Source organism: Lotus japonicus, chromosome 3 (assembly GCF_012489685.1).
Source record: "Lotus japonicus ecotype B-129 chromosome 3, LjGifu_v1.2".
NCBI lineage: Eukaryota > Viridiplantae > Streptophyta > Magnoliopsida > Fabales > Fabaceae > Lotus > Lotus japonicus.
This window is the reverse complement of record NC_080043.1, coordinates 440,427-574,440: the sequence shown is the minus strand read 5'-3', so window position 1 is coordinate 574,440 and position 134,014 is coordinate 440,427. Positions and strand designations below refer to the sequence as shown.

The window sequence follows — 134,014 nt, the reverse complement described above, 5'->3', positions numbered from 1 at the left end:
GCTTTGGATCGCAGGTGAAATAGAGGGGAAATTATATGTTTTGATCTTATGGGCCAGTGTAATTCCGCAGGAGATTGTGACAAAGTGTGTAAAAGTGTGCGTAGTCATGGACAGGGTGTCTGTAACAAAAACCAATGCTTTTGTATTTACGAATGTGATGACCCAAGAGAAACATGTGATGAAGATTTTTTAGGTGTATGTGATGCTGCCGGAAGTCCCAGTTGTGACAAGAAGTGTAAAGCCAAGCATAAAGATGGAGAAGGGTCATGTTTCTATACCTTGTGTTTTTGTGATTATAATTGTGAGTCTCCAAGCTTAGGAAAACCTAATAAGTTTCATGGTATATGATTTATCTAATTTCTTTCAACGGATTATGTATCCACCTATGGAATAATTATGTTATGAATTGAAATAAAATATTATATTTCTTTCAAATTATCTATGCAATTGTAAAGTAATCCCTTGTGAACACCTACTTTGGCCCTACCATTTTGTTTTCTTTATTTTTAATTAAATAGGTTAAAAAAAGGGTATTAATTAAATTATGAAAAAAAGTTATTAAAAAAGGAGATGTGGGATGGTTTATGTAGAATTATTCCTCATTTTATCCAAAATCTTATAAACAAATTTAGATTTTACCCAAAATAAATAGAGAAGAATCCCAAAAATAATGTAATCATACCATCAATTCATCTTAAATCCCTCTCAAAGTAGAAAGGAACCCAAGAATCGAGCAAATTATAGTCAAGAATCAGGTCAATCCACAAATTAAGTTACGTAGTTAATATTGAAGATTGGAATAATGTCTATGCTTGTTTGGATGCAAATAAAAAAGCCCTTACTGGAGTTTATGTAGTCTACATATAAGCTCCAATAATAAACTCTACTATTAAACTGATATCCATCCGAGCTCATGCATGTTATAATCTTGCTCTGTGTGCTTCTTGTGATTATGCAAATAAAACCAACTCAATTTTTTTCGAATAAACAAAAGATCATATATTTGCACTGCCTAGTCCACCCTCAAACCATCAATAATCCAGACCCAAGAAATTCCAATCTAGGTGCCACCCAAAAACCACTCTGTGAACTTCACTAAATCCATGCAATCGTGAGAAAGCCATCACCCATGAGTCTCGGTTGGTGATAATTGAAAGACTATTGAACATGAACCCATATACATATGTACATAATGGATATTAAGTTCTATATTTAATATATTAATATATACATTATAAACATTATAAATAAATAGTATAATATATACCTATATAATAAAATAATATTAGATATGTAAACTATGTTAAATTGACTTGAATGAATATTAAATGTTATATCAAATATATTAATTTATGAATTATAAATATTATAAATTAATAGTAGAATATATATATATAATATGATATAATATTACATATGTAAAATTGAATTGAATGTAAAATGAAAAAAAAATTGACTTGAATAAATACTAAATGCTTTATTTAATATATTAAAATATAAATTTTAAATATTATAAATTAATATTATAATATATAGATGATGTATGAGAAAAATATTTTTATATGTGAATATAAGAATAAATCACGATCGTTAGATCTGCTTATGAATGATTGATATTAAAACATGAAGTCATATGAGTTTTTTTAAAAAGTCACATGACATTTTTAAGTTGTCATGTGACAATTAACTTATTTTAATTTTGACCGTTCATAATAACATCTAATGATTGTGAATTTTTAAGTTTGTTCTCATAGTCATAATTTATTCTTATTTTTTCATATAAAAATATTTTTCTTAATTTATTCTTATGTTTTCATATTTTCACACACACGCACACGCATAAGCGCGCGCGCGCGCACACACATATATGGGCAAAAATGTTCTCTCACTAGAACTTTCGAAAGATTAAGATAGCATTCAACACATTTTCATTTCAACAAAAACATGTTCTCCTCTTTTTTTAAAAAAATAGTTGAATAATGTTTTTTTTTTAAGTTGCAGCAAAATTGTGTGGCTCAGCATGTTGCAAAATTAGCATATTCTTTTCCTAGCAATGACTGATATTTCTCATTAATGCAATTTGAATCTTACCTCAAAAAAAAAACTACCTTCATTGTTGAGCTTGAGCCCCATGTTCCTCATCAGCAAACACTTATTCTGCTTTAATTCCCAGGTTCAGGGGAAAATTGGCGATTCCACAATGAGTGTGTTTGCTTGAAAGGCTAGTGTATTCTCTCACTATTTTGGAGCTTGAAACACAACATTAGCTCTGGAATATTTTGGTGGAAAGATGGGAAATAAGACAGAAACATGTGACAGGTGATCTTCACTCGAGTTAGCTTGCCAAATTGTGCAGGGCTACTTAAAGGAGAGTTATGAATGAATTGGTCTTTGTTTTCCTACCTAGTAAAGTCTATGTTAACAAATAGTCAAATACTAATGAATTTGTCTTTGTTTAACTACGCTAGTGTATCCTCTCAATGCTTTCAAACAATGCTACAACTTATTTAAACTCTAGAATCTGTAGCCTTGATAACTTACCCCTTACATGATGCAGTGCTCTTATTGTTGCAATACCTTGTTTTTGTAAAAGTCCTTCTTCCTTGTTATAGTAATTATCAAGGTTATTAAAACCGGACCGATGATTAAATCGATGAGGGTACCGGTTCAAAGTTCATTAGTTCAATCGTAGTTGAACTGTGGGCTAACCAATTTTACTGCTATAAATTAAATAATATTATTTTAACATAAATATATAATATATAAGATAATACTATTAAACAAAAAACAATATCCATAACTTCAAATTTCAAAAAAAAAATCTCAACATTGTCAAAAGTAGAATTAGCACACCAAAATAGAAGTTTAAAGTAACATAGTCCACTAGGGTGGACAATTTACAAATTGGTCCACTACAATAGTAATTTATAAAAAAATATATATAAAAAAGTTAATTCTAAAAAAATATATAAATTACATTCCACTACCTTGAGGTTTCTCTATATTACACTAAACTCCAAACTTACTTAAATATTACACTTCACCACACTTTTTGTTAGGAAATATTATTAAAAAATTTGTCATCATGGATGCCCAACACCTCCCCTTGAGGTGTGTCCCACGATCTACTTGAGAAAAATAGGGTGGAGTGTAATATTTGAATAAGATTGAAGTTTAATGTCATATAAGAAAACCTCAAGACCGGTAGTTAAATGTTTTACTCAACTATAAAAGCACATGTTGTGACCTTTTGAACCGCCACTACTTGTTTGGCCAGCAGTCGCGAAAAACCGCCACATGTAGCTTGTGGCTTGTGGCGCCTATAAGATGGCGGTTTTGGGACTGCAAAGCAATCATTTAGCAGCGACGGTAGATCGACAACGGTTTAAAAGTAGTTGCCACTTAAAATCAATTTTTTGTAGTTACTTAATTTAATTTATATAAAACTCAAAATATGTTTTCATTGCCTCATTGGATTAATTTTTTTAGCCATGGAGACCATGCATGCCATTGGCCTTGGATTGCGATCAAAAAAAAAAGAAGTGAATGAATTTCAAGACCAATAAAAATATCATATGCCAAGGAAAGAGGGAAAATATTAAAATTTTCACTCACAAATAAAGGCCTTTTTACCAAAGGCTTGTTTTACGCGAGCCTTTTTCAACTATGGGTAATTAATAGTGTTCACGAATAATTTGAGAGCCATTCTGTTAGTTGTCAAGCCCATTAGCCCACCACAAACCCATGAGATATTTCCTCAACGTCTGGATTGGGTTTTGCACTAATATTTTCTGGCACTCCTAAGTAGCAAGTAAAGTTTCCACAGTGTTATTGGCGATGCGTTTTGTGGGGGTTTAGATCAACCAGCTGTTATTCTGGCATTCAAACAAAGCGGCAGCTATAAGTTGACACTAAAAATAAGTTCTTTTGTAGTGATATCTAATCGACTAAATTGGTTATGAGTTTTCATTTTCTTTCTAATTTGGAAAAACGGAGTAGAACAAGTTATAATAGATAAAATTTTATCATTTTTAATATTAAAAGTAAAACATAAAATGAAAAAAAAAAATATATATATATATATATATATATATGTTTCTTCAAAATTGATATGTGAACACAGAGACAAAATATTGGTCATACTTCACAGCATAAGAATACGTACATTTAATTTGATAATTGCATTGGTTGGTTCCACCACATAAACCTCAATAATACTCTCATGTTTTGTGTGTGTATATTTTACACCATAGACTTTTACATTGTCTTTATCCTTCCATTATCAAAATATAATGTTCATACACACAGTTCACACAAGGAAAAAATATTGCCAACTTGTCTTAAGCACATCACTTTTACCTAGCTAGACTTTGCAACGCCTCATTTTCTGAAGTGAACATATATTGTTCATAATCATATAAATAGGTAATGTTCAAGGAATAAAAAAAGTGTCTTGACAAAAAAAAAAGGAATAAAAAAGTGTCATGTCATTTTACATATTTTAATATATTTTTAAAAAATAACTAAAGCTTGAAAAACTTAAATGCCTTCTCTTGGTCTAATTTTTCGGGAAACACCGTCAAAATCTGGTTTATTTCTCATATTAATGGAATGGAGTTCACTCCTCCTTTTTATTATGATTGTTGTTTGGGGCTTGTGGAGATAGAAAAACAACATAGTGCTAGATGATAGAAAGTGGACATCAGATGTTGCTTTTAAATGGATTTTGCAAGAACACAAGGATCTCTTAAGATATAATAGCAAGCAAGCCTTGAATAATTTCGATGCTAGACGTCAATTAAGATGATTTTCTCCCCTAATGAACAACTTCTCCCTTGCTGTGGATGAATCATATAGTGCTCGTATGGATTGTCGTGGAAAGAGAGGTTTGATTAGAGATGATCGATGCTAGAGATTGGGTAAAAGGTTTTCATGCAGGTATGATTGGAGGAGAACCTCGTTTGGCTGAGCTTTATGCTTTGAAGATGAGTTTGAACTTTGAACCTTCTTTGAAATCTAAATATTAAGCAAGTTTTTCGTGAGGCAGAACGTTTATAGTTAGTTGAAATCCTTAAGAAGAACTGTTTACATATCCATGTTTTTTTAGTGTTTTGTAATTTTTGTTTTTGTCTTCATTCCCAATCACTAAAATTAATGTTGTCAAATTTAAATTTAAAGGTAAACCAAATGGATGATAAAAAAAAAAAAGATTTAATTAAAAACTTTTTCTGTCCAAATTTGATTTATCTCTTTAACCTTGTTGGCACCTAAAAATTGTAGCGGCTACTATGGGGCAGCTAGAGAGACATGTTAGTCGTATTAGATGGATATGCGAGAGTAGGAAATTATCCGTTGACATAACATAGTGAAACTGGTAAATAGAAGTCAGTATGTGTCTTTGATGAATTTAAAAGCTTAGGCAAAAGGAAGGAGATATTTTGGGGCTTCTAGAATTTTTCACGTGCAGAATAGCCATGAGTTCAGTTCCTTATTAATAACGAAGGAGGTTTCCCACTAATGAACTAGTCCAAGTAAGGAAGAACGACTTATCAAAACCTTCCAAGCTGACTAGGATAGATAAAGCACTAGCACTCATGGTTTATAATTACTTGCAAGAAACAGAACATGCGTTAGTAGTTAGGTGTTCATCAATTGTTGTAGTTAGCCGATTTACTCCCTAGAAATAGGGACAGAGACATTTGTAAACAACACAACTCAAACAATCAATATAATCTATAAATTTTCCACATTTTACCTTTGTCATATACATTCCTACCTTCACTTTCCAACACTTTACTTTATTTATAGGTTTCTTTATTGCAAAAAACCTTTAATTTCAGCTTTATTTAATTTGTAGTCATTTTAAGCATTTATTTATCCATTTTAATTGTTACCTTAATTAGTTAATTAGGAGTAAATTACCAAGAGCTTTTCGAAGTAGCTTAGGAACCTAACATTGAGAAACAAAGTTCATTCCTCGAGTAATCGTTTGAAGAGGAAATCATTACATACATTGATTTTTCACCAACGCAATTGACTCATACAGCTACCTTAGATATATTTTTATTTAATTTGAAGCAACAAACCAAAATAAAAAACGGATTTATCTCAATTTGCATTAACCATAGCTTGCACCAAAGGCTCTTCAAATGCATGCAACATAAAGTACCCACTAATAAATGTGTTGGTTTGGAGTTTGGCCAGAAATCTAAACAGCACAGTGCTCCATCTGCCGCGTTTTGAATTATAGAAACATTGACAACTTGCTTTAAGCACATCACTTTCACTGTATCACATCACCTCACCTCACCGTTTGAGTTAACCTGAGATTATTGACGTGTATTTATTTAATTTAATTGGTAATAATGAATGATTAACTATTAGATGAAGGGCTCAAAGGGATCCAAGATGCGTCATATCAAAGTACCAAAGCCAAGGGGCAACTTGACAAGTGACAAGTTGAGTGCCTTTAATTAGAATGCCACGTTCTGCATGTAAGTGTATACTACTTATATCTAATTAATGGGAGCCTGATAATGACAAAATTGAGTATGATCCGACTCACCTCATCATATCTTCCCAACTGAAGAGGCCCCATTCGATCATCACATTAATTTATAACAGGGGACTACAGACTACTCCTGGTTCACGGGCAAACCTTCACAGTCACAAGCACTTTAACAAAGAGAGGAAATGGGCAAAAAAATAATTACATTGTTACTCAAAAAGTCAAAAACAGTATTCATATTCATATTCATATATGTAAATAGACTCTTGATTATTTCAAATGATATATACATGTTTGATTCTACTTAAAAAATGTAACAAAGTTAAAGTTCTGCCGATAGGAAGAAACTTGTGTTATGAAAGTTATCACAATCAGGATGGGGAGGTTTTCAGCTCAACACTCACTCCACTCTTTCTTTAACAATCTTATTTTATTAGTTGAATTTTTTTTTATGAATTTTACCTGAGTCTCAATCAATCAGTGAAAGTGAGAGAAAAAAATCATTGTCCTTCCCGCCTTATGCGAGTGAGCTGTTTGGGAGCTGGATAAAAAGGACAACAGGACCAGTTTAACTTTCACGATTAAACATGGACGGACAGAGCTGCAAAAAGAGCTCATCCATGTTTTGCCACATATTGCAGGTCTTTTCTTTTGTCCCATTGCGCTCATCCTTTCTTCATCTGCTATCCAAGTATAAATATCTAACCAAAATGGATTATGAAACACCAAAATAAGATTATCCAAATGAAATCAGATTTAGCAAAACAAGTGGCGCCAAGAGAAAGTTTGCTAAAGTAAAACCCTTGATATTTTAAGTACCCGATTCTTTTCCCTCCCATTAGTTAATGTGTGTTTTTAACCATGAAAAAATGTTGGTAAAATAAGGCTGCTACTTTTCATTATTTATGACCTAGTAATTGTCATCCAAAGTACATGCAAAAAAAGGGTTTGTAAACTCTCACGCTTCTCAGGTGAAAAACTTATACTAGGGGTCTTTTTATTTACAGTTTTTAACTAAAAACTGAAAACCACTTTCAATTTAAAACAAAAAAATCAAAGTAAGTAAAAGATGTTTTTATTTTATATTTTTAGTTTTTAGATATTAATTTTCTAAAAGTTAAAAAATGTCATTGAAACTGTTTTTCTTTTTGAAAACTTCTTTTATCACAAAGTTACAACAATGCAATCACCTCCCATTTAGCAGTTGAGCAAGAGAATTTTATTTGATTGCAGTTTTAGAATCTATTTAGTTGCAGTTTTGTTTTCAATTTTTAAAATAATTTTTAAAAACAATTTTTAAAAGAAGAAAACAGGTCGAATAACATGCTTTCAAACATTTTGAAAACTGATATTTGAAAACTAAAAACAGAAATTGAAAATAATTTTTATCTATTTTGATTTTTTAGTTTTAAAAACTGAAAATTAGAGCTATTTTCAAAAAGTTTTTTACAACATGTCATTCCAAAGAGGTTTTTAATTCTTAAAACTGAAAACTGTTTTAAAAACAGGAAACAAATAGGCCCTTAGTTCTTAGCTTAAGATTCATCTCTAAGAACCCACATAGTATAATGTTTTTCGTACAAGTGCCACAGTAGCAGAAGTGATGGCTTTACACTGGGCTTTGGATGCAGCACTTCAACTTGAGATTAATAGCTTGGTGCTAAAGATGGATGCATTAGAGGTTGTTGAAGCTCTCAAAGGGACGCGCATGCTAGCGGAAGTTGAACCATTGTAGGAGGATGGCCTCACAATTTCAATGCTTTGATATTGTTCATGTAAAACGAGGGGGCAATAATGTTGCTCATGTTTTAGCTTCTTTAGCTTATGATTTTCCTGATACCTGTTCGTGGAGTGAGTTCCCTGCACAGGTGAACTCTGCTCTTTTAGCAGATGTATTTGCGGTTTCATTTAATTGATAGATGTATTTTCCTTAAAAAAAAAAATTCATCTCTAAAAACTAACATTGAAGATCTTTAAGATAACCCAATAGGTTCTACACCTTTTACCTCAATTTGGGAAGAGATTGGATTAATTGAGTGAATTTTTTCACTTTCCAATCTTATCCATCACCAACTTTCATCAATAAGATTAACTTTCATCAATAATACAAGATTGTCTTTAGCTCCCTCCACAATCCTAACCATTGATTTTAATTTTAAAAGTGAAGATCCTTGCATGATTGACAGATTGCTTTATGTGTTCATTGTGTTGTAGATGTAGGAGGGATGTTCATCTTTGTAATTTGTGTTAAGAGGTTAATCATGAGACTCCCAACCTCTAAACTAAACAAGATAATCCTTAATATCTTGAGACATCCAAACATTCCATAGCAAAAATCTGGCAATATAAATCTGAATGATTAATGATTAATAATACATACAACAAACAAAACAAGGATACACTTTTTTCCTCTCCTTTTTTGTGTTTAATGATTAATTAAATACAATTAATCAATCAATCGCCATTGCAGGAAGGAAGAGCATGATACTAAGCCTACTACGAACTACCCTGTCCCTGCCATGACCAAACGATGTCGTTTAACGAAGGCCTTACTTGATCCTCACACAGCTTTATATACTCCAGCGTGTCTCCGGCATTCTTCGAAAACTCCACCACCGCCACCTCCGGCGCCACCTCAAATACCTCCACCGTCATCCCCACCTTCCCCTTCCTCCCCTCCGTCACCCCCTGCATCCGCACCATAAACTCCTTCTTCCCCGTGATCCTCAAATTCAGCTTCTTCGCCACCGCCTCAAGCTTCGCCACCACCGCCGACGCCGACAGTTTCGAGATAAACGTCGACGGCGACCTCTTCCTCGTCTCAAACAAATTCCTCAGATCAAACCCGTGCGACAGCGACGAGATTATCTCAAACGCGTTGTACGACGGACGCGCCGCCTCCACAAACTCACCACCACCAACATCACTCTTCGGATCAAGATCTTCAACCACATCGTCGTTGAAATCAATCACAGTATCATCCACCGCGCTCGCTTTCATCGAAAAAGCAAGCGGTCTCATGAACCCGATCTCAAACCAAGGATCCCTCATTATCTCATCAATGGAATACCTCTTCTCCGGATCAACCACCAGCAGTTTCGAGATCAAATTCTTCGCCTCCGGCGAGATCCATTCCGGAATCGCATAATCAGCTTTGAACGATTTGCTGTAAATCCTCATCACATTCTCACCCTGAAATGGAAGATACCCGCAAAGCAGAGCGTAGAGGATCACCCCACAAGACCATATATCAGCTTTGGATCCGTCGTAGCCTTTCTTCTTGAGGACCTCCGGCGCGACGTACGCCGGAGTTCCGCATGGGGTGAGGAGCATCCCGTCGGATCGTCGCTGCTCGGGCAGCGACGATAACCCGAAGTCGGAGACCTTCAGATCCTCGTTGTCGTCGAGGAGAAGATTCTCCGGCTTCAAGTCGCGGTGCGTGACGCCGCGACTATGGCAGAAATCGACTGCGCTTATTAGCTGCTGGAAGTATTTTCTAGCGGCGACCTCCGTCATCTTCCCTTTGGTGAGCTTCGCGAAGAGCTCACCTCCCTTGACGTATTCAACCACCATGAAGATCTTGGTCTTGGTGGCCATGACTTCCTTCAGCTCCACGATGTGGGGGTGGCGAACGAGGCGCATCACGGAAACTTCACGCTTGATTTGCTTGACTAGTCTCTCCTTCTTCAGCCTTTCCTTCTTGATAACCTTGATGGCAACGCTCTCGTTTGTCTCCATGTTTCTTCCATGGTAGACCTTGGCGAAGTTTCCTTGGCCTAGGATCTTGCCAATCTCGTACTTGTTGAACAATATGTTCCTCTTGGCCGCTCTCATCGTCCTTGATTGTTGTCGTTGATCCATGTTGATTGTTTTGTTTCTGGTGGTGGGTTGAGGGAGGGAGGGTAATGATTATGATGAATGTGTGAAAGAATGTCTAATTATGTGCAAGTGGTGTTGTTCTAAATTTTTTCTAGCAGCTTCTGAAATGGAATTGGAATTGGGTGAGAGTGAGACCCAGATCCAAAGGGGTGGTTGTTTTAATGAAGATGGTGTCGAAGGGACACACAACATTCTGGAGGAAACACATAGAGGGGTTGAAGATCTTCATGGTGCATGCAGAGGGGGAGGAGAAGGGGATGGGAAAAAGTGGAGAATGGAGGAAGAGGTTTTATAGTGATTGTTTTGATTAGGGATTGGTGTGTGTGTGTGCCAATTTGGGAGGTGTTGAATAAATAAATAAATATAAATAGATAGATAAAACTAGTGGTTTGTTTGTTTGTTGTTTGACTTGTGTTGGCAAAAAATAGAATAAGAAGGAAGGAAATTCAGAAAAGGTTTAAAATTTAATTATTGATAATTGAAAGGGTTAGATTAGAAGGAAGACGTCATGCTGAATAGGATTGAGACTGGAAAAGGAAAGAAGCATGGAGAAACACATGGATTTTGAAGATGACTGTGGGCTGTGGTGTCTCTGACTCTGACCAAGCATGGATAGCATGAGAAGAAAGGAAAGAAACAGAAAAAGATAAACAAACAGCGGGAAATATCTGGAAAAGCCTAAATTAAGTGAAATGTGGTCAATTAGAACGCGGAACACTTGGATTAACGTGGCGTGGAGTGGTTTTCTTTCTTTCTTTCTTGTGAATTGCATGTTTGTTTTATTTGGTGAAGCTATCTACTACTAGTATTCTTTTCTACTTTTTTTTTTTGATAATTTTGATTTCATTAACTCCTTTACTATAATTAAGATATATAAATTTATAATAATATGTTTATTTTTTTAATTTGTGCATTTAAGATGTACTAATACAGGACTTTTTACCTTGGTAGAGAGAGAGACTGATTGTACTGCTAACATTGAATGCAAATGGCAGATAGAGCAAAAAGAGAGATAAGGTTAATGATTGGAGATGAATGGAGGTGGAGGTGGAGGTGGAGGTGACGTGGTTGTGAGTCGAATACAGCTAATGAGGTAAGTGCGTGGCGTGTGTGATCTTTTAAAAATTGAACATCTCTCATGCGAACGGCGGTTCAGTTGAGACAAGGCAGAGGACATAATAAACCCTCCGGTCCTATTTATAAGCATGAAAGAGAAGAAAAATCTTGGTCCTTTTTATAAGAACCAAATGAAAGTTTGAGCTATATTAATTAATTTTTTCCAATGATACCCTTATTAATTCTAACTTGTAAAATGTGTCTCATTAATTATTCTCTCTCTTTTCCACTTTCCAACACTAATAACAAAGGGTAATTTTGGAAGTTCATTTTAATTTAAAACAAATTTAATGCATTTTATCTAGTTTAACTACATTTCTTAAACTGTGTGAATTTTTTTTTGTTGCTTATAAATAGGACCGGAGGGAGTATCAATCAACTTACACCCATTTAAAATTTTATAAGTATTTTTTGTTTTACAAAACCAATATATTTTTTAGGTAAATTATATGGTACCCTAATTTTTTTTTGGTATGGTACATGTATTAAGTAATTTAATAGATTATTATCATGTTATTTAAGGTACATACTATATTTTTATATTTTAATTTACTTATCAATTAACTTTATCTTATGAAATTCATATTTTAATGAAAAATGAATGAGTGGTGGAAACGAATGATGGTGATTAAGATGCGCGTAAAATGACCATGGTTGATGGATGAATAAAGCTCATAAAACATAGCTCACAAATCTCACGTCCCTAAGAATGCAACGCTGCATTACTACGATAAAATAAAATCAAACTTTGAATAGTTTTATTAAGTCTTTATTATCGAAATAACTCATTTTTGGTACCACACCTTAATCTGGCTTAAGGTACCACAGCAAACACCTATTTTTTATTGTTTTCCATATATGCTTGTATTAATTGAATTTTATCACACTTTCACATTTTGTATTAATCAACAACAACTTTTATCTATCTAATACATTCTTCTCTATGGTAGAAGGCTAATTCTAATGAGTTTATAGATCTGGGCCTTTATGGATATCTATGACGGCTGCTGAAAAACCTGTGAAGTTCCTAACTGAGTAGGCGCCTGCTTAATGAACTAGGTCATCATTGTTCCTTTGAACGTCGAAGGTAGTAACCTACACTTAACTGCGTTTGTGTCCCCGCCTATCACCATCTTAGTGTTAAAGTAGCGTAGGTGGACCACCGGGTCGGAATCGCCCAAATAGATATCCAATGTAAGTGTCTGACAATGCTCGGGTATATTTATTGCTGGGGCAAAAGGTTGGAATTCAACCACGTCCTTCGCCTCAATGCGTTGTCTGTGACGGAAATCACACATCTTTCGTAGATACTCCACCTGAGCTTGCAAGTGCTCATCTGCCTCTGCACCTCCTATACGCTGTCTAGGACCTGGCATAGGTCTGCATATGTCACCCCTACAACAAATCTGGCCCACTAGGAAGCGCGCCTCCACCTCCATCGTCAGATCTAGGTTCACAGCAGCTGGATCGCCACTGCCCCCACCCAAATATGAATCTTGAACATCGTGACTGCTATGGCCCAAGTGTAGCCTCTTGCTCCACCACTAGTTCACAACGTTGAACTTGGCCAACTACACGTTCCCTATGCCGCTTTCTGGCACCATGTGCTCATTCGCCGTGTCGTGCACCAACTCGTCCCCCAAAACCTTGAGCATGATAGGGATGACAACATCGTCTGTACAGTGTCTACATCGCATCTATGGCTCAACTACCACTCATTGTCCTACATCCTCTCAACGTCAATGGAAAGAACAGGTAGGTCAAAGCTACAGATCGTGCCAATGTTTTGGACCAAGACCTGACTATAAAACCTTTTAGAAATCCTAGTAGAGCATAAAAATAGGAAAAAAATGAAGGAATAAAGCTGCTATGTCATAAATAAGGTAAAAGATCTTTAGCACAATAAATGACCTCCCTTGGATGGTCTGAAACTCTTGCCTATTTTGGGTTATTGGGTTTCTTAAATCCTCGGCCCAACAATCCTTACATAAGATTTATCCTAAGTCTGATGCCTATTGGGCGAGCCCTGTCCCATGCAAGGGTGAGATCGCCCCACATAGGTTACTCGTATAGTCTCAAATCGTCAAACGTAGTCCACACCTCACCCAGTCCCCCCTTCATTGAAACAGCTTAATTAAGCCCTTGGTCTTGACGAGTCCTAAACACTTAGGCCCACACAACTCCATCATGTATAATTTCTCAAATAAGTAATGACATTGAGCATTTCGTGTATGCATTGCGAACTGTTCATCACGATTTGTGTCGAGATAATGATGGAAATATTAAACGTCTCTCATCTTGAATATATTAAAATTATTGTATAGTACGTACAATTATTATTATTTTTCCATCGGAAAACAATATAGCACAATTATACGCTAATTAATAAAAGACTTAAATATGTTGGAGGTCCCTCTAAAATAGGGGTGTTTTGGTTAAGGCCCCTACAAAAAATTTTCTTGGGAATACACCCTTAAACGCAAAATAATAGTGTGATTTAAGTCCCAGCCATTAGTCTTGATTTGAACCCCAGACCTGAGGTATTAACCAGAGCTTCCTCACCACTAAGCTGCATAATATTTTGATATTAGTAGTACGGTTTTATATCTATTTAAACCTACCTCTTTACCTTTTCAACAATATTCATCTTCCAGAACATAGTCACCATAGCCGCCCAAAACATAGTCCCTAACCCTAATTGCGGCGCAGCCCAAAACGCGCGCGCCACCACCTTTCCTCCTCAATACTTACCTCAAATCACGCCACCCCGGTTCCATCTTCCCCTTTCTAGATCTGAAAATCGCACCACCGAAGCCTTCTCGCTCGCACCAGCACACCCCTAAGTCGCACCACCGAATATGTCATATACACCACCCCATTCTCCGATCTGAAGCTTTGCGCGCCACCGACGGCTTGAAGATCACAATCGTCGTCCATACGCATGGAGGGGGTGACAGAGGAAGACTAGAGGAGGGAGGTGATGGAGGTTTCTGTGGTGGCATTCGAATCAGCCACCGTTAAGGATGGAGATGATGGAGGTTTCTAGGAAGTGGGAAAGGGAAGCTGGAAGAAGATAGTTTTTTTTCCAGCAAGATAGTTTTTTTTTTCCAAATAATCTTTTAATTTTCAGATGTGGAAATTAAATTTAATAAAAATTACATAAAAAATGCCACATAGGCTTTTTTTAAGTGACTTAATGTTTTTGTAACGGATCATTAACGGCAGGGACCTAAACCACACTATTATTTTGCTTGTAAGGGTGTATTCCCACAAAAATATATTATAGGGGCCTTAACTAAAGCACCCTATTTTAGAGGGACCTCCGACGTATTTAAGCCTTAATAAAAAAAATTCATACCATAGCATTTACATGAGTTTCACGCAAATTGTTTCCCTTTCATGAATTAGAGTCCAAGAAACAAGTTGATGAACAACACCCAATCACGTAACACCTGAAAAATCACAAGTTTCATGAATCACAGTCCAATAATCAAGTTGACGAAACCGCCAATAGAAAAACACCCTCATCATTCATCATGGTTTAAATTAAGCATTATTCACTTTCAAAGTGACCTGAAGATTAGGAAATTAAAGAAATGGTAAGCTCCACAAACAATAATAAATGAAGTATGATTTTTCCGTTTCATTGCCACCAACCCTTTCCATCTATGTATAAAATCAGGATAATTATTCGTACACACCTCATCTTTGAGGTGGAAAGAGGTGGAGGATGAGAGAGATAGGAAGAAAAGAAAAAGTAAGAGAGAGAAAGTATAAAATATGATAAATGATAAGAGGAGAGAGATAGAAATAAAAATAGGTGAAAATGAAGTGTATAACATATGAGGTGTATACATATCATTACTCAATATAAAATCACTTTCAATCAGGTCTCAATTATCATATTTTTTTCCTCTCTTCCCATTTCTTCTCTCAACTCAATTTTCCCTTTAAAGCGAGTGTGAACAAAACCTTTTATGTAATAATGTGAGAAGTTATATACTGTTACAATATGAAAAACACATCTTATATAATATCATTATCATATCTTAAATTATCTTATTTTAGGTCATTTAGATTATTTTTTAAATTAATTTTTTTTTTATCTCAACTGGAATTAGGACTGTATCCATTAACATAAATATGGATTATTATTTTACATTTTAATTAACCAATCATTCATCACAAATGTAACCATAGTGCAGCTCTTTACTATTACAACTAATAATAATAATAATAATTAACATAATCTTTTGTTCAGACTTCAATTTAATTAGTGGAATAGAGGAGGTGGAGGGATGAGAGAAATATGAAGAAAAGAGAGAAAAAATATAAGATGTGATATAGTAGAAAATGAAAAGACTAGAGGTAGAAACAGAATTAAGTGAAAATTGAGTGAATTGTTTTTGAAGTGTGATGAGTGAATCAAAGTCGTAAAAATTAATAGAATGAGTGACAGACAATATATTTTTTAAAACAATAATACCCCTCAATTTCACCAACATCATGGAAAGGAAAAGAAGAGAACAGAGATATAATATGTGAAAAACATAAAGAGATAGAAAGAAAAAAATGAGCGAAAATAAGATTAAAGAGAATATGAATATAAATGAATCAACATTTTTGAAAAAAATATTTTCAGAAGTTATTGATTTTTTTAACAACGAGTGACAGACAATAATACGTGAATGTTGCTTTTACTCTTGTAAAGGGCACACAGACACCTCTCATATATGGAGTGTCCCGGTGTCAGACACCGACACTCGTACGACATCTACACGACACGTGTCAGACACTTCTTCACAATGTCTAATTAAAAAAATATTTTTTTGCGACTCGGACACTTGAGCAAACACTTCTCCTTGGCTGGACATCTCTAGGACACTTTATTTTTGAAAAATATAAGTTTTAAAAATCAGGGACTAGTTTCACATTTAATCATAAAATGAATCCACTCCAATTTATATCAAATGAAAAAATATAGGGGTTGTCTAAATGACCCATGCTCAATTTTGGATTATATCACCCATAGCCTTGTTGTACCAGTTATATTGTGACATGTGTCACATTATTATCCACATCACTTGTAATATTTTATTTTCGTTGTATATATTTTATTATTTAATTTAATTGCATAATAACCCCTACCAATTTATTTAATAGCTTAGTACTATTTTTTTTGAAAAAATCCCTAATCCCCTTTCACGTTCTTCCCTTCCATTTCAAAACAAGAAATTGTTTTTCCCTTTCGTTTCAGGCCTTTCTGTTTGAGGACTTTCATCCAGAATAGGTTGTATCAAGGAAATTGTAGTAGCATAACATATCTTACAAGATATTAGCTAGCAACACAGTCTACGTACTCCAACACTCACTAATGGTTTTTCTAATGTTCTTAGGTCTGCAGGGCTGTTGAACAACTATGGCCCATGTAGAAGCTTTCGGCAACAAACACCTATCCATCATCACTTCTAAAATTTTGGAAGCAGCTACCAAACCGTACCACGTCGATCTAGGTCGCTGTTGCCGCCGGTGGAAAGAAGAACGATTTCTTTTTTTCTGAAAGGGAAGGGAAAAACGTGAAAGGGGAATGGGGATATATTTCTTTAGAAAAAAAGTACTGAGCTATTAAATAAATTGGTAGGGGTTATTATGCAATTAAATTAAATAATAAAATATTACAAGTGATGTGGATAATAACGTGACACGTGTCACAATATAACTGGTACAACAAAGTCATGAGTGATATAACCCAAAATTGAGCATGGGTCATTTAGACATCCCAATATATATATATATATCAAATGAAAAGACCAATCAAAATTAACCGAATCTATCTATCTATCTATCTATCTATCTATCTATCTATATATAAAGGAAGAGTTTTTGCTACCTTGAGGGCAACTTTGAAATTTAATAATTCATTGTACACAACTCTCAAATTAAGCATGGACATTTGTGTAATTATACTACTTATTTTCGTTAGATTGGATCAAGGTCGTTGATTGCATTTCCAATGTTATTGGTTTTTGCCCTTCTTTCAAACGTTAATTTCTCTTCCTCTTCCACATTCAGCGGTTACAACTTCTCATCAACCTTTTGGACTTCAAAAATCTTCCACCATCCAAAAAATTTAATTCACATAGTATCTTCATCTTCCATCTTCTCAAGTTGCACCTTATCACCCACCTCTTCAGCTTCAACTATCTCCCTATAAAATCTCTTAACCAAGTTTTCCTCACATCAAAGCACACACACAATAGAGAAATATCATTCTACCAGCCCTCTGCATCACCTGCGTCGATTTCGACATCAAGGTATGACCCGGTCACCTATGCTTTAGTCATTTGATTATTTCCAATTTTCTATCTCAATAATCTTCCTCACAACAAAACCATATTTGCCATCAATTGCATTTTTTTTGTCTTGGTTTATGTATTTCCTTTTTTAACTTCTTTGCTTGCTGAATTACTATTTTTTTTCCTTGGCATTTAACCATGCTTGCAAGCTCTACTCTCAACGAAGGAAGTTGTGGTTTACTTGTTGATGTTCAACTTTAGGTATCACCTTAATGTTTGATAATTTTCTTTGTTCATTTCGTATATATAAGTATTAATGTCTTTCTTTTGTTTCCTTTATCTTTTGTCATAATCAAGTTTTAGTTTTACTTGTTCCCCTTTTATAGCTTTTAATTTTCAATGGGGTGTATATACATGATGATGATGATGTGAAAAGTTGATGACATATAAAAAAGCAACTTGGAGGATGACTGATTCATGGGGTTATTTTTATACTTTCACTAAATTATCTGCTTCAACCTAAAATTAGTAAATTTGTCTTTCAACTTTATTGTGCTAAGCTCTCTCTTACACATGGTAATTGTCTGGCTTTTTGGTTTATTGTCTGGATGACAAATGTTGTGAGGAAATTCTCTGTGAAAGTTGTATGTGTGTGTATTTCTAATCTCAAAATTCATATTTAATTTTGATTTTGGTGTTTGACTTATCCTTGCCCATTTTCAATTTAAAGGTTGATTTTGTGTTTGTTTGTAATTTCTTTTCTCATTATTTTGGGTTTTACTAAATTCCTTTAGCATTAGAGTTGAAGATATAAATTTGTCCAAGTTGGGGCAGGGAGGGAGGAACCATACAGTGGTTGTTACTGAGGGTGTAAACTCCCTGATGGAACAAAACATTGACAGCTTGGTTTCGATTTTGCAACTATTATCCAATAAAGCACCAAAAAGTAAAATCTTTAGCATGGGGAACAAAAATACATGTGAATATGAAGAAAACACATTAATATACTTTATGGGTTATAGAAGTTAAAAAAATATAAACTTTAAATATTGGATTTAAATCTCAATTCAAAGGCCTAATAATAACACTAACATAAAGAATTTAAGTCACAAACTTTTGCACTTCTATAATTCCATTCACATACACATATAAATCTTATAAAATTTAATTTTCTTTACAAGGTACTCCATTTTGCTTATAAATTAAAAAATATAATTCAAGAATAAGTTAGTTTAAAAAATAACAATTTAATTGTTAGATAAAAATAAAATAAAAATTGATTAAAATATTGTTAAAATTAGTCTTCAAACTTCACACACATATGCGTGCACACACATATATTTTAATAAAAAAATTAGCATAAATATAATGTTTACATTGTATGAATTTATATCGTTTTTTACTTAGGAGTTATGTAGAAGTCGAAAATTTTAAAACATGAAAGATTGAGGTTATATCCCAATTCAAAGCTCTTAATGATGACTCAAAACTAAAGAATACAACCCATGGGTCCAAAACCGTTAGGCTTCTACAATTCTACTTGCATGTGCTTACTATTATATAGAACTTATAAAATCAAATTTCTATTCTTAAAATAAACTTATTTTGTTTGTAAAATAAATATCAATTCGAAAATCAATTAATTTAGAGACTAACGATGTTATTTTTAAAATAAAAAAAATTTGATAAAAACATTACTATTATCATATCAACTTTTAAGGGCATAATTTGTTTGGAAACAAACTTGAGAGTATTTAAGTGATGGTAAACATATACGAAGACTTCTTATGCAACACAGTGGTGAGACATTTTTAATCAAAACTCATAAAAAAGTAAGGACAAAAGCCATTTAAAAATTTATTGCGCTTATGCAAAATAAAAAAAATACATTCATCATTTGAAATAGAATGTAAATTTATGTTCCCTTATATCTAAAATTAATTTTGTTTTTTTTTAATTCATAAAAAAATTTCTTTCTATAAAAATAAAAATAAAACACAAATTTAGAAAGAAAGAAAAATACACACAACAAAAATGAATAACCCTGTGCATCGCACAGGTAAAAGTACTAGTGTGAATATAAATAGATGGTTTGATTTTAGTGTTTGTGATAACTTCATTCCTCAGTACTGAATTTAAGATATCTTAATAAATTAATAAGGAAGATTGTTGAATAAAATCAATGTTGATAATCTTTTATGTTACACTTTGGAATGTTAGGCGATAAATAACGAATCTACACCAACAAGTTTAAAACGGACAAGAAATAATAACAAAAGGAATGAGCTAGGTTTCTTCCAGATACACATTTGAGATTCCTCGAATATCAGCTATTGTATTTCGCTCTTGGACAACATGTAAGAAATTGACATGCATTCCGATTTCAATAAATTTACAACATCCTTGCAATCTGACGCACACATAACATCTCTATGTCTCATCTCTTAAACATGGAGAAAACTTTTCTCCACCTCTAAAAGCTCCCATAGAACGTACCACCCTCAATAAGACTGGCTACCACCCTCAATAAGACTGGCTGACAATCTTGTCAACCAACACCCAGTAGAGTCACAAACATATTTAAAATAATTTTATAATGACTTTAACATAAAAGTTTGTTTCTATAATAAACCAAATTACTTAAAATAATATTGAATACTTATAATTTTTAAATATTCCACTATTTCTTTAATTTGAAGATCCACAAGTACTTTTATTGTTTTTGTCAGCCCAAATAATTTTTGTTTTTGGTTAACAACCCAGAGAGTTAACATTTAAATGAATTATGTTTTGGTCAAAACATAGATCAATATTTTTTTTGAGCAACATAGATCAAATTCAAAATACATGATTTTGTTCGACAAAAAAACGTAACATTGGGCCAAGTGGGTTTAACATATACATAACATACAATTCCAGCTTGTTTCGTTGACCCAAAAAAATCTAGCTTTGTTTTTGCCTGACGGACCAACCCAAACATGGTAAATAGTGACATTAAAACATGATTGCTTGTATCATGACATGAATGATTAACATAAGAAATTATTAGAAATTAGGAGGCCTATACTCAACCACAAAAGCTAGCTCAAGAGTTGAGGTTTGCACTACCTTTATAAAGCTTATCTTGGCTCTATCTCTAGCCAATGTGAGACTTCTAACACACCCCCTCACGTCCAGGATTGAACAGACTGGAACGTGGGATCAACAACGGGTGGCCCAAATATGGGTGGTCTCCACAACAAAGGATCTAGGATAGGCTCTGATACCATATTAGAAATTAGGAGGCCTATACTCAACCACAAAAGCTAGCTCAAGAGTTGAGATTTGCACTACCTTTATAAAGCTTATCTTGGCTCTATCTCTAGCCAATGTGGGACTTCTAACAGAAATGATACAAAACTCTCACGCCCATAATACACGCAACAACAACTCAAGAGAAAATGCTACGGACAAAGAAAGCCTAGACTAGTCTTATATAAACACATGTTGTAAAGGGAGATTAACACACAAGCCTAGATGGTATTTTTATGAACAGTATCCAATATGTGAAACTCATTTACTTTATATCTTATTATTTCTGTTCACATTCAAATGTGGTGTTAGAAAACATGAAAGGAAATCTTGAAACATCAGCAAAGTGTTGATTGGACCGACAAAAGAAAGTGACACAAATAATTAGCTCTAGTGAGTCGTTACGAAGTCAATCCCTCATGCCCAGTGTGTTTGTCATGCTTCTGAATGATCTCTTGTTTCCTTTTCGTCTTGTTGTTTTAGTTGTGGTTGTTAAAATTAAACTGAACTAGATCCAGTGGATGGACTAGAACTAGAACTACAAACCAATTTGACAATTTGGCTACTTGCATAGTATTGTACCAAGCCATAATTAAGGAAGAATAAGTAATTAACTAACTGTTCTTGATTGATCACAAACACGTGTTCAAAACAAGACTTAAGAGAATTTTAATTATATTCCAAGGATTTTCTTGGATTGATTGGTCCATGATCAATTGAATGTAAATGCCGTAGACCATTTTTCACAGGTTCAGTGCTCTGCACTAGTCAATATTAAGTTACACTAATCTCTTTTCAGATTCAGAACATCCTCTTTGTCCGTAATTTCATTTGCAGTTTTTCTTTCAAAAGTAAGCATCTCTGTTAATTTTATTGTCAATGATAATAGAAAGAAAATAACTCCATTTTATAAAATAAGGGCAAATTGAAAATAAGTGGTTAAAGTTTTGGATCCATTTGCAGTATTATTTAATAACTTATCCCAGGCGACATGAGAGAAAACAATAGATCCTATTCGGATACTAATTTCGTGTCACCTCTCCAAAATTTGACTGGGAAGTGTATAGTTGTAAATGTAGACATGTACATACACTATTATAAGCCTTAAAAAAACATTTTGGGGGCGTTTGTTTCAAGGTTTGAGATCACATTCCCGGGAATAAGGGAATGTTATTCCCAGGAATATGATTACTGGGTATGTTATTTCTGGGTAAATTTTATAAATGTGTTTGGTAAGTATTTTGTATTCCTGGGAACATTTTAAAATTTTCTTAATTTAAAAATTAAAAAAAACTTAAAAATAGAGGTAATAATGATAAATTGTGGGAGAAATGGGAAATTATATTCATCTTTTCCATAGGAATGTAAGATTTCCAACCTTTTTCATTGGAATCAATATGAAGGAAATCATGGGAATTGTGGAAGTTATTTTATTCCCGAGAATGATTGATACCCAGGAATCATAGTTTCCAATCTTATAACAAACACATAAATGTTCATTCCCAACCTTCATATTCCTGAGAATCTCTTTCCAAATCTTAAAATAAGCGCCTAAAAATGTACTGTATACACGTGTAGAACTTTTTAATTATAAGCTCAGAACTTATAAATTAAATATTTAGACTTGGCTGAAGAATAGGACGTTGAATTTGACAAACCGGGGCTCGTGGTGTGAAATCTATCCACCCCGAGATTCTTATTAGATAATGTTGCCTTTGTTTTTACTCGATAAATATTCTTACATAATGCGTTTTTTCCAAGTTCAAACGCAAAGAATTGTAAGGCGACAAAACATGAGGAGAAGTCAAGTAACACAACTCAAAAGTGTTTGTAATTTTGTCCTTAACAATAATGGGTAATGCCATGGTGTTCTTGTTGAGCGCACGTAAACAGACGTGAGTGTATGTCAATATTTGGAATTGTAGTACTTTCCTGAGGATAAAGTTTTGTTCGCATTTTTTTTTAAGTGTGAATCAAGGGGAGAGAAGAGAGGTAAGAGAAAAAGAGAGAAGAAGTAAAATAATGTGATAAATGAAATGATTAAAAAGAAGAAAGAAATATATTTTTTTTGAACTAAGAACAAAGAAATAGATAAAAAGTAATGTGTAATTAGAGTTGGGTTAACTAAACTTTTGTTTCTTATATCATATGCACAGTTTGAAGGTTGAAGATTTCAGGGTTCGAACCATGTTGAACGACTAATTTACTAACATTACTAACAACTAACATTTTTCTATAAAAAAAATATGCAAAGTTTGAAAATGATTCTTCACCAAAATAAAGTTTGGACTTAGTCCCTAATTTTTAGAAAACTACTCAACTTTGGTCCCTACCGGAGGTGGTGGTCCGATGACCTTGCCATGAAGCCTCGCTAGAGTGATGTAGTGTTTAGATATGAGTTTGAACAACTTAGTCACTTAAAGATCAATATAGGAAAAATAGTCATTCAGAGCAAAAAAAACACTATACTTGAACCTTGTTCCTACATGACCCGATCAATTCGATCAGGCACTCGCCATCTATTTTCATTGTTCAACTCTTTGACAACATGAAAAAACCAAAAGTTTTGCCCCCTATCTATCCAAGGGATGGAAGGGCAGAGGCCTTTGGTGTCCCCTCCAGTCAAGAATTAGGGCTTCTAATTACTTCGATTATACCTATTTACACAAATACCTCGACGATTTCCGCTCGTTAATATGTAAAGTCCAATAAGCATATCTTGAGTTGGTACGGCAATGGGATCCCCAATAGCCGGAGACAAAAGGTTCGTATGAGAAAACATAAGTAAACGAGCGAGCTTCTGCTTGAGGCTCCAAAGATAAAGGGACATGAATAGCCATTTGATCCCCATCAAAGTCTGCATTGAACCCCTTACACTCTAATGGATGTATATATATATCTTATGAGAATGATGTTTTTATGTGAGAAAATGAGAATAAATCACGACCATTAGATCTAATTATGAATGATCCAGATTAAAAGATTTAAATAGTCATGTGATAGTCATGTGACCACCTAAAAATGACATGTGACTTTTTAAAAAAGACACATAACTTAATGTTTTAATTTGGACCGTTCATGATTAGATCTAACAGTCGGTGATCTATTCTCATGTTCTCACATAACATCACATTTCTCATAAGATATATATATATATATATATATATATATATATATATATATATATAACAACGGAAAAAAATGTCAACAGCTTTCCCGTCCCCCGTGAATAACAAGATTTCATTTTAGAAAAATAAAAAATATTACTGGTGGCTAGTCCGCCGTCATATGTTTGCGCATTTTGGCGAGAACACTTAGCTGTATGGAAAATCAAATTTCCTCCATATTACTGATATATTTAAAGATTTGTAACCTTGTTAATGGTCACATTAATGACACTGTCTGCATTATTGACCACAACATCATCAAATTCGATTTTTGCGCTTGTACCGACGGTCATAGTAAATAAGCTGAAGCTTTTCTCATACTACCCCATATTTGTGTTGAATTGTGGTAATTTCTCTATTACTTCGCTTTAACTGTTCCCAAATATAGCAGAAGTGGTTTGAGTTAGGGGACATATAGAAGTCTATAAAGATTAAAACTAAAGGATTGAAAAAATTGAAGGCTTACAATTTTTTTGAAAGATTATAAAATGATCCAACAAAAAAATCGTGATTAATGATTAATATGCTTAGAATGTGGGTAGGCTAGCTGTAGGCAGAGGCATCACCAAAGATGGCGTTGGCGATGCTTATCTCATGCATGGCATCACTTTGCAATAACCTGCTTTTTCAACCAAACTTCTTTTTGGGTACATTAATTTGAACTTGTCAAAAGTACTTGGAAAAGTGCTCGTGCGTAAATTAAGTCATGTTGATGTATATACTATATAGTCATGTTAATCACTGACATAGTTTTAATGAACTTAAAACGAGTAGTCTGTATATAAAAGTTTGTGGCTTATTATGGAAGGGAAAAAACTTGTGTTTATTATACGAATAAATGGAGAAGTGAAAATTTTTACTCCTAGTAGTATCAGAAAAATGGCTTCTAATTAAGGTCCAATAAAAGTGGTTATTCACTCTTAAGTGGACAAAATCTTAACAAACTAGCAAGTTGCGTCAAACAATCCATTTTGTTATTCTTCTCACGCTGATTATGTAAGAATTGCACCCGCAAGAACTTGGGCGGTGGTGCGTCGTCGTCGATCTAACTTATATTTCTAACAAGGAGCCATTCCTAACAAAAAAATTAATAACTTTACTATTTAAGGATTTAATTGTAAATTTTTTAAATTACAGGGGTTTTGCTAAAAAGTTTTCAACTATAAGAATTTAATAAAACTTGATGTTATTATAGGGACCTACAGATTAATTTAACAACTCCTTAACTTTTTTTTTTTAATCTAAAGCACAAATATCGTCTATTAAAAGCAAATCAATTAAAGCCGAGTAACATCATTTTACTAAGTACTCAGTATATATACCTTTCATACAGTAAAAGTGAAATCCTTGGGCGACACTTGTTCTTGGACGAGCTTTGAAATGAGACCAGAGGATTTGAATTCCTAGATTAATTGTCCATAATGATGTGCCGTAATTAAATTGGACAAGGACATGGTAGGAAAAATAAACAAACCCGTTCATGAATGTGAAGTGTGAACATGCCGCCGCCCCATATGAAAGTTCGATCGGGTTTCATTTTTCTTCGTTTAATTCAATGCATGAATTGACCAATTTGCTCGATGAATGGAGTGAGGGATCGAGTGAGTGCTTGATTATTTGGTCATGGTCAATGGCTTGTGTACTTTAATTTCTTTACTCCTATTAGGTATCTGAAATTAATTTGTCCTTTAGTACGTAATACCATCTTTAAAAAAATACATTACTAACTTATACTGATATATATATTGATCATCTTCAGGGGCGGACCCACGTTGACTTTAGGGGGTTCAGTTGAACCCCCTGAAAAAAAAAAATTTCCTACTTACCCCCTAGAGTGATTTTTTCTGAACCCCCTGAAATTTGAAAATTGCACCCAGGTCCCAGTCAAGGAGTCAATACTCAGTTACTCATTCCTCACTCCTCTCTCTCTCTCTCTCTTCCTCACGCACTCACTCCTCTCTCTCTCTTCCTCACGCACTCACTCTCTCATCTCACGGTCTCAACTCTCCTTCACTCACGAATCACGGCAGCCACAGCCCACCAACGCCACCAGTCCACCACCATCGCCCACCGGCAGCCGCCCAAAGCACCACCACTCTCTCTCTCTGCTGCTGTTGAAGACTTGAAGCTTGAAGGTTAGTTAGAAATTGAAAACCCCAAATTGAAAAATCCCAAATTAAAAACCTAAACCCCCAAATTGAAAACCCCAAATTGAAAAACCCCAACATTTTTTATCAAATCATTGTGCTGTTGTTGAAGCAATCTGAAAGTTAGCATAAGCTTGTGTGGGAGAGTAAAAGGATTTCAGATTTTCAGTGCTCATTGTATGATTGGATTGTAGAGTGCCGTGAGGATACTATGCTCTTGAATTGTAGATTTGTAGCCTTGTTGTTAACTTGTTATTTTGGCTGGAGAAAGATTGAGGATTGCAGAGTGCTCATTATTGGGTGCGTTTTTTTTTGAGGATACTGTGCTCATTGGGTGCGTTTTTTTTGGGCCATTATTGCAGTGCCTATGACAGTTTTGGGGCTTTGACACAATGATAATACAATGGCTTTTACAATGATTCTGAGCTTATTGTTCAACGATTTCAGAATATGAAATCGCGTAGAGGACAACTATGATTTGTATAATTTCTGATGTATAAATATATTATAATTGTTTTTAATTATATTTTTATCGATGTGCTCATTTGAAAAATTTGACCCCCCTGACCCCGAGTCCTGGATCCGCCACTGATCATCTTAATACTTTGATCATGAGCTTCCATCTTAATAACTTATGAACTAAACTGGTCATATAATTAAAACCTACACCATGAGAGGACAAGATCCAGATCATGAAAAATAGAGCTAGAACGCGATGATGTATGTCATGAGAATTGATTGAACTGGACCTTATGGGAAAAGAAGCATTGACAGATTATGGTATACTGGTGTTAGTACGAGAATTTCAAATTATAGGTAGCCCTATGACTTAGTACTGGGGGTCTAGCTAGAACAAGCAAGGAATGAAAAGGAAAAGATCAAGCGCCAATGGATCTCAAAGAGTAGCAGTTTGATCTGTTCAAAGTCATCACAAGATGGTCTCGTAGAGATCCCAACACATAGGAAATGTTCATACCAAAGCCCAAGCAACCAACAACCCTTGAAGAAGTCTTAACACTCGATGACTTTAAAAGAAAAATTGAGGGGGCTAAAATTGATTTACTTTTCAACTTTCATTTTTCTATGAAAGAAAAATGTCGATGTAGTTCATTTTGAGCTTATATGGTAAACGTATTAGTAATTATTAAATACTCTAGAAGTTAACGTTAAATATATGTAAAATAAAAGATATAAATCCCAAATTAATATTTAAAGAGAAGTAGGGTGAGAGTGAGAAGTTTTAACTGTGTAGAATTTCCTATAATCCTATATACTATTTTTTTTTTGTCAATCTATATACTAATTTGTATATCAAAGTTTATATTCCATTACCAAAAAGGTCTATATGAGAAAAATTGAGGATCAGCCCAAAAATGTAGAAATCTATATACTAATTTGTATATCAAAGTTTATATTCCATTACCAAAAAGGTCTATATGAGAAAAATTGAGGATCAGCCCAAAAATGTAGAATTATTGCTAAAAAAAGTAAGGAGTGGGATTCAAACTCCCATCGTCCTGGTAAAGGAAAGAGCAGCCGCCAGTTAAACTGTGCAGCATTTCATGTTTTCCTTGCAACAATATTTATATATATCAATCTTTATATGAAAAAATTTATATATGATATATTATGAAAATTTCTAGAATTTTGAGGGGGTCATGACCCCCCTATGTCCCTTCATAGTTCCGCCACTGCCCTCAAGCAATGAAAACTGGGGGTTCTCAAGGCATATTCAAGCACGTGCCACAGTTCAAGGCTCGAACCCACGTCCAGAGCTAGAAGGATCTATAATCCACAGTTTAGAGGATCCGAAAACTTCACACATCATGCTTCTCCCCGCGCAAATGGGGGCGGTAACTTGAACATGCTGCGTGGATAAGAAGTCAAGATTTGGAAGACACGAGTTCGAAGAGCTTCAAGGATGTCAAGTGAACAACTTAGATTTGGACAGTTATTTTCCTGTGTAATCTAGTATGTAGGATTAGATTGTTATTTTCTAGTACTCCCTCCCTCCGTTTCCTATTATAAGTCACATTTTTTGAAAAATTTTTGTTACAAAATATAAGTCACTTTCTAATATCTAGGAAGCATTAAATATTTTTTTCCAAGTTCACCCTCATATTTAATATGAAAGAGATGATAAACTTTAGAAGTATTAATTTGGAGAGAGAAAATCATAAGAAAGTAAATAAGGGTAATCTAGGAAAATAAATCATTTTTTTACAAATTTATTACTAGTAACTACTTTTCTTAATCTAAGAGAATTAGTTATTTGTGACTTATATATAGGAACGGAGTATTATAAATAGACCAACTAACTCTGGAATACGGGTTGGAAACCAGGGCCGGTCCCGACATTTTGGAGGCCCTGGGTTAATAATAAAAATGGACCCCTAAATTTTTTTTTGGAGAAAGTTTAATAGGAACACTAAGCCAAAAAAAGGCCTTTTACAACGCTTTGGACCTCTCGCCGCTGTTAAATAGTATACAACGGTACGAAGCGTTGTAAAAGATTGACTATTTACAGCGCTTTTTTAAATAAAAACGCTGTAAAAAGTATTCGAATTTTTTTTTGGGACCCTTATTTTTTGGAGGCCCTGGGCTGTGGGCATGCTTGCACAGGCCCAGGGCCGGCCCTGTTGGAAAAAGAAATACTACTAGTAAATACCCACACTTTGACCACACTAACAAGAGCCTACATCATGAGTTAATGTATAAGAGTTTGTTCCACCTTTTAATGCAAAGTGTGCTGTGAGGTTGTGTCAATGACTCAAGAACTTCTTAAAAAACCAACAAGAAAGTTGGGTCATAAATTTTTGGCAAGGTTCTAACATGTAGAAAATTTTGGAATATATAATTTAATTTCAAGTGAGGTGCAATTTTTATGGTGGAGTGTGACAATTCTTTCTTGGTGTATGAAAAGATCGAGAACTATGATTGTTGGTGTAAACAATGAAAGTGGAAAATATAACTCTTGCAATCAAGATGAAGATTGTTTGGATTGATTATAATGGTGAAACAAGTCTCACATGACCATTGTGATAATGAAGAGGTAGGCCAATGAAACTATTGATAATGATGCTCAAATAGATTTGTTTATTACTACTTGAATGTCATAAAAAATTAAACTTTTAAATAGGATACTAGGTCACACCACATTTTCAACATATTAAATTGAACTAAAAAAAATTATATATAACAAACAACATATCATGCTAAAACATTGAATTTTTTAAGTAGGTCATATCTATTTAAATAAGGTCTAGTCTAACCTAATCTAACCCTTTTAAATATAGTATTACTCAAGAAAATAATGATACGTAGCTCACATAATCCAATGGTGCTTATAAAAAAAAAAACCAATGATAAATGCAACGTGGAAAATGTTCGAAAAATAGTAATAGTGGTGACAAGAAAGAGACAAGGCCTGGCCCCACTAATAAACAAGATAAGACTAGGACAAAATAAGATGACTTGGGGTCAATTAAAACTTCTACCCACTGGCAGTTATTATATTCAAACATTGTGAAGGAGAGTTACTCCATTTCGGATTTGCATCTCTTATCTCAAAATTTTCTCATTTTTTGCTATGTTGAAGCTTCCTTATCGTGAAGTACCCATTATATTTCTATTTAATATATAATTTATGGTTTTATTAAAAAAAACCTACTAACATTTATTTAATATAATATAGAAATAGACGCAGAAACTTCATAAATAAATAAATGCAATTATTTTTTATATATTACTTCCTCCGTTTCAAAATATATGTTGTTTTAGGTTGTGCACATTGTTTAAGAGCTCATTAATTGATAATTTTTTTGATTAAAATACCCCTATTTAAAGTTGTGTTATATTAAGGAGAGAGAAATGTTATTATTGGTTAAGTGGATAGTGAGAGTTGTGATAGGTGAAAATTGAAGGTGGTAATTAAGAGATATAATATTAAATGAGGGTATATGAGGAAGAAAGAAAGAAAAAATGCATTGGTTTTGCAAAACAACTTATATTTTGGAATATAGTACAAATTCTAAAACAACTTACATTTTGGAACGGAGGGAGTAATCTATAAACAAATAGAAATTCCATATTTATAAAATTATAGATATTTGTCAATGGAAATGTATTTTTGGAAGAAATTATAGAAAAAAAATTAAAATTATTTAATTTCGAAACAATCTTGAAGAAATAGTTTTGAAAAATTATATTTTTTAACGGCTTAAAAAACTGTATCAGATAATTTTTTTTTGATAGGCAATAAGAAGTATATTGAATAGAAGTATAAGGGGTACTTCAACCCAATACAAGGGGAAAGAAGAGAGAAGGAAAGAAAAAAAAACAAGAGAACAGTCTAGAACTAACAAGTACAGGAACAAACCCAACAAAAGAGAAGAAAATAAACCCACCCACCTAGAGCCCCTTGAAAATAGACTAAACAAGAAAGGCCTCATTAAAACCTTGTTAGGATAAAACCCCCTTGGGAAAACCTAACAAGGAAAAAGAGTATCAATGGTGGTGATAGCAGTAGTGTAGGATGGTGGTGATGATGATAATAGTGGGTGGTCGTGACGTTAAAGGTGGAAGTCGCGGTAGCGGCGAAGGCGACATATACAGTGGCGGCGGGGCGGCAGCGGTAGCGGCAACGATTGCGATTTTGGTTAAGGGCGGCGGTGGTGGATTTAATATTTTTAAATAACTTATACGTTCCAATTTTATCATCTCATCGTAGGTTGGATTAAATGATTCATTATTTTAATTTTAGAGTCGGTTGATGAACAAATGTATACAATACAATGTTAACACCAAATAATGAATAAGCCAATAATATGTTTATAACCTTATACTATCAAGTCTAATAAAACATATCAAATGAGCCCTTGAACTTTATTTGTTCTGTTGTGTGAGGGTAAATGGAGAATAAAAAAAATCAAGAGGAGAGAGAGAGAGAGAGAGAGAGAGAGAGTGCATTTAACTTTTTAAATTTGTTTATTGCTTTATGAGTTATTTAGTCCAGTCCCCTAAAATGCTATTCCAAACTATAAAGCTCATTTAGTATGTTATATAGTATAAAGTCTGATAATATTAGATCTGATAGGATAAGATCGATAAAAATTTAATACTTATAGATGTTTGATCATGCATTGTATAACTTATTATATTATTAAATTAATACAATCATATGTTTGATGAAGTACTGAATAATGATAAATAGTATTAAATTCAAATATTTTACAAAAACTCTCTTTAATTAAAATTGCATTACATTTCAATTTTTGTGCTAGTGGTGTAGAGTGTGGAGGTGGCAGCAACGACAATATTGTAGGTGATGGTGATGAAAGTGGTAGTAGTGGCAGAGAGTGTGGTGGTGGCACCATTGTAGGGGGTGGGTAGTGATGGTGGTAATGGTGGTGGAGGGTGTTAGTGATAATGGTAGTGGTGGTTGAGGCGACAATGGTGGTGGCGGTGGTGACAATTGTGATGGTGGTGGCGTTGGTAGTGGTGATAGCGCCAAGGTGGTTGTGGCGACAACGGTGGCAGTCCTAAAGGGTGTTAGTGATAATGGTAGTAGTGGTGGTGGTGAAGATCCACCTTGATGACCCTACCATTCTTCATTGGAGCTCCTTGCCATCTTTCATTGGTTAATCTTATTGTGGGACAATGGTTTTTGGAGAGGTGGAGTGCCAAATATGGATGCCCTCACCTTGGTGTAGAGAGTGTCTTCTCACTGTCACAGGTATGCTTCGCTTGTTTGAGATATATATATATATATATATATATATATATATATATATATATATATATATATATATATATATATATATCAAAACTCTTTTGGAGCTAGGGTCGAGCTGTGTCATTCTTTAAGGGAGGGAAATGTGTGTACTGATTTCTTAGTTAAACATAGTACCCACCAAAACAAGCCTTTGGTTGTGCTTACGACTCCGCTTGAGGGAATGAGCTTGTTGCTGCTAGCTGGTGCGTTAGGAGTTGAGTCTATTAGACCCTAAGTTGGGTGAGTTATGATATATACACACATCTTTACTCCTTATCCACCTTCATTACTATCTATTTCTCTTTTCTCTATCAATCAAATCATCTTTCACATCTTTACTTTCTCTCTCCTTTCTTCCTATCTCTTTCTTCCTCCGCCTCTCCACACCTCATTTTTGAGGTGTGAAGGTATAATTATCCTAAATGCTTATGGGGTTCTGTCCCGTTTTCCTTTATTGTTGTTTTGTTTTGCTTTTGTTCCTTTTGCTAAATCTCTTCCATTTTCCATTGATTCCTATCATAGCAAACATTCTATAGAATTTAAGGTGCTTACTTGGGTACCCATAAATTCAAATGAGTGTAGCATACACTAATGACATGTACCAATAAAATGAGTATACTTAAGATGATATGAATATGTGAGTGATGACTTGACATTATTTTCTAATTTATCCTTATTCATTAAGTATTTACTTAAAGTCCCCACTTTTATTTAGTAAACTCAATAATGACCCCCCACTTTTATTTGTGTTCTTCATATTTTTCATCTTCTTCAAACCTTCATTACCAGAACTCCAGAACCCAACAAACTCAAACTCACCTTATTTTTCATTTTCTCAATCTTCTTCTTTCTCAATTCAACCCCAAACGAGAACCCATAAACCATTCAAACTCACTCTCACCCCCAGAACAGAGAAAGAAAAAAAAAAAAAACAATCCCTCCCATGCGTTGCAAAATCTTCTCTCGGATCCATAGTTTTTTTTATTTTTCCTTTTCTAATTTTGAATTGAAAACTCACCTGCATAGCAAATCCAATTCAAAAAAGCAAGGAAGAAACAAAAAATAAAAGCAACGAGAAACAGGGCATAAACATAGCCACAAAACAAAGAGAATAGAGAGAGGAATAGGGGGAAAATACATATGCAGAGGAAACAACCAAGTTGTGAGATGAATCACATATCATTGTCCCTCGCGAGTAGCAAGCAATCCATCGCACCAATTAGCAGCCCACAAAAACCCTATATTAGTAGTGCAATCAGCCATCCACGCACCCCACAACATCAACAAGCGTATGTGAATGAAGTGAAAGAAGGTGAGGCGAAATGGGAAGAACATAAAGAACCCTAAATCCAGAGGCAAAATGAATAATGAGATGAACATATGGGAGATGAAGGTGAAAAAATTAATCTCATTCCAGACCCATAATTTTTCACCTAACAGAAGGATTGAATTCGAAAAACATAAGGTTATGGGGTTAGTTTATAATTACAATAAATCTACAGCGTTGATTTAGAGTTTCAAAAAGTCCACAATATTATTAATCAATAAATCCAAGTGTAATTTTCCTACTGGTACATATCACTCCTGTACTTGACCCATAAATTTTTTTGCTTGTACTAGAGGAAATGCCAGAATTTAATCTCTCTTATAAACCAAATAAATATATATATATCTTTAATAACGTTCCAATTACATACTGTTAGGAAGGTGACACGTCGACATAAGTGAACCCACCACAAGTTTTATGTAAATGTAATCTGGAGTATTAAATATTTAGTGGAGATTTTTCAAGGCGGGCTTGACTTTGAATTCCACGTACCAAGAATTCACCGACATGCCTCACGTCAAGCATATTGCTAAACAGATTCACGTTTTGCTTCTTGTTCCAATCTCACCACTTGTTTATTATTTTCGGCTTTAGTGATTATATATAGACATAACATTTTTTACGACATTATTCGAATATCTGATATTTTAACAGTTTTTAACCTCCACTAGTCCACTTCACAAAGACGTATGTTTAAAGCTCTCGGCTGAAATGATATATCCTTTTTTGTATTATAATTAGGAGGAATTCTTTAATATTTTTCAAAATACCATTAAAAACTTCTTATTTATTATTTAGGTGTGTTTAAGTAAACAACTTAATCAAGAGCATATGATAATATGTGCTTATGATGATAAACGTTTATCGCAATTAATTTTCCGATGCAACAAAAAAATGAACGTTTATCGCATAAGTACTTATAATTCACAAGGTTACCAAATTGCATTGCCAGAACCCGTGTTGGATATTAGAAAGAGGTTGACCTCCTTACTTCTATCATGTTTCAGTCCTCTTACCGCTGAGCTCCCTTTCTCCTCGGTCCACCACAAAGACAAAATGTAGGACATTTGAAAAATTTATTGAATTGAGTTCAATATATTTTATGTAAGTATAAACGTTTATTTATAAGCTAATTAAAATAAAATGAAAATAATCTCAAATTAAAGTAGCTTATATATGTATGTCATTAAAAACTTACATAAATTCTAACAAGCACTTAATAATTACTTATGTTGTGAGATAAATTTAAATGAATTATTCCAAACGAAACTTAATTAATCCCTTAATAGTATATGTAACTAGTAGATTTGGTTATCTTTTATTAGTCACTATGGACACAAACATGATTTGTTATTTATGCTTGTCATTTGTCAAATGACATTCTTAAAAGGAAATTTTAATATTCCGATTGTTAAAGTTGAACATCAACTGATATTTTAAAATTCTTACTAAAGTTAAAAATAAAAATAATAATTTTTTTTTTGTAAATTAAGTGATAAACTTTCAACAAATATCTTACATTTGTTATTTTGTTAATTGAAATTATTTTAAAATCAAATTAATATCTAACGATAGTACAAAATGTTTGGTTCAATGAAACATAATGGAGTCTAGTACCTAATGTGTTGCAGGTTGAAACTCCACTTCTTTTGAAGTTGGATAAATGTAAGTTTTCTATAATTAGATTTGAACCAGATTGTGAATGAGATTTAAAAAAAAACACTTAAAAATTGGATAAATGGATAGACACGTTCTTCTTATCTTGTCTAGTCCTAGTCAAATACTACTACTATCCATAGTATTAGTTTATACTATAACGAGGTGGAGGTGTGTTGAAATTGAAATGAATAAATAATTGCAAGCAAGTCGCGGGATATATTCCCATGTGTCTTTTTCATAACTCTCTTTCCTCCCAGTTTCCTTCTTCAACTTGTTCTCCTCATCCACTTTCTGCCTCTATATATGATTTCTCCAACTGGCTTCACTTTGAACTTCACAACGTTTGAGTCTTTCAACTTCCTCAAAAGTTTCTTCATCTGGGTTTTGCTTAGATCATACAAGTCTAGAAACTGTGTTTAGAGCTACTTGTTTGAGTATATATATAGATATATTTGGTATGGATTGTTCATCATGGATTAACACCTCATTGGATCTCAACATTAATTCCCACAGGGTTTATGAAGATGTTCTTCAAGTAAGTATTAAAGCATCGAATATCAAGATCTTGTATGAACTATGAAGTATTGCATGCTTTTGCATCAGAATAATGTATAATTTGATACGGGGACTAATTCTTTCTTGTGTGCTCATTTCAGAAAAAGGAGGTGGAAAACAACTTTTTCTCACTAGGATTAAGGAAGTCTTCGGTGAAAGAAGAGGTTAGTCTAGCTTTGATTTTACTGCCTGTGCCACCGTTTGATTGAATGATTTTGTTATTATAGCATGTTTGGTTCCACGGTGGATTGCTCTAGAATCGCTTATGGTCAGAAGCAACTAATCTTAGCTTCTGAGTAAACATATGTCGATTCTGTGTAAATCGTGAAACGAGACCTAGCTACACTTAATTAATCTGTCCATTATGAATAATAGATAGGACCCCTTTTTCTTTTTTCTTCTTTTAGTGAAGCTTCATGATTGATAATTTATGTGCTGCCATTTCAGTCCAATGGTGCCTTGGTGGAGGAGCTGAAGAGGGTGAGTGCAGAAAACAAGAAGTTAACTGAAATGCTCACAGAGATGTGTGAGAACTACAACACTTTGCGAAGTAACTTGACGGAATATATGAGGAATAATCCTGACAACAAGGAAGTGATCAGCACATCAAAGAAAAGGAAGTCTGAAAGCAGTAACAACAACAGCAATCCATTGGGAGTAAATGGGAACTCTGAGAGCAGCTCAACTGATGAAGAAACATGCAAGAAACCAAGGGAAGAGACCATCAAGGCAAAAGTTTCCAAGGTTTATCACAGGACCGAACCATCAGACATAAGCCTTGTAAGTTCTTTACAGCAACATAACAAAGATACCCGTTTGGATATATACTGAATAAGTCATACATAATCTTTTAGGAGTAATTGTTTGACATGATTTTCATTCAATCTTTGTGTTTCCAGATTGTGAAAGATGGATATCAGTGGAGAAAATATGGACAAAAAGTGACCAGGGATAACCCTTCACCAAGAGCATACTTCAAATGCTCTTTTGCTCCTACCTGTCCAGTCAAAAAGAAGGTAATTCTAATTTCTAAGATCTCATTTCTATATGATATGATAAGGGTCATGATTCTCTTAGGTGGAAACTTCACATGATACTGTCAGTCTGTCATGTTAAGTTTTTGTGTCTATCTTTCTCTAAATATCTAAGAAGAGATAGATAGATATAAAATTTCATGTGTCATGAGGATCCTCATCTGATAAGATAATTCAAACACAAACTCAGCTAAGGAACTGGATCACAAACTAAGTTGTTTTTGCTATTGTGTTTGGTTGTTCTACATTCAGGTACAAAGAAGTGTAGATGATCCATCCATTCTGGTTGCAACTTATGAAGGAGAGCACAATCATCCAATCTCTTCACAGATGGAGGCAACATCAGGCTCAAATCGTTGTATGACCACAGTTTCAGTACCCTGTTCAGCACCAACAGTTACCCTTGACTGGACAAAATCTAAGTCCAGCTGCAAAGAGTCCAAGAATATGAATCCCAAAATCCATTCACCCGAAGTCCCTCAGATTTTGGTAGAACATATGGCTTCTTCCTTGACCAATGATCCTAATTTCAGAGCAGCACTTGTTGCTGCTATCTCAGGACAAATGCTGCCAAAAAACTAAGCAGAAATTGAATGAACTGTATTTAACACAATTGTCAAGTATTCTATAATTGGACCATTTCTAGAGCATAGGATCTTAATGTAAATACAACATAGAAAAATGGGACATGTTCCTCAGTTTGATCTTTGAAGTGGAAATTGAGTTGCACACTTGCACTCCTTCTGATGATGCACTTGCTTGTCAACTATCAAGCTCAGCGCAGTCTTCTCTCTATTTTTTGTATCTAGGTAAAGAGATATACTCAAGTGAAATTTCGAATAAAAGTTAATTTGAAAGTTCATTAAATTGCAGTTTTATAAACCTTACCAATTCATCCTAGCTAATTCATGGCATATACATAACTTTTAATAAAACAAGTTGAGAAAGTATTTTAACCAATTTGAAACCATTTCAGTTTCAGAATATATACATGTCAGGAGTTTAAGAAGGCGGTTTGGTTTATTGATAACCACTAACCAGATTAATCTTCTGGGGTAACAAAATTTAAGAGTTTCCTATTTCCTTACCTGTGGTGTGCTGAGAAAAGTAAAACAAACCCCTAGTAAAAAACTTGGAAGCACACTTGAATTTCTCAACTAGTGAAATGTGCTTTTGAATGATATACAGTAGAAGTAATGTTGAGCCTTCCTAGAAAAATTGAGAGGTTAGTTTTTCTAGCCTAATGCTAAATTGCTAATTGCATTGTATTGCATTTCATCCAACATTTTTAGGGTTGCTGTGACCCAAATCCCATTTTCATACAAAAAAACTGGTCATAAATGGCTAGAACGAACTCTTTTAATAGCAAAATCTTGACTTGATTTCCTTACTGGTAGTAGGTATTAGGTAGAAAGTATTAAGCATCAGAATCCTGAGGTGTTGAACCAACACAACACAATACAATACAATAATCCAGCATTGTTATGTACACTGATGACTACTGACCAGGTAAGTAATGCTGAACTTGACCATAGGACTCAGACTCAAGATACTTTAACCCAAAAATTAGAAAACTAGTGACAGAGGGACTAAAATAACTCTGCGGCATTTCAACGTGCTTAATAATAATACTTGAGGACTTGGAGAATCGCCATTTCCAAAGGTCACTTTGCTTTCCAAAAGCACCCACCTTTAGGGGCTAATTTCATATATGGCATATGTATGTATATTGACTACATTTGGCCAAGGTAAACAGACCTACCCCAGTTGGCACCTCATTGACTTTCTCTTTGAGTTTTATACTATTTTTAAGATAGCAAATACAACATTTATATAATGTGTCATTAAGAAATTTATTTCTTAATAACAAGAGAGAAAATCAAAATAAAAAGAGAGAAAACCCCATTTATTGGGTAGCAAGTCCATTTAGTGTGGAAGAGAAGTAGAAAACTCATATAATGTGGGAGAAGCACCTACCTAAAAGGAGAAGAAGCCTCCATAAAAGAGGAGGAACCCCAAAGGGGAGGAGAAGACCCCCAAAGGAGGGTGGTGACTGGTGCTCTCTTCAAACTCTAACAACAGAAAACTTGGGGTGGCGGCTGCCAAGAACCCTCCTCAATGACTCTCTAACATAATGCGGTTTAAACTACCACTCTAACTTCTTAACAACACCAAACCATGTTACAGACATGGATCATTTGCCAAACGGACCCATTGGAAGTGATGAAGCTTGTTGAGATAGCTATTTCTCATCATCATAAAGATGCGACATTGGTGAGTAACATTAAGGATCTTATGATCAGATAATGAGGTGTAATGATTCATTATGTGAAAGGAATGCATGTGCGGACTTCTTGACGAACATGGCGTGCATTAGCTTCGAGCTTATGTTTTGGTTCAAGAAAAGAGTGTAGTTTTTTCTTGTTTCGTCTGTTTTTTTATATGTTTTGTTTCTGGGCCAATCATGCATTAAAACACACCAAACCATGTTAAACACTTATTACCAGACAAGCATGATATAAAATATCACACCTATTTTTATGAGCTACTTCGATTTCTTGCCGGATGGAGTATGGGCCATTTTGAAGATTAATCTAACAAGATATTTTTTTTCCTTAAAAAAGACTAGCGTAAAGCAGTTTCATGCTTAGAGGTTTGAGCTTCAAGAAATTACTCATTATAAATTCGATATCTAAAATTACTGTTAGAACTACAACGAGCAATGTTATAATTATACCAAATGACGAGAACAAAATATAAATTAATTATCTCGTATAACTGTACAAGGACCAAATTGAAAATGAATATATTGTATAAAGACCACAAATGTTTATTAACAAAGGAAAATGTGTTTACCGTTCGATTTTAAAGGATTTCACATTTCACGGATCAAAATGACATCATTTTTTTATTTTATTTAGAAGTGTACCATTCATCGTTACACTTACACATAACAGTAACATATCCAACTGTATAATCAGTAACAGTGATACTGGTACATAACTACTGCAGCACAACAAACCACAAGGACATCATGAATTGTTCCTTTTATGAGCCAGCTCGCGTGCCTTCTCCCTAAGTTCCTCCGGTGATGGTGGCCTTTCTAAATCCCGGGGGTATTCAACGTATGACTTCTGTAACATGATCAAGAAGATAATATAGTTTAGAACACAACATAAACAGAACCAACAAAATTTAAAACAATTACATTCATTCTCAAAATCGTCAAGTTTGTAAGCCATCAAGTAAACATAATTAATTTGGTAAACAGAAGGGATCATCTACAAAAACTTCTAGTCTTCCACTGGTAACATAGCTCTGTATTTAATAGTGTAATGTAACAAGTGAAAATGCTAAATTTACATTTGAATCCACATATCAATTATTATTACAATAAAGCACCAACTACTTATTCTCTGGCCAAATCCCCAATTAACAAAATGCATATTTGAAGCACGTAGCATGACCAAGATATCCTAACAAAAACATTCATCCACTAAGATCTGTTGTAACTCGGCAGTGATCTAAGATGATGTTAAAATTATAGAGGAACAACTAAGTTAAAAGATCAAGAAGTCCTCAATCCATAGAACATCAGGGAATTCATTGGGATGGATATAGTGCACAGCATATAAGAGGAACACGAAAAAATAACCCCGAGACATAGAGTCATATTCAACACCTATTTTGATTCTCACTTATGTCCGGAACTCAATTCCACTCAAGCAAATAGTTATTCCTTGATCTCTTCATTACATGCATATCAGAACCTCCCCTGTACCATAACCACACCACACCATAACCCCCAGAGTTCAATCAGAAGACTAACATAAACCGTTGATGGAAAACATAATCCAAAATTTTCTAATCTCAAATAATACACCGACCAAAACCCATGGGGAAGGAATAAAACATATCCCATATAAATTGTGAAAAGTAAAGAGAAAAAAAGGGTATAGAGAGGGAGAAGAGATTGATTACTTTTCCAATGAACTTGTGGAGGTAGTTGTTGGTGTTGTTAGCGAAGGTGTACATCAGAACGATGGGGACAGTTACATACACCCCAAACTTGGCAATCTCTAGAATCCCTTTCGAAGTGCCCAATGATGACATTTTCCTCCCAGAAGAAGATAACAGCCAATACAGTCAGGTCACTGCAAAGGAATAAACCTCCAAATTAAATGGACTGAGCCAATCTCATCTCATACCCTTCACCCCCATTTGGGTTGGGTTTGCCGTGTTAAATGGGTACATATGCATGATTCAAACCATCAGATTCTGGACCAAATAAAAAACACAATGAAGGATTTTACACAATACTGATTGCACAAATATGTACCCAACTAATATAACTCTTAAAGAGTTTCAATATATATATATATATATATATATATATATATATATAACTCTTAAAGATATATTTTGATTAGCATGTGCATCTCCTAAAAAAAATGTGAGCATGGTGTGAAGGGTGAACAGAATAGCAGGATGGTAAAAACTAAAAAACCTTCTAAAGAAGTAGCAATGTGTCCAAAAGCCACCCTAAAGCATTCAACCAATACAAAAATTTCATCAGTGAAAACCACCAAAGTTCTTGGCTTAAGGTTTGTTTGGATTAGGGGAAGGGGATCAAATGAAGTGAAATGGAGGAGAGGGAGTGAAAGATCCATTGTTTAGGTTTAAAAGAGGATGGCACCCAGCGGTACATACTACATTCACTTTCCATCATATGCCACTGCTTTCTCTCACTTTTGATCCCTCCCAATGTACCCTCACCTTAACCCCACAATCAGATTGTTCGCGCGAACCGTTCACACTCACAGTTGCTGCCAATTTGCTGCCGCATATATTGCACAGCTTCATACTTATGGATGGAAGCAAAATAGCAGTGAATCTCAGTTAGCCTGGACTCCCAATGGACTGTATATCATATCTAGTTCAGCTTATCATGTGATTCACATATTTGACCATGTTGCCATGTTCTGTCTCATTTTTTGGCCCTTAACTTCATGTACGAGTTGTTTTCAAAATCCTAGGCAATGTTGCTAATTGCGAATGGCAGGAAGCCAAAATCCCGCCATACATGACAAATAATGGCAGAGTATGAGAAAAATATGTCATAAGTGTATTAAGACAACACATCAAACAGTTGGTAGGCAAGATCAAATATGAGTTCTGAAACATGAGTTCACAGTTAAATAACTGAGCTTTCTAAGAGAAATAGAAAGAGGAGACAACAAACATGAGTTCTGAAACAATCAGCAACAAACAAACATTCATGAACAATCAGAAACACATGACGACTAGAGAAGAAAGCAGAAAGAGAAGCGTACCAGCTGCACTGAGAAGAAGATAACAAAGTGAGTCTGGAACTCGTTCAGATCAGAACAAATCGATTGAAGTCTAGGGTTTTGAATGTGGTTTGGTTTGGGGATTACATCACCGACTTGGTTGATTTTCTTCTGTTTTTAGATTACGTGGGATGGATATATCACTCACACTTTGATCACTCTTTGCACATTCAAATTTTTCTTCTACAAAATAATTTTTAGAATTACAATTACAGTTTGGGAGAAAAAAAATACTTTCAAAATTATAAAATGAGCAATACACTTTTTAACTTTCTCCGAAATGATAGCTCAAGTAGTAAGAGACTAAGAGTTCGTGGACATATGAGTTGTTGGGAGAATGAGATCCACAGGTTGCCTCAATGGTTGGAATGTTCTCTTTGAGAGTCTTCTTATTTACCGTTGATTATTAAGGATTGTGGTTCTACTTCTTTGTCTTTTGATTGTGTTGATCTTTTTTTTCATTCGCAAGAGCGGTAATAGTGCCACAGTGGTTAGGAATGTCTTCATCTTTGCCAATTTGGTTTGGGTGGAAGAGGGTCAACCAAGTCTCATCTCTATTGTTTGCTATGATGATTTGGCCTGTAAGCACAACCAAGCCTACTGTCGAAACTGAATCAGCCACCTCCAATCGAACCCGACACCAACAGATCCACCATGAACCGACACCCTTCCGCTGCTTCACTGGAATCACGAAACGACCACCGCACCGCACCTTTTTTCTCGCCGAGGAGGCTCCATCGTCCTTCATACTCCTTCTCATTCACAGTCTCACTTCCCTTCTTTCTAATCGTGGCCCTCTCTTGCTCTATAACCTGGAAGAAGAAGATGGTGGTGAAGGGAAGAAGAAGTGGTTAGGAGATTAGAGATGGGAGATTAGGTTTTTTAATTTGTGGGAAATGTCTTCATTAATTATTCAAGAAATTTTAAGTTTTATTAATTATTTATTCAAGTGGCATGTTGACATGGTTTGTCACGTTAATTAATGATGACAAGTCAGCAAGATTTGTTATCTCATTGACGGTAGAGTGATAAAAATATCAAAATTACCCGCGTCAACAAAATTTGAGGCCTAAAACGCTCATTTTGAACATTGATGACCCATTTTGCACAATAGCGTTAGATCAAGAAAAAAAAATGCAAGTAAGCTTAAGAAATATTATCTCAAACTTCAAGTTTTGCAACCAAAAAAACCAATCACAAAATTTGAAGTTCTAACTAAAAGTATAACTTAAATTAATTGATAAATTTTAATTGAATGACTGCGTAAACTTATTTTACATCGTAAGTGCATAAATTTTTTTCACTTGAAGAATGTTGACTTCAAAATTACATTTAGACTTTCAAAATTTCAAGTTCCAAAAGGAAAAAGAAATGGAACATTCAGCAGCTGAAAATTGGAGCTTCATAATATAGGTCAAGCTAATTTTACAATTCCAATATTGTTTTGTTCTTTCCAAAACTTGAAATAATAGATCTGTAATTGCTATTGCCAGAGCCCAAGTTCCATAAGTAAAACAATTACTAATTCCACAATTCAAAACACCTTAAATATATAAGATACACTTTGTAACTTCTTTTCAAAAGTGATAATCAGGTTTGTTATCACAGAACCAAACAAGCTAGATTAGGGAGAACTCATTATTGAGTTCCTAGGCTGTGAGTAGGTCAGTGCTAATGTACTTAAGTATTGACTGTGTTATAAATCTCAAAAGGATGTTAATCAAATTTATAACTCTTTTGCCATCTTATCCATTACTGAACTTTTTGTGTAATCCTTGTTCTATTCATAAAAGGATTTGTACGGGTCCACTTAAGAAATGTCCCTTTGATTTTATAATTGACCGTGGTCACTTTACAATGCTATCCAAGTATATCAAATTTTGAGTTAATGGACTTGGACTTTGGGTTGAGTTATATTCTATATTTGTCCTTTGAATGAGGGGAAAAAATACATGCATCCTGCAATTTCATTGTAGTGATATTCCAGAAGAAAATAAAATGTGGACTCTTCATTGTATCTTGCAATAGATTCCTCTTAAAAACTGGATTCCTCAGTTGAAGGTCGCCTCAAGTAATATCTCAAGCTGTTAGCAAGAACCTGCCAAATGGTAGAGATGAATTGTAATTAGTTCAGTGTTCAGAAATTGAAGGGTCTTTCTCACATCACACACTCTTGGTTTCTCACTGTTTTAAAAAGTTGTAGAAGATAACCTCTTGTAGAGGCTTGATGATGGCTTTACCCTTGTAGCTAACATGAAACTTTGCCTTTGCCAAGAGTCCCTAAGTTTTACAACAAAACTTTCAAATGTGACTAAAGAAATACATAACTTGCTTTAAGTATATAGATATTTGCACTGTTTGAATGATTAGGACTAATAAAAATAAACATGCAAACTTTTTGGCTCCCGTTTGGATATGGCTTATTGGAGCTTATCTACTAGAAAATGCACTAAATAAGCTTCAATAAGTGCTCGTAAGTTTGCATCCAAACAGGTAGCTTACCTCAGTGTCAAATTCTCCGGATTCAACTGCAATATTAATATCAGTAATAATCTGTACAAGATCCAGCAGTAATCCAGGGCGATCAGCTGTCTCCACATACAGCAAACTGAAACAGGAAAAACAGGTAAGCAAGTAAGCAACAGCATACCATAACATGTGGTTATTTTCCTAAAAGCAGCATTTGTCAATTCAAAGGTGGTATTGCTCATGCTGAGAACATGGTTGTCTTGTGGCTAAGACAAATATCATGCGAATTTCAACTAGTAGTGTGTTTGGATTGTTGGTGGATATACAATTCAAAGCACGGAAGTCCCAGAAGATACACTCTATAGCTTCTCCCAGAAGTGATTATGAGGCTTCTCACCGTAGAATTGAACACGCTATAAGTAATTTTCTTCATTTTGGATCAGAATATCAGTTGTGTTAAGCAAAAACGACTTGTTTGCCTCACCTTCGATCCGGGCCGTCATCAGAGATGGTTAAGTGGGTTGCTATGTCCACATCAACCTGAAATATTTTGACAAATATAAACCAGATTTCACCAATAAGGTGCATGCTAAGCAACACAAAGCAATTGAGGCCACAGATATTAGGTGTTCATCACATTAATTATGATACAATAAGTATTATTAAACATTTCAGTTTACTTTGGTATAACAAGGAGCTTGCTTTTCTTTTTCTTTTTGGTTAAAGCCTGGAATATATATTAACTGACTGAAAGTTTCAGAAAAACAAAAAATGACAATTTAACGTTTACAACTAAAAGTTCAACGTGTAAGTATTCATTACCTGCTCCTTTGGAGGAACAAGTCCAAAAGCTGCTCCTAGAGCTAACTGAGCGCTTGATTCCTTGACAACCAGTTTGAAACATGTAAAAAGCAAAGAAATCGCTGATGGAATCTAACCAAATCATTCTTCAAAATAAGAGAAGAAGGATAGTTGGTAAGCATACCGGGTGATACTGAATCATGTTATTTAAAATTGTCATTCGGATTGCCTCTAACAACTCTGGATCATCCACCTTTCTACCAGTATCACTGCAAACAAAAGCACCACAAGCATATCCAAATGATTGAGTAGAGAATATAATTAAAAACTTGATCCATAATATAATTGTCACTTTGAACGGGGAAAAGGAACCCAGCAAATTTTATTGTGCTAAACTAAGTGGTATGTAATTGCAGAGGCCAGTTTTAGAAAAGTCTAATGCAATGCAAACATTACAAGAGATCATAAGCTCAAAGCCCTAGTGGAACCCTACTTTAGAAGTCTTCCAGATTCTGAGGAGTAGGGCCTAATTGAATGATTGAGAAACTAACTTATAGTTTGTTTAGTTTCACGATTGCAAGAGTTGGAGTTGGTTCAACTATCAGAATCAATGCCGTGTTTGGAGATTACTTTTCAGAATTGCTTCTTGCTCCTAATTCAATTACGAGATGAAGCTACAAATCCTTAGTTTCTATGGTTGCCATAGTCAATTGTGAGATTTCACAATTGAATTTCACGCCCTACATAAATGACTTTTCTCATAAATGTATCCACTTTTACCATAGTTTTATTCACAATCAATTCTATTAACGCTGATCTAAATGGACATTTAGCTTAGCCCAATGACAACAGATGAACATTATTAACTACTCGTTAGCATACTTCAGCCGTCGTAATACAGAAAAGCCAAGGTAAAAGTGTAGGATATACAAGAAAAAAAAAATATATATTTCTAGCACATCATATTTGAATAAAACGTATTACTTACGCTTTTGTGATGGCGAACTTGTTGTGCTTGCCAGAGGAGTCCAGATAGACATTTGCCTTGACAACATTGAGCCCTAAGTTCTTCAATGCATTCATCTGCAACCCAAGTAAAATCCAATTTTTTGTTTCAATCATTAAAATTCATTATCAGCTAACCATAAATTCTTTACTAAAAACTATACAAAAATGGATGTGTGTAAAGTGTGAAGTTCTAGATAGGTACAAGAAGAGCACAAATTTATTTAGGGAATGGCTTACAGTGTCAAGAAGAGCCCCCAGGCGATCACCAAAGGTTATCTCCACCACAGTTGCATCTGTATCAGAATCTTGATCAATTATAACTACTGGAGTTGGAACAGTATCAGTCTCATCTTGATTTCCACCCTGTTCGCCACAGAGAAAGTTCAAAGCAAATGTTTCAGTGAGGACAGTCAACATGCACAAGTGTACTGTCTATACACTTGCTATAAATTACAGCCATTTTATAGCCTGTTTGGTTTCACAATTAAAGCATGTTCACTCAAACATGCTACTAAGCGTTTTGCTTTGCTAAGTACCTCCACATCAGTAACAGCTGTTGCTCGTGGGATGATTGTAATCCTTGAAGATGATAATCTGACAAAATGGTACATACAATTAACTGAGAAAGAACACATCATTTTGGGTGAAGAAACATAAATGGTCTTACATAGGGACAGAAATAGGAATACTCAAAACAGGGCAGTCACCTCCCAAGAAAAAAAAAACTGCTTAACAAAATAGTACTAAAATACTCTAATTACACCCTTAAAAATCTTACATAGTGTCATTCAATTAACCATTGTTGATATTGCATAATATGTTAAATTATTGTCCGCGTACCTTTTTTCTAGTTTAGTCTCTAGTCTTATATTATATTTTTAACAAGTCAAGCTGGATTAATAGCATGTTTTGATCAGGATCTCTTTGTTAAGAATTAATTATGAAACCCAGAAGCTACACAAGTTTTTCCTTAGAATTGATTCTGGCTGTAGAATAAATTGTAGAAGGATTTTCAAACTGCACTAACTAAATTGTAAAGCAGAAACTGAATACAAGAAAGAAAGAAAAAAAGACAAAATAGTAGATGCTAGAATTATCCAATACACAAGCAGCCAGAAACACTTGTTACCATACCTTGTTTTGTGAAGAATGTAACATGGTTTGGTAGTATCAGAGATAGATGAGACTTTCAAGACAGGGGCACCCCAAATGGTTTTTTCCAAAGCTCTCAAGCTGTTATCAGCACACAAGTGAAGTCCAAGGCTGCAAGCAGCCATAGCCACAGCCATATTGGAAGGTAAAGGAGATTGAGAAAAGAGAGAAAATTTATATCTTGACAGATAAGAAAAAGAAACAGAAGAATTCAAATAACATGACACCAGTTAGCAAAGGCAGAGAGAGAGAACAGAAGAATGGGCGAAGCAAAAGAGTTCATTCATTCATCAATCATCTCTTTATCTCTCTCTGAATAAATCTCTGACGTCCACTCCTAATCCAGTTGGCCCTTTATACATTTGGACAAATAGCGACGCGTTTGGTGGAGAATTTACATTTTTGTGAATCAAATGTCATCACTGCCATGTTATGTAGGAGCAGATAAAAGCGGTCCCTCCTCACTTAGATTTTTTTTTTGGTTTGAACCACAGTACCCTCCGCTGAGACAAATCATGTTCAAGCCGAATAGAATCACTATGGTCGGCAAAACTTTTCCTATCAAGTATTTAATTCAGCTGCCCAAGACTTATAAGACATTTACTTAAGTTAGAACAAAATAGTCTCAATGATCTAGCACTCGTGGTCCCTCCACACTTGTGTTGCCTACTTGCCTCACTTTTTCAGCTATTAACTCACCTTAATGTGCGTGCGTGTATCCACAGAAAACAGCAACACACTTATCGGCAACTTATTACTACTATTTGTATTTTTCTGAAAAACCATAACTGTATTCAGCCTAGAAATGTCCACTGATAAAATAGTTGAAGTAATCGCGGTATGTAACAATTTTCTTGTTAAAAAAGATGATTGAAAATCTGTAACTATTTATTTTCTTGTACAATATACTCTTACAAACGGATAATTAATTCAAGTAGTAATAGTGTAATACATATTTGATTCCTTTTAAGCAAGTAGAATTCAAGTCTCCTGGGTGTGGGAAAAAAAAACACGATTGAGAAAACTAATCACAAATGTGTTAGACAAACTAATCACACATGTGTGACAAATAAATGCGGTGAGGTATCATTTTATTTTAACATTCCATTTTTGCCATGATTGGTTATTAAGTTTTCTTCTCATTTTGCTTTGGTGCGGGAGTGAATAGTCACTTTAATCCTTAAAAGTTATGGTCTCGGTCAATTTAATCCCTGAAAGATAAAATAGTTAAAAGTAGTCTTTGAATGATGAAAAGTGATCAATTAAGTCATTGAAAAATGAAAATCACAATCAATGTAATACTTGAAAGATGATATAAGTGACCCAATTTAGTCCCTGGAAGAATAAATTGAATTTATTTTCATCTTTCTGGGACCCTTTGATTTGATCCATGAATATATTGATTAGTCATTCAGAAGCTTTTGGGTAACAAACGATTGCTGCAATGGCTTCGGCAAAGATGATTAAACAGATATTTTAGATTAGTTCGTTTGTTGGTGTTGACAAGGTTTAGAGTACAAGCAAGCAGACACTTCCATGCTGCGCTTTTATTTACATGTACCATTGATAAACTTAAATAGTAAGCCTCATTTAAATAAATCTGAATGACAGACAAATACATACCTCAGAAAAATATAATTGGTACTTGAGAAAAGAAGATCAATGACAATGTGAATTAAAGACAAAAAGGAATAGTTGAGGGAGTGCTGGATGTTATTAGTTATCCTTCTTCAAACTCCCAAGACCCCATTTCTACAAATGTGGTATGAAAGTGGGGTATTTGGATAGCTGCACTTGCATCTGAATTCTTCTCTATTTGCTAGCCTGCATTGAAGACAAGCACTCAACCCCAACGAACAATCGCTGAACCCCAAGTAAGACCCGCGCCAAAGCCGGCAGTTGCAATAGTTTGCCCTGGCTTAACCTTCCCACTTCTAACTGCTTCATCTAAAGCCAGGGGAATGGAAGCTGCACTTGTGTTGCCATAATTAGCCAAATTTGATATCACACGTTCTGAGGGTAGTTCTAGCCGAGTAGCAACTGCATCAATAATCCTCTGGTTTGCCTGCACTTATTATAAAGGCACCATGAGTATATGCAACATTCCTTTCTCCAAGTGAGATATCATCATGTATGCTATTATGCTATACAACTCCCTAGTTAAATGACATTCTGTTTTCAATAATAAAATTGACCCACTCAGCAAAGTGATAATATAACACACATGAGCAGCTAATGAACTGCTGGATGTAAAGGATATGACCAGGTTTTTCACCCTTTCAAATTTATATTTCACATTCTTTTTACTGGGAAACATAAGTACAAATGAACATGATACCAGCTAGTTGAACAAAAACATATTAGAAAAAAATAACAGCCACCCATTTTGAATCTGTGGACCTTGGGTGCCACAAATCACAAATGCATAACAAATCCATTATGTCCACCCATTTGAACAAATCAAAGTAAGTTGCAATGGTGATTCAACAAATAGTTATTACCTACCCCCTAGTTATTACCTAACCCCTAAATTATCATCACATTTGTTACAAGCAACTAGAATTGTACAAAGTTAGTATGGAGTATGGACTACAGATGAAGGATTTGGCTCATTCATCACCAATTCACCATCAGTAATACCGCCAGCACGCACGCGCATTCCCAAAACACAAATATGATTGGATGCATGAGTTCTGTTTTAAAAATTTCTATGCACCTGATGGAGAAGTAACCAATCAATGCTAGATGCAGGGAGGCCGGCCTTTTCTAGGGCATATTCAATTGATTGTGGCACATATTTTACAGCGAAGCGAAAGACTTCTTTGCCATTCATTTGAATGCATGAATATGAGGACTGCTTGGGAGGAAAGCCAGGCACAGAACCATTTGAATCCACTGCACTATTTGTCTCTTTTTCTCTTATAGCGGCATTTAAATGCCTACATGAAGTGACAGTAGATGCTTAATTACATAACTTACTGGAAGAAGGGAACGCTTTTTCTTTTCCAGTAAGATGAGAAGCACATACCTTTGACCATCACCATTACTATGCAAATCAAAACCAAATAAACCATCTTCCTCACTGTTGCAGGCCTGCAATGTAATGATAATATCAAATAACATCAATTGATATCCCTTCACTACAAATGACTTTTCCTTGTTGAATAAAATCGCACCATTTCACTATCATTCTAAAGACAGTTAAACTTGAGAAAAAATAGGGGCAGCAAACTCTATCTTAGAATTTATGTAATGTTTTATTTGCAATTTGGAACAATGAATTCAAGGATTAGGTTAACAGTTTGCCATCATCTTAAAATATTAAAAAGACTCATAACCTTGCCTTCATATTAAACAAACAAAACACAGAAATAACCAACAAACTAATAGTTATAGCCGACAAACAAGATCCAAATTGCTAACTGACATTTGCTACACATGTTGAACAATGTCAGGGAGAAATATAATTACCTGTACTACTACAGCACCAGCAGCATCTCCAAAAAGAATACAGGTTCCTCTGTCGGTCCAATCAACATACCGCGAAAGAGCATCAGCCCCAATAACAAGGACATTCTTAAATCCACCCCCTGGTCACAAGATAAAAGGCAATGATTTTCAACACATTTAGTTAAAACCACAAAATAACCGATTCATACCCCTAATGTGACAAGCAGCTGATATTAAACCCAACACGAATCCGCTACATGCAGCAGTAATGTCATATGACAATGGATTTGTTTTGCAGCCAAGTTGTTTTTGAATCTGCAACTCATAAGGACAACTAAAATTAAAAGAAGATACCCAATCTTGGAGACATAACAGTATGGTTGTGAGCTCAATTCTTAATCATAGTCATTATAAAAGGGTGTTTGCAACATTATAATTGCTCAAATACTCCATTAATCACTTAAAGTGTGTGTGTTAATGTAAAAATCCAGATTGATTTGCTAAGGTTATGGACAACAGCAGAATGTAAAGAACTATTTTCAATACGATTCATCCTGAACCCATACCTGAGGCGCACTACCAAAAAGATCCTCAGGTGTTGATGTGCACATCAATATTAGGTCAAGGTCATCAGGATCAACCTTTGCCATCTCAAGAGCTTTCTTAGCTGCCTCTGCCGCTAAAGACGTCAAGTTATCTCCGCCTGCAAGCACAACATCAAGCAATGGCAAGTCAGGCCCATCACGATACGATAAAACTTCCAAAAAGATTTCAAACAAGCTTTAGAATTTTGATTTATATACTTATGGGATTATCATATGAAAACATGAATGGGGTTTATAAAGCTTTTGAATCTAACCATTGCACCTATATTCCTACAAAAACAGCTTGAACTAATACCAATGACTAACCTGTAAGAACTCGTCTATTACGAATTCCAGTGCGAACAGATATCCATTCATCATTAGTATCAACAATTTTTGAAAGTTCATCATTAGAAATCTGACGAGTTGGCACAGCAGAACCACATCCAACTAACTTACATCCTTTACTGACAAGCCTGTGGAGTAAACACGCATGAATCAAATGAAATGGTGATCCAAAATAACATTTAACAAATCCAAGTCATGCTTGACTTAAGAGACATCAAAGGAAAAGCCTGATTCATAACCTAGAACTACAAGTACTGTCTGATGTTGGAGGTGCCAAAAATTGATGGGTATCATTCAAAATCAAATCTTTGAAACATATTCAGATCATGGGGTGCAAACAGAATGAGAAAACTGACCTGGGCATACGAGATTGGGAAGGAGAAACAGTGGAAGCATGCTTGTCAGCTCCTTCGTTAGTACCAAGGCAAAAAACTTTGGCGGAAAATCCTTCAAATCGATGAATGCCAGTGAGAGGACGGACCCTCAGTTTGAGCTTGGGAACTGAAGGAGTGAACAAACCAGATGCATTGGCCATTTACAACAACAGGGAGCAAAGTAGTACAACAAATCTTCACAGGAAAAGGGGAATATGTATGTATTATATGGTGGAGAAGAATGAGAATGAAGAAGTGAATGCAACGCAGAGAGACATGAGAGACAGTGAAGGAGAAGGGAAGATGATAGAAGGAGACGAAAAACAGCGAACGATCTTAGGCAGCTCCGAAGCAGCGATTTTGGCAATCCAGTTTGAGGAGACACCGATGTTGTTTTTCTTGTGTTGTCTGTCAAACTTATTGTTTTTGTAATAATAAATAAATAAATGATTATTATCTAGTGTTAATTAGTACTAGTACTAGGAAAAAAATAACAAAAAGAAACTACAATGAAAATAATAATACACGTATGTATGTGCAAATTGGTTGGTCAATCAGGAGGTTGAGGGTGGGTAATGCAAATTTTGAAATTGGTTCAACTAACTATATGAGATTGAGAACACAAATAAGTACTATAAAAACAAGCAATTAAAGTGTATATGACTTCTAAGAAAAATTAAATTTCACATTCATGATTTGCTTAATTTGTTTAACAAATTTGATATATATATGTACTGACTATTTTAATAAGATGAATAAACATTTTAGGTAGATTTAATACAATAGAGACTAACTAACATATATGTCAGTAGAGACAAAACCATCTGCAGTCGAATTATGAACCTCGCTTTTGATGAAAATTTGAGTGATGTTAGGTTCTCTGAGATGTCTGGGTGTGGTACTGGGCCAAGTGATCGTAGAAAAAGAGGGCGTCCTAAGAAATTGCCCGGTGGGAGTTTGTTGGAGGGTACCCGGTCAGAGTTAATCATTTGATTCTTCCAGAAGCTCAAGATTCGGATAACGCGCTAACTAGGGCGAGGTGAGCAATTTTGTTAGAAAAACCTCTTGGTGTCATTTTTGATTGCTCGGACGAAGAAGTCATTCAAGCTATTGCTAAGAATATTAGAGATCGCAGAGCATGTAGAGAAGACTGAATGGTATTGGATTTTGGTTTTCTGAGAATTTTTTTTGGGTAGCCTGGACTTGATCTTCATTGGATGTGTGTTTTGTGCATATTAGAGGCTGTTTTCTTTTTGTGCTGGGCTAGCTTTAGCGTCTAGCTGTTTGTTCCGTTTTCTTTTGGATCGGGTGCTACTCCTATTGCATGTTAATATATATTCCTTTTGCTTTCTAAAAAAACTAACATACATGTCTCATTATAAAAAAAAATGTTAGAAAAAACATTAGTGTCTCCTCAAAAAGTAGTAGAAAAGTATCTTTGTATAATAAAGAATCAAAGAGAATAACAATGACTTATCTTTCCAAACGAAAAAATTAGCTTCACTCATATTAGCAAAGAAAATAAAGATATTGGGGGTGAGCATGGCATGGCTTAATCCCCTACATCAACCACTGGTAATAAGTTTACACAAACACTTATGTTATAAGATAAGTTCAAATAAGTTTTTATAAATCCAATTCAAGTGTTTATTTTTATCAAACATAGGTATCTCCACGAGAGATTATCTTGTTTGAGTTATCGACATCATCATTCATGTGAGACTTACTCACTTTTCCATATATAAGACTCAAACTCCAAATCATTACTTTAAAAAATCAAGAAAAATGTATCATTTGAATCAACTACATCTTAATTATGATTAAAGCAATGTGGATGGATTTATTTGAAGAGTGTTAGTTTCATTTAACATTCAGAATAAAAACGTAAAATAACATGCAATTTTTTACAATTTGTTAATATGGTTAAATAGAATATTCAATATTATATTATGTTAGGGGATGTTAAAAATTGTATTAGATATAAATGGAGTGAAGTGTATTATTTAAGTACTACACTTGGGGGGTTTTCTGGATGCTTCTGTTGTCATCGTATGCTTCAGTTATGTGATTTTTTTCTCTCTGTTCAAAGCGTATTGTTTGAAGGTCGGGGTGTTTTGAAAATATAACCCACAAGATGTTAAAAAAAAAAAGCAAAAAAAAAAACCTTAAATAATATTTAACCGTCACCATCGGTCTAATAGAAATATTTAGGAATTTATGATGAACAATGAAATTTATGGTAAACGATAAATTTCATCCTTCAACCACCATTGTTCTTCTAGCCTAGCCATGATGGTAGAATGTGAGAGAAGAAAAAGGTTATCGAGAGAGGAAATAAAAGGTACGACTCATTCGCAAACTGTGAAAGGTCCTTTCAATTTCAAGAAGAAAAAGATTAAACTGTGTCATAACGAGTCCCGAGTTTTTCTCAACAACGTCCAAAGCATTGAAACCTTAGTTGCTCATATTAATAAGGGACGATGAGATGTGATTTGACATCTAATTAAGCCGTTAAAGTTTACCGACAATACATTGCTGGATTTTCTGGAGCAGGTATGTCTTTAAACCCTCTCAGTTATATTAAATGTCTCGTGTTCTTCATCCCAAATAGATTTGAATTTTCACTGACATGGTTGCAGATTATGCTAGTAATGATTGAACTTCAAAATCTACAAGGGAGAGTGCCAAAACCCTACGCTCAGTTGTTAGAAGCAACATTGTCACTAAAAATCGAATTTAAACAGTGAATACTTTTGTTTCATCTACAATTCAACCGTGTGTGTTGAGTTATCTTCTTCTATTGTTAACAAATCATTGTTGTTTCACCCTTTGCTTTGCAGCGTCATCAAAATCTTGCTTTTGTACTGCAAAGAAAATTTCCTATCCCAAATTTTTGAGAAACTGCAGGACGAGTCACGGGTTTTTCTTAACAGCGTCCAAAGCATTGAAACCTTTGTTGCTCATAATAATAGTGGACGATGGGATGTGATTTGACATCTAATTGAACCTTTATAGTTTACCGATAATACTTCAAAGCCTCTTAGTTATATTAAATGTCTTGTGTTCTTCATCCCAAATAGATTTGAATTTTCACTGACCCAAACCTTCGAGAAACAACGTCCAAAGCATTGAAACCTTAGTTGCACATATTAATAGTGGACGATATGATTTGACACCTAATTGAACCGTTAAAGTTTGCCGAAAATACATTGTTGGATTTTCTGGAGCAGGTATGCCTTTAAACCCTCTCAGTTATATTAAATGTCTCGTGTTCTTCATCCCAAATAGATTTGAATTTTCACCAACATGGTTGCAGATTATACTAGAAATGATTGAACTTCAAAACCTGGAAGGGAGATTGCTAGAACTCTGCGCTCAGTTGTTAGAAGCAACAATGTCCTTGAAAATCGAATATAAAGAGTGAGTACTTTTGTTTCGTCGTCAATTCAGCCGTGTGTGTGTTGAGTTATCTTCTTCTATTGTTAACAAATCATTGTTGTTTTCCCCCCTTTGCTTTGCAGCGTCATCAGAATCCTGTTTCAGGTTTGCAAACAAAATTTCCTGCCCCAAACTTTCGAGAAATTGCAGAATGAGTCCCGGGTTTTTCTAAACAGCGTCCAAAGCATTGAAATCTTAGTTGCTCATATTAATTGTGGACGATGGGATGTGATTTGGCATCTAATTGAACCATTAAAGTTTACCGACAATACAATGATGAATTTTACAGAGTAGGTATGCCTTTAAACCCTCCTAGTTATATTAAATGTCACGTGTTCTTCATCTCAAATAGATTTGAATTTTCACTAACCCAAACCTTCGAGAAACAACGTCCAAAGCATTGAAACCTTAGTTGCTCATATTAATAGTGGACGATGGGATGTGATTTGGCATCTAATTGAACCGTTAAAGTTTACTGACAATACATTGATGGATTTTCTAGAGTAGGTATGCCTTTAAACCCTCTCAGTTATATTAAATGTCTCTTGTTCTTCATCCCAAATAAATTTGAAATTTCAATGACATTGTTGCAGATTACGCTAGAAATGGTTGAACTTCAAAACCTGGATGGGAGAGTGCCAAAACCCTACGCTCAGTTTTTAGAAGCAACGTTGTCACTAAAAATCAAATATAAAGAGTGAGTACTTTTGTTTCGTCTTCAATTAAGCCGTGTGTGAGTGTTGAGTTATCTTCTTCTATTGTTAACAAATCATTGTTGTTTCCCCCCTTTGCTTTGCAGCGTTATCAAAATTTTGCTTTTGTGCAGCAAAGAAAATTTCCTACCCCAAATTTTCGAGAAACTGCAGGACGAGTCCGGGTTTTTCTGAACAGCGTCCAAAGCATTGAAACCTTTGTTGCTCATAATAATAGTGGACGATGGGATGTGATTTGACATCTAATTGAACCTTTAAAGTTTACCGACAATACATTGATGGATTTTCTGGAGTAGGTATGCCTTTAAAGCCTCTTAGTTATATTAAATGTCTCGTGTTCTTCATCCCAAATAGATTTGAATTTTCACTGACCCAAACTTTCGAGAAACAACGTCTAAAGCATTGAAACCTTAGTTGCTCATATTAATAGTGAAAGATATGATTTGGCACCTAATTGAACCGTTAAAGTTTGCCGAAAATACATTGTTGGATTTTCTGAAGCAAGTATGCCTTTAAACCCTCTCAGTTATATTAAATGTCTCGTGTTCTTCATCCCAAATAGATATGAATTTTCACAAACATGGTTGCAGATTATGCTAGAAATGATTGAACTTCAAAACCGGGAGGGAGAGTGCCTTGTGCTCAGTTGTTAGAAGCAACAATGTCCTTGAAAATCGAATATAAAGAGTGAGTACTTTTGTTTCGTCGTCAATTCAACTGTGTGTGTTGAGTTATCTTCTTCTATTGTTAACAAATCATTGTTGTTTTCCCCCCTTTGCTTTGCAGCGTCATCAGAATGCTGCTTTAGGTTTGCAAACAAAATTTCCTGCCCCAAACTTTCGAGAAACTGCAGAACGAGTCCCGGGTTTTTCTGAACAACATTAGTTGCTCATATTAATAGTGGACGATGGGAGGTGATTTGGCATCTAATTGAACCGTTAAAGTTTACCGACAATACATTGATGAATTTTCTAGAGGAGAGATGCCTTTAAACCCTCTCGGTTATATTAAATGTCTCGTGTTCTTCATCCCAAATAGATTTGAAATTTCAATGACATTGTTGCAAATTACGCTAGAAATGATTGAACTTCAAAACCTAGATGGGAGAGTGCCAAAACCCTACTATCAGTTTTTAGAAGCAACGTTGTCACTAAAAATCAAATATAAAGAGTGAGTACTTTTGTTTCGTCTTCAATTCAACCGTGTGTGAGTGTTGAGTTATCTTCTTCTATTGTTAACAAATCATTGTTGTTTCCCCCTTTGCTTTGCAGCGTTATCAAAATCTTGCTTTTGTACTGCAAAGAAAATTTCCTACCCCAAATTTTCGAGAAACTGTAGGACGAGTCCCGGGTTTTTCTTAACAGCGTCCAAAGTATTGAAACCTTTGTTGCTCATAATAATAGTGGATGATGGGATGTGATTTGACATCTAATTGAACCTTTAAAGTTTACCGATAATACATTGAAGGATTTTCTGGAGTAGGTATGCCTTTAAAGCCTCTTAGTTATATTAAATGTCTCATGTTCTTCATCCCAAATAGATTTGAATTTTCACTGACATGGTTGCAGATTATGCTAGAAATGATTGAATTTCGAAACCTGGAAGTGAGAGTGCCAAAACCCTACACTCAATTGTTCGAAGCAACATTGTCACTGAAAATCGAATATAAAGATTGAGTACTTTTGTTTCGTCATTACATGCTTATTTGTATACTCATTACATATACATGCTTATTTGATGTGGTTATAACTTAAATTACATGCTTATTTGTATACTCATTTGCACATAAACTAAAGCATGTTTCCAAGGAAGTTAGAGTATGTAGCTCATTCTTTGTCCATTTTTAACTAAACATTCAGCAAATGGGTCATAGATTTGCAACTTTGGAACTTCGCAGTAGTATCAATAATCCATGGTCTTTTATCACACAAAATAAAAGCTAATTTAGGTTTGATATTTTACAACAAGCTGACCAGTGAAGAAAATACCCATAACACCAAACATGATACCACGTTGATAATCATCTCCAACACTCTTTGCAGATGATGTGTGATGTTATATAATAGCCACAAAAATTTCACATTCTTCGCATATCTAGAGACCTACATCGAACCGAACTCTTGTCTGATCTCGTAATCTAATGTAAGCAGCTCCTTACATTGATGAAGCTTTAACAAAACTAGAAAATATAGAGGTGTCATCTTTCAAAAGAACCTGAGGGTTTCCTTGTTCAGCCTACAAGGGTAGAAGATAGCTGATGTTATTTCATGTTAGTTAATAAGGAGAGCCGATACACAAACTGTATGAAATTCTAAAATTTGTTGCTTTTCCTATGAAAAGCAATGTAAATATTTTGCCAAGTTTCTGGAATTTTTAGACTAACCTTGAACTAGTTCTTACTCTTTTTACAAGCGGTAAGTTAAAGAAAATAAAGCATACCAGGTTCCCATGGTCAAGGATCAGAATGTTATCCATATTTATAACAGTTGAAATCCGATGAGCAATTGTGATCACTGTCATTCCTTGGCATTCACTGGATATGGTACTTTGAAGCAGTGAAGCAGTTTGAGTGTCTACATTGGCCGTGCATTCATCCAAACAAAGAACCTAAAGGGAAAGAGAAACATCTCAATCATATAATTATCAGTTTTGAAGAGGCATGTGACTGAGATATTGGTATTGATAATATTTGGAAACATGAAGTGTTTCTTTTTAGGATAAGTAAGCTATATTGATGTGTCTGCTTAAGAAGGTTATCATCTTAACAAAAATAAGGTATGATAAAAATTTACACCATGATCACTTCTATCAAATGTACCTTTGAAGATTTGAGAATTGCGCGCGCAAGGCAAAGAAGCTGTCGCTGGCCAACTGAAAATGATATACCGCCTTCCTTTACAAGAATATCCAACCCTCCGGTTGCTTCTACTTCCTCTTTCACATGGCATTTCTCCAATGCATTCCAAATTTTTAAGTCATCATTCATTTTGAATGGATCAAGGTTGTCCCTGGAATTTTGAAAGACGTTCATAATACAAAGTATTTAGTGGACATGAAATGTAGGTGCAATCAAAATAAATGTCAATGCAATTCTCTCCCAAAAAGAAAGTAAGAATATTATCACTAAGATTGAACAAAATCATAATTTGAATCAGAAATGTCAACTGCAAACACAATCAAATAGAGTACCTTAGTGATCCTTCAAACAAGAATGGGCTCTGAGGGACAATAGCCAAATGTGTTCGTAGTTCTCTGACAGGAATATTTTGAATGTCCATGCCATCAACTGTGATGGAGCCTGTACATATTGGGGTAAGGCGGAAAAGGGCATTTAACACACTAGACTTTCCAGCGCCTGTTCTTCCAATTATTCCAACCTGATTATATACATCATAAAGGTATTAGACAAAATAATCATACAATCTAAGTAAAAGTAAAAATTCAAGTATCAAGAAATGACCTGTGTCCCTCCTGCAATTCTAAAACTAAGATTGCAGAGTGCGGCAGGCAAAGAGGGCATATATTTCAAAGTAACATGCTGGAATTTAATAACTCCTTGATTTGGCCAATCTGGATTCAAGTTTAGGCATCCAGCTTGTTCTTCTTGAGGAATGTCCATGTACTAGAAAACATTTAATGACTTTTATTGTTAGTTGCCTGCTATATACGTCTAAACAAGTTTCTACTAAGTGAAATTAGTCCTTTTCATACTTGAAGGGCTCTTTCAACTGAAACCATTTCCTTTTCTGTTTCAGTGAAACTTGTTAGGAAACTCCCCAAGAGGGACACGATTGGAGCTGCATATGAGAGGGCCAAACCTACCTGTTGAAGAAAAAAGTGTACCATCTTCAGTTTTTGTATTAACCAGTTGACCAAATCCGAGATTTATTAAAAGGATAACAAACAAACCAGTCCTGGTGTGCCAAAGTTGATAGGCAAACTGCCCAGTGATCCGGCAACAGCCATAAGGGCTATGAATGAGATGACAAATGCAGCTAACCACTGGAAGAAAGTAATAATTAGCAACATTGACAGTCCAGATTTCATAAATTCAAATCTAATACATAGATAATGTGGAATGAATGAATCCTATAAAGCATAAACCTTTAGGTGAATTACTATATTTTCTTAGCTTTCAATGTCAGTAAATGTAGTTGAATCAAAGACAAACCTGAAGACGCAATGAAAGCCACAAACTCGCCACTATCTCTGTATAGGAAGTCTTCTGATACGATGTTACATGTTGAATGAATTTTGCAAAGAAAAAGTCCTGTCCACAATGCTATTAAATTAGTTTCTAAATACTTGTAGGAGTTGAAAGTCATCTAATGATTCATCACTAATGACTGCTGTGCTCTATGAATGATATAAAAAGACATTTTTTTCTATTTATAATAATTGCCTTAAAATGACAATTACATTTACCTCAGATTTAAACGCCCTAATTGTTGATGATCCATCAAGTGTTTCGGTGAAAGATGTATATATTGGAGAACGAGAAACACTATCCAGTCGTCGTAATTCTCTTGATGTTGATCTGTAGAATAACTAAAGCCACTGCATACATCAGTTGAATGTTGTCTATGATACTAAGTCAAAGAAGTCATTACGGTTTTTGACATTTGAAAAATAATTCTTATATAATTTATTTGTAGTATTATAAAAACTACTATTTTATACTCCATATTTATGAAAAAATCAAAATCATAAAATACAATTACATCAATAATCCTAATAATTTTACAACCTAAAACAAGGAGTGGTTAAAACCAAGAAAATCATAATGATAAAAATGAATACCTGAAGTCTACTGTAGATATACCAAAATGGCAATAACAAGACTAAGAAGAAGACCTACAGAAAACCAAAAGACAAACACTTTGATGACAAATTTCAAAATTTCATAGTACATAAGAAAGTCTAAGAAAATTGTGGATACCTGTACATAAGACAGAACTATTGCAATACCCAACAGGCCCACGAAATTAGCTAGGAGAATGTTCATAATGAATGGAAGAGAATCATCAATTGTATAGAGATCTGATGATAACCTGCATAAAACATCATGAATCATGAAGTCTACAAATTTTATCTTAGTTTCATCTGCTAAGGCCTCAACACATCATGTTCTAACCTATTCAGTATTCTTCCACCTGGGGTCTGATCAAAGAATTGCACAGGTGCATTGATAAGCTTGCTAAGCAGTCTATTGTGTACCTTAGTTGCTGCTTGTAAGCCACCAAACGCAAAAGAGAATGCCCTCACCAATGTGAAAAAGGAATTCAAAATACAAAAGAGACATAGTATAACCTGCGGTATGAATTATGATCTGTAAATGATCAGGCAATATTCGATTTACTACATAACATAAATGTAGTTGAATGTTAATAAAATAAGAACTTTCAATTATGCGTAATATTGAAATTATCTGAATTTATACAAGCTTCATTTAACTAGTCCTTTCTCCAACATGATCTTTACAAGGTGTGTCAGAGGATTCTAAATTACGGAAAAAGGAAACTTCAAACTTTTAACAAACTTTCTTAATATTAGTTAGAGATACATAATTAATAAAATGATATTTTGAATCAAGAGAATTATGTGGTTCTTCTTAAATTAGATTTTCAGTGCCTGAAAATATTAAAGTGTCTACTAGTCCTAGGTCCAGCAAGAAAATACTACTATGAAAATTATTATATAGATAGGCCCATCACCAGATAGAAAGACACGGAGTATTTCGTTTGACCGCTTTTTGTTGTTGTATCAACCCAATATGACAGCCATAAATCATTTCCATTACGAGAAGCTTGCATCAAAATAGCTGAGAGACATATAACAACTGTGATGAACCAGCCAGTAAAGACAGCATAATTCCTGCAAAAGCACTAAATTGTTAATCAACTATTGAAGACCAAAAAGCCTGATCTATAAAACTGACAACATTGGCTCCCCATACATACTATATATATGTTTATACTTACTTGTACACCCCAATTTCAACTTTTCCTTCTTTCCTCAACTCAACTTCAATTACCTCCTCGGCTCCCTCCAGAGCATCCACAATAACTCTATCAGGAAGATACTGCTCCATAGATTTGGAAGAAGAATCTGTGCTGCAAGATTGTCTATGATCATGTAAAGTTGAATCAATTTCATTCAGTGGTGAGAATGCTGTATATGAAGAAACTGAATAGTCAGCTGATCTTCCCATCCACTTTACGTGTCCTTTGTCCAATACAACAATCATATCAGCAGAAGATATTGCCTGCATGTAAATTTAGATGCATAAATATGCTAATCATAATATAAATGAAAATTTTATAATAATATGAAATTTATAATATATACCACCTCCATTCCTATTTAGTTGTCCAGAGAGTAAAGAAAAAATTTGCTCCTATTTACTTTGTCCATGTCGTAGTTCAAGATAACAATTAATATTTTCTCAATTATACCCTTAAGTTCACCTAGTAATTCTCAAGTACAATAAAGTCTCTATACTTCCAACAAATTGATTGTATTTCTTGGTATGTGTGTTTTTTCTAGTTCACTGGACTGAATCACTGAAATAGGAATGGAGCATGGAGGTAATATATTCTCAAGACGTCAGCATGCATAATAATTGTACAGAGATAACAAACCAACCTGAATGTTGTGGGTACAAAGAAGTCGAGTTTTCCCCTGCATAAGAGGACCTAGAATTGCATTGTGTAAGATCCATTGAGCAACTTGAACATCAACTGCACTCAGGACATCGTCAAGCATAATGACATCTGAGTCATGATACAGTACCCTGTCAATTGAATTATATTAAAACAATTGTCTTGATGATAATCAAGGCATAAAGCCCCAAAATAAACTAGTAGAGCGAAAGGTGAACGACACCTTGCCAAAGCAAGACGAGCTCTCTGTCCACCTGATAAGTTGACTCCTTTCTCTCCAATATAAGCCATGTCACCTCCAACCATCAATGAGATATCCACATCTAACGCACATGCTTGCAGTGTATCTGCATACCTGTTTATAGCAGGAAGATCATAAGTTCTTTTGGTCCTAAATAAGTTTGTGAAGATCAAATTCACACTAAGCAGAAGATTGTTCTAAGATTCCATAAAACATAAATTATGAGGAACTGTTGGAGACATTATACCTTTTAGGATCATAGCCTTTCCCAAACAATATATTGTCACGCACAGTTCCAGACAAAATCCAAGGAAGCTGCAGTTTTAGGGAAATAAAATCATAAGAAATTCCATTCCGAGGCCAAGTGTATGGCATTATCACATACAAACCTGTGGTGCATAAGCTACCGAACCATTGCAATGAGTAGATCCATGAGCAACCCGCATTTCTCCAAGAATTGAATATAACAGGGATGATTTACCTGAACCAACCTGAACATATGCAGTTGGTGAAGTGAAATAAATCTAAGTTGTGCTTCAGATATTAGATGAAGTACACTCTTTCCATTGCATTTATCAAATTGAATTGTGATGTATTAAAAATGTAGATTATTCTGATAGATATAAAAGATTTGAGAGGAAGCCCGATATATTCCTCATAATAGGTGTACAAAAAGGGTGACATGCTACTCTAAAGCTCCCACCATGACACGCTCCATGGAAGGGTTGGACTCATCATGGGCAGCCTCATCTTGCATTTTCAAGATACTAATTCCACGACTTGAACCGACGACCTCTTAGTCACTTGGTAACTACTCTAACCGTTCAGCCAAGCCTCCCCTTCCTTATGATGAATGTATATCCATTGAATTCCTTTACCCATATGATGTTCTATTTTATAGGCTAAAGATACCATGATAAAATTCAAACAGGGATCTGACCTCTCCAATAACTGCAATAAAGGAACCCTTGGACAGGCCTAGAGTCACATGATTCAGCACCAAGTTTAATGCTTGTTCATCACTGCTTGACCAAGTACAACACGCATCTTCGATAAAGACAGCCAAACTTTGTAAAGAATCAGGCTGTTTACTCAGGAATGATGATGAACAGGAACTGATCTCTCCCACTTTAAATTTATGTTCAGGACAAGAGAGAAACCTACTTAGCCGTCTGGAGGATATGATGGCCTACAATGATGTGAAGAGAATCGACTCATTCTAATCATAAATGAATGTACAAGTCAACTTTGCTAATAAAAATTCATGGAGAATGAGAAACTCACATCAATCAATCCATTAATCACCCAAGGAAATGAGTTCAGTGGTGAAATCAATGTGTTGAACAAAGCAAGACAAGTGAAAACCTGCAATTATGATTTTTTGACTGCATAAGATTTCTAACAGAAAAAATAATTAAAGGAAAAATAAAAAAGAACAAAAAATTGTCAGAAGATTAGGCCAAAAAGTTTGAAATACCATTGCTGCATCAAGTTGATGTCCCATCAATGCAAAGAGTCCAAATGTGAAAAGAGAAAAGAGTGTCGGTGTTGTTGCCCAAAAGAATACACACCATGCATCCAAATACTTCCGAGTCTGTAAAACATGGATGCAACATGGTGATAGAAATCAAATAAGCGGAAAAAGGAAGTCTTCTGAGCACGCCAAACTTCAAAGTCATAGAACATGGATGAAACATGGTGATCGAAATCAAATAAGAAAAAGAAATATTCTATTTGATTATGTCATTCTTGAACACTATCTCAGTGGCTTTCAAGAAAAGTTTTCCAGTTTCATCTATACAAAATAAAATCAGAATATATCAAGTCTTACAGCCAAGTGTTTCACTTCCAAAGTTCTTGTTTCCATCAACCAACTCGAGAAAAGAAGTTCCCATCCATACATCTTCAAAGTACGAATATATGTCAAAAGTTCTCCAGTCTTACGAATCCTGTATGAAGCATAATGTTGATATTGTAAATATGCACCAGCAGCTTTGATTCATATTCACCCACGATGGCCCCGCGGAATGATATAAAATTGTAAAATTAGAAAGAGAATAATATGCAGGTATTCATGAGGGCAGACAATGAGAACATGAAAATATCGAATCTAGGCAACTAGATAAATATCACATTGTGTTCATAAGTATTACAAATCCGTTCTCCAAGCATCCACTGTCAACTAGATAACTTTATCGAAGCAAAGAAACAATTGGACAGATATTAGTATGTCCTGCATAAAAGTATATGTTGACGTAGAATACATCTGAACAACTTACAAATGTTTATCGGAGGCATCTGAATGTAAATTAAATTTCTTTTTTAATATTATGCCATGTAAAGATGAAAAAGTAATGAAAGAAAGGAAGAGAGAGAGAGAGAGGGAGAGAGAGAGAGAGAGAGAAAGAATGATTCGGGGGAAATTGTAATGTGAAGATTTATTAGGTGCAGTCTCCCTAATAAATATATGTATATATTGAGTGAAATACAATATGTAGAGCAGAACACGAGATACAAGTACATATGGGCGAGACCCTTATACTCTCAAATCTCAATAGTCTAACTCCAAATCTTAACCCTAACTCTTAACATGTTACGACTTAAGAAGTTAGCCAAACTTTAAGTGGTAACTGGTAAGGCATTCAACATGCTGCTTTCAAGAAACCTCTGCAAGTATATTCTAACTCTTGATTGGAAAAATTGTAAAGAAATATAATATAACTTGAAAACGAGTGAAAAGTAAAGCCACAAAGAACTTGCTACATTTGAGGGAGCTAACCAATTATGAGTTGATGGAAAATGGAAATTTGAAACTCTGACTTACCTTTGGTAAATTACCGCTAAAGAAGATGCTAAGTTCTAACCACAAATGTTCTCTTGAATATTTATTTTCAGACAGAAGAAAATATTTAACAAGACAAAGACAAGATAGTTTTACTCGATGATTTTAGAGATAAGTTCATTTTAAGGACTCTTATCTATTACAAAGAGTTTAAAGGATAAGGGATCCCTTAAGGCAAAATCAAAACACTTACCCCAAAAGGATAAAATTAAACTTAGAGGAAAGAGTAGAGAGGGAAATAAATGCGTGGGATACCTTTCATCCTTCTGCTTCATCATTTGCTCAGTGGCTCTTGCAATCAATTTTGATATCCATTTATTCACTGTATCAGTTGAAATTCATCAGTAATAAAACAAAAAAATAATTTTTTAAATAAATAAAACTAAAATATGTCAGTTTCAGTTAATGTTTTTTTTTTTATATTTTGGTTCTTTTTACTTTTCTTAGGATGTTAATCATGTTATATTTTAGTTTTTTAATTGAATTTTGCTAAATGAAATAGCTACACCATCAAAGTTATGTTGCAATGTTATTCATTTCACAAAGGATAATAATAAATATACACCCCCAATACTCACTTTTAAGAGAGATAAAAGAGAAAATGAAAGATGTGTAATAATATGATAGGGAATAGAGTGAGATAGAAAGATAAGGGAGGATGGAAAAGAGTTGGAAGGGAAATAAGGTACATAAATTTCAAGGTTGTTTCATATAAGATTAAAATGGTAACTGGTGCCGAGTGCCCTGGTTTGCATTTGCAGGAGTGGGTTTCTTGTGATAGTGGTACATGGAGATTTTAGATGGAGGATGGCATATGTGAAGGGTCTTCTCCCCCAAATACAAAATTATTTGGTCATCTGTAAGTTTGTGAATAAGAGAGAAAGAAGCAAAATGTCAAAGCCTGCCCAAAGAATCCAACCCTTTAAGTGTTAATGGACAGAAGGAGCATGCTAGTTGATTTAGACACAAGCATAACCACTGACAAGAAAATTCTCCGAACCATGTAAATTTAAGGATCAGATAAAGCACATCTATGGGATATGGAAAAAGCAAGATATCAAAAACAAAAAGTTAAACAAACAATGCAAATCAATGTAAGGATCTGACATAGTGCAGTAATGCATATTTGTTGATGATAATTTTTTTTAACCAAAAAAAGAGTTCTTGCAAGAATTTAATTAAGTGACAAATTAAGTTATTGATACAGTATAAACTTCTCCACAAATTCATTCCAGCCACTGACTTTAGTAATGATGGACCCAAGTAGGTGAGAAACACTTAAACACATTGAACATGGACTGAGAATTTTGAAAGAGTGATATTTATACCTGGTATTAACAGAATGGTTATCGCTAATCCAGATACAAATGCGAATTTGACTTGAGTATATAAAAGATAAAGTGCCACTCCAATTTGTAAAGGCAGGCTGAAACAACAAAACTGCAGTGCTTAAGATATATATATAAATTAAGATTCATAAATATTAACATCGACATCAATATTAAGCTACAGAAGATGGCTTCCAGCCTTCCACAACCAAGTACATCTATGTAAAACCAAATTGCTGCATGCAGCTAAAACTTCAGCAGGTTCCATCAAACATTAAAGTAGCTTAAAGCAGAAATCATATCTTTAATCATAAACAATACTCTATATGGAAGTTTAATTAAATATGAAAACCTGTAATGTTATCTCCAAATAAGACATAAAAGTAAGGGTCTTTCACAAGATGCTAAGTCTATTGGATTACAGACATTCCAAGCAATTAGGGAAGAGATTGTTTGGTGAAATTTATTAGCATTGCTAATTCAAAATTAAGGCAGTACCTCCACATATCATGGAAACTATTACACAAGTTGACAGTTCGGTCAGCATCCACTGACATAAATGTCTGAATTTCTCCATTTGTGAATTTTGAACGCTCTGCTAGGTTCACACGTAGACACTTGAAACAAATAAAAATATATATAAGTTTTAGAATGAAAGAATGATCATGAGCCAAATGATAGCAAGCCGTGCATGCATAAAAAAAATCATCCTTAGGGGAGAAGAAAAAAAGAGATGAGCATTTCATTATTATGAAAATTTATAATTTCAGCATTTACAAACAGAAATAAAACATAAATAGCATACCTTCTCATAGATAAGAGTCATGATACTAGATCGCAGCTTTAACTTCAGTTTGGAAAGATGAAAAGTATATTGTGTATCTAAAACAGATCTAAACCAGAAGGACACAACTTTACTAATTGCGCAAGTGAAGCAAAAAAATATTATAAAAGTTATATAAATCCTTACAGATCGAATATAGGTTGCTCAAACAACGATGGAATGCAACATAAAAATATCGACCGACACAATTAAACAAATAAATTGCAATAGAGACATGCTTTAGGTTCATTAAGAGAGTCCGTTCTCTTTGCAGTTCTGCACACGGTTGATTTAAGGTGATTTTGATTTCCAATTTGTAGATTGGACAGGTTTGTTGCATTTTTTAGTAGCATGGACTTTCTGTTTCTTTCAATTTATGTGATTTGGAGGCTACTATAACCTTCCTCTAATTGCATTCTATTAAAACCAAATCTCCTAGAAGCTTAAATTGTTTATGTCGAAGCCTATGAGTGGTTTTATATCTCAAACACACTAACATAATATCTTTTTCTGTTAAAAAAGAAAAGGGCTCTTTTATGGGTTCTAACTTTTCAGCCTTTTGTGATAAGATAACGCAATTATGTAGGCATTCTATCAAATGAATAATGAGCTACCAATGGTGATGAACAGTTAGTTAAATTATAGAGAATTGTTTCATATGGTTTTATAAAAAATATATTCAACTTCGATTTGTGTAATAATCAATCAACGATAAAGATGTTTTTTTTCCGTAAATCTGTACTAATATGTAGTTCAACTGTTCAAGAAAAACCATGATAGAAGCTATAAGATGTAGGAAACTAGTGTGAAGCCAGGAAACGTAGAGCATAAGAAGAAAAAGCACAAAAGGTAAACATACTGAATTATATATAAATACAAGAATCAAACTCACTTAATTATAGAGGTGAGACCCAAGGATAATGCAAGTAAATAGCCATCCCAATTCACTGAACCTGAAAGACGTAATGAAAAAGGAACCAATTTCATATGATGAGCCTTTGTCTCATTTGATTAATAAGCAGCTAGAAGGACATTTTTTCAAAAGGGATAAAAAAGGGATGGAATTACCATCGCATTTAATTACTAATTTTGACAGATAGTTGGCTGAAATGTTTTCTATTGGCAGGTGAAGTTATGTATCAAGGATTATGAAATAAAAGTATTGTGAAAAAAGAGAACAAATCAATGGAGAAGCATTTCAAGTAAGAGAACAAATGAAGCTATAAATGCAAGCCAAAATTTTAAGGATCACAATGGAGAATCACAAACTACTCCTTGTTGCAAGCAACACCTTGTTGAAGAAACTGGATCAGCTTATTGAGAAGCAATGGTCCCGCAAAACCAATACAATCATTAATCACCTGGAAGAATTTCAAATACTTTGTTGTTGTAGAACAAAATAAATTATAGAAAAATGTAGACGTAAATTTTAATTTTGGATTCTCTATGAACAAAGAAGTGGTGTTCCAATATTGACAAAGATGTACTTCACAACAGGCATCTCAATACAAAAAAGGACAGGAAAACAACTAAATATCACGTAGAAGAATCATGTTTTCTCACAAGTACAGTAATTTAGTAAACTCATAAGCAAATCATTCAACTACCAAGGTGTTGACGCCATTAAAGTTGAAGTGGTAATCCATGTAATATTGCTTAAGTAATCCTATTTTTAAGTTGACATGATGATCCATTTTGGTTCTATAAATTTAACATAGGTACCAACACCATTTAAACTGGGATACAGGATTGCTATATACGGAATATTCAGAACATTTAACTGCTTATCTGGAAATTGATAAGAATCAATGTCTTCTAATAAAGATATCTAGATTACTAGATACATGTACGATATACTATTACTATGTCATGCAAGATGTCATACTATTAATATATTTCCATTGGCACAACTGCAATTTCAAGGAACAAATGCAATCTAGGATCTATTCCAGAAGTTAGCAAACTATCAGTATGTTTGACCAATTGCCCATGAACCATTGCTCTGTTATTTAAAGGCAATGTACAGTGGAGCACAAAATCATTTTCTGCAGACACAAACTAACTGAACAGGGATTAAAACTTCCTTCCATTTCCCGATAGTTTGAACTTCCATTTCCATGGAGACAATGTGGAACCTATGCTGGAACTTAGAAGTTCCAATGTGTACAAGACATAGTTAGCGGGAAACTCACAAAGCAGATTAAACATATAAAGATATATCATGTATAAATAGTGATGGTACAAGCTTTGATTTTGAACCAATTTAGATTTACCTAGCGCAAGGAATGATAACGTGATATGGTATAGAAAAATACCTTCAACAAACCCAGACGGAGATATGGCCAACCATATGCACTGCAGAGTGCTCTAAGCAAGGATGGGCTTGAACTGTTATTACTCAGCTGAGCTCGCCAACAGGATAAAATTATCTCATGACAGGGAGAAGGACCCATATCAGTAGGTAGTGGCAGAAGATCTTCAAAGTCTAATTGCTTTACAACACCACAATTCATTACTGGAGTTATGAATTTGAAAGTCATCAAATCCCAAAGGTCTCCGTTAAATCCCTTGAGAAAGAAAGTTTAAACTGGTCAGAGCTTGTCAATATTAGAAATTTGAAATCAACACAACGGTGGTGATGAATAGACAGAAGTAACAGGAGTGCATATTTCCTTTTCGAAAATAGGACAGCCATGTAGTTTCTGTAGAAAAAAATCAAATCTTCAAAACCATTATAGTTTTACAAAAAAGAAAATACTTCTATAGGCCATCAAGAACAAGAAATACATTTCATACTCCTGCTTTCAAAGTATTTTTGGAGATTACACCAGACACAAGTAACCACATCAACAGATAAGGCTATAACTAACTCTCCATGCATTCAAGAGGAAAATAGTTGCGATGAACAGCTTATTTTAGGAATGCACACATCAAGTAACAAAATAGAGCTGAATTATAAAATCAGAATATCATCAGGCACCGCTGAAAATCTTCAACAGGATAACACTCTACAGGAAAATGTAACTTAAGGAGAAATTCTTGCAACCCGCTTCAGCTTCAGGTCATTGGAAAATGAACTTTTTAGCTTTTTTTATCGACTTTTTAGTCAAATTTTCTTCACACCGCCATTCTTACATTAACTTATACTGAGAAAACAAAATTTTCAAAAGCTAGCAAATTCTTCAAGCATACACTAACTACTGAGATAAATTTCAAAGTTGAAGGATGTTAACTGAGGAGTCGAAAGTTTGTAGGTATATTTGCCAAAGCCCCAAATTTAACAAGAGTCTTGTGCATCCCCCCCCCCCCCCCCCCCCAAAAAAAAACTTCATCACTAGTTAACCGTCTAAATAAAAAAGTTTAGAAATATACTTACAAGGTCACGATTGCCACCTTCCTCAAGGTCCACACCATTGGAAAGAAGTGGCTCTTCCAATAAACTAAAATTATGACAGCAGGATCAGTCAAGAATTATCAATGTACTCTAGAAATAAAACAATTTTCATTTCTATACACTAAATGACACAGACAATCAAATAATGCACTTTGCTTGTAAACAAAATCAGATAATTTGAATACGTGATAAGTAGAATGACATGTAATGCATCCTACATAATATAACCAAGGATAGCTAGGCGTCATGCATGGCCAACAGTTTATAGTAAAAGTAAATCGGCTTAAGGAGCGTGCGTGCGTGTATGAGAGAGAAAGAGATTATCAGAACTACCAAGTACCACCTTCTAAAATTTTATCTGATGCTTATCCCTAATCCAAAAAAGAAAGCAACTGTGTAAGAATGGGGCTTAAGAATAGTAGGCCAGTATATACCTGCTTTTTGTAGATAGTCTCTTTATCCTCATCACATTGATAGCAATGCCAAATGAGATATTGGAGAGAACAAGTATGCTTTCTATGATTAATACTGAAACCTGAAATGAACATTATGCCAAATCTTTCATGTCTAATATATTAGTCTGAGATTTATTAGTCTGAGATTTATTTGAAAATGAATAAATAATATTAGTAATAAAGGTAAATATGACATGTCCCCCTAAACAGAAATTAATAGTACCTCCAATGATGGAAACTTTGTCATCAAATGGAAAACCCCCAATATTGGTTTTAGAATCCACCATAAACATAAGGCACAGTTCAAGACAATGTAATGACTGCTGACACACCTTGTGAAGAGAACGATACTTATCTACACGTAGGCATAAATGAAGATCCGAATCACAAGAAATTAAATGCATTAAACTCTTCAGTACATTGTAGCTGACAACTAAAAACTAGGAAACTTACCCACACAACCAATTCAGAACAACTATAAAACCATTTATGATATTCCACAAAATGACCATCATGTTCTTTCTTCCACAAGAAAATTATGTTCGAGATTGAAAAACATGCTCCAACAGCTGGTATGAAATCCAGGACAACTTTCTCTGGAAGGGCCATCTGGTTATTCATTGCAAAAGCATCAAATATGTATATAATTATGTCAGGATTATAGTACATACCATAGTACAAATATCATACATGGAGACATATATAACAACTTTTTCCTGCATGAATCCAACAATGTCAACAAAGCTTGACAAAAAAATGGACAATCTATGAGCTGTAGAGAACACCGTACGAGTACCACTACAGGATAACAGTCAAAGGCTAGCAATTAACTGTTCTATAAACAGAAACAGAGGCTAGATTATGAATTTTTCACATGTTTCATTGCGGTATTTCCTAATGCTTTCGCAAATAACTTTAAGATCAGCTATTACCTGAGCTTCTGGTCTCCGAACTCCTCGGGCAATCTTTTGATAAATTCCAAGCAGAACAATCATAACAATAGTCACTATGTTCACTGCTAAACCTAAAACAGTAGGCATTGTTAAGGAAAACCAATTCATGGAATAAAAAAAAACTCATTGTAGAAATAGAAAACTTAAATCTCAAAAACAATAAGGATATATGTCTTCAAAGCACTCGGAGAATCTCTTTCCATCCCATACCTGTAAACCAGGACAAAAAGAAAACGCAATGCATGATAAGACTGCCATGAATCTAGCTCCATGATCTTAAATGTTGTAATCTGTACTGCACAGCCACAGCCCAAAATTCTGGGCGATTTTTTAAAAACATGATTTCATCTTTCTTGGCAAAATATTCCTAAGGGGAGGGGTGGGAAGTGGGAAAAATTATCTGATATCCTCAGGAATATAATCATAATTCCTGCTGGGAAACATGATTCCTGCTTAGAATGAAAAAAGACTCTGCATTCCAAACAATCCCTTAGGTTAAATCAATCCTCAACATACCATAAAGATGTTAGTTGCTCTAGTTGCAGTGTGAGTCACCAAAGTAAAGTAAAATTTAAAGTGAATTGAAAAGCAGAAACAGATTCAGAGTCATGTGACTTCAACAACATTCTAGGAGGCATTAAGAAAGCAAGAGGCGAAGGTTTAGTGGCAAAACAAAAACTGATGAGTGTGATTCAAGTTTTCACAAAAAAATAAAAATAAAAATTGTAGTTTGAGAGTCTTCATGCAATAATTGATAATAACACTCCCTTTGGACTGAAATGAAAGTGAAAATACGATGTTATTGCAGTTAGAACACAAGGGAAAGAGATGCGTACGAATGGAGAATTAGGGCAAATTAGAGCGAAGAAGTCGTCCATGGAAGAAAATAAGGTGGCAGAAGCAGAGCGAACAAGAGAGTGAGTGGAGCGACACAGTTTCAGTTTGTAATTTGTAAAGTCTCTATCTCTCTCTCTCTCGTAGTAAACTAGGAAAGAGTGGGGTGGCTTTATAGTTTATATAGTTAGTATACGCATGTCGTTTTCATGCAAATTAACATCAAGTGGAATGGGGAATTCCCATTCTTTTAAGAGCTATGATATAGTGCACTTTATTTTATCTTATAGTAATTCATTTTCATTAGATTCTTCTTCTTGTATCTTATACTATTTTTATCACATTACATATTATATTACTCGTTTAAAAAAAATCTATTATATTGCTCATTTTTTTTTTCTAAATGTGTCCATATATCTCTCTAAAGTTGTGAAGTGAAAAAGTATGAATAAAACTTAATTCTTATTTTATTTTGAGGTTGCAATGAGGTAGAGGGATCCTATTTTTCATTTTTAACGGATGTCATCATCCATTTAAAAAACGGTTGCATGTCATTCCCAATAAATATATTTGAGATTCGAGCTTGTACTCTAATTTTTACGATAGTCTAATTTGTTAACAACCTTATTGGTACTTTCATTATCCTTATGGAGAGGCCTCGTTTTGCTTAAATAAAATTTAATTAGCTAAACATCAATTACATAAATAAATAAACTTGTAATTCTATAAGGCTTAAATAAATTTGGAAGGCGAGGGAGAGGGTCGTTTTGTGTTGCTAAATGCTAATTGAAATGTTAAATATTCTATAATTAATTTTTGTTATTTGGAAAGTATTTTCACAGCCGACATTTATGAGGCTAAGGTCACCTGAGAGTCTGAGACTAATACCTTTGAATCTTTGAAATCACATTAAATGGGTAGGTCTCTCCAAAAAATCATTCTCCAAACAGAATTAAATTCTGAACTAAATACTTAAAGTTCAATTATCTATCAAGTATGCTTACATCGTAAATTAAATAACACTCCATTGAGTTTTTTTCCTTGGTTTCCGCGAAAAATTCTGAATTTGTATAAGATAATTCTGAAGGGGTGGTTCGTTCATGTGATCTACACTGAAAAAAGATACTGTTTCACACTTTCACCTAAGACTTTAATCCTTCAAGTGGAAACTTTATGAAGAAAGACAAATGGTAAAGATACTCCACAATACGCAACCAGATTCAGCATCATGTGTATAGCAATCAGATTCATTGTAAAGAAAGGAAATTAAAAAGATAGGATAAGGGTTTAAAGCTCCTCGAATCTCTGCTCTATTAAAATCTGAGCTTACTTTTGTGTGGGCATGGAGATGGTCTAACACATGCAATCCATGTCACGGTTCCACTGCACTTGTAAAAGAAAAGTTTGATTGGGATTTTATGAGCCCGTATAACTCAAACTTTGAACTTTTTTGGGATACTATTTTGCGGTCTACCAAGCAGGACTGTTATGTATATATATACATCTTCCTTTTAATCAGTTTTTCACTTCTTGAACCCAATATTTTTCTATGATAACCCAAATTTTATTTATGTTGTAGATTCAGGCCCAGTTTGGAAGAGCTTATTTGAGCTTATATGACAGCATAAGCTCTTATGCCAGTTTTTGGGAGAGCTTATGCAAACAGCTTATGGTCTGCCATAAGCTATTTTCAGCTTATTTTCATAAGCTACTCAGGATAGCTTATGAAAAACAGCTTATGCTTATACACAGCTTATTTTTAATTTATTTCAATAAATTTTTAAAAATAGCTTATGAATAAGCGCTTATATCATAAGCGCTTATGACCATAAGCGCTTAATTAAGCTGTTTATCCAAACGGGGCCTCACTCAAAGAAGAGAAATAAGCTTGACCATAAAAATTGCATGATTTGATTTATGTTAAATATGACCAACAACTCAAGTAAAGATATCATCTTAGAGATGAAATTGGCCTAATCACTCTCAATAAATCCCTTACAAATCAAAAGTGAGTCAATCAAACCTCAACATATATATGCAACCTAACATAACCCAATGAACAATACATCTGCCATATGACATGATGCGAACTAACAACCAGTGGAAACAGTAAAAAGAGTTGGAGAATTTCCAAAATATAACATGAGGTTTTTAATATATAACATGAGGTTTTTAAAAGTATTAAGAAATCTAGACAAGGCAAGAAGATTGAGTGCTGTATTTGCACTTGGAATTGCATTCTCTAAACACTTGGAAACACTCCAATTCTATGTAAGCAATATCTTGATAATGCAAAGAAAAGGCAAAAATCAGTAAACTTCAAAGCCATATGTTAGGCAGTGCCATTATTCATAAAACCTTCCTTGCCACCTTCAAAGCCAGGCCGTAATAGCTTTTTCTCTCTCTTTGCAATTTTTCGCATTTTCTTCTGCTGAATCCTCTCAGCTATATTTTCTGACCTTTTCTGCTGCTTCCCTGCCTTCAACTGGTCCCTTGTTTGAACTCTCTCCTTCCATTTCTCTGCATTTTTCTCCCGTCTCTTCTGCTCCTTCTTCATGCTTTTCTGTACAAGTTTGGGATCATCATGGACCTTAATCCCTGAAGCTCTATTCAATGCTGCTTCCCATGATTGCTTTCTAGCAAAAGCTTCACCCTTCTCAGGATCTTTCTTCTTCAATTCCTCCAACTTCTTAGCCCTTTCAAGTTCCTTGAACTTCGAAACTTTTATCTTCTTCTTCCCTTGTATTTCTTCATCTTGAAGTATAACATTACCAAACACAAGCTCCTTGGAAGTATCTGCAGCATCCTTCTTCACTTTCACCGCCAAGTCATCAGTCGCATTGCCCCTCTTGCGTTTATTGCCCTGAAATCCTCTCTCGACATTCCTATCTTCCCTCTGCTTCATCTTCATCACTCCAAAATCTCCCTGTAACAGCAAGTGGGAAAGAAGAAAATAAAAACCTATACCTTTTTACAACAAAACAAAATTCTACTCAAGTACAAAGCTTGTGCAACAAGATTCCTGAATTGTTAGTTTCCCAGAAAAATTAGATTTCTAAAATCACATATATTTGCTTGATGTTATACAATTGCATTCATCACCATACCAATGTGTGCTCCATATTAGGATTTATGATTTCTCCAACTATTTAATCAAGTTACCAGGCACCAGCATTGAGAATGTGTAAGCATACACACCTCTTTCAAAGATGAAGACAGCCCTAGATGACACAATGACCCAGCTCCGGTAGAGGGAGTGTCCGTGCACGTCTCAACAAAGGAATGGAAGTAGGTCGAACTGAGCGGCCTATGGCCTAGGCTAAGATAAGGCTCGTGCCAAATTAATAAATAGGTATGGAAAAGCGTTAATAATTTATCTAGTTTTTTTTTTAGAGCAAAAGAGATTTTATTCATTAATAGATGAAAGGGAAAACAACCCACAAAGAAGGGGAAAAACACCAAGACAACCAATGGAGAGAACAACCACCCAAGCTAAAAACACAACCAGCCTAGCATCTAAGAAGAAAATTCTCTTTAAGTACTTCGGCCAACCCTCCAATGGCGTCTTCATCACTACCAGGGAAAGTCATGCCTGCAAACTCAGCAAGACACCAATAATAAACTATCGTATTTAAATAAATATATCTAATTATATAAGTTTAATTGTCATTTAACTTTCCAAATGTTAAAAATATATTATATTATTTTGAAATTATACACACATTTGACTTATTTATAGATTTAAATATGATGGCCTATATTATAATTTAAGCTTATAAATCTACTTAAAAGTTGACTTGGAACTTATTTAAATATTTTACTATGAATTATCATTTAAGATAACCTTGGAGGTCTGAATAAGTCAAACACAATATCACTTATTTTTATGTTATCTATTAAAATGTATATAATTACACTAGCCTTTTTATGGTCCTCCTATGGTACATAAGGAAAAACTAGTGCAAATGTGTACAACCCCCTTTTGACCCCTAGTGTGAGTTTTCCCGATTTTTTTTTAAATTGTTTTTTTTTCTGAAAAATAAAATATTGAGTTAATTTCTTGGTTCATCTTCATTCTTCATCCCCCCCCCCCCTTTTGACCCCTAGTGTGAGTTTTCCCGATTTTTTTTTTAAATTGTTTTTTTTTTTCTGAAAAATAAAATATTGAGTTAATTTCTTGGTTCATCTTCATTCTTCATCCCCCCCCCTCTCTCTCTCTCTTCTCCTCCCACAGTCATCGCCCTCCACCTCATTCTTCTTTGAAACCAAAAGTGATGTCATCATCTCCATCACCACTTCCTTCATCATTTGAAACCCTAGCACCACAGCCTCACAGCCTCACTCTCGATCCCAAATCATGGCTGCCACCACCTCTCGAAGTCTTGCATCGCCGTCATCATCTCCTTTTCCTATGGAACCCACTGCCACCACCTTTTCGTTATCCGATCTGAAACTTCCAACCACCAAATCGAGGCCTCCTTTCCTTCCTTCTCCCTGCCTTCCATTTGGCCACAACACCAAACTGAGAACTCTCCTCCACCCATAATCGAAGTCACGACTCTTGGGAACAGAGAGATCGAGAACGAGAAAGAGTGGTGGGGGAGAGAAGAAGAGAAGATTTCTCTTTGAAGATCTGTGCTTCTTTCTTATTTTGTTATTTTTCTAATAAAGTGGAATAAGTGATTGGGTGATGGTGGGCGGTGGGTTGGGGTGGGTTCTGGGTCATGATGGTGGGTTCGAGATTGGTGGCGGCGTGGAGAGAGGTTGGTGATGGTGGTGGGTGGGTTGGGGTGGGTTATGGGTGATGAAAGTAGATTTTAGAAATTAATTTTGAAATTTTTAAGTTTTATTATGAGGTGTCAGTTTTAAATTTAATTTCTGAGCAAATAATGTTTAAAATTAAGGTAGCGTTTGGTAGACATGTGGAAGGCGAATAAAACATGACATTGAGTTTCGTTCTATGTTTGTCATATTTTTAAGATGAAACGAAATATGACATAAAGCTCTTGGAACAAAATATTTTGGTTCCATGGAAAGTAGTAGAACGGAAGAGAACAAAACATAACTTTCTCTTAAACATTTTTCACGGTAAAATTGCTCCGAATTTATATTTGAAATTATGTTTTCTTGACAATGATATATAAAGGAGTTGTCTAAATGACCCATGAGGAAGTTTGTGTTAAATAACTCATTATTCAATCACATTGAAGATAAGTGAGATATAAATTTCAATTCGCTTATCTTCAATGTGATTGGATAATGAGTTATTTAACCCAAATTTCTCATGGGCCATTTAGACAACCTCATACATAAAACATACACCTCACTATTATAAGTAAAAATTAACATTTTAGATTCATTAAATAAATGATGTATGACTAGATACATCATTTATTGAATAAATATAAAAATTGTTTTTGCTTATAATAGTGACGGGAGGGTGTAAGTTTTTTTTCAAAAAGGTATTATGCTTGAAACTTAAAAAAAAAAGGTATTATGCTTTGAAAGTTTTGTAGGAGGCAAATGCTTATATATAATTGGTAAAAAAAAAACGCGACCGATCTGGTCACAGAGAAAGCAATTTCTTTATTTTTTCTCAATTGACTTTATGTCGATCCAAATTTGAGGATCTACTTTTGGGGCTCTCACTACCCTTTCTCTGATGAGATGAATCACCGACGCCATTAACACCAAGGTTTTTTTTTTCTTTCCCATTCCTTGCTTTTCATGGATTTACTAGCTGCTTTATTTACTCACTCTGTACAACAACTAGGACAATCAAACATCGAATATGAATGTGGTGCTATTTCAGTGTACATGTTATGTTATGGGTAATTATTTGATATATCTGAACTCTGAATTTACTTGCATCTCTATGTTGAAGGTAGTTTGATTACTAGAGTAGTAGCCTTCAACGATTTTGGCCATGTAGAATCCTGGACAACTTTTCAAGTATAGATGGATAAAATGGGATTAAGTTTCAAGAGATTCAGAACATTAGTGGTTCTGGGTTCCATAACCTTCTCTATTTTAATCACATTTTCTCTTATGCACCAAAACTCAATCTTCCAACTTGTTGACGGGTTTTCGAAGATTGACGTTTTGGCTGCAAGGCCCCAGAATGCTACTACCAATGTCTTGGAACAAGGGGATACAACTGTCACAGTTAAAGCTGGGGGTGGAAAAGATCAGAATATCACAGAGGTAGGTAAGGGCTACCACTGCTTACAACCTGTTATTGTTGACAACTGCGATGTTCGTCATATTTTGTTATCATCATGTGTTTTTGATTCATCATTACTTAGTTACTTCATTTGATGTCCTTAACACCTGATCTATAACTTGTCAGATAAGGCGTTGAGAGACAAAGATCAAAATGATATGCCTGGGATCTTCCCTGAACAAGCTCATACACAAACAATCTCAGATATTGGTATGACTCTCGGTTGCAGCTTAATTTCAGCCCATTTTATTTGTTGATTTGCCTACTTCATTATTCATTGTTTCATGATCACTATAAGGGTCTATTTGTCGCAAACACTTGACTATTGAACTTAAAGATGGCGTAATTATTGAGTTGAACTTGAGAAAAATACCAATTAATAGCAGCATCGGTAGGTTACCATTGGTTAAGGCACTCAGATTTTTAAATCTAGCTGGATCTTATATTAAAACTAGCATTATGATGCTTTTATCTAATGCATTCACTTCCAAAGGTCCAAAGCTATCATGAGTTAAATAAGATTTAACATTGTGATCTGGAGTTGAATGTTACATAGAATTGTGTCTGACTTTTATTTTTATTTTCTTCATGTCCACATCTACAGGTCCGAAGAATCTTTCATTTGAAGACAAGAAGAATGACCCATCCCTATCTACTACGAGCATTACTAATGACCAACTCCTTGATGGACTTCTTGTTTCCACATTTGATAAAGCAATGTGCTTAAGTAGGTTTCAGTCTCACTTATACCGCAAAGCTTCCCCTCATAAGCCTTCTGCATATTTGATATCCAAGCTACGAAATTATGAAAGTCTTCATAGAAGTTGTGGACCTCATACCAAATCCTACAACAAAATAATGAGTAACGGCGCAAAATTTAGCAAAAACAGTGCAGGCATAAAGTGCAAATACCTTGTGTGGACAGCTTCCAATGGCTTAGGGAACAGGATGTTAACCTTGGCTGCAGCATTCCTTTATGCTATCCTCACAGACCGTGTGCTACTTGTCCAATTTAGGGCTGATATGTTTGATCTCTTTTGCGAGCCATTTCCTGATTCCTCATGGTTATTGCCCAGGAATTTTCCTTATTGGAAAGATCAGAGACATATTGAAACTTATGAAAATGTGCTGATGAAGAGCAAGAAAAACATTTCACCAGAGGTTTTGCCACAATTTCTTATTCTTAATCTACAACACACCCATGATGGTCATAATAACTTCTTTCATTGTGATCGAAGTCAAGGACTTCTCCAGAAAGTTCCTGTGCTGATATTGTGGTCCGATCAATATTTCGTCCCTTCTCTGTTTATGATTCCATCATATAGACAAGACTTGATCAAAATGTTCCCTCAGAAAGACACTGTTTTTCACCATCTGGGACGTTACCTTTTTCATCCATCAAATGAGGCATGGGAACTAATAAGCAGGTCGTACAAGGCGCACTTAGCCAAGGCGGATGAGAAGATTGGCCTGCAGATTAGAGTATTTAACTCTCGCAATCACAAGACACCACATCAAACCATTGTCAATGAAATTATAGCCTGCACCAGCAAGCATAAGCTACTGCCTGAGTTAGACATGCAAAAATCAGCAACTTATTTGAAGAAACAGACATCAAAAGCTGTTCTAGTGGCATCTTTATATTCAGTATATGGTGAGAAACTGCGGACTATGTACCTGACAAACACAACTGTGACCAGGGATAAAGTGATAGAAGTTTTTCAGCCAAGTCATGAAGAGCGTCAAAATTCAAATAATGACACGCACAATATCAAGGCATGGACTGAAATATATTTGTTGAGTTTGTGTGATGCATTGATTACAAGCTCCAAGTCTACTTTTGGGTATGTTGCTCATAGTCTTGGAGGTATGAAGCCATGGCTTCTGCGCAGGGCTTATGGGGAAACCATCCCAGATCCACCTTGTAAACGAGTCAAGTCCATGGAGCCTTGTTTCCACTATCCTCCCAAATATGACTGTAGGGACAATAGAACGGTTGATTTTACTTCCCTCTTTCATTACATGAAGCATTGTGAAGATGTAACTAGTGGACTGAGGCTGGTCAATGCTAATAGCTAGGCCACAGGCACAAACTAACTATTGATTGAATTATTTGCTACACTAACTAATATCAATAGTCCTTGTTCTGTTAAATATTTCAGTAATTCACTTTCTCCCCGCAACTATGAAGATTTGTTGAACTCATCATAGATCTTACAACAGAACAATGGTAATTCTCTAAAGATTAAAGACCAACGCTACTACTGTTGGGATTTCAGGATGATATGGTTGGTGTATTTTGTCAACCGTTCCCCAATTCATCATGGATATTGCCCAAAGATTTTACTTTTAGCAACTAGCCAACTACCAAGTACATGTGGAAACATACCAAAACATGCTTGCTAAAGAAGGAGGATTGGCCTTCAAATAAGAATATTTATTAATCCCAACCTCACTCCATATTAAACAATTAAGAATCAAGTATTAAATTGCACCCTAAAGCATAAGATACAACCAGATTTTACCAAGGAAATTCTAAAAGATGTCCATTGGAAAAAAGCAGAGTTTGAAGTCTGTTTTGGTGTCATATACTCATATTTGTATCTAGAGTTTGGTGAGAACCTTAAGATATGGTCATTCTCAACCTTCACAATCCCATGAATGCATTTCCATGACAACACCGTCTAGGTGAACGGAAAGAAGAGAGACATGAATAGAAAATGTATGTGCCAAATAAAATTTAACTAAAAATACGCATAAACTAGGTTGATTAATGATGGGTAACTAATGAGCCTTATAAAGAAAACATAACATCCCTAATAATATCTAATTGAATGGCATAATAACACCCCATAATAGTGGGTGCAAAATTGAGTCATAATGACCGAGTGTTCATTTGGTGATGGAAATTATAATGACATTATATGATTCTAAGATAGCGTTAGGTAATAGGAGTGAACAAGACAGAATATAACATGACAATAATGTTTATTATAATGTATTTGGTCCGTTAGAACATTAGAATAGAACCACAAATTTGATTACATATATAACCTTGCATTTTTAATGCTTGATTGAACATAAAAAATGAAACTTATATTATTTTCATATAGATATAAATATTATATAAGAATGATAAATATTTTTTTTTTGAAGAGTATAAGAATCATAAATATAATCTTACAAAATTGATCATATAAAAGTTAAAAATGATTATTAATATTTTAATTTACAATAAAGATACAAGGTTGAAAGGTGAACCGAACCCCTATTCTCTTCTCTTCTCTTCTCTTGTCTTGTTGGGTGGCTGCTCCTGCTGGACTGGATCGCTTCTTTGATCGAAACGAAGCGAAACGAAAAGGTACGCACGCTCTCTGTCTGTGTCTGTGTTGTTAACTTGTTATGTACTCCGTCCGTCCATCCGTCACTGATTGAAATGAATGTATGTTCATTCGAGGATTGGAAACCCTAGAAATTGAAATTGAACAAATTCAATTCATTCCAGGATTCACATTTCTGTTTAGGAATTTAACTCACTCACTGTTGAGTGCTTGATAGATATCTTCCTATATGTTTCCACAATTCAGATACTTATAACTGTGAAATAGAAAACAACTTTGCTTATTGTGAATCATAGATTAGAAGAAGTAATTTGAGTTTTCTTTATCCTAATTTCTAAATCATTTTTAACACTTGTACTGTTTTCAAACCATTTATGATTTTGGTTTTAGCTTCCATAATTCAATGTTAGAAAATCATACTATTGTTCGACATGTGAAGGATAATTCAAAAGAAATCAGTAAAGATTTGCTTATAAAACTAGAGAGATTCAAATTAATATAGATTGACTTGATTAGTTTGAATTTCAACAGTTCTAGTTCAGTTCTCTTGTTTGCTAAGCGCCACTTTAGTTTGGAATGCAAGTTAGAGGCACTTTTATTACATACATACACTCTTGAATTAAAATAAATACGACCAACTACACAAAAACTCTTCATGCTGATTTTCTTATTTCTGATTCTGACAGTGATCCTTGCTAAAGTGATCTCTCACTAACAGAAATTCAGAGGAAGCCTTCAAGCAACTATGGGTATAATCAAGAGTTGCTTCTCTTTCATAACAGGGACAGTCTGTGGTGTTTACTTGGCCCAGAATTATAAGCTTCCCGACATCACCAAGGTAGCTGACACTGCCTTGTTCATGGCGAAAATCATTGAGGAAAGCTACCGCAAACCCAAGAAGAGGGATGATGATGATTAGTTCCTAAATATCACTGTATTGGAATCAGGTTCTTTCTTCGGTTTTTACAATCCTGGATTATATAGGATTAAATATCTTAACAAAGCTTAACACAAATTTTTTCGAGAAACCAAATTAGTAGAAGATTTTCATGGAAGCATTATTTTGTCCTTTTCAAGGGAAACATTCTCATTCTTGTGTTGTCTTGCTTGCTCCAAATCTTACACTAAGACACAAGTTAAAGAAGTGTTCTAGAGTCAGTTTCTTAGATCTTGGAAGATGAGTTAGCTTCAGGCCAGAAACATGTGTCACGGTCATCAAAGTTGTATTTAACACTCATTTATATACCCCTAATAACAAAAAAAAATTGTAATACCATTCATTATCTGATGCGGTTAATGATACAATCTGGTTGGAGTTTCTTATCATCTTGCTTGTTTACAATGTTAGCATGAATAAGGCAGTCTACACTTTTTATATCTACAACTTCCATTTATAGTGTGACTTTGCTGCCTTTTTCATTTACTCTTACACGTACACTTAAACATGAGATAAGACCCGTGCATGTTTGGATACACTGTGGAAAACCACGGTAGACAACCCCAAAAGCTAAGGGGAATTGCTTTTGTCACTTACAAGTTACAATCTCTTAGATTGGGAATTCTCCATTTAACGGGTAGGGTTTGGGTAGGGTACTATTGTACCACCCCCATACCCGCATTTTCAAAAAGTACCCGTATTCGGCCCTATACCCGTGTGGGTAGCAACATGAGTGCCCATCCCCGCACTCTCCGGGTACCTACATGCCCGTACTCGTGCTCATTACCCGCAATTTAAAGGTGTTAGCCCATGGAATAAGTGACGAAATTCGAAAAATATTAAATTCCTCACGATTCGTAATATGACAAAGGAGAACTTTAAATAAACTTTCTCATGCTAAATTTGTGCAAATGTAAGAGTGTTGGTGTAAATTTTTAATTTTTGTTCGAAATTCTTGAGTTTTAAAGCTAAATATCCATCGAATAAGTGACGAATTAAAAAAATTAAATTTTACAAGTTTCATCATATAATGAAGGGGTGCTTTAACCAAATTTTCCCAAGTTAATATTTGTGCAGATTTCTGAGTCTTGGTGGAAATTTCCGATTTTAGTTGAAATTCTTGAATTTTAAAGGTATTAGCCCTTGGAATGGGTGACAGAATTCAAAAATTAATTTTTCTGAGTTTTATCGTATGATTAAGGGGAGCCATAACCAAAATTCCTCAACGTAAAATATGGACAAATTTTTATGTGTTGGTGCAAATTTTCAAAGTATTTTCATAGTGTATGTAAGGTTCGTCAGGCAAAGAAAGGGATAAATCAAGTTCAGGTCGGAGACGATGTTGTCCAAGACCCAAGGGAGATAAAAAATGCTGTCTTCAACCATTTCCACAACTTCTTCAAAGGGGGACAGCGAGTGAATGTCCAAGACCCAAGGGAGATAAAAAATGCTGTCTTCAACCATTTCCACAACTTCTTCAAAGGGGGACAGCGAGTGAATGCAACCTTTAAATGTAACAATCTGACTAAGTTGGGCATGGTGCAAAATTGATGTTATATATGATCCTTGTCTAGCTGACTCGGTTGTACTATATAATCTATATATATATGTAAAGCACACTTGTGTTTTTGCATGCAATTAATGTATTAAACCATAAAAGCTTACATACCTTTATATTAAATACATTAAAAAATAAAAAATTAATAAACTGAAAACTGAAAAAAATTGTATTATAAAAACCTATTCAACTACTTATATTAAATAACAACATTCATAGACTTAAAATTGACTTGAGCTTTGCATTTGACAAATTTAAAAAATCAAAATAAAAAACAAAATAATATTTATTAATAAATAATTTAGGTAAAATACTTTTAAAATAAAAAAAATTCTATCAATATATATCTATCTATATTGTACTTGGGGCTCTTATTTCCCAAAGTAATTATATATATATATATTTCGTTTTTCCAAAAAAAAATATCTATCGATCTATATATATTAGTAAAGCTCACTTGAGCTAAGTATTAAGCACAAATACACATATGTATTAAACCATAAAAGCTCACATACCTTTATATTAAATACATTAAAAATAAAAATTTAATGAACTAAAAACTGAAAAAAATTGTATTATAAAAACCTATTCAACTACTTATATTAAATAACAACATTCATAGACTTAAAATTGACTTGAGCTTTGCATTTGAAAAATTTAAAAAATCAAAATAAAAATAATAATATTTATTAATAAATAATTTAGATAAAATACTTTTAAAATAAAAAAATTTCTATCAATATATATCTATCTATATTGTACTTGGGGCTCTTATTTCCCAAAGTAATTATTTATTTATATATATATATTTGGTTTTTCCAAAAAAAAAAAACTATCTATCTATATCTATATCTATATATATATGTAAAGCTCACTTGAGCTATAAGTATTAAATGCATTAATGATTAAACAATGAAGTTAAACAATTTTCTATTTAACTTTCAATATACATCCACTTATTATTAATTATGAATTAGTAATGGTTAAACTTTCAATTTCTCATATTTTAAATTAAATATTAATATTATTTTAATTTTAATTATTCATTACAAATGAGGGAAATTTTAAAGTAATAATAATTGAAATTGACTAACTTTACATTAATAACAATATTAGATAGTTAATGTTCTGGGAATGAACATTGAAGATAGGGATAGTACCTAGAGAATGGAAGAATGTGCTAGAGAGAGAATGAGAATGCTGAATTTCATGTGTTATTTTATCTAATGAGCAAAAGTCCCTTACAATTGATATCTACCTCCTATTTATAGAGCTTGGGTACTACCCATTGGGCCAATTGGGCCTCCGCGAGTGAGGCGGCCCAATTTAAGGCCAGGTACCCGCCCTTGGGCGGGCTGAACCCTGGGCGTCGCCCCTCTAGGGGCTCGCCCAGTCCAGTTAATATTAATCTTTTATACTTCTTTCTAATTGTAAAGCTTTCTAATTTGTTATATATTAAAATTAAAATTAATTTAATAATAATTATTCATCATAAGTTGAGGATTTTTAAAAAAATAATAAATAAAACTTATTACTATTTTTTACACTACCTACTAAAATGTAAAAGTTACTTTGAACCTTGGAATTAAGATTTTCCTTTGTATTAAATAAATTAAATTAAAACATTAAAAATGAATAAAATTAAATTTCCTAAGTCATTAGCTATTCAACTACCTACTAAAATGTACAACTCAATTGAAATTTTGGTATAAATACACCAAAAAAAAAACCTTTGTATTATATACATATACATTAAACTAAACTAAAAACTTATCAATAAAATTTTCAAATCAATTAGTTGTTCAACTACCAACTAATTTTCGTTTTTGTTGTATAAGGAAGAATAGAACATGACAAATGACTCCTGAAACATAACACTTTAGTTCTCTATAAAATGGTGAAAAAAGAAACGAACCTAGACACTCAAATAAACAAAAAACTACACTTTTATTTGAGGTAGGAAAGTTGATACGAGTTAATATAATAATTTAATTAGATACAAAATATTTCAAAAAAAAATATTAGTCACAATCATTTATTTTTTAATTTAATTATCATAAAAAATTTAATTAAATAATTAAGCAGTAAAATTTTCCTACGTTTGTATTAATATAAAGGAAGCAATAACAAATTTCTCTGTAATTAATATATTAATAATAAAATTAAATATTTTCAAAAGTAATTCAACTACCTAAATTGAATAATAATGTTCATTCTTTTAGAAAATGGAAATATATTAGATAAAAAGATATCTTGAGAACACCCTCTCTCAAGTGAGGTAAACAGAAACTGAAATGAACATAACAAAGAAATTGAAATGAAAAGAAACAGAGCAGTCTAAAAAACATAAGAAAGCAAGCTGCCTAGAAGCTACAAAACATACGAAACCTACACCAGGAAAGCAGGAAACAAAAGTAGCTTGAAAAGAACATAAAAAAAGTCACCAAGGACAAGGTGCACTAGCCAAGAGAACTCAGCAAGGGAGAGCACGGAGAGACAGCCGTGAGATAGGAGTAAAGAGAATCTCCTCCAAGCAGCTATAAACATAAAAATTGACTTGAATTTTGCATAGGGGAAAAATAACAAAAATTAAACTTGATTAATGACAAAATAATGTTATCAATAAATAATTTAGATAAAATAGTTTAAATTTAAAAATAACGCTATAAGGTATTTACCATGAACTATAACATATGTGTGTTTTATTTGAAGAAACAATCTGAATATAATTTTATGATCTTATTATATACTAGTAAAAACGATTTTGAGCAAGCTTAGTAGAAAAAAGTTATGAGCAAAGTTGAATAAATATAAATTTATTACATAATACTGAATCTATTTAATTTATATCTTATTATAGTTGAACAAATGAAATTACTTTATTTTTCTCGATTTTAACATGTGTAAACCTGTTTGGGAAATTGTGATTGCCCTTCCCAAAAAATGACTTTCTTAGTAAAAAGTATAAAAAATGGTAAAACAACTTTTTTGATGGTATTAAAAACTTATTGCTTAATTTTTTTAAAATGGATTGTATTATCTTTCACATTATTAAATAAATAAATAATTAATTTTATAAAATGATCTAATGCTGATTATTAAATATTAGTAATTAAATTTAAGTAATATTAATTATTTACAAAGAGAACTCCAATACTATTGAAAAGTCATTTTTTTGAAATTATTGATATACTCTTGGTATCAGAGCCTGATGGGGAAGTAGGAACATGCTAAATATGTTAGATATAAGTTATTTCTCTGTTCTGTTCTTATATAATTAAGCACTATGGTCGGGATCTGGACTGGTAAGTACACAACTCAGCTAAACTAAAATGAAATCCTTTTTGAAGATCTCTCAGGATTATTTATATTCAGACTTATGATCATATCTGCAGCGGAGGCGTTGAAGGCAGTAAGTCCCTGTGTGGCAGTAAGTCTATATTGGCCATACTACAGATATGATATGTTAAGTTCAGAATATTTTTAATGTCCTTGTTTAGCTTTTCTTTTGTGGTGGCTTTAGTCTGATCCAGATCTATACTGCTCAACTATTAAGAACAACACAGAACCTAACCTATATTTCTAATTTATTTATCTGTTTCTATAGAACCAGGTGATGGCGATGATACTTACGGGTGAGGAAGATTTGTCTTTTATGATGCTTCGCTCTTTTTCCTCCAAGCTTTCTTTCAAATCTTCCCAACCCTCTTCTTCTTCTATCGATCATCCTCATCAATCCAATCAATTATCCAAATCTGTCTTCAAAGAAGAAATTCATTTTGAAGATATCAATCAAGATCTTGACAACTGGGAAATTCCAAAAATTTCTCATGCTGAGATCTACAAACCAAACGGATCCTTTTTCAAACGATCAGATTTCATTATCAAAACCGTTGAGCAAACCTACAAGCTCAGATCTGATGATGAAGAAATCCATCTGCTTTCCGAGAAAAGCATCAAAGAACATATCAGCAAGAACTTCAACTATCTTCATATAGGTAGTGTTCAAGTTGGTCTTAAACCCCTAACCAGGAAATCTCTTGACATCGCTGTACTCCTTTGTCTTAGGGATGTTAGACATAATCAATTCCATGACTCCCTCTTAGGAACGGTTGAAACCAGCCTGAGTAATGGACCAATCTTTTTCAATTGCTTCCCAGATCTAACTGTTAGTCTGGAAGATAAAAACATCCTTGATGTCCTCTTCCTAAATATCAAGCTTCACGGCCTTGATATGAAAGAAGATTCCATTCCAATCTCTTTGATCTACAGGGTTCAATACAAGGTAATGAACTCTATCAAATCTTATTTCTTGCGAACCAATTGTGAGAAATCTGGAGAAACTACCCTCTTCCTCACAGATTATGATAAGGCCAATGTTATTGTGCCCAAAACCATCCAATGGAGTGATATCACCCTTCCAGAAAAATGGTCTTTGGAAAAGGCTACTCCAGCCCAACCTGCTGAAACTCCTGAGTTTCGTGAAATCATCCAACACCAATCTGGCCAAGTAGATCTCATCTTTGATAGGAGAAATTCCTTCTCTATCCCTAGATCTATTAGGACGTCCTCAAATGATTTCCAATCCGCCATGTCTAGAAGATCTTTTTCTATGACTAGAAGGAACCAGCCTGAGTCTAATGCTCGACCTTCCCTCTCTCATGACGGATCTACTATCCATTTAGCTGGATATGTCAATACCACTCCTGTCAAGACTACCTATGACAAGGGTGATGAAGATCATCAATCCACCTTATCTCCAACGTATTCTTCTCTAGAAACCCCTGGAGAAACTTCTGATTTCATTGGAGCAATCACTACTGAATTCGTCATCGACAAAGGAAGTATCAAGGCAGATTTCTACTCTGACCGATGGACTCAGCAAAGAAAATGGTTCTTTGCAAAGTATCAGGGTGAAAAGAGAAAGAAGATCCAAGAAAAATTCTATGGGTTCCTTGAGAAAACCCAGCAAAACATCTTCTTTTTTGAATGGTTTCAAGATTATGCCAACAAGAATTGGAAATCTTACCCCTTCCAAATTGACATGGTTAAATGGCAGCATAAGGATGGAAAAGAAACCCTTTCTAACCTGCCACCTAAAACTCCTTTCCTTCTTAAAGGAGCTCAATCTACACCTGTCCTAGCTTCTCCCTTCAAGACTAGGAAAGAAGAAGGTGATGTCACTGGTAAAGACATCAAAGACCTCATGGAACAATCCAATTATACCAATAAGTATCTTCAAATTCTTGGAGAATCCCAAGTGCAGGATTCCTCTTCCAGGAAAGGAAAAGAAAAGGTCAAGATTGAACCTTCCTCTTCTAATCTTGATATCCCTAAAGGATGTCAACTTGAAAAACCTCTTTTCAAACCTTTTCAAATCAGTAGCCGTTCCAGACACTCGGCTCAAACTCTTCGAGCAAAAAAGGAATCTGACAATGAGCTCCTCCAAAAGGTGGTAGAGCAACTTCAGCTTCTCAAACAAGTTATTCCTGAGACTCCGGAACCTCCTGAGACTCCGGAACCTACTCCGGAAGCAGTTTCTAATCCCACTATTACTGCTCCTCCTCCTCCAAAAACTCGTACTTCTACTCGTAATACCTCTACTTCTTTAAATAATATTGAAGATGGTAAGGTTGAGTCTGATTCTGATATTCAATCTATGAAGTCTGACGTTCAATCTATCAAGAGTATTCCGGTCAATACTGTCATTCACAATTCTAAGAATCAGTGGAGAAAAGAAACCAAGCTCTACTATCCTAGAGCTACTGCTCCTGATCTTCTTTTAGAAGAATCTTCAAACTTCAAAAGCTTCAGTGCCAACAATGTCTATGAATGGAATATTGATGGTGAAAACGAGTATGGCATCACCAAAATCCTCCAAAATATGACTATGGTAGCCACTGCCTATGTTACCGCCAACAATTGTCCTGAATCTCTTATCGTTGAAGTCTTGGTTGCTGGTTTCTGTGGCCAGCTCAAAGGTTGGTGGGATAATTATCTCACTCAAGACGAGAAGGATCAGATCTTGACCGCCGTCAAGACTGATGAAGAAGGTAATCCTATCATGGAAGATGGCAAATTCATCTCTGATGTTGTCAACTCCTTAATCTTTACCATAGCCCAACATTTTGTTGGAGATCCTTCCCTCATCAAGGACAGATCTGGTGATCTTTTGTCCAATCTGAAGTGCAAATCTTTGGGTGATTTCAGATGGTATAAGGATACCTTCCTGACTAGGGTTTACACCCGTGAAGACAGCCAACAAGCCTTCTGGAAAGAGAAATTCCTGGCCGGTCTTCCTAAATCTTTTGGCGACAAAGTTCGTGAGAAACTTAGAAGCCAAAATCCGGGGGGAGAAATCCCATATCACACCCTTAGTTATGGACAACTCATAGCTATCATTCAAAGAGTTGCTCTCAAAATCTGTCAGGATGACAAAATCCAACAGCAACTCACTAAGGAGAAGTCTCAGAATCGCAGGGATTTGGGTACTTTCTGCGAACAATTCGGAATTCAAGGTTGTCCCAAGAAACCTAAACCCAGAAAGCAAGATCCTCCTCCCAAACAACAATGGAGAAAGAGATCTAGCAGGAATGATCATAGGAAACCCAAGCCTAGATCAAAACCCCAATCTTCGCAAATTCCAAAGAACCCTCCTGAGACTAGAACCTCTCAAGGAAAAGATGTTACCTGCTACAACTGCGGCAAGCCGGGCCATATTAGCAGGTATTGCAGACTCAAAAGGAGAATCTCTGAGCTTCATCTTGAACCTGAGATCGAGGACAAGATCAACAATCTCCTCATTCAAACTTCTGATGAAGAAGAATCTAGTCCTTCGGATTCTGAGGTCTCTGAAGACCTAAATCAAATTCAGAATGATGATTCTCAATCATCATCTTCCGTCAATACCTTGTCCATCAACACTTTGACCAATGAACAAGACCTTCTCTTCAGGGCCATTAATTCTATCCCTGATCCTGAGGAAAAGAAAATCTATTTGGAACGCCTCAGGTCTACTCTTGAAGATAGGCCTCCCAAAAGTCCTATAACCACCAATAAATTCAATCTTAGAGATACTTTCAAGCGTCTTGAGAAATCTACGGTCAAACCCGTCACTATTCAAGACCTTCAATCTGAAGTCAATTCCCTCAAGACTGAGGTTAAAAGTCTCAAACAAATCCAAAATAGTCAGCAGCTTATCTTAGAAAAACTGACTAGAAATTATGAGGAAGATGATTCTTCTGTACCTGATTCCAATCCTGCTCCTAACAACAATTGCGAAGACTTTCTGGAGAATATTAACCAGGTCACCATTCAGAAATTCTTCATCCATGTCAAAATCCTCATAGGAGATTTTATTCTCGAAATCCCTGCCCTCTTTGACACAGGGGCAGATTCCAGTTGTATCTCGGAGGGACTCATTCCCACCAGATATTTTGAGAAAACCACTGAGAAGCTCAGCGCTGCTGAAGGATCTAGACTAAAGATCAAGTATAAAATCCCCTCAGCTATCATAAAAAATGGTAGTCTTGAAATCGAAACTCCATTTCTGTTAGTCAGAAATTTGAGTCAAAAAATCATTATAGGGACCCCTTTCATTAAGAAGCTCTTCCCCTATAATACTGACGAAAACGGCATCACTGTTCAGCATCTTGGACAGCCTATCTTGTTCAAATTCTCTGAACCTCCCATAGATAAGACTTTGAACGTCATATCCTACAAGGAGAAGCAGATCAACTTCCTCAGGGAAGAAATCTCTTACAGAACCATTGAGGATCAATTGCAACAACCTTCTGTTAAATCAAGGATTGAGAATATCTTGGAAAATATTCAATCCAGCATCTGTTCTGATCTACCCAACGCTTTTTGGGAAAGAAGGAGCCATATGGTGGAACTTCCTTATGAAAAAGATTTTTCAGACAAACAGATTCCAACCAAGGCTAGGCCTATTCAAATGAATGAAGAACTTCTTCATTTCTGCCAAAAGGAAATCAATGATCTCCTTGAAAAGAAACTTATTCGCAGGAGTAAGAGCCCTTGGTCCTGTGCAGCCTTCTATGTCAACAAACAAGCTGAGATAGAACGGGGAACCCCTAGGCTGGTTATTAACTACAAACCTCTCAATCAAGCCCTTTGTTGGATTAGATATCCTATCCCCAACAAGAAAGATCTCTTAGCCAGACTGCATGATGCTAAGGTCTTTTCAAAATTCGACATGAAATCTGGATTCTGGCAAATCCAATTGCAAGAGAAGGATAGGTATAAAACTGCTTTTACTGTTCCTTTTGGGCAGTATGAGTGGAACGTTATGCCTTTTGGGCTAAAGAACGCCCCATCTGAATTCCAAAGGATTATGAACGAAATCTTCAATCCTTATTCCAAATTCACTATTGTCTACATTGACGATGTTCTAATCTTTTCCCAAACTTTAGATCAACATTTCAAACATCTCAATACGTTCATCTCTGTAATCAAAAGGAATGGCTTGGCTGTATCAAAGACAAAGGTCAGTTTGTTCCAAACCAAAATCAGATTTCTTGGTCACAACATCCACCAAGGAACCATCATTCCTATCAATAGAGCCATCGAGTTCACGGATAAATTCCCTGATCAAATCATTGACAAAACCCAACTACAAAGATTCCTGGGTTGTCTCAATTATGTTGCGGACTTCTGTCCTCAACTCAGTACCATAATCAAACCCCTTCATGATAGACTCAAGAAGGATCCTCCACCTTGGTCCGATATTCATACCAATGTGGTCAAACAAATCAAACTTCGTGTCAAGAATCTCCCTTGTCTTTATCTCCCTAATCCTCAAGCTTTCAAAATTATTGAAACTGATGCCTCTGATATTGGCTTTGGTGGTATTTTGAAACAAAAGGTTTTTGACAAGGAACAAATTATTGCTTTTACTTCAAAACATTGGAATCCTGCTCAACAGAATTATTCTACTGTCAAAAAAGAAGTTTTAGCAATCGTTTTATCTATTTCAAAATTTCAATCTGATTTGATTAATCAAAAATTCTTAGTCCGTGTAGACTGCAAATCTGCGAAAGAAATCTTACAAAAAGATGTCAAAAACTTAGCTTCAAAACATATCTTTGCCAGATGGCAAGCTATTTTAAGCGTTTTTGACTTCGATATTGAATATATAAAAGGATCTAACAATTCTCTCCCTGATTTCCTCACTCGTGAATATTTGCAGGGAAGATCATAAGATGTCCTCCAGAGGAGGATCCTCCTCCTCCCGAGGAAGAGGAAGAAACAAAGAAAAGAGCAAAGGTATTATAATCTCTGACTCTTTAATCTTATCTGGGCCCACTGCCCATCAATCTGGACCCACTGTCCAAAAATCTGAGCCCACTGCTCAAAACCAATCTTCACAACCAAAACAAACCAAAGCTGATTATGCTTTATCAATTCCAACTCTCCTTGCCTTCAAACAAGCAGGCCTGGATAATGTTCCTCAGGGACTCATCAATTTACCAAATAAATCTTGGGCCAGCATCGCTGATAAAGATGATGACCTAGATCTCCAATCCCTCCAATCTTTTATTGAAAGAACAAAAAGCTTAGCAACTCATGATGGAAAGAAACCAGTTGTTGTTGCCCAATCTAGCCCAGTTACCCAATCTAACCCAAAATCGGAATATTTGACCAAAACTATCTCCAAATTCCAAACCTTGATTGAACCAGAATGGTGGGACCATTCAGGAGGGAACCTCGCCAATAAAATTGGTACTAAACTTTTCCCTGGTTATCTTGATCCAATCCACCCAAACAAAACCCAGAGATTCTATGAGTTTATCTTGGTTGATACAAACAGTGTGGATATTAAGCATTTTAGGGATAAAAATGACAACTCCCTAATTACCCACTCCACACTCCAAATTCTCCGTGTCCTTCGTCCCACTGACTTTGGACCCAATCCAAACACCTACAGAAAATTTTCCCAGAATTTTGACCCTATAGGTTTTAATTATTGGGATTACATCAAAGCTTGGGAATTTACAATCCTTGGACTGCAAAACCAAAATTTCAAGCATTCTTGGCTCATTTACTTCAAATGGACCAACAAATATTCCTTTCCAATTTGGTTCCATTCTTGGTGGAGCTTCTTTGGTCCAACTACTGAAATCTTTCCCCCTGAAGTTCTGGAGGGATACAATCTTTTCCTGAAACATTGGGACAAAGAGTTTAACAATTATCCTGATTGTTTAAACTTTTATACAATCTTTTCCCTTTCTTGGGTATTCTCTTGGAGGTACGGTCTTAAAGCCAAACCCCAACCAATTCTCAACAAACATGCCCTTATCAAGTGGTGGAAGGCTTTTGATGCTTCCAAAGCTCACAAGGATAAAGTAATTCAATGGTTCAAAAACAACCAGAAATATCTCAAGCATGCAAGTCCGCAAACCAGCCTCTTGCTAAATCAAAAGGCCCACATCACAGCGGCCCTTGCAGGAGCTATTTTAATATTTATGTAATAATTTAAACTATAATCATTATTATATAATGTTAAAAAATGTTTAAAAAAACTCGTGCAACGCACGGGTATAATACCTAGTAATCTGGTGTTTCCTACTCTTTGGAGTTATGATGCTATGAGTTGTAGACTTATCCTACTTGACCGATGCCAAGTGAGCTTTGATACGCAAAGCTTCCTCTGTCTATGAGATGATAGGAACGTTTTAATATGTTGCGAAGGTTATTGGACGCTGATCTAAGGAAAGTCATGCTCACTGCTGATTGCTTTTCATTGTCCTAGTCTTTTGTCTCTTGCTTAGCTACTTCTAGTTTCTTGCAGCTTTGCTTTATGTACCTGTTTTATGTACTATTATGCTTTCTTTTTTTCTGTTTCTGTTATGAACTTTCTAAAACTCAAAAGGGAGAGTTTTTGTTCCCTTGACCTTTATTTTAATGATTTGGTTGCGAAATCTAAAAAATTAATGTTTTTGAGTTTCATGGTATAAAGATGGGAGGCTTTAACTCACTTTTACTCTAGATTAATATTACGAAGTTTTTAAGTATCGGTGTAGTTTTTTAGGTTTTTAGCCGTAATACTAGTGTTTTAAAGGTGTTAGCCCATGAAATGAGTCACGAAATCCGAAAAATATTAAATTCCCCAGGTTTCGTAATATGATGAAGAAGATCTTTAAAAAAACTTTCTCATGCTAAATTTGTGCAAATTTTAGAATGTCGGTGTAAATTTTCAATTTTGGTTCAAAATTGTTGAATTTTAAAGCTTAATGCCCATGAAGTAAGTAACGATAAAAATAAATTTTACAAGTTTCATCATATAATGAAGGGGTGCTTTAACCTAATATTATCAAGCTAAAATTTGTGCAAATTTTTGTGCGTTGGTGAAAATTTCCAATTTTTAGTAGAAATTGTTGAATTTTAAAGGTATTAGCCCTTGTAATGGGTGACGGAATTCAAAAACATTAAATTTTCCGAGTTTCATCGTATGATTAAGGGGTTCCTTAACCAAAATTCCTCCACATAAAATATGGGCAAATTTTTAAGTGTTGGTGCAAATTTTTAATTTTTTGTTGAAATTCGTGAGTTTTAAAGGTGTTTAGCCATGGATTTAGTTGCGAAATATAAAAAATTTAAACTTTTTGAGTTTCATGGTATAAAGAAGGTAGGCTTTAACTCATTTAAACTCAGGAATTATATTACGAATTTTCATAGTATCGATGTAGTAGAGATTAATGGATATGCACTGTCAGTGTAAAGAAGTTTTACACTGACGTCCAATCACATTATGCCACATAAGATTACGTAGTTACAAATCTTTTTAATTTTAATTAGTAAATTAATAAATTGCTGATGTGGCGGAAATCAATTGGGTGCATGTGTAAAACAAGTTTACACTGTCAGTGCATCTCCTATTTTCTCTTTTTTTATTTTTTGTCGTAATTCCAGTGTTTTAAAGGTGTTAGCCCATGGAATAAGTGACAAAATCCGAAAAAAGTTAAATTCCTCACGTGTCGTAATATGAAGAAGGAGAACTTTAAACAACCTTTCTCCTGCTAAATTTTTGCAAATGTAAGAGTGTTGGTGTAAGTTTTAAATTTTTGTTCAAAATTCTTGAGTTTTAAAGCCAAATCCCATGGAATAAGTGACTAAATAAAAAAAAAAATTTACAAGGTTCATCATATAATTAAGGGGTTCTTTAACCAAATTTTCTCAAGTTAAAATTTGTGCAAATTTCTATTTCTTGGTGGAAATTTCCAATTTTTAATCGAAATTCTTGAATTTTAGACTTATTAGCCCTTGGAATGAGTGACGAAATTCAAAAAAATTAATTTTTTCGAGTTTCATCATATGATTAAGGGGAGCCTTAAACAATATTCCTCAACGTAAAATATGGGCAAATTTTTAAGTGTTTCTGCAAATGTTCAATTTTTTGTTGAAATTCGTGAGTTTTAAATGTGTTAGCCCATGAATTTAGTTGCGAAATCAAAAAAATTTAAACTTTTTGAGTTTTATGGGATAAAAGCTTTAACACTTTTTTACTCAGGATTAATATTACGATTTTTTTAGTATTGGTGTAGTTTTTTTTGTTTTTAGCCGTAATTCCAATTATTTAAATGTGTTAGCCTTATGGAATTTTGACGCGTGCAAGGAGCGCCGTTCTGATGGGGAAACGCCTGGGGATGTCTTTTGATTGCTCAGACGCAACAGCTTGCAGGGAGATTGCAGCCCATATTTTGGCTAGAAAACCTCCTTAGCCCTTGCAGAGGGAGGTTCGGGTTCTTGTAGGTTTTTCTGGTTTTTGGGTGGTTTGGGGCCGGTTGTTTTTTGTGCGGCTTTAGATGGGTTTTGTTGGGTGTTTGGCTTATACTCCGACTTGTTTAGGCTTTGGGGGCGGGTTTTTATGGCAATTTTTTGGGCTCATTCGAGGATGCTTCTTTTTTGATCCCTGTGAGGAGGGTGTATGTCTTGCAAATTTCCTCATGCTTTATTAATATATATTTCTCTTCTTTCGAAAAAAAAAAGTGTTAGCTCATGGAATAAGTGACGAAATCCGAAAAAAAATTACAATCCTCATGTTTCGTAATATGACGAATGAGAACTTTAAACAAAATTTCTCATGCTAAATTTGTGAGAATGTAAGAGTGTTGGTGCAAATTTTCAATTTTTGTTCGAAATTCTTGAGTTTTAAAGTTAAATGCCCATCAAATAAGTGACGGTTTAAAAAAAATAAATTTTACAAGTTTAATCATATAATGGAGGCGTGCTTTAACCAAATTTACTCAAGCTAATATTTGGGCAAATTTCATAATGTTGTTGGAAATTTCCAATTTTTACTCGAAATCCTTGAATTTTAAAGGTATTAGCCCTTGGAATGAGTGACGAAATTCAAAAAAAAAATAATTTTTCTGAGTTTCATCGTATGATTAAGGGGAGCCTTAACCAAAATTTCTCCACGTAAATTATGGGCAAATTTTGAAGTGTTGGTGCAAATTTTCAATTTTTTGTCTAAATTCGTGAGTTTTAAAGGTGTTAGCCCATAAATTTAGTTGCGAAATCTAAAAAATTTGAACTTTTTGAGTTTCATGGTATAAAAAGGGGAGATTTTAACTCATTTTTACTCAGGATTAATATTACGAATTATTTTTGTATCGGTGCAGTTTTTTGTTTTTAGTCGTAATACTAGTGTTTTAAAGGTGTTAGCCCATGTAATAAGTGACGAAATCCGAAAAAAAATTAATTACTCACGTTTCGTAATATGACGAAGGAGAACTTTAAACAAACTTTCTCATGCTAAATTTGTGAGAATGTAAGAGTGTGGGTGTAAATTTTCAATTTTTGTTCGAAATTCTTGAGTTTTAAAGTTAAATGCCCATCGAATAAGTGACAATTTAAAAAAAATTAAATTTTACAAGTTTCATCATATAATGAATGGTGCTTTAATATTTGTGAAAATTTCTTAATGTTGGTGGATATTTCCAATATTTAGTCGAAATTCTTGAATTTTAAAGGTATTAGCCCTTGGAATGGGTGACGGAATTCAAAAAAATTAAATTTTCCGAGTTTCATCGTATGATTAAGGGGAGCCTTAACTAAAATTTCTCCACGTAAAATATGGGAAAATTTTCAATTCTTTGTCTAAATTTGTTAGTTTTAAAGGTGTTAGCTCATGAATTTAGTTGCGAAATCTAAAAAATTTAAACTTGATGAGTTCATGGTGTAAAGAGGGGAGACTTTAACTCATTTTTACTCAGGATTAATATTACGAATTATTTTTGTATCGGTGTAGTTTTTTGTTTTTAGCCGTAATACTAGTGTTTTTAAGGTGTTAGCCCATGTTATAAGTGACGAAATCCGAAAAAAAATTAATTCCTCACGTTTCGTAATATGATGAAGGAGAACTTTAAACAAACTTTCTCATGCTAAATTTGTGAGAATGTAAGAGTGTGGGTGTAAATTTTCAATTTTTAGTCGAAATTCTTGAGTTTTAAAGTTAAATGCCCATCGAATAAGTGACGATTTAAAAAAAATTAAATTTTACAAGTTTCATCATATAATGGAGGGGTGCTTTAACCAAATTTTCTCAAGCTCTGCGCAAATTTCTTAATGTTGTTGGAAATTTCCAATTTTTACTCGAAATGTTTGAATTTTAAAGGTATTAACCCTTGGAATGGGTGACAGAATTCAAAAAAAATGAATTTTTCCGAGTTTCATCGTATGATTAAGGTGGACCTTAACCAAAATTTCTCCACGTAAAATATGGGCAAATTTTTAAGTGTTGGTGCAAATTTTCAATTTTTTGTCTAAATTCGTGAGTTTTAAAGTTGAAGCCCATGAATTTAGTTGCGAAATCTAAAAAATTTAAACTTGATGAGTTTCATGGTATAAAGAGGGGAGGCTTTAACTCATTTTTACTCGGGATTAATATTACGAATTATTTTTGTATCGGTGTAGTTTTTTTGTTTTAAGCCGTAATACTAGTGTTTTAAAGGTGTTAGCACATGTAATAAGTAACGAAATCCGAAAAAAATTTAATTCCTCACGTTTCGTAATATGACGAAGGAGAACTTTAAACAAACTTTCGCATGCTAAATTTGTGCAAATCTATGAGTGTTGGTGTAAATTTTCATGTTTTGTTTGAAATTCTTGAGTTTTAAAGTTAAATGCCCATCGAATAAGTGACGATTTAAAAAAAATTAAATTTTATAAGTTTCATCATATAATGGAGGGGTGCTTTAACCAAATTTTCTCAAGCTAATATTTGTGCAAATTTCTTAATGTTGTTGGAAATTTTCAATTTTTACTCGAAATTTTTGAATTTTAAAGGTATTAACCCTTGGAATGGGTGACAGAATTCAAAAAAATGATTTTTTCGTAGTTTCATCGTATGATTAAGGGGGACCTTAACCAAAAATTTTCGACGTAAAATACGGGCAAATTTTTACGTGTTGGTGCAAATTTTCAATTTTTTGTCTAAATTCGTGAGTTTTAAAGGTGTTAGCCCATGAATTTAGTTGCGAAATCTAAAAAATTTAAACTTGATGAGTTTCATGGTATAAAGAGGGGAGGCTTTAACTCATTTTTACTCATGATTAATATTATGAATTATTTTTGTATCGGTGTAGTTTTTTGTTTTAAGCCGTAATACTACTGTTTTAAAGGTGTTAGCTCATGTAATAAGTGATGAAATCTGAAAAAAAAATAATTCCTCACATATCGTAATATGACCAAGGAGAACTTTAAACAAACTTTCTCATGCTAAATTTGTGCAAATCTAAGAGTGTTGGTGTAAATTTTTAAGTTTTGTTTGAAATTCTTGAGTTTTAAAGTTAAATGAAAAAATTCAAAGAGCTGAAACTGAAAATAAAAGAATGGAAAGAGCACTCTTGCTCTCAGAATGAGGAAAAGATTAAGATCCTTGAAGGTGAACTCCAAAATGTCATGGAAAGGCTTGAGGCTGAAGGAATGTCGGAGGAACTGAGAAACAAGAGAAGCCAAGTGATAAGTGGGCTTTGGGAAGGGTATAGAAAAGAAGAATCCAAATGGCTGCAGAAATCACGAGTCAGGTGGCTGAAGGAGGGCGACAAGAATACATCGTTCTTCCACTTTGTGAGCAAATCCAGAAGAGCTAGAAATCACATTTATAGGCTCAGAGTGAATGAATTTAAGCCCATATTAACCCTTGGAATGGGTGACAGAATTCAAAAAAAAAATGAATTTTTCCGAGTTTCATCGTATGATTAAGGGGGACTCTAACCAAAATTTCTCCACGTAAAATATGGGCAAATTTTTAAGTGTTAGTGCAAATTTTCAATTTTTTGTCTAAATTCGTGAGTTTTAAAGTTGTTAGCCCATGAAGGTAGTTGCGAAATCTAAAAAATTTAAACTTGATGAGTTTCATGGTATACAGAGGGGAGGCTTTAACTCATTTTTACTCTGGATTAATATTACGAATTATTTTTGTATCGGTGTAGTTTTTTGTTTTTAGCCGTAATACTAGTGTTTTAAAGGTGTTAGCTCATGTAATAAGTGACGAAATCCGAAAAAAATTAAATTCCTCACGTTTCGTAATATGCTGAAGGAGAACATTAAACAAATTTTCCCATACTAAATTGGTGAGAATGTAAGAGTGTGGGTGTAAATTTTCAATTTTTGGTCGAAATTCTTGAGTTTTAAAGTTAAATGCCCATCGAATAAGTGACGATTTAAAAAAAATTAAATTTTACAAGTTTCATCATATAATGAAGGGGTTCTTTAACCAAATTTTATCAAGTTAATATTTGTGCAAATTTCTTAATGTTGGTGGAAATTTCAAATTTTTAGTCGAAATTCTTGAATTTTAAAGGGAGTAGCCCTTGGAATGGGTGACGGAATTCAAAAAAAATAATTTTTCCGAGTTTCATCGTATCATTAAGGGGAGCCTTAACCAAAATTTCTCCACATAAAATATGGGCAAATTTTTAAGTGTTGGTTCAAATTTTCAATTTTTTGTCTAAATTTGTGAGTTTTAAAGCCCATGGATTTAGTTGCGAAATCTAAAAAATTTAAACTTTTTGAGTTTCATGGTATAAAGAGGGGAGGCTTTAACTCATTTTTACTCAGGATTAATATTACGAATTATTTTAGTATCGGTGTAGTTTTTTTGGTTTTTAGCCGTTAACCTAGTGTTTTAAAGGTGTTACCTTATGTAATAAGTGACGAAATCCGAAAAAAAATTAAATTCCTCACGTTTCGTAATATGACGAAGGAGAACTTTAAACGAAATTGCTCATGCTAAATTTGTGAGAATGTAAGAGTGTTGGTGTAAGTTTTTAATTTTTGTTCGAAATTCTTGAGTTTTAAAGTTAAATGCCCGTCGAATAAGTGACGATTTAAAAAAAATTAAAATTTACAAAATTAATCATATAATGGAGGGGTGCTTTAACCTAATTATCTCAAGCTAATTTTTGTGCAAATTTCTTAACGTTGTTGGAAATTTCCAATTTTTATTCGAAATCCTTGAATTTTAAAGGTATTAGCCCTTGGAATGGGTGACAGAATTCAAAAAAAATGAATTTTGCCGAGTTTCATCGTATGATTAAGGGGAGCCTTAACCAAAATTTCTCCACGTAAAATATGGGCAAATTTTTAGGTGTTGGTGAAAATTTTCAATTTTTTGTCTAAATTTGTGAGTTTTAAAGTTGTTAGCCCATGAAGGTAGTTGCGAAATCTAAAAAATTTAAACTATATGAGTTTCATGGTATAAAGAGGGGGAGGCTTTAACTCATTTTTACTCAGGATTAATATTCCAAATTATTTTTGTACCGGTGTAGTTTTTTGTTTTAAGCCGTAATACTAGTGTTTTAAAGGTGTTAGCCCATATAATAAGTGACAAAATCTAAAAAAAAATTAATTCCTCACGTTTCGTAATATGACGAAGGAGAAATTTAAGCAAACTTTCTCATGCTAAATTTGTGCAAATCTAAGAGTGTTGGTGTAAATTTTCAAGTTTTGTTCGAAATTCTTGAGTTTTAAAGTTAAATGCCCATCGAATAAGTGACGATTTAAAAAAAATTAAATTTTACAAGTTTCATCATATAATGGAGGGGTGCTTTAACCAAATTTTCTCAAGCTAATATTTGTGCAAATTTCTTAATGTTGTTGGAAATTTCCAATTTTACTCGAAATTTTTGAATTTTAAAGGTATTAACCCTTAGAATGGGTGACATAATTCAAAAAAATGATTTTTTCCGAGTTTCATCGTATGATTAAGGGGGGCCTTAACCAAAATTTCTCCACGTAAAATATGGGCAAATTTTTAAGTGTTGGTGCAAATTTTCAATTTTTTTGTCTAAATTCGTGAGTTTTAAAGTTGTTAGCCCATAAAGGTAGTTGCGGAATCTAAAAAATTTTAACTTTTTGAGTTTCATGGTATAAAAAGGGGAGGCTTTAACTCATTTTTACTCAGGATTAATATTGAGAAATATTTTTGTATCGGTGTAGTTTTTTGTTTTTAGCCTTAATACTAGTGCTTTAAAGGTGTTAGCTCATTTAATAAATGACGAAATCCGAAAAAAATTAAATTCCTCACGTTTCGTTATATGACGAAGGATAACTTTAAACAAGTTTTCCCATGCTAAATTTGTGAGAATGTAAGAGTGTGGGTGTAAATTTTCAATTTTTTGTCGAAATTCTTGAGTTTTAAAGTTAAATGCCCATCGAATAAGTGAAGATTTAAAAAAAATTAAATTTTACAAGTTTAATCATATAATGAAGGGTGCTTTAACCAAAATTTATCAAGCTAATATTTGTGGAAATTTCCAATATTTAGTCGAAATTCTTGAATTTTAAAGGTATTAGCCCTTGGAATGGGTGACGGAATTCAAAAAAAATTAAAATTTCCGAGTTTCATCGTATGATTAAAGGGAGTCTTAACTAAAATTTCTCCACGTAAAATATGGGCAAATTTTTAGGTGTTGGTGCCAATTTTTTCTAAATTCGTGAGTTTTAAAGGTGTTAGCCCATGAATTTAGTTGCGAAATCTAAAAAATTTAAACTTGATGAGTTTCATGGTATAAAGAGGGGAGGCTTTCACTCATTTTTACTCAGGATTAATATTACGAATTATTTTTGTATCAGTGTAGTTTTTTGTTTTTAGCCGTAATACTAGTGTTTTAAAGGTGTTAGACCATGTAATAAGTGACGAAATCCGACAAAAATTTAATTCCTCACGTTTCGTAATATGACGAAGGAGAAATTTAAACAAACTTTCTCATGCTAAATTTGTGCAAATCTAAGAGTGTTGGTGTAAATTTTCAAGCTTTGTTCGAAATTCTTGAGTTTTAAAGTTAAATGCCGATCGAATAAGTGACGATTTAAAAAAAATTAAATTTTACAAGTTTTATCATATAATGAAGGGTGCTTTAACCAAAATTTATCAAGCTAATAGTTGTGCAAATTTCTTAATGTTGGTGGAAATTTCCAATATTTAGTCGAAATTCTTGAATTTTAAAGGTATATTAGCCCTTGGAATGGGTGATAGAATTCAAAAAAATTAAATTTTCCGAGTTTCATCGTATGATTAAGGGGAGCCTTAACTAAAATTTCTCCACGTAAAATATGGACAAATTTTTAGGTGTTGGTGCAAATTTTCAATTTTTTGTCTAAATTCGTGAGTTTTAAAGGTGTTAGCCCATGAATTTAGTTGCGAAATCTAAAAAATTTAAACTTGATGAGTTTCATGGTATAAAGAGGGGAGGCTTTAACTCATTTTTACTCAGGATTAATATTACGAATTATTTTAGTATCGGTGTATTTTTTTTGGTTTTAGCCGTTATTCTAGTGTTTTAAAAGTGTTAGCCCATGTAATAAGTGACGTAATCCGAAAAAAATTAAAATCCTCACATTTCGTAATTTGACGAAAGAGAACTTTAAACAAGCATTCTCATGCTAAATTTGTGCAAATGTAAGAGTGTTGGTGTAAAATTTTCAATTTTTGTTCGAAATTCTTGAGTTTTTAAGCTAAATGTCCATCGAATAAGAGACGAATTAAAAAAAATTAATCTTTACAAGTTTGATCATATAATGGAGGGGTGCTATAATTAAATTTCCTCAAGCTAATATTTGTGCAAATTTTTGAGTGTTTGTGGAAATTTCCTGTTTTTAACCGAAACTCTTGAATTTTAAAGGTATTGGACCTTGGAATGGGTGACGGAATTCAAAAACATTAATTTTTCCGAGTTTCATCATATGATTAAGGGGAGCCTTAACCAAAATTTCTCAACGTCAAATATGGGCAATTGTTTAAGTGTTTCTTCAAATTTTAAATTTTTTGTCGAAATTCATGAGTTTTAAAGATGTTAGCCCATGGATTTAGATGCGAAATCTAAAAATTTAAACTTTTTGAATATAATGGTATAAAGATGAGAGGCTTTAACTCATTTTTACTCTGGATTAACATTACTAATTTTTTTTGTATCGGTATAGTTTTTTTGTTTTTAGCCGGAATTCCAGTGTTTTAAAGGTGTTAGCCCATGGAATAAGTGACGAAATTCGAAAAAAATTAAATTCCTCACGTTTCGTAATATGAAGAAATAGAACTTTAAACAACCTTTCTCATGCTAAATTTGTTTAAATGTTAGAATGTTGGTGTAAATTTTAAATTTTTGTTCGAAATTCTTGAGTTTTAATGTTAAATGCCCGTGGAATAAGTGACGAATTCAAAAAAAAATGTTAAATTTTACAAGGTTTATCATATAAGTAAGGGGTTCTTCACTTGGATTTTTTCCCATTGGGTTTTTTCCAAGTAAGGTTTTAATGAGGCTCACTCTTGAGTATGCCTTGGTTAGGTGTTTGGTCCTATTTCAAGAGAGGGCTTTGTACTCAAGGTTCTTTCTTATGGTTTATCAATAATATATTTCTCCTTTCAAAAAAAAATGGGGGTTCTTTAACAAAATTTTCACATGTTAAAATTTGTGCAAATTTCTGAGTGTTGGTGGAAATTTTCAATTTTAATCGAAACTCTTGAATTTTAAATGTATTAGCTCTTGGAATGGTTGACGGAATTCAAAAAAACTTAATTTTTCCGAGTTTCATCATATGATTAAGGGGAGCCTTAACCTAAATTCCCCAACGTAAAATATGGGCAATGGACTGGGCGAGACCTAGGGGCATTCGCCCAAGGGCGCTTGTCCTAGGGCAGTGAGTGAGCCAGGGAGTTTGGGCCTCCCTTAAGTGGTCCAACGGGCCCACTAAGGTGGGTTAGGGGCACAAGGCCCAACCCCAAGCCTATAAATATGGGGCAGTTACCAATTGTAAGGGACCCTTAGCTCATTTGAGAAATAGAAGCTTGAAATTCAGTTATATTCTCTCTCTAAGCGCTTACGTTCTTTCTCTCTAAGATTCTCACATCGCAATCCTCTCACTCTAGGTATTGTACCTCATCTCTATGTTCTTGGATAGAACATTTGGCGCCGTCTGCGGGGATCGGTAGATTTCGATTCCCGAACTACGTGGATTGTGATTTCGTTGAGAGAAGTTTGATTTTCTGTGGAATTTTCTTCGATTTTCGTGTTTCAAGTTGAATTCGCGGTTTGTGATCGGAATTTGATGACGACACATCGTCGACGATGCGATGGAGAGCTGGAGCAGAGATGCGGTTCCCCACCGCGTCGTGTAAGAGGAAGGCCGCGCCGGGAAGAGGTTTGTCGCGAACAACCTAAGCAATCACTGACCGAGACTCGAGGCGCCTGATTCGCAATGTTGATGACATACGACAGCAAAATGATTGCTTGCAGGAACAGTTGGAGTATTATCACCTCGAGCAGCAAGACGAAGGAGAGCGGGAAGCATAGGCCGTCACGGAGTTCGAACCGTTCTCCGCGGCGGTGAGGGAAGTGGCCATCCCAGACAACATGAAGAGCCATGCTTTGGAAGCGTACAATGGGGGAACTGATCCAAAGGACCATTTACTTTACTTCAGTATGAAGATGGTGATAAGCGCAGCTTCCGATGCGGTGAAGTGCAGGATGTTTCCATCCACGTTCAAAGGCACAGTGATGGCTTGGTTCACGACTTTGCCTCGGGGATCCATAGCCAAATTCTGTGATTTCTCGTCCAAGTTCCTCGTCCAATTCTCCGCGAGCAAGATCAAGCAGGTTACAATCGACGATTTTTACAATGTCCGTCAGTTGGAGCGAGAAACCTTGAAGCAATATGTGAAGCGGTACAGTGCTGCATCTGTGAAGATCGAGGAGTTGGAGCCACAGGCCTGCACCCGCGCCTTAAAAAATGCACTGTTGCCGGGAAAGCTGAACAACAAGTTGAGTAGGAAGCCAGCCCGCTCAATGACGAAAGTTCGCGCCCGGGCGAACTCCTACATCCTGGATGAGGAGGACAACGCGTTTAAGAGGATGCGGGCGAAGGCGGAAAAAGTCGGCGGGCAATGGGACGTGAGATCGACAAGGAAACAAGGATGGAAAAAAGGAAAGATCCGTACACGAAAGGATAAGGAAGTCATCCAAACAGAGGAATTTGCCGAGGCACAACTTTATTCGAAAAAAGAAAACCTCGAGCGTCACCGCTCATGGCGACCCATTAGCCCTCGCCGGCGTGAAGGGGCAGAGAGGGCCCCGAATGCTCCGGGTGGTAAAGGCGGCACATGCGGTTGAAAGAAGTAGAGCAGGAATTAGTTCACGGCGGGGGGCGGTAGGTAGAGCTAAATGGTGCGAGTATCACCGCTCGGCGAGACACGACACCAGTGACTGTTTCACACTGAAAGGCGAGATCGAGAGACTGATCAGGGCAGGACGATCGCAAATGACTGACCACGAGGCAAGCAAAGGCCAAAGGGCGCGCCCAGGCGGGACGACCACCAACGAACGCCAACGACGGATAAGAAGGAAACCTTGACGACAAGGAGGAAGGGAGCTGAAGAAACCTTCAACAAAGCCCTCGAACCGCCGATGGAGGCGATGAATACAATTGCTGGGGGCTTTGGTGGAGGTGGTGACACGCCCTCTGCAAGGCGCAGGCATGTAAGGGCGGTAACATCAATGCAAGAGTATGTAAACCCATTCGGTTTTCAGCATCCAGACATAGTGATATCTGAAGGTATGAAAAACGATAGAAGGGGGGGTTTTAATAGCGTTTTCCGAATAAAAACTTCCACCTTAAGATTTTAACAAATCTTTCGAGACACAAGTAAAGTGCTTAAGATAAGAGATAAGAAAAGCACACAAGGATTTTATCCTGGTTCACTTGATGAATCACTCAAGCTAGTCCAGTCCACCCGTGAAGGTGATTTCTTCCTTCTTAGAATGAAGGCAATCCACTAATCAGATAATTGTTACAACTGCACTTGAAACCTACAAGTGACTAACAATACACTGACTTAGCTCACACTAAGATTCACTCTCTTAGTCTTCTCTAGGATCCGATCAACCTTGATCTCCTAAAGGTAAACTAAACAACTGTTTAGGAAATATTGTTTACAAAGAAATTGCTTCTTAAAAGCTTGTAGTAAACACAATGAATTCAATGAAGAAAGAATGCTTAGAAGATTTGAATATAGCTTGCGCGTTTTTGTTTCTTCCAACCGCATCTTTCAATCTTCAGCCTCTATATATACTCCAAGGATTAGGGTTTGAACATTGCATGGGAATGCTACCGTTGGAGGGCAGATCTGGGATTTCCAGCTTCTGCTGTGGCTGAGAATGTTAGGCTAGGTCGTTGGGATAGTACATTTGCTTTTGTACTTTGGATAGTGACTTGACCTTTAACCTAGTAGACTTCTGATTAGAGGAATGCTTCGTGTTGGAACTTGTGAAGCTTGTTGATCAGAGTCAGAGGGAAGCATGGATCCTCTGACCGTTGTATCTTCTGATTATGAACTCAGAGGAGAAGTACTTGGTCTTCAGAACCATTCTGCTTCAGGACTTCAGAGTCTTCACTTTTCAGCTTCTGGGTCTTCAGAGTCTTCTACACCATCAGAACTTCTGAACCTTCAGAGTGTCTGGGTTGTCAGAACGTCTGGATCTTTAGAACTTCAAGTGAGCTGAGTCATTATAAGAGTTTGATTAAATTCAGATCTTCTGAATCTTTTCTACTGTTCAGATTGAACATAGAGACTGCGAAAGTGTTGCTAGGGTCACTCTTTAAGCACAGTGCTTCTGATTGGTGTGAGATTAGATTAAGGTCAGAGCCTGTAAGAGCACACTCAGAAAAACACGTTAGAGTACCATAATTGTTCATACTAAAATGTTAACTTGTAATCATAAAAACATAGAGTTGTACTACTCGATCAAAACTTGATCTTACAATATCGTCAGCGGACTTCGAGGGAATCAAGACACATAAGGATGATCCTGTGGTAATAATGGTAAGGATCAATAGCTTTAATGTGCGAAGAGTACTCTTGGACCAGGGAAGTTCTGCGGATATTATTTACGGCGATGCATTCGAGCAGTTGGGATTAACAGATAAAGACCTGATGTCGTACACTAGGACTCTGGTAGGTTTCTCGGGAGAACAGGTCTGGGTACGTGGCTGCCTGGATTTAGACACGGTCTTTGGAATTGACGAGAACGCCAAGCTTTTGCGTGTAAGGTATTTGGTATTGCAGGTTGTGGCATCATACAATGTCATCATCGGACGGAACACGCTAAATCGCCTCTGCGCAGTAATTTCAACGGCTCACCTAGCGGTGAAGTACCCACTGATCTGCGGTAAGGTCGGGAAAATCGTGGTAGATCTGCAGAGGGCGAGGGAATGCTATAATAATTGCCTCAGTTTGTATGGAAAGAAGGGAGCCAGTGATGGGCACAGATGTCACGAGATCGAGATCTTGGAAGGGGGTCAAGGTCAGCATGGTTTTCAAGGCCAAGGGTGAAACGACCCAGGGAGATTGGAGCAGATGGTGGCTCGGAAGAGTGAGAGACTAAGGAGCAGCCAAGGTCAGAAAAGGTTAGACGGTAGGACGGGAAGAGATGGGCAGTTCACTGACGCCCATGCCGAGGAACGCTGGGCGAACATAATCGAGGACTTGGAAATGTACAAATTTAGCAGAGGAGTGCTGGCTATTGAGCCCCGGCTCACGGCTGGCCAAGATAGGCGCCTAGAGAAACTGGTGGAGGAAAATTTTGACATCTTTAATTGGAGTCAGAAAGATGCAACGCTCTGGGGATTTCCCAGGTTTAGGAAGCCGACTCTTTTAAGCACGAGCCAAGAGAAGAGCAGAGAAAAGGGGGTGGCGACGTAAGATGTGGTTCGAGTGAATCTAAAACAGGGAGGCGTCGAGCAAAACGGATGGAGAGCATTTGAGCTACCCCAGGGAAAACCAAAGAAGGTGCAAAAACGGAACCGAGCGCGCCGCTGCGAGAGTAAGAAAAAGGGGAAGGCGGGATACTGGAGGCTAGTGGGATCGACAGTTTGTAAACCTTCAAGGCCAGCTAAGCGCGACAAGCAAAGAGGCGAGTTAGAAGAAGATCCTCTTTACCGCGGGGCGGTCTGGTGAGGGGACTAGCCTCGCAAGAGCCAAGAGGAAGAAGCGAGCACATCAAGTCTGTAGGATGATGTGTTTGGCGTGGTGCTCTGATCAGAAGGGCAAAAGATGGGGCAGGGGTGCGGCGAGTAAAAGCAGAAATTAGGACAAAAATAAAGATGCACTCTTTTTCTCCACCACGAGAGTTTTTTAATGAGGCATCCCTCAAAATGTAAAATCTATTTTACAATCAAATACAAAAGGATATTCTCAGTAATACTCCGAACTTCAACTAAATTGAAACGGTCGCCCGGTAGGAAAAATTCCCCACGTTTCGTAATATGATGTAGGAGAACTTTAAACTAACTTTCTCATGCTAAATTTGTGCAAATGTCAGAATGTTGGTGTAAATTTTCAATTTTTGTTTGAAATTCTTGAGATTTAAAGCTAAATGCCCATGGAATAAGTGATGAATTCCAAAAAAAATTAAGTTTTACAAGTTTCATCATATAATGAAGGAGTGTTTTAACCAATTTTTCTCAAGCTAAAATTTGTGCAAATTTCTGAGTGTTTGTGGAAATTTCTAATTTTTAGTCGAAATTCTTGAATTTTAAAAGTATTTAGCCCTTGGAATGGGTGACGGAATTCAAAAAAATTAATTTTTCTGAGTTTCATCGTATGATTAAGGGGAGCCTTAACCCAAATTTCTCAACGTAAAATATGGGCAAATTTTTAAGTGTTGGTGCAAAGTTTCCATTTTTTGTCGAAATTCGTGAGTTTTAAAGGTTGTTAGCCCATGGATTTAGTTGCGAAATCTAAAAAAATTAAACTTTTTGAGTTTCATGGTATAAAGAAGGGATGCATTAACTATGTTTTACTCAAGATTAATATTATGAATTTTTTTAGTATCAGTGTAGTTTTTTTTGTTTTTTGTCGTAATTCCAGTTTGTTAGCCCATGGAATAAGTGACAAAATCCGAAAAAATTAAATTCCCCACGTTTCGTAATATGATGAAGGAGAACTTAAACAAACTTTGTCATGCTAAATTTGTGCAAATGTCAGAATGTTGGTGAAAATTTTCAATTTTTGTTTGAAATTCTTGAGTTTTAAAGGTAAATGCCCATGGAATAAGTGATGAATTCCAAAAAAAATTAAGTTTTACAAGTTTCATCATATAATGAAGGAGTGTTTTAACCAATTTTTCTCAAGCTAAAATTTGTGCAAATTTCTGAGTGTTTGTGGAAATTTCTAATTTTTAGTCGAAATTCTTGAATTTTAAAGGTATTAGCCCGTGGAATGTGTGACGGAATTCAAAAAAATTAATTTTTCTGATTTTCATCGTATGATTAAGGGGAGCCTTAACCCAAATTTCTCAACGTAAAATATGGGCAAATTTTTAAGTGTTGGTGCAAAGTTTCCATTTTTTGTCGAAATTCGTGAGTTTTAAAGGTTGTTAGCCCATGGATTTAGTTGCGAAATCTAAAAAAATTAAACTTTTTGAGTTTCATGGTATAAAGAAGGGATGCATTAACTATGTTTTACTCAAGATTAATATTATGAATTTTTTTAGTATCAGTGTAGTTTTTTTTGTTTTTAGCCGTAATTCCTGTGTTTTAAAGGTGTTAGCTCATGGAATGAGTGACGAAATTCGAAAAATATTAAATTCTCCACCTTTCGTAATATAATGAATGAGAACTTTAAAAAATAATTATCATGCTAAATTTGTGCAAATTTTAGAGCGTTGCTGGAAAATTCTGATTTTTAGTCGAAATTCTTAAATTTTAAAGGTTAGCCCTTGGAATGGGTGACAGAATTCAAAATAATTAATTTTTCCGAGCTTCATCGTATGATTAAGGGGAGCCTTAACTAAACATTCTCAACGTAAAATATGGGCAAATTTTTTAATGTTGGTGTAAATTTTTAGTTTTTTGTCGAAATTCGTGAGTTTTCAAGGTGTTAGGCTGTTAGCCCTTGGATTTAGTTGCGAAATCTAAAAAATTTAAACTTTTTGAGTTTCATGGTATAAAGAAGGGAGGCTTTAACTAAGTTTTACTTAGGATTAATATCATGAATTGTTTTAGCGTCGGTGAAGTTTTTTTTTGTTTTTAGCTGTAATTCCTGCGTTTTAAAGGTGTTAGCCTATGGAATGAGTGACGAAATCCGAAAAAATTGAAATTCCCACGTTTCGTAATGTGATGAAGGAGAAGTTTAACCCAAATTTCTCATGCTAAATTTGTGCAAATGCATGAGTGTTGGTGGAAATTTCCAATTTTTTTTCGAAATTCTTGAGTTTTAAAGCTAAAATGGCCATGGAATAAGTGACGAATTCTAAAATTTTTTTTTACAAGTTTCATCATATAATGGAGGGGTATGTTAACCAAATTTTTTTCAAGCTAAAATTTGTGCAAATTTCTGAGTGTTGGTGAAAATTTCCAATTTTTAGTCGAAATTCTTTAATTTTAAAAGTGTTAGCCCTTGTAATGGGTGACGAAATTCAAAAAAATTAATTTTCCGAGTTTCATTATATGACGAAGGGGAGCTTAATCCAAACTTTCTCAAGCCATAATTTGTTAAAAATTTTGAGTGTTTTCAAATTTTTAATACCTTGGATTTAGTTGCGAAATCTAAAAAATTTAAACTTTTTGTGTTTCATGTTTTAAAGACGGGAGGCTTTAACTATGTTTTACTCAGGATTATTATCATGAATTGTTTTAGTATCGGTGTAGTTTTCTTGTTTTTAACCGTAATTCGTGTGTTTTAAAGGTGTTAGCCCCTGAAATGATTGACGAAATCCGAAAAAAATTAAATTCCCCAAGTTTCGTAATATGATGAAGGTGAACTTTAACCAAACTTTCTCATGCTAAGGTTTTCCAAATGTAAGAGTGTTGGTGGAAAATTTAAATTTTTGTTCGAAATTCTTGAGTTTTAAAGCTAAATGCCCATGGAATAAGTGACGAATTCCAAAAAAAATTAAATTTTACAAGTTTCATCATATAATGAAGGTGTTCTTTAACCAAATTTTCTCAAGATAAAATTTGTGCAAACTTCTGAGTGTTGGTGGAAATTTCCAATTTTTAGTCGAAATTCTTGAATTTTAAAGGTATTAGCCATTGGAATGAGTGACGAAATTCAAAAAAATAAATTTTTCCGAGTTTCATGATATCATGAAGGGGAGATTTAAACAAACTTTCTCAAGTAAAAATTTGTTCTAATTTTTTGGTGTTGGTTGAAATTTTCAATTTTTTTTATTTAAATGCTTGAATTTTAAAGGTATTAGCCCTTAGAATGGGTGACAGAATTCAAAAAAATTACTTTTTCCGAGTTTCACTGTATGATTAAGGGAGGATTTAACTAAGTTTTACTAAGAATTAATATTATGAATTTTTTTGAGTATTGGTGTAGTTTTTTTTTGGGTTTAGCCGTAATTCTTAAGATTTAAAGGTGTTAGTCGATGGAATAAGTGACGAAATCTAAAAAAATCAAATTTTTCACGTTTCATAATATGATGAAGGTGAACTTTAATCAAAATTTCTCATGCTAAAATCTGTGCAAATTTTATAGTGTTGGTGGAAATTTTCAATTTTTGTTAAAAAATCTTGAATTTTAAAGGTATTAGCCGTTGAAATAGGTGACGAAATTCAAAAAAACAATTTGCCGAGTTTCATCTATAATGAAGGGGAGCTTTAACCAAAATTTCTCAAGCCAAAACTTGTGCAAATTTTTTAGTGTTGGTTGAAATTTTCAATTTTTTGTCATAATTCGTGTGTTTTAAAGGTGTTAGTCCATGAATTGAGTTGCGAAATGCAAAAAATATTGAAATTTTAGAGTTTCATAGTATGATAAAGGGAGGTTTTAACTAAATTTTGCTCAGGATAAGTATTATGAATTTTTTGAGTTTTGGCGTAGTTTTTTATTTTTAGCCGTAATTCTTGAGTTTTAAAGGTGTGAAATCTAAAAAATTTAATTTTTCTGAGTTTTATCGTATGATTAAGGAACCTTTAGCTAAACCGTCTAAGGCTAAAACAAAAATTGGGAATTCTCCATTTATTAAATTGTAAACTAAGTTATCTTTATATAGAGATAAATTGGTAGCTTACATAGCTAGCCACTACCTTCATAGAGATGTCACTTACAAGTTACAATCTACTAACTTGGTAGATTGTAACTCGGGGTGGCAAATGGATGGATTGGATGAATATGGATATGTAAGCTACCTATTTATCTCTATTTAAAGAGAGCACTTGGTAGATTGTAACTCGGGGTGGCAAATGGATGGGTTGGATGGATATGGATATGTAAGCTACCTATTTATCTCTATATAAAGAGAGCTTAGTTTATCTCTAAATAACTAACTAACTGCATCTTAAGGTTATGATCTAATACATGAGTACTATGTTCTCTAATAGTTTCAGGTACTTTTTAACTCCAAAGCATTTACTTTCCTAGAAGTATACTTTCCTGGAAGCTAGAACTAGAGGGGTATACGGATATATTGTTTTGTCCAAGTCCTTTGCCAAAACAGTGTTATTTGCCATGAATCTTACTTTTAATTGAAGCTATGAATGACAAATATGTTTTTCTTTTGTTATTGTAGTTTATAAAAAAATATATAGGAAAAAGAAAAAAGAAATGTCAATGTGATGATCTTTCTCTAAGGCATGCTACTATTTGTTGGTTGGTCCATTTCAACTCATCTCCATTATGTAAATGTAGCATATAATTGCAAGTCGATTAAAAGAGGGAATTGTGATTAATAGTTAATCAAAGCATGCCATTTCACACTCAAGCTGGAGTGGAATTGGTAGAGGTCCCACGAGAATGGCGACATTCCACTTGTTATTCTTTTGAGACAACTTACTATGTCTATGTGCTCTTCTTCCCTTTTTTGGCAGTGAGAGAGGGAGAGACACATGGCATGTCATGCATTTTGCAGATGCACTTCATCCACTTTCAGCCTCCACGATGTGGGCACCACTTTAGGATGTACCTTGGAATTTGGGGTCTTTAAGTGTGTATAGGTCACATTTGGAAATAAGTAATTTTTGTATAAGCTACTAGGAATAGCTTTTATGATGGGATAAGTGATTTTTTTAGAAAATAAATATTATATTAATAGTAAAGATAAATCATGAGAACAATCCTTTCATGTGGATGAGTTGATAAAAGCTATAAAAGATACGACATAGATCCCAATCTCATGCTAGAAAGCAATGAGTCATATCACACCCCCTAAACTATTTTGGTGACTGACAAGACTTATGAATAACCTTATTAAAAGTTATTTGAGTGACTCAATTAGAAAACGGTAGAGAGTAGAGGTTGAATTTGTAAGCTAGTTTTTTTTTTTTATTGAAAGTGCAAAATAGATACACTTTCGAAAGTTGAATTTTGAAAAGAGTTTGAAGTCATTTTTAGGGAAATTTTTGTCCTGGATGTGTAAATATCATTGGAAGGGTGTGTAAAGACTAAAGAGTATCGCATAGGATTTGGTAAAATTTTGAGGAAATAATTTATTCTAGAAAAAGTCACGGCGTCAGCGTAACTAGGAATTCGCATGGAGAAATGATTTTATAATTTGTTAAAATAAATTAAGCAATTTAAGAATGAGTTATACAATTTATTAAATTGGACTCCGAATGATATTTTAAGTGATAAGAGTTAGGCGATATAAGAGTTGAGGTGAGAGAGGTCCCGGAATCAATTCAGAGGGTGAAATTTATCATTCCGAAGTAAAAGAGAAATCTTATTCCAAGTGTAACCCATGTCTTATTGCAGGTATAGGCATTCCCTCCCAAAAGAAGACTCTTCTAGCAAACATCCTCCATGTCAATGTTTGGGATACCCTTGGAAAATACCTCGGCCTCCCCGCTGAGTGGGGAGGCCCAAAGTCCTCTGCACTTCTATGGATTCAGGATAAGGTGATGGCCAAGGTAGAGGGTTGGAGGGGAAAGCTCCTTAATCAAGCCGGCAAGGAAGTGCTTATCAAGGCCGTACTCCAAGCTATTCCAAGCTACGCTATGGCAATCCTTAAGATACCGATTGGTTTCTGTAAAAAGCCCTGCGCAAAAATTGCTCAATTTTGATGGAAGCCAAACCATAAGGAGAGAGGAATCCATTGGAGAAAATGGGAAGTCCTCACCCAAAGTAAACCAGAAGGTGGGCTCGGATTTAAAGACTTTGAGCTTCTCAACATAGCCTTGCTCGCCAAACAAGCCTGGAGGATTACTCTAACAACCTCAATCTATCTGGGCTCGAGTGATGAAAGGGATCTACTTCCCTAATGGAGATTTTCGTAATGCAGCAAAAGGGAGAAATGCTTCGCGGGTATGGATGAGCCTGCTGCAAGGTAGAAATCACATTAGTGAGAACAGTCAGTGGATGGTGAGTAATGATCAGAATATCAATATTATAAAGGACAGGTGGCTGAGCTCAGGGGAAAAACTAACTGACATCCAAGTCTTAGGTGACACAAAAGTGGCCTCTTTCATGGATCAAACCACAAAATCGTGGAAGATGGAGCAAGTTAACACCACCCTGCCACAGAACAAAGCTCTAAAAGTCCTACAAACTCCCATTAGCTGGTCCTCCGAGAAGGACTACTTGATCTGGCCATTAACAAAAGATGGGGAATATTCTGTGAAATCAGGATACAAGCAGGCCCATGCCATGGCTAGAGCCTCTCAGCATCCCCCCTCCTCCTCTGCACATATTCAATCCAAAACCTGGCACCTCCTGTGGCAAGCCAAGGTTCCTACCAAGGTCAAAATGTTCTGCTAGAAACTTTACCATAATGCAGTGGCTGTTAAAGGCAATTTGGCCCACTGTCACCTCAGTCAAGACCCCCTTTGTCCAGTGTGCCAAGTGGAAGAGGAAACTACAATCCACACCTTCTTGGAGTGCAGCTGGGCCAGAGCCGTTTGGTTTGGTTCTCCGCTTCACCTTGCCCCTGCGATCCAAGCTAATATTTCCTTCTCTGAGTGGCTCCAAGATCTCTTCCTCCGCCTTGATCAGGATCCAGACCCTTCCCATGCCACCATGCAAATTTCACTGGTAGAGCAAATTCTTTGGCACATATGGAAGACTAGAAATAACGCTTGTTTTCATAACAAAAAGCCAGACCCTGCGTGGACAATTGGTGAGGCCTTGCGTGCCCTTGGAGAAGATGTGAAGGAGTGTCTCCCCCCTGCTCTGAGTACCTCACAGGAACAGCCAAGAGAGCCAGCGCGTGGAAGGAACCAGATCCCTAAACGCTGGTGCAGACCTCCCCCAAACTTTGTGAAATGCAATGTAGATGCTGCCTTCCCCAAGTCCATAGCACAAGGAGCTACTGGAATTATTGTTAGGGACGGTGGTGGCCTTCTTATCACTGGCAGGGCCAGTAGAATCCATACTACCTCCCCTCTGGTAGTGGAAGCTTTGGCCTTCCGAGAAGCTATCTCCTTTATGGCTAACACAGGGTATCCCAAAGTGGTCATAGAATCAGACTGCTCAGAGCTGGTCAAGGCCTGCAAAGGGGAAATTAAAGTAGGCACCATCAAAGGCATCGTGGAAGACATAATAGAGATAAGACAAAGGTTCCAGTATTGTGCCTTTACCTGGACTCCAAGAGAAGGTAATCTTGTAGCCCATCTGGCTGCAAAGAGCTGCTTGGAAGGCAACCTTGGACGGAATTGGTCCTGGTGCCCTCCCATGGTGATCTTCAACGCTCTACAGAAGGACATGGCGCACATCTAGATCTAGTTCTGGATCTCACCAGCCTCAATTATTGCTCTCTACCTCCTATGTAGTTGTGATACTAGTTTTCTATTTCTCCTTTCCCTGCGTCTTTTGTCCCCTTTGTGGTTGTTGGGACTTTAGTGCATGTAGGGAGTGGGGTCTAGGTACTTGAACTTCTGTCTTGGGACTCTCTTGTCTCCACCTTGTTTGTTGTTGTATTGTCTTGGGATAGTTTGGCCCCAGGCACGCCCCTTATCTCTGCTATATCTGTTTTGGGCTTGTGCAGTATTGGGTGCCGGGTTTTTGGGCTTCTACGCCTCTGTGGGCTCTCTATCTGAGCCTTTGTGCTCTGGATTGTAATATGTAGATATAATTTTTTGTAATATAATCCAGTTCACATTGACCAAAAAAAAAGTGTAACCCATGATGTGGCTCTTGTAAAGTGTATTTTAGCCCAATCCAACTTGTAAAAGAAGAAAAAAAAAAGTGCATGATTGATAGTGTAGAATATTGAGTTTGAAAACTCGGAAATAATTTGACCAAAAAAAACTCGGAAATAAGAAGGGGTTGATGATAAGGTTATTTTTGTAACAGTTTTATTTTTTAAAAAATAAAATGTGTAAGTAGTATAAAATAAGTGTGGAAAAATCAATTCCAATGATTTGTCCCTTATAAAGTTTACTTTAGCCCAACTCAATTTGTAAAAAGAAAAAGAAATGGTGCATGATTAATACTGCAAAATAGGGAGTTTGAAAATTTGGAAATCAGGAAAATAGTGAGTTTGTAATTTCCGAAATAAGGAGTTGTTGATAGTTATCTTGAACCGTGACCCAAATAATAGGATCATTTAATCAAAGCTTTATATCATATCATGTTGCATCTTTAATACGACACGAGACCGGAGCTGCAATGTGAGAATGATGGAAGACAAGAAAAAATATTGATATCCCACATGTGAACTTGTGCTAGTATGATCAAGTGTGAACTTTGGTCAAAAATTGAAAATTACTAACTAGAGAGAATTTTCAAAAAAATGGTAGTATCTCTAGATTCTGAACAGTGCACATGGCCTTGTTATAGGATATGACAAAATAAGTGCCCACAACACCTCCCAATTTCATCCCATTCCAGTGATTAAACCATTACAATGAGAATCAATAATGATTAGGTTAAAAAGCACTTTTGGCCCCTGATGTTTCAAGTTTGTGCAAATTCTGCCCCTATATATTTTTGTCGATGTTTCTACCCCTCATGTTTTCAAACAGTGCACCGTCTACCCCTCATGTTTTCAAACAGTGCACCGTCTACCCCTGACGGAGGGGTAGACGGTGCACTGTTTGAAAACATGAGGGGTAGAAACATCGACAAAAATAGATAGGGGCAGAATTTGCACAAACTTAAAACATCAGGGGCCAAAAATGCTTTTTAGCCATGATTATAGTGTAACACTTAACGGGCGTAGAACATTAGAAAAAGATAAAAAAAAAAAAAAAAAAAAGAGAAGATATAATATAAGTGATAGATGCGATATATAATATGATGTGATTGAAAAAGAGAGATAAAAAAAAAGTCTCAATATGCATGTAATGGATCAAATACTACTATACTAGCAACACTTTCTCTTTAGTCAAGCCTTGGGCCCTCACTTCACTACACTCCCTTTTTCTAATCCTCATTTCCCAATTGCTAATCTCATTATGCATTAGAAATAATAACTAGTGGCATAGAAAAGTAAATAAATGTTAGATTAACGGAAGAACAAGAAAAACAAAACAAGACAAAGTTGACAATAGTAGAATACAGCTCCTCCTCTAATGATTAACTAATTGTAAAGCAAACCCCACTTTGGAATGGATACCCATTCATAATACAAAGAGAAACAAAAATGGATAACCAGAATGCCCATCTCCCTCTTCTTCTTCATTCACCTTTTCTTCTCCTTTTTCATCATCATCAGTTGCTGTGATCAGCATTCATCCACACGCCATGCCTTCCCGACCCTTCCCTTCTCCAGGTCCCAGTTTTTTCACCAAAACCAGAGTCCTGTTCATAGCACTGACCCTTTCAGCTTCTATTGTGATTTTCTGTTCTGTCCTTTACTTCCTTTACCATCTGTGGCATTCTCTTCTACACAGAACCAAAACTATACCCTTTGATGCAAGTGATCCCTTGAAGCTCCTGAGATTCTCATACAAAGATTTAAAGCAAGCTACCAATGGCTTTGACACTGCCAATGTCATTGGTAAAGGTGGGTCTGGCACAGTTTTTAAGGGAATGCTTAAAGATGGAAACTTGATTGCTGTCAAGTGCCTAGACTCTTTCTCTTTGCAGACAGAGAGAGAGTTTCAAAATGAGCTGCAGATTCTTGGAGGGCTAAGATCGCCATTCCTGGTGACCCTTTTGGGGTATTGTGTGGAAAAGAATAAAAGGGTCTTGGTGTATGAGTATATGCCTAAGAGAAGCTTGCAAGAGTCCCTCTTTGGAGATGAGTGTTTGAGTTTGAGTTGGGAGAGAAGATTTTGCATAATCATGGATGTTGCTAGAGCATTGGAGTTCTTGCACCATGGATGTGATCCTCCAGTGATCCATGGTGATATCAAGCCAAGCAATGTTCTACTTGATGCAGAGCACTGTGGAAAGATCTCAGATTTTGGGCTGTCAAGGATTAAGGTGGAGGGTGATTATGGTGTGGACTTCTTTAGCCAGGACCTATGTAAAAGCCAAGAACTTTCAGGTAATATAACTGCAGAAACTCCTGTTATTGGTACTCCAGTTGATAGTGTTAATGAAGTAGATTTTGCTCAAGCTTTGCAAGCTTCTTCTTCATCCAAAAATAGCAGGACCTGTTATAATGCTAGAACTTTGAACTTGGATTCTTTGAGTTATAATGCCAAAATTGCCAGTGAAAGTGAAAGTAAGACTGTAAATGCAAAGGGAAAGGAAATTTCAACAGTGGTGGATATAGGAGAGGATGATTGGAATAATGAGTTTGTTCGTTGTGATGATGAGTTTTCTAGCATTGATCATAGTAAGGAGTTGACTGGTAATGCTTCTTTGGTAAAGGATTGGTGGTGGAGACAAGATGAAAGTGGAGAACTATGTAGTAAAGACTATGTCATGGAGTGGATAGGGAGTCAGATTTGTCCATCAAACGCTGATTGGGATGATGGTCAGAACAATGCTCAGGAGAAAGCAGAATTGGAAAATTCAAGTCCAATGAATAAAGCCAATGATGATGATGCTAATGGACCCCAACTACAGGAACATGGTATTGGTTATACAAATGTTGTGTTTGATAAGAAAGAACCAAAGGAGAAGAAGAATCAAAGGAAGATGAAAGAGTGGTGGAAAGAAGAGCATCTTGCTGAATTAAGCAAAAAGACTAGTAAGATGAAAAGTCTTAAAACTAAGAGGAAAAAAGGCTTGAAAGTGCCCCATTTTGATTTGGGTAAAAGGTTTTATCTTTGCCAAGGTAAGAACTGTGGAGAGCAGGGTCAGAATGAATGTGATCAAAATGGGGAGTTTAGCTTCAGAAGAGGTTTGAAGAAAAAAAGCACTCGTTCCATTGGAAGTGACATGTGGAGTGGAGACCTTTTCAGCCGGGAGCTCAGCAGCACAACTAGCATGAGAGGGACACTGTGTTATGTAGCACCAGAATATGGAGGGTGTGGGTTCTTAATGGAGAAAGCTGACATTTACAGTTTTGGAGTTTTGGTTCTAGTAATTGTGTCAGGTAGAAGACCATTACATGTTCTTGCATCCCCCATGAAGCTAGAGAAAGCTAACTTGATAAGCTGGTGTAGGAATTTAGCTCAAGCTGGTAACATTTTAGAGCTAGTAGATGAAATATTGAAAGAAGATTACAGCAAGGACCAAGCAAGCTTGTGCATCAACTTGGCACTAACTTGCTTACAGAAAATTCCAGAGTTGCGGCCAGATATCCGGGACATTGTTAAGATTTTGAAAGGCGAAATGGCCCTTCCACCACTTCCATTTGAGTTTTCTCCTTCTCCACCTTCTAAATTATACAGCAGATCAAGGAGGAAACAGAAGGGGAATGCTGAATAGGTTTTGTAATATTGAAGGTTTCTTGTAAAGATCATGTAAAGATGAGAGCAGTATGGGACAGATCATTAAAAATGTTTGCATTTGGGACCTAATAGTAATACACTTGCTGTGAGATTTATGTTTAAAATGTATATCAGATAAGTTATTTGTGCATTTCTCCAATAAAAGTTGCATCAACTTGATTTGATGACTCAATTTCCTTGTTTGTCCTCAGTGTGCTAGCTATATTAGAATGTTGCATTGACTGTCTCCCTCAGAAGCGAAGAGTCACAGGTAAACTGAGTTTGGGATGGTTAGCTTAGCTATTCATTGTAATAGATGAGAGCAAAAGGGTTTGTGTTAGTTGCAGTTGTTTTTAGGAGATTGAGTTTGGTAGGCTTTCCATGACTTTCTCACACTTGAGTTTTTACTATGATAGAATGATATTGTATATTCGTTTTCTATCTTCAGAAAAAAAATTACTTCTGTTGTGATTTTCACTCTGTTCATCATATGTTGATATGCATCCCATTTTTTACATACTAAAACAAAAGCAGTAGTTAAACCGAATCAAGCTTCTGAATGCTGTCCAATGATCCACCAAAACTTTCTGAATTGGCTTTGTGAAATGGCAGTCAAACTTACTCGAGACAAGAAGACAAAACAATAACACCACATCTAATTGGATTTGACACTATAAGCTACTACAACAAAGATTCATTGCTGCATTGGTCGGCTAGATATTGGAGAGCTAACAACTAAGTTGGTTTTTGGTTAAGAAACAATTCTCACACCTAAAAATTATTTGATTGTACAGTCACTTCTTCTGGTATGTTGTTAGTTGATTAGTCATGTAGTTATGGACCACAGGAGTCAGTGTGAATCAAAAAGTCTAAAGGTGTCACTATTAAAACGGTACGCATTAGACAAGAGTGCTCATTCTGTCCCTTGGTATTATTCCCATTAGTTGGTTTGACAAAAGGTTCACCCTTATTTTTATTGTGGTGAAGGTTCCTAATTCAGTCAGGTACGAAAACTAATTAAGGTTTCTAATCCTAATTAACTATGGAAACAAATCCATATAAATAAAGAAATTAATCTTACATAATAATCTAGTTGAAGCTACTCAACGATATAATCAAGATATTTGTAAGATATCTTTACACATTCTAGCAACTCCCTCAATCTAAAGTTTACTTAGTTGATAGCTTGTTACAAATATATCCTTTAAAAAAAAGATAAATAATGATGGAGCCATACTAATTATCTTGGGTTGTTGTAAGGCCAAACAGATTCTCTAAGATTGTTGTGAAGTCAGCTAATTCAAGGAACAAAAGTAGACTATGAGCTAGGGCTAAAAACCAACAACGTCCAAAAACAAAATAGGGGTGAAACAACAACAACCACAAACAAAAACACCAAAAATAGAATCAAGAGGAGCCAAGGACATAAAAGAAGCAGCGTCAACAGAGGCCATTAAGGTGGCGCACCAACCTCACACGCTGGCAAAAGCTTGGGGGTGAATGGCATAGCATCTGGCAGGATCTGGCGGAGACGCTTGGGAGATCGGTCAGTTGATGGCTTTTAAGATTGACAAGGGGGCACCTGATGATTGGGGCAACACTTATAGCGATTGAAGCCCTAAGAACATTGGATGGAGATGACGATACACTGAGGATCAGTTGATCAGTGGCTACTAAGACAACTTATGTCACCTGAGGCTCCTGATGACTATAGAGCTAACGCTAACAGCAGTTGAAACCTTAAAACTAAATAACAAAAAAAGGGTACTAACCACGACAATGTATGAAGGGTTAGCGCTAGCAGATGGAACCCAAAAAGCAAAGATACAAACAAAATTAGAATACTTCAAAAAACGGGGATAACAACGATCAATTAGATTGCTTATTTGTGAAAGAATCTATTGTTATAATAGTTCCAAACTTTAAAGAACTTAGCAGCTAAATTGTGATTGGAGAGATCACAAAGGATGGTATGGCTCTAATACCATGATATGAAGACCTGTCCTCCCAATATAAGACACGATTATAGCTCCCTGATGATATAGCAGAAGGAGAATATAATACACTACAGTTTTGCACATAAAAACTGCTAAAATACTATCAATCTTTAACTAAATTTATCTTTACCTAATAGACTGCGGAAGAAAACATGTAGTTACTAGTTATTGCATAACATATGCTCCTTTTTTATATAGATATTAGGTTGGGAGGGAGTGCTATTAGACTCATTTTCACAATTTTGTTAAGATATAGCTTACCAACCATCAATGGGGAACTCCAGGAAGAAACAAAACCAGAATATGAACTTCATGCTTTGTTGAAATATGAACCACACAATCAAAACAAGGGAGTATGAGGTCCAGGGCATGCAGCAGCAACCAAAACCCTCAAGTATTTATGTGAAGATCAGACAACGATGGATTCACCCAACACTTCCATGTCTTCTGTACATCTGCTCCAATAATAAAATTCAAAACTTGGACAGGTTGACAAGGGGCTACAGCCAGAGTGCCTGAGTTTCCAGGAATATGACCAAGTGAATTTTACGAGAAACCCCACCACAATTAGACAATGCCTTCTTTCTTGACAGGTCTCAACTATTTTTCAATTTCATCTTATTACTTTTCAGAATGCTCACATTTTTAGCCTTTTTTACATTCTGTTTTCCTTGATCACCGCTGTCAAGGACTTCTTTCTCGAAGAGCTTATTAAGCTTTGGATCTTCTGAACATCCATTTGAAATCATCTCCTCATAAAAATCCCTGGCCTTTATGAACCACTTACATGTTACAAGCCCTTCAACCATTATTTGGTAATGCATACAACTGGGCACCACACCATACGTCTTCATTTCCATCCAAATGTTCAGTGCATTTACAGGCTGCTTCAACTTTAAGAATTTTACCAGAATTATGAGAAAGGAATCCTTATTTGGACCTAAACCAGAACCTTTCATCCTACTTAGAAATTCTAATACTCCTTGGTAATCTGTTCCCTCCAAAAAAGCATGGTAGGTCTCAATGGTTGGACTGATATTCTCATCCACCATTGTGTTTAATATTATTCTTGCCTCTGCTAGTTTTCCAGCTTCACAGAGAGGGAGTATCATGGAGTTAAAGGTGGCATAATCTGGCTGCAAACCTTGCTCTTTCAACTTATCTATGGTCTTGAGAGCTTCCTTCAAGCAATTTTCACGAGTTAAAACATACACTAAAGAATTATAAACCTCTATCCCAGGGATCCATCCCCTTTTCTTCATCTGATCATAGAGTCTGAGAGAGTCAAAGAGATTCCCTTCCTTTGAAAAGCAGGAAATCATGTGGCTATATGAAGTAGCATCTGGTGTTATACATTGTTTTGACATTTCCCTCCAAACTCTTTTTGCTTCATACACATCATGTGTAATGTTACACCATCCATTAAGAATAATGTTAAAGCTCTCTGTCTCAAGTGGGAAGAGCTTCTTGTTCACCAGCATAAACTCTTCAGCCTCTTCGACGTTACCATATTTACAAAGCGCAGTCAAAAGTGCATGGAATGCTTCCTGATCTGGACTCAATCTGAAATTGTCCATAAAATTGAATGTTTGAATAGCCTTGGCTGAGTTATTTGCAGCTGCATATCTGATTGAAATAAAATGCCACAAGTAAAAAGGGGGGAAAATGAAAATCATCAGTTATCAATAGAGTTGATATGGAACTTAACTAATTGGTGAAACTTATCATGGTTAAATAAATGTTAGTTTTTGCGTCGATGCTAACACAAACGTGATTTCACATATCTCAATATACTAACGGGAGAAATAAGAATTTGATAGAGTTCAACAGAAATTCAAAGATAGAGTTTGATGTTACCTCACCTATCAATCATAATAAGCATGGCCTGGCGTGTGGACAGAGAAGAACGATGCATTTCCCGAATGATGCTCCAGGCAGTGGAAAATTTTGCATGAGTTCCCAAGACCCATATGATCAAGTTGCAAACTTTCTCATCGTAGTCAATCAATTTGAAGGCTCGGAGCGCAGGTTTCCACTCTTCCCTCAAAGCCCAAATAGCAGAACATATCAAATCTCTGTTTGGTCGTAAATCTGCTTCTTGCGGTAGGAAATGATCTTCATTTTTGAGCAATTCGAGGAACTGGGGTAGAGCTGGGTCGTCCAAACCCAGGTTGAAGTTGAAGTTGAAGGGTGTGTGCTGAATCTGAGGCTGAGAGTGAGAGTGTGATGAAGGTGTTTGATGAAATGCCTGAGAGAAGGAGAATGTAAATGGAACCACATGGTGTGGACGTTTGACAATTGCAATAGCATTAGCATGCAATCCTCTTGAAAGGTGAAGGTAGTAGTGGTGTAAATGTTGAGCCATTTTGACAAGTGGGAGTGAACCTTCACCGACCTGCTTATTGTTTATAGTGTTGAGTGTTAGATGATGGATTGCTGCCTTAGTGTAGTGTGGTGACTGAATACTCCAAAATGGAATGTTTAGCTTCTTAGTTAGGTCCCGCACGTGTGCCTTGAGTCATATGTCATGATTCATTGGAACTTTTTTTTACTTTTGCTCTTTTTAGTTTGACTTTTGTGTGGTTTTGGTTGTAATAGTATTTTTTTAACTAATTAAGTCTATGGGTTAGAAACATAATATAAATTTCAAAGAATAAAGGTAAAAATAAAATAAAATAAATTGGTGAGGTTCTAATAGAAATTAGTGTGGATGAGAGCTCTCGAATTAGGTTGGGTCACAAAATAATATACTCAAACATGTTAACCAAACCATATACCGAAAAGTACGATGCTATGTTTTGACCACCACCAACAATAACTACATTACCTCAATAAGCCTATGTGAATCATATTATCACATTGAGCTCCATAAAAAACCTGACTTTGAGGGGTATTTATAATAATAAGTTCATCTTTAACTATATCTTCCAATGATCTTTTTGGCCTCACTCTACCATTCTTCACAAGACTAGAGATCATATTATCAAATATTTTCTCATATGCCTCCAAATGTCTTCTTTGCATCATGTCCATACCACCATAATCGATTTTCCATCAGTTTCTCCTTATAGACACCACCCTAACTTCTTCTATAATACGATCATTGCGTATTTTATCCTTTATAATATCACTCGTCCATCTTAAAGTTCTCATCTCAACTACCTCAATGTCTCCTCTTATACAATCATTTAATAGTGCACTTTGACAGCAACAAAAAGTACACTGAAAAGAAACTACATGTTTTGTTAACTCAAGTATTCAACAACTAATTATGTCAATTTACAGACATTGCTGAATGGGAATGTCTTGAGAAATGGCCTAAAACTAAAATTGGTACAAAATTGAATTGAAAGAATTGCTCATGTTATGAGCTGACATTTCTTGAGATTTTATGTTTGCATACTAAACGCTAAACATCAGCACAAACCACGCATAGCATGTTTGAATTTGTTGTTACACACAATCGAAGCACGGTAACTCGAGAAACTACAATTTTATAGCTTCTCTGCATAAGTGAATATGAGTCCTTCCACCGCAAACCAAACATGCTAACAGTTGATTAATTTTCTTCATGGTGGTGTAGCATCCTATAGGGGCATGAGTCTTCTGTACTTGAAGAACCACACAAATGCAGAAAATATGAAGACTCCACAAACTCCTGTTATTATGAGGACCCACTGGAATGCAGAAGGGACATCAAATAATGGAATTTCAAAATTCATCCCAAATATTCCTGCTACCACACCAAAGATGGCTACCACAAATGTTGCAGTTGTGAGTAAAAGCTCAAACTGGATAAGCTGATTACGAACATTATCCTGTAAAAAAGAACTCAATAATGAATTACACATATCATCACATAAAATGAAGGCAATAATGTATGCATATTTTTGTTCTTTTTGGCCCCCATAACAAAATCCCTCTGAAAACCACATAACAGATCTATATATCTATACATATTATGGGAAATTGCACAGATCTCCCATGAGGTTTATTTATTGCGCTGACCTCCCTGTTTTATTTAACAAGACACTAACCACCCCTTATTTTATTGGGATCATTGCATTAACCTCCCATAGAGTTTGTCATTATTGTACCGACCTTCCCTAATAATTTATAACACTCAGCACCCCTCTATTATTCTAAATAGTGTACGAAGGAGGAAAGGTCAATGCATTTCACAAAATAGAGAGGAGATCAGTGTAATAATGATAAACCATAAACCATAGGAGAAGTAAGTGCAATTCGTCTTATCTATAATGTTCTTTGCACCTGTTGTCTTAAAGTAATAACTTTTGAAATGCCCGTTCTCCCAATTGTGTGTGTTTGTGTGAACGTGTGTGATAAATTGTGCATGCATGTATGATCGGTTATGAGCAACATGAACAAAATGGGGTAAATAAAATTGACATGAACCAGGAGGTGACTAATTTGAAAAATAAAGGAAGTAAAGCACACCAGTTGAATGTTGATGAAATCTTCCGTGTCATCAATGTATTCTTTCAGCTGAAACACAAAAGAGCGAACAGTGGTTGATAAACTGTGGCGAAGCTAGAAAGAAAAATGTTAATGAAGATTGCAGTGTGTTTACCGATGTCAACTTGTTTAGAGTGCTGTCAATGACAACAAAGTATGCTTCTAATAACATCTCAAGCTCTTCTATATTTTCTGTAGCACTTTCACTACTCCTCATGCTCTCATGTCGACTCCTCGCAATGCTCAGGCACTTTTCAAGCCTCCGAGAATCAGGAGGTGATGAAACAGGAGAGACTGGAGCAGAAACGGATGCACCGTCAACTGATTTATATCCAACCATAGACTGATCTCCATAGAATGACAACTCCGCCCGTCTTTTCTTCTCAGTAAGATACATTTCAGCCATATCACCATCATCATCCATAAGCTGCTCTATTTCGTCTCTGACCTGATTGTACGCATCCATAAAGCAAAATTTAATAATAAAACTCAGAAAAAACATGGTACCCGTAATTTAAAACTGTGAAGAAAGAATAATGCAAAATGAACATCACCTTCTGAACCCTCCTAGTCAGGGCAACAAGTCTGCTTTTCAACCGACGAACACGCTCCAAATTTAGAGTACTGATCTTTGATGTCAGTTCATCTAGCAATGGATAAGCCTCAATTTCTAACTCTGCTGCCTTTTGCCAATGGACAGAACAGAAAAGAGAATGTTACTGATTTAATCAAAATCAAATAAACAAAAATATTAAAAAGAGATATATCCTATGCAAGCATGAGGATCCAGAACGCTGTTTGAATATCCTATGCAAGCATGAGATGCATTGGAATGTTGTTCCACATTGTTAGAAGTCCCACATTGGCTAGAGATAAGGCCAATCAAGTGTTTATAAGGGTTGTGCAAACCTCAACTCTTGAGCTAGCTTTTGTGGTTGAGTATAGGCCTCCCAATTTCTAATATGGTATCAGAGCCTATCCTAGATCCATTTGTTGTGTGGAGACCTCCCATATTTGGGCCACCCGTTGTTGTTCCCACGTTCCAGTCTGTTCAAATCCTGGACGTGAGGGGGTGTGTTAGAAGTCCCACATTGGCTAGAGATAAGGCCAATCAAGTGTTTATAAGGGTTGTGCAAACCTCAACTCTTGAGCTAGCTTTTGTGGTTGAGTATAGGCCTCCCAATTTCTAATACACATCATCATTGCAAATTCCAATGCACATTCACCCAATGAAATACACTTGTTGGATTGGGCAAATGTGCTTTCACATTGCCTCAACACAAATGCAAAAAGGCACTTAAGTTGCAAGGTAAAGACATATGAATTGTTATAACTTATAAGTATTATATTTCTAATTTCTAATATGCCCCCTCATACAAGAGAATTTGGGCTTTGAGCGTGGACATTGCATAGGTCCACTGATCTCGACCTTTTAATGAAATTCAACTTTTTTTATTTGAAGAAAGGGAATAGTAAGGATCAAACTCTAAACCAATGGTCATAGAGACGCCGATACCAATTATCCCAAAAACTTAAGCTTTTAGCCTTTTAGGTGAAGGAACTCAGTTAACATTATATAAATCAACTATCCCGAAAGCTAAAGTTGCTAGGCAAAGATAAGTGAATGGTTTTATGTAGTATATTTCTGTTTTCTAACATATATCCTAGAGCATGCATGACAAACATGATTCAGCAAACCAATGACAAGAAAAATAGACAACATCTTCTGGAGGTTTCCTCTACAAAAGGATGAAGAACGAACTGCATACACTCAATAACCATGGTGACAGAAAAATATGCAAAACAGGACTGAGATAGAGGGGCAACTGCCAACAGGAAACAAGGGTGATATTCATCCAATATATGTGGCTTTCTCTAAAAAGCTGCAACATAAGATTCTAAAGACCTGGCATCCTATTACCACAAATGGGCTTTCGGACTATTAGGTACACATCAAAGCAACATATGATCCACATGATAAAATTACATACAAATTCATTTAACCTTAAAATGAAATGCTTCACCCACATAGCATGTAGAAACTCAAAAGTTAATCTATTATGTAAACTTATAGAAATACAAAGCAACCATTTCTCGCTTCTAAAGCAAGTTACTGAATAAAGAAAAAAAAATATAAGCCAAAACTCAACAGAAGTTAGCCAATAATTAATTATGCAATTCTACAAACCTGGGAATCAAGAAATGTGCATGCAGCCTCCAGGGCAACTTCAAGAGCCCTGAACTCAAAAGGTAAATAATCAGGGGAACTGTTGCTAAATGCATTTTCAAAATTCCTACTACCTCCTCTCCTTCTGTTCATGTCAGAATCGTCTGATTGCCAGACCTCACCCGCCCCAGTTGTCGTCAACCGCCGCTGTAGCTCCATCACATAATGCAATACATAACTATCAAGGGAATTCAAGAGAAGAACCTCATCTGCTGTAATAATACACCGTATCTGCTCTAGATTCACAACAATGGCTTTTTCCCTACCAAGGATTGTTGATGGGTAGACAAACAAAGGATCGAGTAGGCGAAGATCACGTGCAGGTAGGTCACAACGTCTCATCATAGTAAACTTGTCTACTTCAATCGCCTGAGAATTTCCAGCTGTGTCAACACGAATCCATGACCGGATACCTTGGCCTCGCTTCTTTACCCCCAGAACATCCACTCCTTGAAAGGTTTGCCTTCCAGAGGCAGATGGCCGGTTGGAAACCTCTCTAAGGTTAAAAGCTGATGCAGGTTTTGGCGGAAGTAGCCGCTCTTTGAGATCCGCCATTATAAAAATTATTTAATAGCTGAAAGCACATATGAGGTAAGAGCATTAGACACCTTAGTATTTGATTGATTAAAACAACATCAATAAAAACAGCAAAAGCCTCATCCCACTAAGTGAGGTCAGCTATATGGATCACACTACGCCATTGAGCTTGATCAAAAACTAAATAATACTACACAGATAATAGCTTAAATCATTCTATTGTGGCCTCAACAAATGAAGCATGCATCTCTGATAAATCTCCCATTATATATTCAGTGGCATCATGGTCTGAATAATGATAAAAGTGGCTGACAAGTGACAAGTGCAAAATTGTGGTAGGAAGAGGACCATGTCCTTATTGGTCCATCTCATGGCTTGCTATTGCTACACCATAACTGCACACCGGTGTGTCCTTACTTATCTAGGAGAAGCATTTTATGCATATTATACAAATTATGGACCCAGCAATGCATGTAGACTAATATATGCTTCACTCAACAACAAAAGACCCAAAAAAAAACATCAAGTATTTCAAAAGAATAAAACAAATTATTCATTCTGAAAAGCATAAGGGCTCAAAAAATTATTAAAGCCAATATAAAATTCAAAAAAATGTAATTTATCATGAAACAGAACCGCCATAGACTTGAGCAAAATATTCATACCTCCAGAGGGGAAAATCAGGATGCCCTTCAAGAGAAAATCAGATAATATCCAAGGTTTGGCTTAAATTCGAAGTGGGTATCTTAGATTATGCGATTGAGACAACTGTAACACCAGAAAGGAATGATTTTTTAGCAAAAAGAAGGTGTAAAAAGAGAGAGGATTAAATAAAACCCTTGACTGAGAGTAAAATGAAAAATACCTGAGAGAGAGAGAGAGAGAGAGATTGTGAAGAGAAAAACTCAATCAGCAGTGCGTACTGTATCTCTCGCTGATGATGATGATGAGTTGTTCTTGTTCATCACACTGCACTGCGAGTGCGAAGGAAACAGAGAGAGAACGAGAACTCTGTTGTAACCTTGCGATAATAATTTTATAAAGGCTTAAAAGCATTTTTGGTCCCCCACAAATGCTATGTGTGCAAACATGGTCCCTAAATTTTAAAAATAGCATAATGCATCCCCGACGTTACTTTCCGTCAACACTTTTGGTCCCTCTTCAATTTTCCATCCAAAAACTAACGTTTTCTCATCCCCTTCTTCATCTTCTTCACACATCCTTCTATCATCATCATCATATTCTTCAAATTTTTTTTCCAGAAAATCCAATTTCTTCAAAAACAAAAAAAAAAATCAAATTATTTGAATCAAATAGTGAGACAGATTTTCAAATCAAAAGTCCATTAACACCAAAGATAAAGTCCCAGTTGTTAATCTTGCCAAAAGCCACCTAATAAATTAAGACCCCTTCTTAAACCTTCCTCAAAATCCTTCTCACTTCCTACTTCACTAGCAAGCATTTACATTGAACAAGGGAACCAATAATCTTCACCTAGGCTATCCTCCTAGCATATAAT

The 134,014-nt window shown here is 35.1% G+C and overlaps 14 protein-coding genes and 1 long non-coding RNA gene across 20 annotated transcripts; 7 read left to right on the top strand and 8 right to left on the bottom strand.

Annotated features, from left to right (window-relative positions):
* Nucleotides 1-8,846: 8,846 nt before the first annotated feature.
* On the bottom strand, nt 8,847-10,707 carry LOC130743337 (CBL-interacting serine/threonine-protein kinase 5-like). Its single transcript, XM_057595542.1, has one exon. The coding sequence runs from the start codon at nt 10,367-10,369 to the stop codon at nt 9,005-9,007; it is 1,365 nt and encodes a 454-aa protein (XP_057451525.1). The 5' UTR covers nt 10,370-10,707; the 3' UTR covers nt 8,847-9,004.
* A 15,152-nt stretch (nt 10,708-25,859) lies between these two features.
* On the top strand, nt 25,860-26,925 carry LOC130749847 (uncharacterized). 2 transcript variants are annotated; one of them, XR_009023115.1, is made up of 2 exons: nt 25,860-26,392; nt 26,767-26,925. It is a non-coding gene; the product is annotated as an uncharacterized LOC130749847 (long non-coding RNA). The 2 variants fall into 2 exon arrangements; XR_009023116.1 differs by having other exon boundaries at nt 26,722-26,925.
* Nucleotides 26,926-35,483: 8,558 nt separating this feature from the next.
* LOC130749206 (probable WRKY transcription factor 40) lies at nt 35,484-37,502 on the top strand. Its single transcript, XM_057602527.1, has 5 exons — nt 35,484-35,698; nt 35,820-35,882; nt 36,166-36,498; nt 36,618-36,734; nt 37,005-37,502. The coding sequence occupies exons 1-5, from the start codon at nt 35,621-35,623 to the stop codon at nt 37,332-37,334; spliced, it is 921 nt and encodes a 306-aa protein (XP_057458510.1). The 5' UTR covers nt 35,484-35,620; the 3' UTR covers nt 37,335-37,502.
* A 2,044-nt stretch (nt 37,503-39,546) lies between these two features.
* LOC130749583 (uncharacterized) lies at nt 39,547-42,246 on the bottom strand. Its single transcript, XM_057602964.1, has 3 exons — nt 42,086-42,246; nt 40,734-40,906; nt 39,547-39,886 (listed from the first exon to the last, which is right to left on the bottom strand). Exons 2-3 carry the CDS (start codon nt 40,863-40,865, stop codon nt 39,785-39,787), a joined length of 234 nt encoding a protein of 77 aa, XP_057458947.1. The 5' UTR covers nt 40,866-40,906; nt 42,086-42,246; the 3' UTR covers nt 39,547-39,784.
* A 1,609-nt stretch (nt 42,247-43,855) lies between these two features.
* LOC130748684 (ACT domain-containing protein ACR11-like) lies at nt 43,856-47,911 on the bottom strand. The gene is made up of 10 exons (XM_057601924.1): nt 47,516-47,911; nt 46,918-46,975; nt 46,619-46,744; nt 46,362-46,456; nt 45,558-45,642; nt 45,395-45,454; nt 45,057-45,112; nt 44,606-44,711; nt 44,315-44,383; nt 43,856-44,201 (listed from the first exon to the last, which is right to left on the bottom strand). Exons 1-10 carry the CDS (start codon nt 47,668-47,670, stop codon nt 44,139-44,141), a joined length of 873 nt encoding a protein of 290 aa, XP_057457907.1. The 5' UTR covers nt 47,671-47,911; the 3' UTR covers nt 43,856-44,138.
* Nucleotides 47,912-48,993: 1,082 nt separating this feature from the next.
* Nucleotides 48,994-52,702, bottom strand: LOC130748513 (beta-ketoacyl-[acyl-carrier-protein] synthase III A, chloroplastic). Its single transcript, XM_057601744.1, has 8 exons — nt 52,272-52,702; nt 51,895-52,043; nt 51,550-51,686; nt 51,193-51,298; nt 51,005-51,123; nt 50,562-50,626; nt 50,250-50,472; nt 48,994-49,598 (listed from the first exon to the last, which is right to left on the bottom strand). The coding sequence occupies exons 1-8, from the start codon at nt 52,448-52,450 to the stop codon at nt 49,377-49,379; spliced, it is 1,200 nt and encodes a 399-aa protein (XP_057457727.1). The 5' UTR covers nt 52,451-52,702; the 3' UTR covers nt 48,994-49,376.
* Nucleotides 52,703-58,280: 5,578 nt separating this feature from the next.
* LOC130745432 (ABC transporter C family member 13) lies at nt 58,281-74,113 on the bottom strand. The gene is made up of 36 exons (XM_057597668.1): nt 73,975-74,113; nt 73,308-73,348; nt 73,118-73,217; nt 72,639-72,794; nt 72,409-72,540; nt 72,165-72,265; nt 71,713-71,776; nt 70,652-70,903; nt 69,628-69,697; nt 69,229-69,289; nt 68,319-68,406; nt 68,012-68,130; nt 67,514-67,611; nt 66,441-66,507; nt 65,175-65,292; nt 64,821-64,937; nt 64,628-64,708; nt 64,284-64,532; nt 63,733-63,834; nt 63,591-63,658; nt 63,326-63,457; nt 63,086-63,233; nt 62,422-62,705; nt 62,155-62,314; nt 61,575-61,750; nt 61,380-61,491; nt 61,241-61,294; nt 60,866-60,988; nt 60,612-60,710; nt 60,350-60,442; nt 60,152-60,262; nt 59,901-60,062; nt 59,630-59,817; nt 59,259-59,448; nt 58,880-59,047; nt 58,281-58,675 (listed from the first exon to the last, which is right to left on the bottom strand). Exons 1-36 carry the CDS (start codon nt 74,014-74,016, stop codon nt 58,595-58,597), a joined length of 4,407 nt encoding a protein of 1,468 aa, XP_057453651.1. The 5' UTR covers nt 74,017-74,113; the 3' UTR covers nt 58,281-58,594.
* Nucleotides 74,114-76,125: 2,012 nt separating this feature from the next.
* On the bottom strand, nt 76,126-76,888 carry LOC130745209 (uncharacterized). Its single transcript, XM_057597368.1, has one exon. It carries the CDS (start codon nt 76,881-76,883, stop codon nt 76,305-76,307), a length of 579 nt encoding a protein of 192 aa, XP_057453351.1. The 5' UTR covers nt 76,884-76,888; the 3' UTR covers nt 76,126-76,304.
* Nucleotides 76,889-79,482: 2,594 nt separating this feature from the next.
* LOC130745208 (galactoside 2-alpha-L-fucosyltransferase-like) lies at nt 79,483-82,349 on the top strand. Of its 5 annotated transcripts, none has more exons than XM_057597363.1 (4): nt 79,483-79,667; nt 79,861-80,180; nt 80,322-80,405; nt 80,800-82,349. In XM_057597363.1, exons 2-4 carry the CDS (start codon nt 79,931-79,933, stop codon nt 82,272-82,274), a joined length of 1,809 nt encoding a protein of 602 aa, XP_057453346.1. In that variant the 5' UTR covers nt 79,483-79,667; nt 79,861-79,930; the 3' UTR covers nt 82,275-82,349. The 5 variants fall into 5 exon arrangements, with proteins under 5 accessions (XP_057453346.1, XP_057453345.1, XP_057453349.1 ...); XM_057597362.1 differs by having other exon boundaries at nt 79,857-80,180; XM_057597366.1 differs by having other exon boundaries at nt 79,487-79,667; nt 80,066-80,176.
* Nucleotides 82,350-83,439: 1,090 nt separating this feature from the next.
* Nucleotides 83,440-84,862, top strand: LOC130745210 (uncharacterized). Its single transcript, XM_057597369.1, has 2 exons — nt 83,440-83,556; nt 84,223-84,862. Exon 2 carries the CDS (start codon nt 84,282-84,284, stop codon nt 84,453-84,455), a length of 174 nt encoding a protein of 57 aa, XP_057453352.1. The 5' UTR covers nt 83,440-83,556; nt 84,223-84,281; the 3' UTR covers nt 84,456-84,862.
* A 25,506-nt stretch (nt 84,863-110,368) lies between these two features.
* Nucleotides 110,369-110,881, top strand: LOC130749659 (uncharacterized). Its single transcript, XM_057603030.1, has one exon. It carries the CDS (start codon nt 110,369-110,371, stop codon nt 110,879-110,881), a length of 513 nt encoding a protein of 170 aa, XP_057459013.1.
* A 6,849-nt stretch (nt 110,882-117,730) lies between these two features.
* On the top strand, nt 117,731-119,206 carry LOC130749647 (uncharacterized). The gene is made up of 2 exons (XM_057603019.1): nt 117,731-118,209; nt 118,306-119,206. The coding sequence occupies exons 1-2, from the start codon at nt 117,731-117,733 to the stop codon at nt 119,204-119,206; spliced, it is 1,380 nt and encodes a 459-aa protein (XP_057459002.1).
* Nucleotides 119,207-121,010: 1,804 nt separating this feature from the next.
* Nucleotides 121,011-123,451, top strand: LOC130743215 (putative receptor-like protein kinase At1g80870). The gene has a single exon (XM_057595355.1). It carries the CDS (start codon nt 121,175-121,177, stop codon nt 123,254-123,256), a length of 2,082 nt encoding a protein of 693 aa, XP_057451338.1. The 5' UTR covers nt 121,011-121,174; the 3' UTR covers nt 123,257-123,451.
* Nucleotides 123,123-127,748, bottom strand: LOC130743217 (pentatricopeptide repeat-containing protein At1g80880, mitochondrial). Its single transcript, XM_057595356.1, has 2 exons — nt 127,118-127,748; nt 123,123-126,881 (listed from the first exon to the last, which is right to left on the bottom strand). The coding sequence occupies exons 1-2, from the start codon at nt 127,618-127,620 to the stop codon at nt 125,852-125,854; spliced, it is 1,533 nt and encodes a 510-aa protein (XP_057451339.1). The 5' UTR covers nt 127,621-127,748; the 3' UTR covers nt 123,123-125,851.
* A 730-nt stretch (nt 127,749-128,478) lies between these two features.
* Nucleotides 128,479-133,518, bottom strand: LOC130748106 (magnesium transporter MRS2-1). The gene is made up of 7 exons (XM_057601251.1): nt 133,361-133,518; nt 133,161-133,263; nt 131,920-132,532; nt 130,286-130,414; nt 129,847-130,179; nt 129,714-129,761; nt 128,479-129,073 (listed from the first exon to the last, which is right to left on the bottom strand). Exons 3-7 carry the CDS (start codon nt 132,511-132,513, stop codon nt 128,843-128,845), a joined length of 1,335 nt encoding a protein of 444 aa, XP_057457234.1. The 5' UTR covers nt 132,514-132,532; nt 133,161-133,263; nt 133,361-133,518; the 3' UTR covers nt 128,479-128,842.
* Nucleotides 133,519-134,014: the final 496 nt, after the last annotated feature.

Excerpts from the sequence above, each read along its gene's own strand:
- LOC130743337 (XM_057595542.1), bottom strand. The coding sequence starts at position 10,369 with ATGGATCAACGACAACAATCAAGGACGATGAGAGCGGCCAAGAGGAAC.
- LOC130749206 (XM_057602527.1), top strand. The coding sequence starts at position 35,621 with ATGGATTGTTCATCATGGATTAACACCTCATTGGATCTCAACATTAAT. Across the intron at positions 36,499-36,617 it reads AACCATCAGACATAAGCCTT|ATTGTGAAAGATGGATATCA; the intron begins GTAAGTTCTTTA and ends TTGTGTTTCCAG. Across the intron at positions 36,735-37,004 it reads CCTGTCCAGTCAAAAAGAAG|GTACAAAGAAGTGTAGATGA; the intron begins GTAATTCTAATT and ends TTCTACATTCAG.
- LOC130749583 (XM_057602964.1), bottom strand. The coding sequence starts at position 40,865 with ATGTCATCATTGGGCACTTCGAAAGGGATTCTAGAGATTGCCAAGTTT. Across the intron at positions 39,887-40,733 it reads TCCACAAGTTCATTGGAAAA|AAGTCATACGTTGAATACCC; the intron begins GTAATCAATCTC and ends ATCATGTTACAG.
- LOC130748684 (XM_057601924.1), bottom strand. The coding sequence starts at position 47,670 with ATGGCTGTGGCTATGGCTGCTTGCAGCCTTGGACTTCACTTGTGTGCT. Across the intron at positions 44,712-45,056 it reads GATGACGGCCCGGATCGAAG|TTTGCTGTATGTGGAGACAG; the intron begins GTGAGGCAAACA and ends TTCCTGTTTCAG. Across the intron at positions 44,384-44,605 it reads CCGGAGAATTTGACACTGAG|GGACTCTTGGCAAAGGCAAA; the intron begins GTAAGCTACCTG and ends TGTAAAACTTAG.
- LOC130748513 (XM_057601744.1), bottom strand. The coding sequence starts at position 52,450 with ATGGCCAATGCATCTGGTTTGTTCACTCCTTCAGTTCCCAAGCTCAAA. Across the intron at positions 51,124-51,192 it reads AGCTGCTTGTCACATTAGGG|GGGGTGGATTTAAGAATGTC; the intron begins GTATGAATCGGT and ends TCTTGTGACCAG. Across the intron at positions 50,627-51,004 it reads CTGGTGCTGTAGTAGTACAG|GCCTGCAACAGTGAGGAAGA; the intron begins GTAATTATATTT and ends ATTACATTGCAG.
- LOC130745432 (XM_057597668.1), bottom strand. The coding sequence starts at position 74,016 with ATGGACGACTTCTTCGCTCTAATTTGCCCTAATTCTCCATTC. Across the intron at positions 68,131-68,318 it reads TGACTCTTATCTATGAGAAG|TGTCTACGTGTGAACCTAGC; the intron begins GTATGCTATTTA and ends ATTTGTTTCAAG. Across the intron at positions 63,458-63,590 it reads AAAGGCTATGATCCTAAAAG|GTATGCAGATACACTGCAAG; the intron begins GTATAATGTCTC and ends TGCTATAAACAG.
- LOC130745209 (XM_057597368.1), bottom strand. The coding sequence starts at position 76,883 with ATGAAGATGAAGCAGAGGGAAGATAGGAATGTCGAGAGAGGATTTCAG.
- LOC130745208 (XM_057597363.1), top strand. The coding sequence starts at position 79,931 with ATGGATAAAATGGGATTAAGTTTCAAGAGATTCAGAACATTAGTGGTT. Across the intron at positions 80,181-80,321 it reads TCAGAATATCACAGAGGTAG|ATAAGGCGTTGAGAGACAAA; the intron begins GTAAGGGCTACC and ends ATAACTTGTCAG. Across the intron at positions 80,406-80,799 it reads ACAAACAATCTCAGATATTG|GTCCGAAGAATCTTTCATTT; the intron begins GTATGACTCTCG and ends CCACATCTACAG.
- LOC130745210 (XM_057597369.1), top strand. The coding sequence starts at position 84,282 with ATGGGTATAATCAAGAGTTGCTTCTCTTTCATAACAGGGACAGTCTGT.
- LOC130749659 (XM_057603030.1), top strand. The coding sequence starts at position 110,369 with ATGGTAAGGATCAATAGCTTTAATGTGCGAAGAGTACTCTTGGACCAG.
- LOC130749647 (XM_057603019.1), top strand. The coding sequence starts at position 117,731 with ATGAAAGGGATCTACTTCCCTAATGGAGATTTTCGTAATGCAGCAAAA. Across the intron at positions 118,210-118,305 it reads AAAACCTGGCACCTCCTGTG|TCAAGACCCCCTTTGTCCAG; the intron begins GCAAGCCAAGGT and ends CTGTCACCTCAG.
- LOC130743215 (XM_057595355.1), top strand. The coding sequence starts at position 121,175 with ATGCCTTCCCGACCCTTCCCTTCTCCAGGTCCCAGTTTTTTCACCAAA.
- LOC130743217 (XM_057595356.1), bottom strand. The coding sequence starts at position 127,620 with ATGGCTCAACATTTACACCACTACTACCTTCACCTTTCAAGAGGATTG. Across the intron at positions 126,882-127,117 it reads ATGCTTATTATGATTGATAG|ATATGCAGCTGCAAATAACT; the intron begins GTGAGGTAACAT and ends TATTTCAATCAG.
- LOC130748106 (XM_057601251.1), bottom strand. The coding sequence starts at position 132,513 with ATGGCGGATCTCAAAGAGCGGCTACTTCCGCCAAAACCTGCATCAGCT. Across the intron at positions 130,415-131,919 it reads GCACATTTCTTGATTCCCAG|GCAGCAGAGTTAGAAATTGA; the intron begins GTTTGTAGAATT and ends CATTGGCAAAAG. Across the intron at positions 130,180-130,285 it reads TGACTAGGAGGGTTCAGAAG|GTCAGAGACGAAATAGAGCA; the intron begins GTGATGTTCATT and ends GCGTACAATCAG.